Below are 116,386 nucleotides of genomic sequence, written 5' to 3' on the forward strand. Positions count from 1 at the left end.
TTGCCGTGGAGAGCTGAGAGTCCGTAGATGACAGGAGCCATGCGCATTTATTGTGGAGTGAGCCGGAGATCCGCATTTATTGTGGAGTAAGCTGGAGATCCGCATTTATTGTGGAGTAAGCCGGAGAGTTACAGCGACCATGCGCAATAAATGCCAGAGGGGCGTCAGGGTATGGTCCTCGGCCAGACCTCAGAGGCGCACGGCCGTAGTAGGTGGCTGACAAGAGTAGACCTCGAACATCGGGGTTTTTCTTAGGTCGGAGGTCTCGAGGTCGGTCGTCTTGAGGTCGGGCGTTCCGAAGTCGGACGCCGACTTCGGCCGTCCGGGGTCGGAAGTTGTACGGCTTCTTAGGGGCATTTATGTCATTTGGGAAAAAATCTTATTCCCCCCAACACTACCCCCCGACTTCCGAGTTCGAGCGACTTGTGGGCTCGGACGTGGGAAGTAAAGTCTGTCACTAAGGTTGGGGGGCGAGTCTCGTCCGCCCCCTTGCGCTTCTCGGAGCTTTCATGGTGAAACCTGCGCCCTTTGGCGTCTCGAGGCTGCTTTATTTAGTGAGCTTATGATGAAGCTCGTATCATTACGCTTCTTGAAGCGGAGGTGGCGTCTCTTGAATCGCCAGGATCGCTTTACGGCGGATTAATGATGGGGGTCCTCGAGCTCGTCGAGGCGGTGCCTCGATCCCGTAATCGAGGCTTCTCGCTCACTAATGAGTGTGCCGTTACGGGGTTTAAAACGGACACGCGGCGTGACCCAAGGTCGGACGCTTCCGATTTCGTGTTACTGGATCATAATTCCGGAGAGGTGGAGGCCACATCGAGGCTCCACGTGTCCCAGATCTTATTAAATGAGGGGAGCGGGGCAGCGTCCGCTCGTTCCTCAAGACGATTTGATTTTGCGGACCCATGATGAGGCCCCGAGATCCGATGGGACAACGCTTCGATTTCGTACCCGATTTATTAATCCGGAGTGAATACGGTGCCTCGGCTTCCGAGGTCGACACGTGGCGCAACCCGATCGGGGGATGGGAACCGACCCCATCGATCTGGGCCGTCAGGGGGGTCTATATAAACCCCTCGAGGTTGCCCTAAAGGTCTTGTTTGGCTGCTTCTTATTTTCGTTGCCTTTCTCCCTTGCTTCCTTTCTCAACCGAACCTTGCCGTCGGTGCCCGGAGCGATTTCCGGCGATGTCCAGTAGGTTCCTACCCCGTGATTGCTAGAGTTCCTCTCTTCTTCTCCTCCCCAGTTTCCATTCGCTGTTTTTAACTTTTATTTCGTTCTTCTGTGGGAATGGGTTTGGGTCCTGAGGAAGTGGGATCGAGCCTGTCGGGGGAGGAGTTGGAGCTGATCCGCTCCCGGTTCTTCTTCCAGCCCGGGTTTCGTCTTGAAACTGCGGGGCCGGAGGACAGGGTGACGCGGCCGCCCCCAGGTCGGATCGCGGTCTACCGTGAGACACTTTGGGCTGGCCTGCGTTTTCCCGCCCACGAGTTCGTGAGCCAGCTGCTGGCCGAGTACCAGCTTGTCCCGGCGCAGTTCGCTCCGAACTCGTGGAGGACCATAATCGGGTTCTTGTCCCTGTGCCTCGGGCACGGGATCTCGATCTCGGTAGGCCTCTTCCGCCGGTGTTTTCTGTTAAAGAAGAACCCGGCGGACGCAGGGTGGCTATACTTCGCCTTTCGGGGCGGTATGTCACTCTTCCAGGGTGCCCCTTCCTCGATTCATGAGTGGAAGGGGAAGTTTTTCTTCCTGGCGTCCGAGGCGCCTTGGGGGTTCGACTCGAGGTGGGGGGACCCTCGGTTGAAGACCCTCAATAAGCTCTCCGAGCCCTCGAGGAGGGAGCTGAGGACCCTGGACTCCGTGCGAGCCCTCGGGAGGGGCAACGACCTGACCGAGCTCCTGCGGGAGGACGCCCTGGCGAGCGTAGGTCTGAGCTCGGCGCGCCCCGAGGGTAAGGGTGGTTACATTATTTTATTTTTTCTTCGTTCTTTGCTTTTACTGTCACTGGTCTGACACTTAACGAAATTTTGATTTCAGATATTCTCCGCCTGCCGACCAGCAACACATCACTTTTTTCTCGCCTGAGAAGGCGAGAAGCCGAGGCCGGGGGAGCCGCGCCCCAGCCTCGGAAGAGGGCGAGGACGGACGGCGCCTCTACGTCGGCCGGGAGGAGTGGCCCCGAGGCGGGGGCCTCTGCAGCCGAGCCGAGGCGGGCGCAGGTCGCCAGCGACGCGGGCCCATCGGCCCTTCCTTGCCCTGCCCCCCTTGCCCAGCGGGGGGAGTCGTCCATGGCCCGGCCGCAGCAGCCAGAACCCAGGCTTGCCCGAGGCCCCGAAGCGAGCGGCTCCGGGACCTCGGGCTCGATCGTGCCGAGCTCTTCCCGGGCTTTCCGAGAAGAGTCAGTCGAGCCGGACTCCTCTATTCCCGAGGAGAGTTCGGCTTTTCGTAATGCCGAGGTCGCACGCTCCGTGTTGCGGCGTGCGATGCTCCCAGCGGACCGGGCCGAGTTCCAGAACATTCCGCTGGAGGAGGTCGTCAACGGCACCTACTGCAACACTGCCCGAGTAAGTTTCTTTCCTTGATTGCCTTGAGTCATTGGCGAGTTCATATGCTTTTCAACTCACGATATCTTCGTTCCTTTCTTTTCAGCATGTCCACGAGCTCGACGCCTTGGTGTTTATCGCCCAAGGCTGTCAAGAGGAGGCCTGGCGGCTCGGCCAACAGTTGGAGCCGGCCAAGAAGAAAGTCGCCGAGCTGGAGGCGGCATTGGCCGATGCCGAGGTTCGGAGGACGGCCACCGAGGCCGAGCGCCTTGCTATGGCGGGGGCGCTTGAGGAGGAGAGGGCGGCTCACGCCCTGACCAGGTCGGCCATGCGTGGTACGGAGGCGCGCTTGGGGGAGGTCCAGGCCGAGGTCGCGGCCCTCAAGTATGAGGACGGGGTCTCCCGCCTCCGGATCGAGCAACTTGAGGCCCGGGAGAGGAGGTTACTCGACCGAGCCGAACATGCTGTGGAACTCTTCAAAGAGTCGCAAGAGTTCCGCGACATGTTGGAGGAGGAGACGGTGAACGGTTTCCTCCGGGGCTTCGAGAACTTCCGGCTGCAGATGCGTCGGTACTGCCCTCAGTACGACCTTTCGACGGTCCGTCCGAGGGAGGACCTGGGCTGGGGGTCCGACGTGGAAGCCCTTCCTGCCATCCTGACATCCGAGGCGGGAATATATGAACAAGACCCCGCCGAGCCTTCGACGGGGGTGGCCGAGGCGGACGGTGTCATGGAGGCGGCTCCGGCGGCCGAGGTGGACGCCGTCCTGGGGGCGGTGCCCGAAGCTCCTGCCCCCGACCCCGAGCCTGTTCCGGATGAAGATCATGAGGTCATCAATGTGCCGGACGACCCCCCGGATGTTGCTCCCGCCGCTTAGGACTTAGCGTATTTTTCTTTTCTTTTTCGTTGTATCCGGGGTCGGCCCTTGAGTGGCCGACTTTCAATTTTGTAATTGGCCTTCCGGCCCTTTGTTAATGAAAAAATATTTTTGTCATTCCGTGTTCATCTTTCCCTCTGTTGTTGTGAATGAGGCTAGAGCCTTAGCTAACTGCCTCGAAGACCTCTAACTTTGTATTTTAATTTCCGGGCTGCTTAACGAAGTTGCCCTCTTTTTTCGGGCTATGTCTTAGCCTTCTCGGGTTCCAGTCATTCCGACCAAAAGGAGCTCCGAGTCTTAGGTTTTTTAGAAAATTTCTCTAAGTCCTATAGCTCGGATCTGAGTGTCGTGAAAGTCATCGCGTTTAGCCTTCAGGAAAATCTCAAGGGCTCGAGGTCGGGCCTTGGCCCTTTAAGTAAGACCGGACTAGGTCTGTGCGTGCTGCTATTCGGGGAGTTTAGCCGGATTTCCGAACTCAACTCCGAACCCCTTGTAGGGAGCGCGGGCTAATAAACAAGTTATTGCCGAAGGTTTTCGTAGTTATCGTTCTCGGATTCTGCCGAGATTTCGGTGAGCAAGGCCAGGATTTCCAGAGATTGCCTCGGTACCCGTGTTTGGCTGGTACACTCGTGGCCGGGACCACTTTCTCAGCCGGACGTCGGAGTTTACGTAGAAGAGCCGAGTTGGGCCCTAATTTATGAAGCCTTTGTACAAATTGCGGAGACTTGACGAACGGAGCATACATAGCGTAGTTAGGGGGTCGGTCTTAAGCCGACCTATTGGAGAAGCCCGGCTTTGGGGCGTGATAAGACTCCAACGTTGAGATTCCGCTCAGCAGTATGTAGATAAAATTTGACAAGGAGGGCGTCTAGTTAGACGTACCTCTTGCATTCTCGGAGTTATGCTTCGCATGGTGGAGTAGGTTGCCTCCTTTCCTCGTCGACCTCCGGAGTCATTTTGACTTAAAGGGGGGCTCGAGTTTCTCACGGACCCAACAGCGCCCACCGAGGTTGAGAGGATTTGGCGAGGCTTTATTGAATTGTAGCTCTCTGCGAGGTCGAGGGAGTTTCAAACCCCATGGTAGGACCTCGGGCGCCTCAACCTTGGTCGAGGGATCTTGCGTCAGGTCGGCGAGTCCGTGGACGCTTTGCTGACCTGTGGTGCCTCCCGAGGTCGAGGGAGTTTGGGACTCTACGGTCGACCCTCGGGGCATCCCGACCTTAGTCGAGGGATCGTTCGTCAGGTCGGCGGGTCTGGGCACGCTCTACCGACCTGCGACGCTTCCCGAGGTCGAGGGAGTCTGGTTCTCTACGGTCGACCCTCGGGGCATCCCGACCTTAGTCGAGGGATCGCTCGCTTCGGGGATCGGGGATCGTCGACCGCTCCCGGGGGTCCACTTTGTGGCGCCTCGGTGGAGCCACCCTTTCCACCCCTCACGGCGCCTTCCCGAGGTCGAGGGAGTCTGGTTCTCTACGGTCGACCCTCGGGGCATCCCGACCTTAGTCGAGGTAGGAGAACGAGCCGAGCTCGTCTGGTCAGAGAGGACCGTGCTCATAGGTGGAAGTTGATGGAGAACGAGCCGAGCTCGTCTGGTCAGAGAGGACCGTGCTCATAGGTGGAAGTTGATGGAGAACGAGCCGAGCTCGTCTGGTCAGAGAGGACCATACTCATATCTTGACGTCTCGAACATCCCTATAGCCGGGGCATCCCGACGTCTCGGGGCATCCCGACGAACCGGGGCATCCTGACCTTAGTCGAGGGAATTTTGCGCCAAGTCGATGTTTCGTCGTCCTGCGATTCTTCCCGAGGTCGAGGGAGTTTGGGACTCTACGGTCGAGCCTCGAGGCATCCCGATTTTGGTCAGAGAATCTGAGGATCACAGACGACCCAATATTAGAAGAGAATTACAGCCATCAAGATAAGAGAATTGTTTGCGAAAAGGAAGCTGAGTCCATTGTCCTGATTGTCTTGAACCCCTAGGGGTTTTACTGGTAGTACATTCGTAGATTCTCGGAGTTCCAGCTTCGCGGGATCAGGGTCCCCTCTAGGGACTTTAATTTATACGCCCCTGGTCGTTGTACCCGGGCGATCTGATACGGCCCTTCCCAATTTGGGGCGAGCTTTCCTTGCTCAGTCGGTTGAGAAGCCTCGGCTCTCCTGAGGACGAGGTCCCCCACTTTGAAGAGCTTGGGCTTGACTCTAGAGTTGTAGTATTGGGCCGTTCGCTGTTGGTATCTCGCCATGCGGACCCGGGCAACCTCTCTTGTCTCTTCGACGAGGTCCAAGTTACTCCTGAGCTGGGAAGAATTGGTGTCGGGGTCGTAATGCTCCACCCTTGGAGAAGGCAGGCCGATCTCCAACGGGATGACGGCCTCAGTGCCGTATGCTAGGTTGAAGGGGGTCTCTCCCGTGGGCAGTCGGAACGTGGTCCGGTACGCCCAAAGGACATTGTACAAGTCCTCGACCCACTGTCCTTTGGACCGATCAAGCCTAGCCTTGAGCCCCTGCAAAATAGTGCGGTTAGTTACCTCAGTTTCCCCGTTTGTCTGGGGGTGAGCGACTGAGGTGAAACGGTGATCAATGCCGAGCTCAGAGCAAAATTCTCTGAAATGAACATTGTCAAATTGTCGACCATTGTCAGATATAAGGATACGGGGTAGTCCGAATCTGCAGATTATGGACTTCCACACGAAGTCTCGCATCTTTTACTCGGTGATCCGGGCGACGGGTTCGGCCTCGACCCATTTGGTGAAGTAGTCGATGGAGACGACCAGAAACTTTCTCTGTCCGGTGGCCAGGGGAAAGGGCCCCAGGATGTCGATCCCCCATTGGGCAAACGGCCAGGGGGCGATGATGGAGGTCAGCAGAGCTGAAGGTCGGCGATGGACATTGGCGTTTCGTTGGCACCGATCGCACTTCCGGACGAAATCCGTTGCATCCTTCTGGAGTGTGGGCCAATAATATCCTTGTCGCAGGACCTTATGGGCTAATGCCCGACCCCCCAGGTGATTTTCGCAGATCCCTTCATGGACCTCTCGGAGGGCATAGTCCGCCTCGGAGGGGCGGAGGCATCTGAGAAGGGGAGAAGTAAATGATCGCCGGTAGAGTCTATTCTCGTATAAGACATACCGGGGGGCCTGGCGTTTGATTCGGCGAGCTTCCGTCTCGTCGTGAGGTAGGGTTCGGTCCTGAAGGTAGCAGACGAGCCCATCGATCCAGCTTGGCTCGGAGTCGATGCACATGGTGGGCTCGGGTTCCTCCGTGCTGGGGATCCGAAGATACTCGAGCGCTGTTCCCTTGGGAAGCTCGCTCATGCGGGAGGTTGCCAATTTGGATAGCTGGTCTGCCCTGAGGTTTTCCGCTCTGGGGATGTATTGAATATTGAAAGAATTCAGGGCAGATATGAGTTCCCGCACCTTTTGGAGATACTTTTGCATGGATGGCTCTTTAGCTCCAAAATCTCCTTGGACCTGGTTCACCACCAGCTGGGAGTCACTGAAGGCCGTCAGGTCTTCCACTCTTAGTTCTTTCGCCAGCTTGAGCCCGGCGATGAGAGCCTCATATTCGGCCTCATTGTTCGAGGCCGGGAATTCGAGGCGCAAAGCTTGCTCGGCCACCACTCCGTCTGGACTGGTGAGGATAAGTCCGGCCCCGCTACCCCCCGAGGTCGAAGACCCGTCCGAGTGCAGGACCCATGGCTGCCTCGGGGCCTCCTCTACGGATTCGGGTGGCCTCTCGGGGTTGTTCGGAAGGGTGCACTCCACGATGAAGTCGGCGAGTATCTGAGCTTTGATAGCCGGCCTGGGCCGATATTCGAGGTCGAATTCTCCGAGCTCGACCGCCCATTTGGCGATCCTCCCCGCACGATCCGACCTCTGCAGTATTTGCTTCATAGGCTGGTCGGTCAATATGGCTATCGTGTGGGCTTGGAAGTAAGGCCTGAGTCTCCGAGCCGAGATGATGAGAGCGAAGATGGTCTTCTCAAGTTTAGAATATCGGGTCTCAGCATCCCTGAGAACCCGACTGGTGTAATAGACCGACTTTTGGAGCTTGTCCTCTTCCCGGACGAGGACTGAGCTTATTGCAGCTGGGGAGACGGCCAGATATAAGTAAAGGACCTCGCTTTTCTGGGGCTTGGTGAGCAGCGGGGGAGAGGCCAGAAGGCTCCGAAGCTCTTCAAAGGCCTGCTGGCATTCTTCTGTCCACCGGAAGTCTTTCGGCCGCTTAAGGCTCTTGAAGAAGGGGAGGCATCGCTCGGCTGACCGAGAGACGAACCTTCCCAGGGCGGCAACCCGCCCCGCGAGTCGTTGCACCTCCTTAACTGTCTTTGGAGGCGACATCTTGTGCAGTGCCCGGATTTTCTCCGGGTTGGCTTCAATTCCGCGCTGGGTCACTATGAAGCCCAGGAACTTGCCCGAGGTGACCCCGAACGCGCACTTCGCCGGATTGAGTTTCATTTGGTATCTTCTGAGCTTGGCGAATGTCTCGTTGAGGTCGGCTATGTGGTGCTCCGCCGCTCGGCTCTTTACCAGCATGTCGTCCACATAGACTTCCATGTTCCGGCCGATCTGGTCTTTGAAAATTTGGCTGACCAGTCTCTGATAGGTGGCCCCAGCATTTTTCAGGCCAAAGGGCATCACCTTGTAGCAGTAGGTGCCCTTGTCGGTGATGAAGGCCGTCTTCTCCTCGTCTTCTGGCGCCATTCGGATTTGATTGTACCCTGAAAAGGCGTCCATAAAAGTTAGCAGCTGGTGTCCTGAAGTGGAGTCGACGAGCTGGTCGATGCTCGGGAGGGGGAAGCTGTCTTTCGGGCAGGCCTTGTTCAGGTCGGTATAGTCCACGCACATACGCCACTTCCCGTTGGCCTTCTTTACGAGGACTACGTTGGCGAGCCAGTCCGGGTAGGAGACCTCCCGGATGAAGCCGGCCCCGAGGAGTTTGTCCACCTCCTCAGCCGCAGCTCGTTGTCGTTCCGGGGCGGAGCCTCTTTTCTTCTGCTTTACAGGCCTGCTGGTCGGTCTCACCTGGAGTCGGTGGACCATGACCTCAGGGTCAATTCCTGGCACGTCCGCGGGCGACCAGGCGAAGACGTCAGCGTTGTCCCGCAGGAAGCTGACGAGGCAATCCCTCTCGCGGGCGCCGAGGCCGGAGCCGACCTGCACAGTTAGCTCGGGAAAATTTTCTTGTAGTGGGATTTGAATAAGGAGCTCACCGGGCTCTACTTGCTTCTTCCACAGGGTGTCCCTCGCATCGAGAGTTTCTATGGGCAGCGAAGGGCCCATCGGGTGGTCCGGCGCCTCGGCTGGTTGCTTTACTGTGTGGGCTGCCATGTAGCATTGCTTGGCGACCAGCTGGTCTCCGCGGACCTCGCCTACTCCTTGGTCGGTGGGGAACCGCATGAGCAAATGGCGAGTTGAAACCACGGCTCGAAGGGCATTTAGCCCTGGGCGCCCAAGGATGGCGTTGTAGACCGAGGGCAGACGGACCACCAGGAGGTCCATCCTCACAGTGCTCTCCCGGGGGGCGAGGCCGACTGTGACAAGGAAGCTAGCCTCACCTTCAGCCGGGACTGCATCTCCGGTAAACCCAACCAACGGGGCATTGACTCTCCGGAGATGCCCTTCTGTCAATCCCATTTTTTGGTAGGCATGATAATACAAAATGTTGGCTGAGCTTCCATTGTCAACTAGGACACGCTTTACATCAAACCTATTTACAATCATAGAGATGACCACAGCGTCATCATGAGGGGTTTCGACCCCTTCTAAGTCCTCGTCCGAGAACGAGATGACTTCATCAGTACGTGGGCGCTTCGGGGGTGCTCCCTGGGCGGCCGTTCCTGCCGAGGCCCGCCCGATCATATTGATGGTGCCGGCGATGGGCCTGTTGTCGCCCGGATTTTCGGTTGGTGCGACATTCTCCGCCGGCCTCCTTTCCTCAGGTCGGTTCCTCACGAACCGGTTGAGTACTCCCCGTCGGATGAGCGCTTCTATCTCATCCCGGAGTTGGTAGCAGTCCTCCGTGTCGTGCCCACGATCTCGGTGGAAGCGGCAATACTTCCTGGGATTCCGGGGGAGTCCCGTGTCTCGCATAGGAGGCGGGGGTCGGAAGAAGTCCCGACCCTCGATTTCCATCAGGATTTCGGCCCGGGGAGCGTTGACGGGTGTGTAGTTCTCGTACTTTTCCGGGTACGTCCGAGGCCGTGGTGGGGACCTCGGCTGAGGGGGGGTCCTTTGCTGAGATCGCCTCTGCTGTCGGGGCGGACTTCTCAGTTTGGGGAGGTTCTTCTTTCGGCGGGGGGATCGGCTCCTTTGTCGGCCGCGCTCCTCGCGGCGTTTCTTCTGCTTCTTCGAGGCGGGCTCAATTGCCCCCCGCCTGGATGCAACTGCCTCCTCGGCCTTGGCATACTTCCGGGCTCGGGCCAACATTTCAGTGAAGTCGGCCGGGAAGCTCTTCTCGATGGAGAAGAGGAATCGGTAGGAGCGAACCCCAGTCTTCAGAGCCGACATAGCTATCGACTGGTCTAGCTCGCGAACCTCCCATGTGGCGGCGGTGAAGCGGTCCAGGTACTCCTTGAGGGACTCCCCCTCTTTCTGTTTGATGTCGAGAAGGGAGTCCGACGTCCGTTGCTGGCGCCGGCTGGCAGCGAAGTTGGTGGCGAACTGCCTGCCGAGCTGCTCAAAAGAGGACACCGTATTCGGCTTCAGCCCAGAAAACCAAAGCCGAGCGATCCCTCGGAGGGTCGCTGGAAAGGCCTTGCAGAGTATGGCCTCCGAGGACCCTTGCAGGGCCATGAGGGCCCGATAGCTCTCTAGATGGTCGAGAGGGTCAGTCGTCCCGTTGTAGGGTTCCACTTGAGGCATTTTGAACCTCGCGGGAACCGGCTCATCCTCGATCTGGCGGGAGAAGGGGGACTTAGTAGTGAACTCAAAGTCTCCCTCTTGTCTTGCCTTCTTGCTGTGGAGCGCCGCAATCTGGCGCTCCAGATGCTCAACTTTCCGGTCGAGCTCCCCCACTCGTGGAATTGTCGCCGTGGTTTGCGCCGGCTCACGGTGGTCTGGGGCTGACTCCGCCTCAGAAAGCTGGGGCCTCCGGTCGAAGCCTTTTCCCGGTGACTCCCTCCGGGGGGAAGCTCGTTCTTCGTTGTTGGCTCTGGAGGAGCCATGCAAGTTTTGGCTTGGGAAAACCGGGCCGTTGGGGAGACACTCCGGCGGGGCCTGAGCCCGTGGGGGGAGCGTAGGTAAGGCTTCCTCGCGCCGCAGACTCTGAACGGCGGCGGCCAGGGCCTGGACTTGCTGTACCAAGGCGTCAAACTGTTCCGGCTGGACCTGAGGAACCGGGTCCGCCGGAGTTGGAGAATTCTGGACAGAGTGTCCAGGACTTTGCGGGGGACGCCGGAAGGCGTTAGAGGCTCCCTTACTTCTCAACTTCATGACTGCTACTCGGTCCCTTCCTCTAGCGCCAACTGTTGCTGGAAATTGGACCCGGGGGCAATCTTCGGTCGAGGAGAGGGAGCGGCGAGTTCTCACGGCGGGGCGGCGGTCCGTCGGCGGGCGGCGTCCTCCGTCTGGGGCGGTCGGAGAGAAGGGACGGCTGGTTCATGCGGCGAGGCGACGATCCGTCAGCTGGCGGCGTCCTCCGTCTGGGTGCCTGCACACGAGCCGGTGGCCGGGTTTTTCGGCGCCGGCCCTCCGACACTCAAGTCAGGGAGGGGGCAAATAGTGTAGAAAGGAGATAAACAGTGTCAGTAGAGTGCATCAATCTTCCAACCCCCTCCTGAGAGGCCAAGGCTCCCTTTTATAGGCGGAGGTCGGTTTACCTGCGATGTAACAAGGCGAAGCCGTAGTACGGCTCGGCATGTCGTTCGGGTCGGCGCACGGTCAGGCGGATCATTGCACTGATGTCGGCGGTGAGGGCGTCGTACAGCCCGAATTAGCACGCTATCAGGCGAATTATTGCATTGGTGTCGGAGGTATGGCCGAGATCGGAGACTTATCATAGTTGACTAGACTCTGCTGGGCTGATTTGCCGTGGAGAGCTGAGAGTCCGTAGATGATAGGAGCCATGCGCATTTATTGTGGAGTGAGCCGGAGATCCGCATTTATTGTGGAGTAAGCCGGAGATCCGCATTTATTGTGGAGTAAGCCGGAGAGTTACAGCGACCATGCGCAATAAATGCCAGAGGGGCGTCAGGGTATGGTCCTCGGCCAGACCTCAGAGGCGCACGGCCGTAGTAGGTGGCTGACAAGAGTAGACCTCGAACATCGGGATTTTTCTTAGGTCGGAGGTCTCGAGGTCGGTCGTCTTGAGGTCGGGCGTTCCGAAGTCGGACGCCGACTTCGGCCGTCCGGGGTCGGAAATTGTACGGCTTCTTAGGGGCATTTATGTCATTTGGGAAAAAATCTTATTCCCCCCAACAGGCACCCTGCCGTTAAATGAAGTCGGAGCCGTGCCGTTAATGATGACAGCAGAATGAGATAAGATGGTTCGAATCAAAAGGAAGATATCGATCTTTTTAATGATCAGGAGGAACCCTGGTTTTTAGTGGCTCCAAATCCGATGCAGCGATCACTATACACGGATCCAATCCATCCAAGCGGTTCATGGGAATGATTCAGAAATTGGAACGACAAATAGATAAAACCGCACTCCAGCGTATGCAGGGCCCCAGAGTGACTGGATCCGGATCCCACGTGTCTTGCCGCCCTGGAGGGCATCGGTTTAGACGCATAGCATGATCCATCGTATCCTAACTGACCGTCCGGAGTCAAGTGGACACGACAGATGACGCCGATGATGATGTGTTGGACAACGTGAATGCATGGTATGGATGATCATGACGATGGGCTCTGGCGATCGGATCATTGAGATCCCAAAGTTGGGCACCACGCTCGCGGCCGGAATTTTTTCTAAAATTTTTGGTAGCGTATTATACTCCGTTTACCAGGGCTTCCCGTACCTTCTCTCCTCTCTCCTGCTTTTGCAGCTTTTGCTAAAAAGTAACGCTACTGAGACGCGGTCCCCGGCTGGCTGGCGGGCGGCGGCAACCGCATGTACGGTTATCGGCGTGTCAAGTTCCCGTTGGATTTGCCGATATTCATATACCCAAATCAAAAAAATTATTGTTTAGATTCAAAGTTAAATCAGAACCTAATGAAATTTTTATGTCCATATTGTAAAAAGGTTCGGATAGCGTGGACCGGCTTTGAGGTTTGGACCCAGAATATTACTTTGTTAATCATAAAATAAAAACAAAGTACCGTTATAAAATAGATGTCACCCACTTCTAATATTCCTATCATTATTTGGGTACTGTATTTACTTTTTTTTTAAGACTTCTATATTACTTATCTAGAGAAAAATTAAATATGCTCTACCTAACTTTTCTTTGACTTATGCTAGCATTATCCACTTGTGGAACGTTTTTAAATATCATATAGGGTTTTCCGATCTGATTATAAAATGTGAAGCAATATATATATATATATATAGATAAATAGAATGATGATAGAAGGAAAATAAACATTACAACCTATTTTTATTACGAGAAAACGTGCAATGCCAATAAACCTATGATAGAGTATTTATATAATGACCATGGAATCCCATATTAGTTATAGAACTAATTCCTGTAATTATGAAACCCATATCAAAAGATGCGGGATGCAAAAATATATCGATAGAAAAATGTTTTGCCTTAAAAGGTAGTGCCTGCACCTAAGAAGGTGCGGAGAAAGCAAAAGTAAAAAATATCGGCTATATAAAAATCAAAACTAAAAAAAGGGTCATACATTTTACTATTACTTTTATTTCCTACATATTCACATAGTTAGAATATATGAAGAATAAAAAAAATATAATAATCAACTTTAATATAAAGATTAAATCATAAAAAATATATTGTAAAAAGATTATAGGTGACATAGATAGGATCATAGGACTTTAGTAGAACAAGATGGTTGCATTGTTACTGCTCTCCACTTGATTATTTTCTTTTACGATTAAAATGAAAAAATAATAGATGCACAAATGTGAATACATGCATATATTGGTATATTTATATGTACGAGTATTATTGTCACCAAATTCTGAACCGAGTTTCTCTGAGGTCGGTGAGAACCAAAGAGAAGCGAGGTCGGGTGAGACCAAAATAAGAAAAAGTTGATTGCTGCCGAGGCTAATTTGCAAGAAGTCCACTTGCGGAAATATTTCCGACGAGGACCCTCCGATGTTTAATTTAAAATAGAAGGGCAAGAGTGTGGAAGGAAGAAAATCTATAGATTGGAATCTCCAAATGAACTTATCTTAGGTTCTCCGGGCTACTCCTTTATATTGGGTAGAATACAGATCTGTTATCTGAGTGGGTGCAGCATGCCTTATCTGTATGGTAACGGTCACCTGCATGTTAACCACATGGTAACCGTTTCGCTTGAGCGCACACGACAGTAATCACGCCGATCATGTATTAATTGCGGTGTCACCAAAACTGCTGGTCTTTATTAGCATGAGCAGGGTGGCACTTCGATTTTCACAGAAATTGTTTATCTTGATAAGAACCGAGGTCAAGATGTCGATTATTGCCCCATCAAGTATGTATTGTTAGGGGTAAAATGGATCACTCAAAGCACATGGTCAAATCGCCGGCACTTGATGACGAACGTGACGACAGCAAGCATATTCTCAGCAGTCCCGACCTCAGAGTGCTCGACCTCAAAGCGCCCGATTTCAGAGCGCTCGGTCTTGGCATCGATGACCACAGAGCTCACGACTTCGATCTCGGCATGATTTTGGCAGCCATAGTCTCGGCAGAGTTAAGCATGATCGACCTCGAGGCCAAGAAAGATCCAATCAAAGGAAGAAGGAGACCTCCCCACTACACCGAAAATCAAGTTCCCCACTACTCTGAGTTTTTTTTTTTTGTTTTTTTTGGCGCTATACTTCGAGTCTAATTTACAAATCCAAACTTTTTCCGGTAATTCATCAAATTTACTCTCTGCCCCGTGAAGTCCAATCATCTTTTCGCCGCGATTTCCGCTTCAATCGAGCCGTTAATACTTCAAACAGTACAAGAACGGGCGGCGCTGCTTGGCCGGCTTAGGAAGGAAACCACCACCCCTATCCCATCCTGTCCCATTCGTTACCTTACCTACTGAAGTCCTCGGGGACGATAAGGGGCGTTAAAAAAATATTAGAACGGAATGGATGGTTACAGGTGATGTCTGATGACAACACGAACGGAGGAGGTTGTTGGCATGGACTGTGGACGGATTGTTTGGAATGAAACTGCTATCCTCGTCATACGAGAGCTGGGATGGAGGATCACATGATCCACCGACACGTGTATATTGGAGAGCCAACCACCATCCGTCCTCTAATCTCTCGGCACGTTGTTTTGGCTTTGGACCGGTCGCTGTGGGCTGTGGGCTGTGGGGATTGGGTGGCGGGTGCCGTCTCGTTCCGGAAAGCGCAGCAGCCTCACGTCATCTCACCCGAGGATCTAATGTGGGTTTAATACGCTGGGCGGCGGAGGGAGGAGGACTCCAGCTCTCTGCCCGCTGGCATTTGGAGGCTTCTGCTTTAGTTTTCCGCTGACCGCCGTTGCCTCGTCCCAAAGGGTAGCCCGAACTTCGGGAACTTTGGGAACTTCTATTAGAGCTTAAGGACTGCAAATTGGTAGCTAGAATGTCTTGGAATGGAACCAGAGTTGGGATCAAACAATTGAACACAATCCCTGGACCTTTTATAGAGCTTCGAATTTTTCCAATTTTCACCGATAGGACTTGACGGCCAAGGTCCATGGGATCCTTACGATCATTTCTATAAAAAGAACAGAAATAAAAATAGCTATTACAACTTTTGAGGGAAGACGGCATGTTTGTCTCGCTTGCATCACCAAAGATCGGATGGTCTTGCAGTTGCACTGCAAGGTATATCTCTCCAATGATTGTTTTTTGAAAAAGATATGCAAATCTTTTTTAATATAGATATCTTATAATTTGTATAAATCTATAAGAAGAATTGCTATTGGTATTTTTATTTTTATTTTATCCAGAAAATTAGCAAAAAAAATAGATGGTGGTAGAGATGGTAGCAAAAATTTGTAATATGCAACTTGAATAAAACAAAATCCTCGTTGGACCTGAAAATTAACTTTTGAGGTTTTTCTTGGCACAAAGTAAATGTATGTGCAGCACCAAATTATTATTGTAATATCTTTTTTTAATGCTAGCTATTATTGCAGCGATACCCCGTTATAGTGCTATAACTTATCTAAGATTCTGAAAAATGTTGAATATTGTGTTGCCTTGCTAACGTTGGTAACATTTAAGCAATGATACATGATAGTCAATATATGTAGAATAACAATCTGTTAGTTTTCTATAAACATATATATATTTTTTTGACAACCAAAATGCATACGATTCAAGTGATACTACAGGATAGTCAAAATGCGAGAAAGAACAATCTTTTAGTTTTGTATAAATATATACATATTTGATTGACAGTCAAAATGCATTTTATAAAGAAATAGAAAGGAGGCTGAAAGTTAATGATTAGCATTTTAAATAGAGATGGCCTCCAATGAATAAAAATAAAGAGAGGTAAAATGAGTCATGCAACGTTTTATTCACGCTATTCTTAGTGGCAAACAACGACCTCGTGGTCCTGCATTTCTTATATTACATCATTATTACATTCATAATGGACCACCAATTGGCTGACGTTTTCATTGCCCTGCTGCAAGTCAATCTTTCATTGTATGAACACATGTTTTTTTTTTCCTGATTCGTACCATTCTGTTGTCACGATTTGCACCATTCTCTTTCATCGAGAATATGAGCTGCTCAGCACTAAATGGAACCCTTTGTATTTGGACTCTCTTGTGGGAATGGGCAACCCCCATCTGACGAAAGTTATTATGCGAATCATTTTATTTAATCATCTTATCTTTTTTTGTAATATATAATTTATCAAAGATAGAACCTACATGCAAGCCTCAAGCGTTACGACGGCTAGGCGTGTTCACAGCATTGATTGGTTGTTATGTTAGCTGAGCTCATTAGCTTCAGAATTCACTAATTTAGCTATAATTCTGCAACGAGAAATAATTAGCAGTAATTTATTCAAGAATTAGAAGAATCTTGGATCGTCGATGAATTGATTAGCCGATTAAACTGCGACACAAGTATCTCAGGAATTGATGGCGAGCTGTGGCTTAATTGGTGCATGAGAAACCAAAGCTCCTGAATTTTGAAACGGACGCCTGGGATTTGATGATAGTCAGGGGAGCGTTGGAGCCGGGAACCTTCTAGAGGGAATGATCCAACCGTCCGATTTTCTCAGTCGGGAGATGACGTGGCCGGTACCTTTCATGGGGACGCGGTGTGCCAGCGGGCCTCGGCGCCGACGGTTCAGCCGTGTGGGCCGTGACGCGTGGGCCCACTCACATGCGGGATCGCTCCCTTCTCCCAATTTCTCATCCCGAGGGCCCACGCCAACTTATACCTTCTCCCCTAATTTATTTAAAAAACAAACAAGAGCAGAACCCCTCAACGTGGCCATCACCATCCATGCCAAATGGCCAGTCCCATCCGGCCATCTATCGGAATTAATCCGAAGGACAAGGTGACATAATACGAGGACAATTTAGTTATCCATATATTTTTTTTAATTTCTTTTAAGCCGCAGATGAAAGACGACTGCAACCCTGTTTCCGCGGTCCGGGCCTGCGCCTTTGAAATATTTAAGCAGTTAGTTCCACGTTGGGGGACCATCGCGATTAAATTAAATTAAAAACACCGCCGGCGAAGACGTAAAATTCGGGTAGCCGTTTCGGTAGCGTAGTTTTGGGGTTCGTTCATGCCCGGTTATCTTACCGCCAATGTATTGTTCAGTCCCGTGAATAATAAATTTCAATCTCCTCCGAAGATTAAAAAAAAAATAAAAAAAAAATTCTTCCTTCGTTATTCCAATCTTCCCCTTGCCGAGTTTGAACGCACATAAAGTTCAAAACGGGATCATGAAGCCTCTCCATTTGAGCTCACCGCTCGCTTTTATCTTCATACCTCTAATTTTTAAATAAGATAAGCAGCATTCCTCCCCACTTTCCATGGTCGCATATCAGTTCAAACAAATCATGGTGCGCGGAATATCACCGCGAGCGAGCGCATCGCAAAATTTTTATTTTTAAAATTTAAAAAAAGACAAAAGGAAGTAATAATAAATTCAAAATATCTGTATTTATGAACCATGAGAAGCAGAGGCCAGGAATAGTCAGTCGCGTAGAGATTAGAGGACTGAGCGTGGCCGTTCGAAGCATCTCTACGCTTCCTTAGAAAACGCTCTCATCGTGGGTGGGTTTTGAGCTGGGGTTTAGCTGTCTCTCCTTAGACTCTCTAGTGTTTATGTTTATCCCTCCTCCCTCTCCCCTCAAAAAACCCGTAGAAGCGAGGAAAAAAAAAAAAAAAACATAGCAGCCCACCACTGTACTCATCGTCCCTTCTTTCCTTCCCCCATTCTTTGAAACTGCAGCACTTAGGAAGAAGAGGATGAGATGAAGAAAAGCGGTAGATCACAACGTCTCCATCACCTGGTCTTATTTCTCCTCTGTTTCGCTGGCTCGGCGTTTGGGTTCTCGAGCCATGGGCTGACGGACGCGGAGGCCGGATTCATCCGGCAGCGGCAGCTCCTCTACTACCGGGACGAGTTCGGGGACCGGGGGGAGTACGTGACCGTGGACCCGTCGCTCAACTTCCCCAACTCCCATCTCCGGGACGCCTACATTGCCCTCCAGGCCTGGAAGCTGGCCATCATCTCCGACCCCCTCAACCTCACCGCCAACTGGGTCGGATCAAACGTCTGCAACTACACCGGCGTCTACTGCGCACCGCTCCCCTCCGACCCCCACCTCACCGTCGTCGCCGGCATCGACCTCAACCACGGCGACATCGCCGGCTACCTCCCCGAGGAGCTCGGCCTCCTAACTGATCTCGCCCTCTTCCACATCAACTCCAACCGCTTCTGCGGCACGGTCCCCCACAAGTTCGAATGCCTGCACCTCCTCTTCGAGCTCGATCTCAGCAACAACCGCTTCGCCGGCAAGTTCCCGGACGTCGTCCTCGGCCTACCTTCTCTCAAGTTCCTCGATCTTCGGTTCAACGAGTTCGAGGGGGGCGTCCCCAAGGCCCTCTTCGACAAGGATCTCGACGCCATCTTCATCAACCACAACCGCTTCGCCTTTGACATCCCCGACAACTTCGGCAACTCCCCCGTCTCCGTCATCGTCCTCGCCAACAACCGCTTCCGGGGATGCGTCCCGGCCAGCCTCGGCAAAATGTCCAGGACCCTCAACGAGATCATCCTTCTCAACAACGGCCTCCGGTCTTGCCTCCCACCCGAGATCGGCCTCCTCAAGGACCTCACCGTCTTCGATGTCAGCTTCAACCAGCTCGTCGGGCCTCTGCCGGACTCCATCGGATGGATGCTCAGCCTCGAGCAGCTGGATGTCGCACACAACCTCCTCTCCGGCCAGATCCCGACCTCTATCTGCACCCTGCCCCGCCTTCAGAACTTCACCTTCTCTTATAACTTCTTCACAGGAGAGCCGCCGGTGTGCCTGAAGGTGCCGTCGTTCGACGACCGGAGGAACTGCCTGCCCGGCCGGCCGGCGCAGAGATCCGCGGCGCAATGCAAGTCCTTCTTGTCCCATCCCGTGGACTGCAACTCCTTCCGGTGCGCGCCGTTCGTGCCGGCGAGCCCTCCCCCGCCGCCTCCTTCGCCGCCTCCACCTCCAGTTTACTCCCCACCACCACCATCGCCGCCGCCGCCGTCCCCATCTCCTCCACCGCCTTCTCCGCCACCACCGTCTCCGTCCCCGCCGCCTCCTTCCCCACCTCCACCATCTCCGTCTCCGCCACCACCCTCTCCACCTCCTCCATCCCCATGCCCGCCGCCTCCTCCACCACCGCCTTCGCCACCTCCGCCCGTCTACTGCGTTCGGTCTCCGCCACCTCCGCCGCCCAACTCGCCGCCGCCTCCCAGCCCGCATTATTCTCCACCGCCTCCTTACCCGTCTCCACCACCACGTCAAGCTTCGCCGCCTCCGCCACCTCATTCCCCGCCACCACCTGTTTATTATTACCCATCACCGCCACCACCGCGAATGTTCTCGCCACCTCCACCACCTAATTCACCTCCCCCTCCACCACCATGTATTGAGCCACCGCCGCCACCATCACCACCTCCATGCATAGAACCGCCGCCGCCACCTTCTCCACCACCGCCAACACCGGTATACTATGCTTCTCCACCACCGCCACCGTCACCGTCTCCACCACCACCACCTGTCCACTATGAGCCTCCACCATCTCCTTCACCTCCACCACCTTCGCCACCTTACCATTATACATCACCACCACCGCCCCCACCTATGCCTTCGTCTCCACCACCCTCAAAACCATGTGAAACTCCACCACCACCACCTTCCCCTCCACCCCCTAAACCCTGTGAGACTCCACCATCACCACCACCATCTTCGCCAGCACCCACCCCTCTATACGAAGGCCCATTGCCACCTGTTGTTGGAATCTCATATGCATCACCTCCTCCTCCTCCGTTCTATTGATTCTTTTGAGAATTGTTCTCCCCACCCTCCTCCCACCCTCCATTGTTAAAGAAGAAAGAATGTATTTTGGATTCTCGTCATGCTTGTTGTCCATTGAATCTCCTATGTTTTTGTTCCTCTCGCTACCTCTGTTGTTGACTACCCTCTGATGGAGGGGGGAAAACACTCGACACAAACCATTCATCATGGTGATGAAGAAGAGATCGAGAACACATGGAGAAGGGAGAGGCAGGGGATTGGGGGGAAATCTCTCCATATTAATTATATCTGCATTGTGAATAAATGGCTGAGAGAGAGTACATCAGAGAGCAAATGCTGGGAAAATCAATGTATAGAGACCATGAGTTTCAAGAACAAGTGGATTAAATTGTGGTATTATCCCCCTCCTACTATACTTTGCTCTTTTCCTTCATTTATATATGGTGATCATTACTTATGAATTCTTCAAGCTCTGTCTTGGCTATCATCCAATCTCGTCTTTAATCTTTTCCTCTTACTCTGCTTTTCTTTGCCCTATACTTCTGTAGACAGCCGTTTTCTTCTTGCATAATGAGATAAATTGTTTGCTGTTCACTCTCAATATTTGTACCATCCTGCCGTTCCTTGCCATTGCATGGCCGGCCTTAGTTATTGTTTTTCTGTGTTATTTAGGACTTGGAATGGGTTTCTATCTGTTTGCTACTTTATTTTTTACGTATTGTTGAGTCGTACCAGATTACTAGTAGTTTAGATCTCTAACCATAACAAGCGGCATGATTTCATGATTTCTGAAACTTTTAAGCTAATCATGCTTTCAATGAAGGAAGAAGGCTCCTTCCAGGCAATTTTCCCGGCCAAGAGTCAATGACTGACTGATTCAAGTTGAAGCCGTTTTAACCTGCCGCCACATCGAGTGGAATAGCCGGAAAGCAGGCGGAGATTACTCGTTTCTAAAACAAATTGGAATAAAAAAAGTCAGTGAGTTCACTTTTTATTAGGTCTAGTTTACCTTCCCAGATTCTAGTAAGAAGTCCACCACCCCCGCTTTTATGCGGTAATCCCCGGCAAAGCCTCTGATTGTATAAGAGGTCCATGTGGGGGGTTTCGACGTTGGGATTCATCCATTCGTTGGATCGCGATCTCTTGGTGATATTGATTGAATGCTCGTTGACCGGTCTTCCCTCTTTTCTCTATTAGCTATCGAGATTAGCTGTTTGTTATGTCGGATCGCGCTTCCGTTCGCTTCTTATCTTCAAATCTTTCTCCATCGTTACTTGGAGTTAACCACCGTTCTAGCTATTTGCGCCAAGGGCATGGTTTGCTGTTCCCATATTCTTGTGGGTCCCTTGACTTTGGACGGGCCTCTTCGTTTCTCTTCGCAGGTAACCGAGCACAAGCGACAAGCGTCTCCTTCTTTGTGCCAATTTATTATCAGAATATTATTAAAAAATGATGGGTTGAAGAAAAGCCAAGGAAACATTGGTGAATTGATGTTTCTGATAGGAATCACGGGAAAAAGCTAAAAGCTACGGTCGCTTTTTTTTGTTGGGTTACACTCACGGGTATTTGGAGGCCAGCTAATTAAAGGGTCACCATGTTCTGGGTGGTTGAGGAGCAAGAACTCATCAATTGAATATCCTTAAATGTGCAATTAAATTGGGTTCTTTCATTCCCACGTTCAAAGCGGTTGACATGGGATCTTAGCTTTGGACGTGACTTGACAAATTCGTTGGCAATTTGGAAGCGGCGAGTGCCAAACGGTGATGAGGCTCGTTGGTTATGATGCTCTTTGGAGAGCTGCAGCTTCATGGAAAGAGAATTTTTATATGGCTGGTCGCAAGAAATAAATTGCATACAAGAAAAGTATTATCAAAAAAAGTGGAATGGAAGCTCAGGATGCTTTTCTTTAGTAATCAAGTGGAGATTGTTAACTATTTGCTTCTCCATTGCCCATTTATCAAGCAGATATGGAGGAAAATTAAGAAAAAAAAAATCAAATTCAGAGGGTTTTCTCCTTTTGTGAAAAAAAATATTTTGGACTAGTTGGAGGAGAAAAAGACTTGGTAAATCTTTGAAACGATAAGCTACTCCGTGCAATGTGGTGGACTTTGTGGAAGGGAAGGAACAATAGAAATTTCTTGCAAAAGTCGTAGTTATTGCTGTTTTGCGTATTTTCAAAGATCTGGACTTGTTTGGGTAATTCTAAATGCATATCTTCCTCGGTGAGGTAAAGTGGCCGCACGAGAAGCTAATTTCTAATAAAATATTTTGTCAACTTATCCCCCTCTCCTTTTCTTTCATTTCAATCCAGCTGCTTGAGAAGGAGGATTTGGATGATGGGGATTTATATCCATAAGGGCGGTGGCGCCCCATGTCATGGTGATGGCGAAGGATCACGAGGTCATGGACAATACTGTTTTCAGAGTAACTGGTGAGGATGGTGAACGCAGCCTTACATCGGTCCCTGGTGAAGAGGAGACGGAGGAGGTTACTGATGATGCCGGAGGCACGGCGGCTAGTCTTGCAGCCGAAGGGATAATGATGCAGCTGGCTATGCTTATGCAAGAGCAATGTAAGCAGCCGATGTACCACAAAAAAAAGGTAGGATCATAAATAGGAGAAGAAGAGGAAAAAGAAAGGAGTTAATAACGGTTGGGGATGCATGCTTTAAAATTTATGCAGATGGATGGAAGGAAGAGGTTGAAGTGCTTTAAAATATGTGCAGGATACGATCCAATGGTTGACAATGTAAAAAAAGATCGGTCATTCCTTTGTGGGAAAGATACAATCTGAGGAGCCTACCTGTGGAGATAATATAATTAAGGAAACCATGAAGAAAGATTAATGGAGCTTATTCAATTATGGCTCGATATGTTCTGGTTTGCTTCCTCCTTTTTGGAGGACATCCCTCAAGAGTTCTCTCCTCGCTTGAATTTCTTTTTTTAAAATTTTAAGCCATCTTAGATCTCGTATTAGAGCTGCAATTTATATTTGAGAATTTAGCTCTAAATAGAATTGAGTAAGAAGAAGATGAGAAAGAAAGGGGAAGAGCTAAAGCTAAGGGATCCAAAGCTAAAATTAAGAGAATGGAAGAATGAAGTTGAGAGAGCTTGAAAAAAAGTTCTGATTCTCTCCCACCGATGGTGGAGTTTGAACTTTTTTTAATTGGAGAAAAGTGAAGCTCATGCCAAGTAGTATTCTAAGATTGCCTTAAGAAGAGAGCTACGACTTAATGCTTGGTTCAAAGAAATGGGATGTTCTTTCCTAAATGATGGCTAGGAGTGTACTCTTTTAACTCCAGGAATGAAAGTTGGTTAGAACTCAAAAATATCAAAAATATTTATTTTTTTACTATTTTTAAAAATAAAGTTAAGATCCGGGCGAATAATTAACCCCTATGTTTTATAAGAGGAGTTAGTGCAATGCATCAAAAGACATCAGATCATAGCCGAACACCCCACATACCCCATTCCTCATAGGGGATGAAATTAATTGGCATTATATATTTTTTGATAAATCTAAACTTGAAAAAGGTAGTGATCCTGTTGATTAAGAGTTTGGTGGAAAAGCAATGGATTAAACTTAGATTTACCTTTTTCCAGTGATAATTTAGGTTTGCCTTCACTGGCTATACAGACAGGTGTTCATCTAGTTATTAGTTGCTATCTCCAGATTTGGCAGAACTAATTAAGCTTTGTCATAAGATTCTCAAGTCCAGTAGTATACCTATGTGATTAAAAGTTATTAGGGGCACATTTAAACTAACCCCCCTCCAAAAACCAGGAAAAGAATAAGCTCTTCCATATTTAAATATAAATCCCTTTTCTGTAGTTGCACTTAATCCCTGAAATCTTGTAACTTATTTCTTTTTAATCCCTGAGGTTAATAAGAGTTAAACAAAATATTCCTTATTGATCTCTCTAACATTGTTAGTTTACTATATTGTGAACAATTTTATCCTTGGGTTTGCTCTCTCTCTCTCTCCTCAATGCCTAAACTAAACCCAACCTGAGTTTCCCAATTCTCATCCTCTCGTTTAGCAATAAAAAAAAGAAAAGGAAGAGAGAGAGAGAGAGAGAGAGAGAGAGAGAGAGAGAGAGAGAGAGAGAGAGAGAGAGAGAGAGAGCACTACAACAGGTAGCTTAACTGTTTGGGCTAACTTTATATGAAGTCTAGGTTTGCTAACACAAAATAATGACATATGTGATTATTTATGCCATATTACAAGAATGAATTCTAACACATTGGTCCGGTATGGAGTTTTAAGATTGGTTTGCTAATTTGGTTGTGTAGATCATCATCACATGTATTAGTACCATTGAAGCTTATCCCAGTTTTGAAATTTTTTTTTAGAAAATTGATGTTAAATTAGCCATCAATATAAAACATAAGTAAAATTATAAAACAGATTCAAATGAATACTTATGAATATTGGATGTCAGTTTGAAAAATACCGGAGATGGCCTTGAGTATAAATACTTGGCCATTTGAGATTTATGAAACCAAATCTGGGATAGGACTAAGACTATACGAATGATTTATGCAAGCTCAACTTCATTCTGTTATGTATCGAAGATCACTCATCTAGCTGGATGTGCAAGACTCAATCCTTCAATTTTTGCTGCATGTTTTCTTAACAAAATTCTATTTAAATTGGTAATAAAAATAGTAGCCAGATGCCACTAATATATAATTTTAAGTGGCCATGAATATGGTTCAATTACAGCAATTGAGGTTGATCACTGAATTTCAAACACACAACATATTCTTTAGTTAGGCGATGTTGCAGATGAAATGTTACTTCTTGTAAATTGCCTGTATCATTTTGAGGAAAACAATCTAAACCTCTTTGTTCTTGTGGGCTGTTGCATTTAGAGCATGTTAAGAAACAACAAGGTTAATTTTAGCCTCCTTGGTGATCATATACACCTCCCAATCAAAGATTGTAGATTTTGAGTCTTAAATGGTGCCCACCTAGTCTTTAGACTTGAATAATGATGATGATAATGAGGAGAAGGTGCGGTTTAAGTCCAGTATTTGCTTAGTTGTCCGACAAAACTTCTAGTTTACATGTATGAAAATTATAGTCTTGTCAGAAAACATTAAATATGATAATGATAGTGGTGGTGGTGGAGAAAAAAAAAGAAGCTACGAATCTCTTCTCAAAATGCATCAATATGCTCCGAAAAGAATCATTTTAACATTTCTACTTACGTATCCTCGACCATGATTAGAACCCGAATATAATAATTTGATTAAATGTTGAATATAATCATGTCCACTTTAGCGTGGATATGAAATCATTAAACCAATTCATCCTTCGTGGATCCATATCTCAAGGTTTCGTCTAGAAAGCAATCGAAGCTGCTTGACCGTTGGCAACCATTTTATATGCTCGAAACCTGCATGAGACTTAACAAGGAGACTATAACTTACACGAATTTTTGGCAGTTGCCACCCAGCATTGTCTTTTTCCACTTTTCCCCCCGTCAAGATGCCATTATTTTACGTCTACCAAAAATATACCAGCTTTTATACACCCGGTCTTCCGTGTCCATAAAAACAATAAGAAATCAAAATTCTAACAATAAAAAACAAGGATCACATGGCACGGTTTATGCTAGCTAAAAATACACGCACACACAATATATCTAAATTTATATCTATATCTATATCTATATCTATATATACATATAGATTTTTTTTTTCTTGACATGGTATGTTCTGCTAAGGCTAAGGCTGATTAAAGAATAAGCATTCAGTTTTGGGTAAGGCTGAAGTCCATCAATGATTTCAACAAACAATAATTAAGAGTGTCATCTGAGTTCATGGATGCATTAGGAAGATATCGTTTTCCTAGTTGTGCTGATTAAAGATATACAACTGCCATCGACCTATGGCTTTCAAATAAAAGAAAGAAAAAAAAAAATCCCTTTCATATGTGGCCATTTCAATCTCCAGATGGCAGCAGGGAAGCATGGAGGAGCCATCTGGGCCTAGGCCTATACAGATTTCAGAACAGATCCCCAATGGAAAACAAAAAGCTGATCCAAGCCCCATAAAATTTGGATCCGGCCGCCTATGCCTCGCCCTTTTTTTGATGGACGATCCGAGACATCTGATCTCATCGGAGGCCAATATCTACTGTCCCTGTTTGAAGCGGCAGTAACACTTAACGGCCGAGATAAGCTACGGGTGGATTAGGGGACTAGGGCTAGATGAAGATTATTAGGTTCCCGTTCCCCCATTTCTTTGATCTTTTTGATATATTGGGGCTCTAAACTGGGGGAATATAGATATCAGAAAAATCCAGAACATCAATCCCCGTCGCTTCGACTCGAGATTTTTTCTCATTTTTTCGCCATCGCTCTCTCTCTCTTAGCTATCAAGGGAAGACGGAAGACAAACCCTAACCCAAAGTGTCGGTTCCGTCTATAGATTTGAGGTAAATCTTTACCTCCCCGTTGCATCCCATCCTTAATTTCTGTATCGGTGAAGTTTGGATTGTTTTTTTCTTCTTTCTTATTTGGATTTGTGCCTGTAATTTCTTTTCGTAATCAAATGGCTGTCAAAGTGTCTTCAATCCATAGCAAATCGATATAGATTTTCGCCCTTTTGGATGATCTTTAAAAACCTGTATCTGATTTGTTGAGAATGAGCTCAAGAATGGGATGAAACCCCAAGTACTGGAAACCCCAAATGTTCGCATAACTTTCTTTGTTCCAGATATAGCTATGTCTGTGTACTATTAGAGTAATATATGCTAGGATTTTAGCTTGCAGTGCAGGAAACGACTCATCGGGGTGAATCCCTCTCTTGATTGATGGGTCAGGCGGTCAAGAATCGAAATACTTTTCCTAGTTTTATTTGCTAAAGTTTTTTCTTTTTTATTGATCATTTTTTAGAAATTTTTCGTTCTTCCTTAGATGGCTTTTATTTTATGTGTTAGATATGATGAGGAAAGATTCTGGTCTGGGCATTTCTGGATCTAAATTATCTGTTCTTCATCTATGAATGCTCTAAGTTTCAATGGACATAATGAGTTAAGGTTTTGCAAATTTTGGGTAACTTCCACTGTGTTGAGTGATGTTCTTTAGATTTGTTCCCCTTGATCCTGAATTCTTCTTTGGATTTGGTTTTTTGAGTCCTTGTAGCAGTGCCATCCAAATACTATTTTGTTCAACATGGCATTTGAAGATGTCAACCTAATACCTTGCTTCTCAAAAACTGTATTTAAACATGAGTCAATAAGTAAATCTCAATTAGCATATGCATCTGGTCACTTATCCATGTAGAACTCTTTGTTTGGTTTTTTCCTTCTTCTCCCTTTCTTTCCCACGTGTTTTTGCTTTTTTTTTTTTGTGTGTGTGTGTGTGTTTGTGTTTGAATTGTAAAGTAATATGTACTGCTTATGTGTTTTGATCTGTTGTATGCATATATTTATTTGGGTTTCCATTGGGAAACTAGTTTTAGGCTGTTTAATACAGAGACATCATGTGGTCCTACATCATAACAAAAACTTTTGCATTGCAAGTCACTGGGTTTCTGAAATTTAAATACTATGTAGAGCTTCGTTTAACAAGTCACGGTGGGGTTATAGCTTGCATTTGTATGCCATCAGGGTTGAAAGATACATTATAATTTTAATTTCATGCAACTGACCTTTTCTTTTCCCTAAATGCATCATCTGCCCTCCTGAAAAAATGGGCTTCCTCATTGTTGTACCATAATTATACTCTGGCAAGCAGCTGTTCCTACAATGTTGGATAGAGTACTACCTCCCTCCCTCTCCCTCTCTAATAATATTCTTTCTAGCATCTAACAAACTGTGCTTGTATCATGATCAAATATATATATATCACTTGTCATCAAGAGATAATAAGTGGAAATTCCTGTGATAAACATAGATTTAGTAAAAACTTTGATGTTCAGGAAATACTAATGTCTCCTTTATTAGTTTGTGAAATCTCAACATGGATTTTTATATTGCCATACTCATGCTTGTTGCGTGCTTTTCTTTCCTAGATGTTTTAAATTTGGGGTTTCTGCAAGTTTGGGCGATTTACATTTGTGCAATTACTTGGTTTTTGGCTTACTAGTAGTTCAGTAGTCCTCCTTTGGTGATTTTCAATAACGGAACATCCATACTTACGATTTTTTTCCCAAGCTATCAAATCTTTACAAAGCAGAAGGCAAATAGGTTATCCATTGCACATTAGCTATAGTTCTGTCGATCCGGATAGTAATTTTACTCATGAAAATTTATCATGATCCAAAAATAGACCATGTAGCAATCCAGGCTGTATGAGATCCTTCCTTCGCACATCCTGATTGGCTGCAAAGGATGAAAGTCCGAGGTTATAGGTTCTAATAAATTCCGTTTTGGATTAATTGTCATCTTACCTTAATATTCCTGCTTGTTATATGAACATGCAGGTTAGAATGGCTAAATTACACCTTATGTTTATTCTTCACAAGTATCATTACTAACATATGAGCAGGGAGTTATCTTTTGTACTGTCTGTTAGGCTGTGAGTCTGCAGTTGGTGAGGGATATTTAGTATTTGTATGGGTGGTGGGGCTCTGACTCGATGAAGCTGTATTGAAAGTAGTCACTATTGCTGCATGACCTGCCAGTTCTAGTGCTTATATTGGCTGGTGAAGGCCAACACTCCTTCCTGCAGACCTATATCTGAGGTGAAGAAAATATTTCAGACCAGTAGCTGTGGCAGCATCTGTCTTGTCCGTAAGAAGCAGCTTAATCAAGGAAACTCACTTTAGTGTCAATTATTTTTGCTCTTTTGGAGTGTTCTGTTGAGATATACTGATTTCCAATCAGAGTCATTTCGATCTCCTTAAATTTATTGCAGTGAAAAATGAAATTTATATCTTGCAATCTCTTTAGGGTTACAGTTCCAAGAATGAGTTAAGACTGGTGGTCTATCTGGTTTGCTACTACCTGTAAGAATCATGTGGATTTATCAGGCAAAGGTCTTCCTTCTTCCCGTCAATCATTTATTGTTGTTGTAGTTGATTTCTTTTGTTGTTAATTTTACACCACTTAAGATTAGATGCATCTGTTTTCATTATGTCTCCTCTGTCTAGAGAAAGTGGTTCTTGTTGTATTAAGATGACGCTTTGTTATACTTGGGTGTCTATTGCATTGACTAAATTTCTTTCTAGTTTCATTCCATCTTGTTGCTTTATTGGAAGAGCTTATGATTTCTCCAGTCTTTGTTAGTGCTTCTTTATGTAAATTGTCTTACTAATGATGATTCCTTCTGTTTCTCACATTTACTTGAAAACCAGTTTCCTTCTCTGCCAAAACTTAAAGAGTCCAGTTTATATTACCATTCATCAACATGAAAGAATGCTGCACATATATTAATGAAACTGCTACCAGTACTTTGTGCTTTGTAGAAACCTACATGTAGCTGCATAGTTCTTTAAATATTTTTGGTGTATCAATTCATTTTGAGGCATCAATATTTGCATTTTCTTTTCCTCCTTGTGTCTGTTGCTATATGCCCTTTGAGAGGGAAAGAAGAAAACCTGTCTAGCTTAGTTTTATTTTTAATTGGTTCGGTTCGTATTCTCATTTTGCAGTTATATCACAAAAGGTGATTTATGTTGGTCCACATATTGCAGGAGTTATCTTCTACTATCCCTACCTTAATCTTTCATATTTCTTTTGATAAGACATTGTCAATATCGTGTTCATCTAAATGGGGGATGCAGAAAGTGCCCTTCCTTCATCCAAGAAGAGAGTTGCTGGTAGACAACTCTCTAAGGATAATCCTGATCCAGATGATGATGCTCCTGAGCCAGAGATGGGCACTTTCGAAAGAGCCAGTGATGAAGTGATGGCAACCAGGAGAATTGTCAAGGTTCGGCGCCAGCAACCTGCAACATCTACTGGTTCCAATCCTTTTGCTGGTGTTCGCTTGGTTCCTCCAACCGATTCCAGTGCAAAAATAACTAGCCCTGCTGACCAGCCTCAAACTGGTGCTGATACAACAGCCTCAGAAGAACAAAACAGTAATAATGAAAAGATTGGAAAATCTGGTGAAGAAGATAAGAAAATTGAAAGAAGAGCTGTAGTGAATGAAACAGAGGGGACGGGAGAGAATAACAGGAAGTCAGCAGAAGACATTGCTGATATGTCAGCAGCCAAGAGTGATGAAGAGGTCAAAAGTGATACAAAAGAAGAGGTAAGTCAACCAGTGGAAATGGGTAAGGAAGTGAAAAATGGAGGAAAAGAAGCTGAGAAAGAAGCTCAAGCAGCAGCAGTTGAGGAAGAAGGGAAAGAAACTGAGAAAAAGGCCGGTGGTGATGCTGAAAAGGCAGTTGGAGAAGAAATTGAGAAAGAAAAGCAGGAAAATGAACAGAAAGTTACCACTATGCCAGCTGGATCTTTTAGTTCGTTTCAACAGTTGTCTAGTAGCCAAAATGCATTTACGGGGCTTGCAGGAACTGGCTTTTCGAGCTCTTCATTTTCCTTTGGTTCAATTGCCAAAGAAGGATCTACATTTGGTGCTAATTCTGGATCTCTTTTTGGGCTTACCAACAACGGGGGTTCTTCTTCATCATTGCTTGGTACTGCACTGGATGCTTCTAAAAGTGACAAATTTTCCATGCAGGAGGTGCCCATCGAGACAGGTGAAGAGAATGAGAAGGCAGTGTTCATTGCTGATGCTATATTGTACGAGTATTTGGATGGAGGGTGGAAGGAAAGGGGAAAGGGAGAGCTTAAAGTGAATGTCTCTTTATCTGATGCTGAAAAGGCAAGGGTTATTATGAGGTCTAGGGGTAACTACAGGCTGATCTTGAATGCAAGCCTTTACCCAGACATGTCGCTCACTAGTATGGATAAAAGAGGCCTAACTTTTGCTTGTGCGAATAGTGCTGGCGAAGGAAAGAATGCTCTCACCACATTTGCTCTGAAATTCAAGGACAGCAGTATGGTGGAAGAGTTCCGAGGGGTGGTCACAGCACACAAAGGAAAGAAGGACCCTGTTCTGAAGACACCTGAGAATTCCCCCAAGGCATCTGATGATTGAAATGGTAGATGGCAGTGCGAAAATGTTAATTTCCTGGAAAGAATCACCTGGGTTCAGTGTTGCTGGAACGATTTCTCAAATTTTGGTTGTGGTCTCGGTAAGATGTCTCATTATATGGTTGAGCTTTAAGCAGTAGGGCCAAAACTTATCTAGTTAAACGCCAGTCTTTGACAGACTGATTCAACTTTTTATGTAATTTCTAGAAGAGGACCTCAAAGTTATGGTTCCTATTGCAGTGTTGTTGCATCTCAATTTTTTGTCTTGCCATGGCTCATAATGTTTACTATTTTAAATTTCAAATGGGACCAAAAGTAACACCAGATATAGTTCTTCTGATGAACTGCATCTATTCGGAAAATTAGGAACTGATTTGCATGATTTTCTTTACCCTTGAGCATGCGTGGTTTGATAAGCCTTGGAATTAGTCTATGATAACTGCGATGATAAACTCAGGAGGATAAGTGGTTCGTGTTTTATGCTTTTAAAAGGATCATGTCTCAGACAGAAGGAAGCATTACATTTTTCCTGCCTGTGCTGAGGACGCAATACTGTATGTTGCTGTATTTGTTGGTATTATGACAAATTAATATTTATAAGGTATTTAATACCATACTTAACCAAATATTATGGAATGACGGGTCCAATCTGGTTTTAAGTGCTGTCAAGTGAATTTGGTTTGAAAAGGGTTGTTTAAATAATTTCCTTTTACTTGAATGCATTTCAATATTGGGTTGCCCTTCAGTTCGGCTCTTTAGCGACCAAGCTTTACCCAAGATCTGAATACGGTTCCTGAAATTAAACCTTGGCAACTTCCCTCTTCATACAGGCTCTTTTGAGGTTATGGAAAATTTTCAAAGGCTTCTTTTTTCTTGGTTGCTAAACCTTAAATTGTCATGATTGGTGGAGGCCTCTTTAACTGAGAACTTGCTCTCTAGGTTTTAATTTAGGTCCTCTTTCATGGTCATCTTGGCTGGAAATCAACCCCAATACTATAGTTGGTATTAGGGCGACTCCAGCCATAGTCTCCTGCTCAATCTGGTGCACTGGTGACCTGAATGGCCAGTGCCTATTTTAATGAGAAAGTTGTAGGTGATGAATTTAGTAAATATCGTATGTATCACTATCTTTTGTCAGAGAGAGACGTTGAATGGGCACTTGATACAATATGCTGTTTGATCAATATTTTGAGCATAACCCCCACACCCTCCCCCCTTTTATGCGTTTCTAGTTATATAAATGGTCATGTGCCTTGTATCTTATGTATTAACAACCAATTAATGATTATAAATACTTTTTTGAATTTGACCATGGTGAATATAATCTTGTTATTTTTTTTGATCACCAGTGCTCGAGTCCGAGAAAGGACGGATGCTTTTACTTGCTTCATGTCATATTTCTCTTTTCCTAAGATTCAGAAGGATGAAATGTTTAACCACTGGATATGTCCCACGACAGGATTTAGTAAATGAAGAAGTCAAAGTACTAGTTATGTCATGCTTTGTAGTTTATATTATATATATATATATATATATATATATATATATATATATATATATATATATATATATATATATATATATTCTATCTGTGATTGTGATCCATAATATCTTCCGCGGCATCCAAATTTTAGTAGGTTGATGCTTTTATCCGATGTGCGACTGTTTATTCTAACTATGGTTAAATCATCATCATAGCTAGAGTTCAATTCATAGGCATGGTGACTGCAATTCCGTTGGCAACCTAATTAGTGGATGAAACGGGGGAAAACCTAAAAAGGGGGCTTTTATATCTGAAGTTTTGGGTGCTGAAGCACCATGAGTATCACAATTTTTTCGGTCAAGATGCATATTATGGTTCTCTGGGTGCATGGTGTGCCTTGTTGGTTTCGTGAATAGTGTGATGTTGACATGTGATCGGATTATGACATGGCTCGATGAGTCCATAGAGGATTAAGCTCACGGATTACTTGCATTGGTTTTTTTGTCTGATTGAGCTGAGCATAGCAAAGGTCGGTTTTCATCTTTTTATGTGACATGGTATTCTTGGCATAGCTTGGTAACTCCTGCTCCATGTAAAAATCGCGTCCGTTGAGGTTGGTTTTGCATGGCTTTTTATCTTCATTTTTTCTGGAATCAGCTCTATTTCAAATAAAGATCGATGCAGTTAATATTTAGCAGCAAGCAGTGGTCCATCATAGTAGGGACTGCCATTTCAGGAAACATCTTGATCTAAATATTAATATTTTTGTGTGAAATTCAAAGACGATTTAACATTACTATCTATGATAAAATCGTTCATATACCTCGTCGAACATTGATATAATGGTTCTTGTCTCATAGGAGCCCCCACCCTCTGGCCATCTGAAGGTAAATTTCGATGAAAGTATGTCTGGTGGCGTGGACGATGCAGGTGTAGAATTTATGATCAGGAGTTATAATTCAAGGCTGATTGCGGTGGGTGGAGCATGGGAAGGCATTACCTATGTGAGACAGATGTTAAGGACAGAGCGCATTCTACTTGAAGGAGACTCAGCCATAGTGATCAATTGGATTCGTCTCGAGAAGCCGAGGAGGGAGACAATCCTCTGTTGCGCGATATCTAGGAGACGGTGGGCGACTTCAGAGCCTTTCAGACAGTACATGTATACTGTGAAGTGAACAGGACTGCGAATTGGGCGCCTCATTTGCTGTGCAACATTCCGACGAGTTTCTCTGGATACACCAAAGGGTTCTTCTTCATTGCTTTATCATTTTTTGTTTCTGTATTATGTTAGCTATACTCCAGCTAGAGTAGTGTAAGCAGTGATTGTAACCAAAAAAAAAAAAAAAAAAGGTACAACCAATGTTTACAGCGCCAACAAGTTCAGTTCTATAATGTGGGACTTCACAAATATACTTGGTGTGTGACAAAAAATTTTGGCGGTCCGTAATATCTTTTGTAGGTGGCATCTTTTCTTTTTTAGTACACTTTGATTGAATGCTTAATGTCCTATCACACGCAAAGCTTTGGTCTTGTGCGCTGCCATTTTGTTGATTCCATCACTTTAGATGCTTTTTACTCTGTATCCATTGTCACCAATCCTTCTTCGCTTCCAAATCTGTGGAATCTTTATAAATCTTTCAGTGTCAGGACCTAATTAGCCCAACCCAACCCGGCCCCATCGATTTGGGTCTGGTTCTGAGCCGGCGCTCCCTTCAAGCGAAGTTTCACTCGGTTCACCCGATCCCCAGCAGGGCCAGGACAAGGCCCAGAGATGTTATTGGCCGACCTACTACTGTCTCAAGTCGGCCTCATGCATCGTGGGTGCTTGGCGCACAAAAGGCGCCACGTCACGTTGTCGCCGCATCCGGTATCCTCCTTTCTTTGGCTTGACGAAGGTTGTTTGGAACTGGTCGCAGTGCACGTAAGAGGTTACGGATTTTCCTTTCTCCTTTTAGCTGTGGCTTGCAAGTAACGAGGGATGAAGGAGGTGCCTTCGCTTCATAGTTGTTGCCCGAACTCTCTCGTACTACTAAGGATATGATCCATGGATCAGACGGTCATGATGGCGTCAAAAGATAGGGCAATATATTGATTTTTTGCTTCATGGCTTTACATGGGGGTGTGCGTCTTTTGCGCGTCACAGCGGCCAGATTCCTGGAACTGCGGGGTCCATGAGATGGACGTTCTCTGATTGGGGCGATCCCGCCTCCTTGGTGTATGAGATACGCCGTGGAGTGGCCTCCGCGGTCCTATAAATAGAGGCCGCCCCGCAAGTAACTCGAGGGGGGCAAAGGGAGCCAGTCTTCTTTTTAACTTCACGATAGGTTCCCACCGGCAACAGAAAGGCATGCGGCGGGAAAAAGAAGGAAACCCCCACCACCACCACCACCACCACCATCTCCTCCTCTTCTGAAAAGTGAAGCCATCGCTCGCCTCTTCTCTCTCCTTCTCTTTCTTTATCCCTCAGGTCTAAGAAGACGAAGTGCCGGTGGGGAACGGAGCGGAGCTTCTTGAAGAAGAGTCGCCGAGGCGGACGAATCGGGAACCATCAGAGGTAAGTTCTTGTTCTCAGATCTCGCATTTTTCTCAACATTCGTGTCGAAATCAGGATCAGTTCTCTTCCGGTGCGCATTCAGTTCTTTCTCATTTCAGAGATCAAGAATCTGTTTTCTTGTTTCTTTTTTTTTTTCCTTGCAACCTACCGATCTTCCTCCGAGATTCTTTCTTGCTGTTGAGGGACCAATTGATCCAGGCTTAAATTAAATTCAGGGTTCTTTCTTGTTTCGTTAGACCCCCTTTTACTTTTTCTTGCTTCCATAGGAAATCTTGTTTTTTTTCGATTTATAGCGGATCTTGATCTTAACGTGAACTTCAGGAAGCCATTATATTGTTATGGTTCGAAGAATGCGGAAAGCTTTTTTCGTTATTTTCTTGCCTTCTTTTTTTTTCTTTTTTTTTGGTGAAAATTTTCTTGCCTTCATGTGAAGTCTTACCATGCCCCCTAATCGACTAGAAAATTAAATTAAATTAAATTAAATTAAACCACCGATCCTGGCCAAAGAAACCGAACAAAATAGTTTGATCTATTAAATTAGTAAAAAAATGGCCAAGGGAAAGTGAGAGTCTTTTTCTCTTTCTACATAAGTATATTTCAGTCTCTCGTTCACTCTTTTATATTTTTATCCACAAGATAAAGAAAAAGCTCTCTCTCGCGGCTGTTTAATTCTTTTTAGGTTAATCATGAAAGGTTATGCCGTCAGGTTCTTTCTTTCTTTATCCATTTATATTTTTCTTTATTTTTAAAGTTCGATATGGTGTTGCGTATGGTCGTTTCTTTTTAATAGCAATAACAATCAATGGATCAAAACAGAAGGTACGCTAAAGAATTTAAATCCGTTGGACTAATGCGGAATGAACGGATGGATTTCGTTCGAACATACACGGGCAACAAGTGGTCCTACTACTGATTGGGTGACTGTCGTTGTCCAGTTCGGATGGTCCTCCACGAATGGTCCACTTGAACAAGTTGCCAAGTTTGTTCGGTGGGCCTCAGGGACTAGTTTAACCAGATTCGTGTGAAAAAAATGATTGATCTGCTTTCCCAACGTCAACAGATCTCAAAGCATTTCGAATTTTCTTTCACTGCACAGATTTTGAAGGAGCCATTGTGCAATCCAACAGTTCAGATGGCGAAAGAAGGTAAAGAAGATACAACCCGAACCCGTTTAACTAATGTGTATATATCTTGCCTACGGGAAAAAACAGGGAAAACGAAGCTACAGGGAAAACCCGTTTAGGCCGAGCTGGTTGCCGTCTGATGAAGACCAAGACCAAGAATCAGAGAGCAATAGGGCTCCGATACGTTCATTGCAGGGAACTTCTACACATACTACATAAAAATAAATTTAAGAAATCCTGCAGGGAATTTACAAAGCACTCGACCACTCTGCAAAAATTTAATACACGGTAGGTGGTAGCATCATAGGATTGATCAAAATCTTGATACTTGGTGCGCCTTGTCCTTTTTTGTAGATGATTACATGTGGGCTGTAAGATGTGTCTCAGCAATTTGATTTTGTTAGGACTTAAAATTGGTTTAATAGAGCAAGTATTACATGTATAGGAATTCTCCCTAGAAGTTCTTATAGTGAATGCCCAAATGTTGTTATGAAATACTTTGGTATTTATAGAGGCTTAGGAACCACGTAAAGGGGCAATTTTTGTTTTCTAATAGTAGAAGATAGCCTGGGACAGAAATTTATGATAACCGGCTTAATTCATATTATATTGTTGTAATCATTCCGGGAACGTTATAACAAGTAGTTTCTGAGGATGCAACGTGCTGGGAACCGATCTGCTCCTCCCCTCTCTCCCAGTCTCCACAGACTTGAAATAAGATAGAGCTTTCTCTGCAGAGAAGACTGTCTCAAGAGATGTGGCTGGATTCTGAGTTAACTAGCGTGACGTACGAACCACCTCCCTTCCTCTCTTCCATGCAACGCCTTAACCAATCCCATCCTTCTTCGCGTCTCTTTCCCCTCCCCCGCTTCTTATATATTAAGCGCTGCGTTGCGTAGGCTAGTTGCGTCGCACGTCCGAGGATACGTAAATGTCATGACGAACGAGGCAATGGAGGACCCCGGCGTCAGCAGCAGGGAGAGGTACGCTCGATTCATGGAGAACTCATGTTGCACCCACTTCTGCATCGGGCCCAACCCCTTCATGGCCCGGTTCGTGTACGCCCTCCTCTTCCTCCTTGCCAGCCTCCTGGCCTGGGCCATCCGAGACTACGGCCGCTCTGCCATCTCCGAGTTCCAGCGTACGCACCTCTCCTCGATCCGCCTCTTTTTCTCCATTGCATGGCGCATGGAGATTTTTCAGACACTTTTCTTGGATTTTAATCTATGCAGGATTAAATGGCTGCCACGGTGCTCGTTACTGCTTGGGAGCAGAAGGTGTGCTCCGCATTAGCTTTGGTTGCTCCGTATCCTTCGTAAAATTACTAAATGTTGCTTAGGACTGTGGAATATAATGGCTATAAGCTAAAAATTCAAAATTCGATGCCCCAACATGGTCATTTTCCCTCTTACACAAGAACTGAGCTGGAGTTCCATTAAAAATGAAATAGTAATGTATAATTTGGAACCCTGGTGAGGGTTCTCGTAGACCAGATCTCTCTTTGTGCCATTGCAGGGATTCTTCCATTTTTGTCCTACCTCTGATGCTGAAATCTGTCGAACATGTCTATGGACATGCCTAAACCCCATGGATGATTCTTAACTTTGGAAAGTCATTCTTCTTTGTCATGTTTCTCTCGACGGCTGGCACGAAGAAGTTGGACGATCCTCGGAATTCATGGCACTCTGAGTGGTGGCCTGCCAAGATCATCATGTGGATGGGTTTCATAGCAGTGCCATTCTTCATACCTTCTGCATTTATCCAGCTCTACGGTTGGTTTCAGTTGTGTGTTTTGATTATTTACAATTAATATTTTTGATTCCTTTACTTGCTTTTGCTGATTCTGAATACTTGTTGATTTTTCAGGGAAGATTGCACACTTTGGTGCCGGGTAACAAGGCCTACTTTCATTCTGATATTCTTCTTTCTTTATGTTATAGGACTAATGAGCTATCCAATTGTAGTTTACAAAATCCTATGGAGAATATTATACTTCAATGATTTCTTTTCAGGGCATTTCTTCTGATTCAACTTGTCAGTGTTATCAGTTTCATTACGTGGTTGAATGACTGTTGCCGGTCTGAGAAAAGATGGTACATCTACTCGCACACCAACTATGCTTTGTACTTCTAATAGGCTGGAGATTTTCTGTCCTGCCGTAAACTTACTTCTACACACGGAGAAATTAAATAAGTATTTTTTGATTCTACATCCAAAAAGTATTTTGTAATTCTAGTTTAAACCAATAATCCATAAACATTAAAACATGCAATTTGGACTATACTCAAATTTAATTGACCTCTAGTGGGAAGCTCCATCATTTTATTTTTTTAACATTGTTTTAGAAGCATGTTTGAATGGAATTGTGTTATGTATTATGTGGCATACCATGAGAAAGTTTTTTATTGACGACTCTTGAAGGAAAAGAGAAAAGCTGATGAACAAATTGAAGGTCCTTCAGGATGTAAAGATGATAGACTTTGTAAAGCCCTCATATGGGGGGAAAATTCTTATACTAGAATAGCATAATTTGTGGCAAGTCCATTTGAATATAATGCAAATGGGATCATCATCTATATGAAGTTTAACACAAAATATGGGAATATTACATATGAAGCAGGATTCTGTTCTTTGGACGGAAGACTTGTATCAGTAGTCATTGCTGAGTAGGATGTACTTCTTGGAAGTAGTGCTAGGAGTGGTATTCTTCTGTTAATTGATTTACCCAGGAGACAAGTGGCTCAGAGCATGAATGATGCCTGGAAAAGCATCATTTAGTAATGTGGTAAACTCAAGATGTAGAATTACAACTTCATATTATCAATCATGATTATAGAGAGTATGTTAATGCAATTTCACATAAGAATCTAACCATATCTTATCAGTTTATCTGAATTGTGGAATCAAATCTTTATCATGCATATGGACTGGATGGTTGTCAATCAGAATTTAGGTCAATAAAACACCAATATAGTTACCATGAGGTATATGTTATTGCTGTACATATGTATACATGTGCATATATGTACATGCATACGTGCATGCATACATACACCCACATAGGTGTTTGTGTGTTTTTGGACAGCGTATATAACCAAGAATGATGTTTACTGGGCAGCGCAAAACTGATCAACCACAAATGTTTCATATAGATTTTGAGATTGCTAGCATTACGAATGTTCTTATTGAATTTGCAGGTGAATAGGTTAATAATCTTAATCGCCAAAAATTGATGATAATAATTTCATTTTCAGAGAGTCTGTAGGCATTATATTTGTTTTGCATCTCATGCATGAGTCAGGTGCAGATTGATCGAGGTGCATTTTTGTTACCTTTCATATAGTAGCTCTACATCTTCTGTTTTAAATCTGACTATGAAGATACATGACCTGCAGCCCCATTCAAGTACCGATACTCTCCATTGCTGCATATGTTGCTTCCATTTTGGGAATTGTCTTGATGTATGTGTGGTATGCATCAAAGCCAACTTGTAGTCTTAACATCCTCTTTATCACTTTGACCCTCGTGCTACTACAACTCATGACCTTTGTCTCACTGCACCCGAAGGTAAATCGACGTTCATTTCACCGAATGCAAAGTAGTTCATCTATACTGGCTCTTTCGTCCCTTCTTAGAGCTAAGTATGTCGTTTTTGATATAGGTGAAAGGAGGATTCCTGTCACCTGGGCTGATGGGAATGTATATTGTGTTTCTTTGCTGGAGCGCAATCAGGAGGTAAATTTTATGAGCAATTTGGTTTCACAGCTTTTCCCTTAAGATTGTTTTGCAGCTACTAGAAAACTAAGTTGTGCTACATTTTCCATTCATAGCTTCACTGAGTAGATTCTGTTACAATCATGATCTTTCCGTTCACAATGACAGTGAGCCACAGACCGAAGTTTGCAACCAAAAAGCACAAGCTGCAACAAGTGCAGACTGGCTCACAATCACGGTAATTTTTCAAAACATTTCATTTCATGCTAATTAGCATAGAGGACTGACAAACTGCATATTTAGATATTTCAAAATTTTTAGATGCTCTTAAATATATGAAATACTGCAGATTCCAGTGCTGGCAGGGGTGATTACTATGTTATTAAGCGATCGAAACATTAAAACAACCTTTTCTGTGACTCTTGTCTTAAAAAAAATAGTTTAGCACCAAAATCTGACATTCTAGGATTGTAAGAGGAAAAACCAAGGTTGAGAATGTCCAAAATAATTATCATGCTAATAGATCCTAGAATATTTCCAGATATACAATCTAAGTAATTTTTTTCAGAATCTGCTGCTTCCATTTTTGAGAAATAGAATATTTTGCTTCTTGCTAAATGTTTGAGCAATTCCAGAATTATAACTTACTCTTGGATATGTAATATATCACGGATATTCATGATGCAATGAATTACCTCTTTTTCCCCTAACTCCATATTAAAAGTATCAGGTTGCCACTAAGTTTGATATTCCAGGTATCTCCAGAGAAACTGTGGTGTCATGTGGTAGGTTCAAGGGAGCAATATGGGTTAAGAACACTAGTAGAACCCTTAACTAAGTTTCTTGGTGTTACTACAACTCCAGACTTCTGCGTGATCTGTCAGTGCCATTTGGTAGTTTTATGAGCAATTGAACCTCTAGGCAGAGGTTGGTTCTTCTGATTACAGATCAGTTTCCAGACATTAGCATCCACGTCTTTTGCATTATGGAAAATCTCAATGTTTGATTGGGCATTCTGAAAAGGAGAAAATTTATAATTATATTAATGACTGAAAAGTGAGTAAGAAACTAAAAGTAATCAAAACATGACAATGGATATGAGAGATTTTAAAAAAAATTATAACAATTCATAATATGTTCATGAAAAACATCATTTATTTGTATAACTTTTCATAAATTCATAAAAGCATTATTTTCTTTCCTTCATCAAGTCAGTATTATTCAGGAAAAAATGATGAACATTTTGAGAATAATTGAACATTTGTTCAATAAGTTGAAGAATTTTGTTAGTGCAATATCATTATTACTGTGGTCTCCTATTCTTAACTGAGTTTATAATAAATTGACGTGATTGTCATCTATTATGAATACATTGCTTATGGATGCAAGCATCTGGATAGTCTGATCTGAGCTTGATTTATGGACAGAGCTTTGTTATTGCTGTATTTGTCGTAGTCATGGCAACATTTTCAACAGGAATAGATTCCAAATGCTTTCAGGTGCACTTCACTAACATTGCCCTTGCTTTTTCATTGGCTGGCTATTTGTTCAAGTCACTATATGTGTTTCTAAATGACTGTTCACTATTACTCAATGCAGTTCAAGAGGACTCGAGCAGAATCAGAAGATGATGTTCCATATGGGTATGGATTTTTCCATTTTGTTTTTGCTATGGGGGGGATGTACTTTGCAATGCTATTCATCGGCTGGAATGCACATAAAACCATGCAGAAGTAAGTTTTCATATCACTACACTAGATCTCTAAGCATTCATTCTAGATACTGATGAATATTCTACGTACAGGGTATTGATAAATGTCCATCCATGTTTTTATGCTGCTATAAATATTCATTATCCTAATTCATTGATTATGAATCATTGTTTATAATCTTGGTATGATCATTGTTATCTCCATCACTTAGCTTCATCTATAACATCTTCAATGTATGACTAATGTATGTGGAAGAGTCCACTTATCTATCCATTTCATGTTCTTCCTAAAAAGTTGCTTGGCAAAGCTTAATGGCAACAATCTTGCTGCCAAATCACAAGTTCTGATGCCTCACAAGATTCTGAATGGAACTGTAATCATAATTGAAAGACTCATGCCTGTTATTTAGGATTGTGTATCTGACATTATTTTCCATGTGTTCCTATGGAAGGATCATGTTTTCCATTGCCTGCTTAAAATCTTTCTCATGTCATTTTTCTCTGGATATCCTCCACATTCGGTCACTCACAAACTCAATCCCATGTTCTAACCAGATCTGCCTCTAACCTTAACTCTCATACGTATAATACATTGTGATGGTACACGTTACTAACTGAAGTTTTACTGATTTCACCCTTTAACTTTTGAAGAATGTACAATATTTCTGTCTTTGTCCCATCAGTTCTGTTAATTCCCACAAATGATACTTCAAGCGAGCAAAATGTCATGTTGGTTGTCACATCTTGACTGGAAATTTCGGTTTTGTAGAAATGGAAAATGGAAAAAGAACCTGGAAATCTAAGGAATAAATGAATGCAAGATGACCGTAATCATGTATATATTATTTTTGAATGAGCATTTTTCGCATTTATAAAAAGATACACAAGGAAGCAAAAAGTCAAGGAGATAGCAAGTTAAAAAATGATATATGTTCATATTTCGATGCATTTTTATCCAACTTAACTATATATATAGCATCTTTTCTCTTTTTAATTTACAGATGGACAATAGATGTTGGATGGGCCAGTACTTGGGTCAGACTTGTGAATGAGTGGCTAGCAACACTTATTTATGGTAAGTACTAAATCATTATATACATTAAAGAATTCTCTCTCCACTGGAAACTATAGGTTTGGTTGCTGATCTCTCTTATTTGCTGCTTATCATCCATGCCGCTATCTGTTAAGTTATATAGGTAATCTGATAATCCCGTAAATTATCATGCTAAGGTTCTGTTTATGGTGTGTTTTCTTGCACCAAAATCTGTGGAAAAAAGAAAAATAAAAATAAGATTTTATTTCATGGAAAAGGAAATGTTTACCAAAAAACTATTTACAAGTTTTCTAACTTTATTAATTTTCTAATAAAACAAACAAATAGAAAATTTGATATTCCAAGAAATATAAGTTTTTCAAGCAACTTTCCTTGCAAACAAATATATCCTTAGTTGCTAAGTTAAAAAGGGAAAATAGAACAGTTTTCACTGTCCAGGATTTGCAACTATATTTTAAGAAAATAAGTAGGAAATACAGCGCCAGCATTTTCTTCACAATTCCTAAATATTTTCTCTTTATTTGGGTAGAATTTTGTGAGAAAAATATAAAAAAAAAGGGTTTCTGGATGGATCAACACGTCCTCATGGCTTGCTGGCCTGCCTCAGGGTAAAATGGGCCGAAGCTACTAGTGTCACCGTGCAAGGGTTAACGGTATTATGGTCCCATTAAACAACCGTAGCTGTTTCTTACCTCAACATATTTCCGGCTGTTGGTTCTTCAAAAAAGAGCAATTAACATCCAAGCATATTTCAGACATTTTTTTTTGGTTCCATTGTAGTTTGTATAGCGGAGATTCAATTTCCAATCTGTTAAAAAGCTTACAGCAAAGTCCAATCTCAAAAATTAACTGGGTATGAGATCGGATTTCTCATTTGCTTTCAAATTCTGCCCTAAGCAATATCTCGTCTCTTACTTTTAGGAGAACATAAATGGATGCCGTCTTTTTATTTATTTTTGCGGTGTTTTATGTGTGTGTTGGTACCTTAGAAGCGGTCATCTAGACAACTTTTGAGCTAGTGACATTATGAGGTAGGAGTGTTTGAACAGCAGACTCAGGGCAGTGCCCTGCTTCGGTAATTGGTTTGATTTTCGGTACACCATTGTCCTTGTATTGGCTGATGAACATATAAATATCTCCCATCTGAGAAGCATAACGGCACTGCCTGGTACATGGCAGCCCCATATCTAATGTAACCTATTTTAACGGTGTTTGCAGTTTGGAGGCAGTTTAGAAGAGCACAAGGCGAGTAGAATCCACATGATTATGAGGAAAAGGTTCTTGATTCCTGGATTTCTATGTCTCCATTCATGTCGTGTACAGCAAAATACCAATTCATCATGCAGCATTCCATAATCCCACAGTTCAATTCTCGCTGAAGATACAGATCAGTTGAAGAATCTCAATGGCAATTTCAAAGTATATTTGCCACCCTAGGATTTCTATAGAAGAGCATCCTAATCAAGCAAAAGCTCGTGCTGTAAAATTTTCCTCGTTTCTTTACCAATATTTGATGGATCCTGTTGGATTACATAATAGAAGATCAAGATTCTTTAGAAAGCAAGTAAAAAAATTCAGTACGTCACCAAGTAATTGGCACACCCTGGATCATGAGTCCTAAGTCAAATACAAAATATGAAATGCTCATTAAGCAACATGACATGCAGCATCGGGTGACCAAGAAATGTCTGTGTCCCAGTAAATATACGCCTTTAGCAAAATTAGTTTTAGGATTAAAAGATAGCAAAATATTTGAAGTGTGAATAACAAAGAGAACAATGTTATATGTGACATTACTAATAACAACTCTTTATCAAACAATGAATGCTCACAATCAAGAGCAACCAGAATCTGGCTGAAAGCCTAAACAATATTTTATCATTTACATTTGATATGCAGATAACTCCATATATATTCAAAGCTATTTGATACAAATATAACAAACAAATATTCAAAGATGATATGCTATTGGCGCGGACTCCACTCTACCAGCATAATATATTTATCATACATACATATACATATACACATATGTATATATATATGTATATATATATATATATATATGTATATATATATATATATATATATATATATATATATATATATATATATATATATATATATATTCAATGCTCCCTTTCCTGCAATCAGAAAATATTTGCCTTTTTCTTCCTTACATGCTAGTTCTACTTGAAAACTGAAACTTCCTGTCCTACCACACTGGCCGCATACTCGAAATCATCCTACTAGGGCTGACAGTTCTTCAATACTTAGCCAGAGGATTCGGTGAAACTTCTGTAGGCCATGAATGGTTATATTTTTGCTAGCATAAATAGCAATCAGTAGTTTCACTTCTCATGTCTATCTGAAATGATTTCCTCCAGCAGGAGCAAAAGAATTTGAATGATGAGCCATGGTCTGTACTGCCAAAAGCAGCAACCTCACTGCCAAGACTTACAATTCCTTGATGTCTGCATTGGTATGCAAAAGGTTCATATAGCTTGGGAAAAAAGTTTTTTTTTTTTTTTTTTTCATGAGAAAGGTTGTCTAGGTTACAACCCAAGCAATATTGTACACAAACACCTTCACAAGTCCATGATAATACAGATTAAAGGGCATAATGCAGTTAAGGTGGCAAGTCCCAAACCTGATCTTTTAGTTCACCATGATGCTTTCAGTTTCAGGATAAGATATTTTATTTAGAATACTAGAAGGTCCTATGAAAGAAAGTTAGGAACCAAGATGTCAAATAATTTGTATTTGACTAGGTAAGGCAGCCACTCTATTAATTATGATCAAGAAAGCTTTGAAGCAATACAAAAAACACAATGCAGTTGAGGTGGCTAGTTCGAAATTTGATATTTTATTTCACTATGCTCCATTTCCACTTTTAGGATCTAATATTCTATTTAGATGGTTTTATGAAACAAGGTTGGTAACCGAGGTTTCAAATTGTTAGTATTCAAACTAGGTAAAGAAATTATACTATCAATTGTGACCAGGAAAGCTTGGAAGTGATACAAATATCACCATCAAACCAAAGTGCAACGAATGTGATATAATCAATTTCCATGTGCAGCAAGCAGATCAGCTTGTTGAAATATATAATAATATGATTTAGTAGGTGGTGTTGTGGGAATAAAGAGTCTCGAACTTAATCCCACATCGGCTAGGTAGCGGAAAGGTCTGTGCCTTAAATGGAGGGAGACACTCTTTCCCTTGCGAGGCGCCTTTTGTGGGGCAAAACCGTCTCGGGGCGGAAGAGACTATGAAACCCCTCCCTAGAGCGGATAATACCTCGCGAGGGACGCAGCCGTTCTTCTGCCTACATCCGATTGGGACTGAGATCTGAGGTCGGGGGATACCCTCGACCTCATCAATGGTGCTTTCGTTGAGAGCCCTTGACCCCGACACAGACCTTTCCGCTAGGGAGGCTGTGTTGTGGGAATAAAGGGTCTCGAACTTAGTCCCACATCGGCTAAGTAGCGAAAAGGTCTATGCCTTAATGGAGGGGGAAACTCTTTCCCTTGCGAGGCGCCTTTTGTGGGGCAAAACCGTCTCGGAGCGGAAGAGACTATGAAACCCTCCCCAGAGCGGACAATATCTCGCGAGGAACGCAGCTGTTCTTCTGCCTACATCCGGTTGGGACTGAGATCTGAGGTCGGGGGATACCCTCGACCTCATCAGGTGGATGATCTGAATTTTGCAGATTATGGATCTGGACATGATAAAACACTTATTCGCTTCAATTTTAATGGATGGATGATCTATAAATTTTTATAATATTTTGCATGTCTTGTAATTAGCTCGAATGATTATTGAAGAGCAAAGAAATAACAGATAATTATCAAAAGTCTTACACCATCGAAACCATATCGTTAGGTACATGTTGAGATGTGATGCTTGGAAACAGTTGCATCATCTATGGACCTGATTTTTGTTCCTGGCATTAGCAACATTTAGAAAGAGAGGCTATTCTAAGATATCTAGAGTGGCAAATTTAAAGGATATGGTACAACTTTACTTGGAGATGCGGATGATAGTTAGGATGGTTGCTGTGATGGTATCTGTCGCGGGGAAGGAGTTACAAAGCTGCAACTGCATAGTAGGTTTCGTAGAGCAATGTTTTGTACTGACCCTTGATAAGATGCCATAGATGGGAACTACATCACAAAAAAAAAGAGAGTTAAATCACATAGATATTTGACAATAACTGGATATGAATTTCTTCAGCCATCATATAGCACCAATAAAACCAAGTGTCATGCATTCAAAAGGAGGTTAAGTGCCTGTGTTTCTTAAGTCTTGACAAAATTGAGACTAGGCATGCTCCATTAAGACTGGACTTGCTGCCTGTCGCGAATCATCACCACATACAGCTAAAAATTAGTTGTTTTCAGTGGCATTATAGACTGTAGGTATTCCAAATTGATAAAAATAAAACAAAGGGCTATCGGTGTTTCAACTGAAAGATATAACAGAATACCATCAAGACATCATTGATGAGTCGTTAAATACTTGCTGAATCCAAGAAAGCCAACGATGCTTACTGGATTAAACAGAACCATGGGAGGATCAAATCGTTCACTGACAGTTCTTTCTTCAGGTCAATTAATAATTGTTGTAAAAAAATCCTTAAATTTTCTGAGCTAGATGTACAGCAGAACAAAAAACAGAACTAGACCCATGACTTTCTCCTCTGTTAAGTGCCTGCATTTCTTGACCACAATGGGATTTTGCTTCTGATGCGAATCACCCATGGAGTTAATATTGAGTTGTTTTCAATGGCATTGCAGGTATTCCAGATTGATCAGAATAAATTTGTAATGAACAGAGGGCCATTGGTTTTCCAATTGAAAGAAATAGATAGCAAAATGACATTGAGACACTGCAAGGGAATAGTTCAATACTTCCTGGAATCAAGAGAAGTAATGATGCTTACTGGATTAAACAGGGAAGATCAAACCGTTCACTTGACCACTTTTATATTCAGGTCAACAACAACAGATGTTTACAGCAATCCGTGAATTTCCCAAGCTAGTAGTATAACAGACAAACAGAATATTTGGGGTTGAAAGCCAGCAAACAGAACAGTTACAGTGCAATGCTCGGAGAATCTGTGAATAATAGAACAATAATTTGCAAGTTACAGTTTCTAATAAGCAATAATGCTTATTAGAATAATTTTGCAATAATGCTTAGTTTTTTTTAACATCTATGCTAGACCATGCCGCATTAAACCCATTCAGAATAAGATTGTAAAACATTAAAATGAAAATCTAAAACATTTACCACTATGACAAGTCACCATAGTTCCGAATGAATTAAAATTCAATCAAGACTTACGAGTAATTCTAAAAACGGACCAGAAGGGTTGGTGCTTCATCAGGTTATACAAGTTAACGCCCCTGCCAGAGCATGTGATTATGCACTGCTAAACTGCTGATTTTCGGCATTCTTTTAAACGCGGTCTACAGATGCTGGAAAAAGCGAATCAGTTGAAAATGTGATTTGTGAAATCTCGACTTATACTACCACAACATTTATAAAAAAATATAAAATTATAAGGAAATCATATCAAATCAGAATTTTTTTTATGATTTTCTCATTTCCTCTCATGCGCTATCCCCTCTTCTCAATTATAAACAAACTCCGTGGACAGAAATTTCCAGGTACAATTAAATGCGACTAAAATTGCTATATATGCATTAATTGCTGGTCTAGTAAGGGACTCTAGGTTTTCTTGCTTCTAGAATAGTTGTTTGTGCATAATTTTAGATACTCATTGTAATCACAGAAACTTCTCAGATTAATTTATTGCCGAGAATTTTCCAATTACTTAATGCTGCCCTGTTACCTCTTCCATTCCAGTATCATTCAAATGGGTTGGTGCAATTCACATGGGTTTTCCAATTAGATGTGCCATGCCAATGCCATGGTGGCTGAGGAACTGTTAGATAAACGAGCGGCACGTAGTAGCATCGTTTTCCCATGCTAATGATTAATAAAACAATGTAGAAATGCTAGTGAGCTTTGGGTTAGGGTTTCACTCTCCACACCCCACCCTAAATCTGTCAATCAACAGAACATCATGTGACTTTTCTTCTTCTTTTTTTTTGGGGTACAAAGAACATCATGTGATTTACATAACATGAAAGAAGTGAGAAATCTCCGACTATATACGTGAGCATTCTTTCTATCCGAACAATTCAGCCAATCACGGATTCACGTATTCATATCTCTGATTATCAAAACCTTTTTTCCCTATAATCTCGGATTTGTTCGCATCACAAGATTACGTTTCTGTTCTTCTTTTCAAGATGAGGCTTCAAAATGAAGAATATTACGTAGAACATTTATCCACGAAAGAAAAGAAGAAATACCAGACTATTGCAATTAATGCATCTCCGGTTCGCATGAAGCATCAGCAGCCCTCGGATTATCATTTCGTTCTTCTCATCCTCTTTCATCCGGCTGGCCATTTTCTCCTCAGATTTGCCCCTCTCTCCCTCTAGTTTTCCTAATCACCGTCGATATCCGGGTCTAAAATAAGGAAAAGAAACGCGAAAAATAAGCTTAAACTCAGTAATGCCATTCAGATCACCAAAGAAACCGCAAATAAAATGGATATCATCAATTCAACACAACAAGAACATCTGCATTCCAGGAGCAATTCAAGAATTCAAGAATGGATCGCCAAGATCCACGGCATATAGTCATCGAAGAAAACCTAGACGACATACGAGCGAAGAAAGGGAAAGATCATACCTCGTTCGATCTCCAACGAAGGATTCAGAGAGGGGGAGCTAGGAAATGCAAATGCGGCGATGGCAGAAGAAAGAGAGAACGAAAAGCTGCATCGATTTGCTAAGAGATCCCTGGGTTTTCTTTTCTCTCCGCAGGGTTCGGAGACAAGGAATATTTGTACAGCAAAAACTCTGGCTCTTTTTCTGCTCTTCCTCGAATAGGTTGAGAGAAGGCGGTGGGAGGGAAAAGCCTTTCGCTCTCGTCCTCCGCGGTGATTTACAGCAAGTTTTTTTATAAACATAGCCGGTTTTGACGGTGGAAGACGGGCTGTTGCCGGACCAAGGATGGTACGGCCCAACTTCTGGAAGTCATTTAACAAATTAACATTATTACCAAAATGCCCCGGCAAATGAACGGCATGATGTACGGATCAGATGGTCAGCAATGAAAGCCTCTGCTTGCAATAATACACGACGCAGAACTTGACGGTGGTACTTACTAGCAAACGGTACTTTCACAAAACCGATACGTTTCGTGGCACGTGTCGTCGGATGGGGTTCTGTATATGGCGTACGGGATCAGATGGTCAGCAATCAAAGCCTCCGCTTACAACGATACACGATACAGAACTTGACGGTGGTGCTCACCAGCAAACGGTACTTTCACTAAACCGATACGTTTCGTGCCACGTGTCGTCTGATGGGGTAATGTAGATGGCGTACGGACGGTGCGTTCTCTGTGATTTTGCGTCAAGGTGGCTACAGTCCTTCCGACGGAGGGAGGGGAAACCTTGTTGTCGCCAGGATTCCTCTGAGATTCTAGATTCCCGTTGCGGGTTAAGAGCGTGAGAGCCGCTGCGATGGAATCTGGATGCAGGTCCCGTTTTGGCGGCCTAGGTTGGTCGTAAACGTAATATAGAAATTAGACACTGTTTGCTTGTCTGGTTTTTTTTTTTTTTTTCCTACTATTCCATAAGACTCATACTAAATGAGTACAGACATAATTAAAAAAATAGTACACCTCAAAAAGCACTAGGCATTCTTGTCTCACTCATCCATAGATATCCTCCTAAATAATTGACAATAAAAGACGTCATCCAATTAGCAACATCATTACTTCTATAAAAAAAATGTGCCTCATCTGTATGGTCAACCCAGCACAAATCATGATCCGCATATCTTACAATAATGGATGGTGATCATTAATCTCTTCTAAAGTTTGCAGTATTTATCCAACAAATGCCGCAGAGACGTCCTCTAAAAGGACAGTATTTACATGCCATCTGTTTCATTAACAATTTTTTTTTTTTTCCTTTCCTTCTTTTCGCAGGGGCGGCCGGGTGGGTTCGCATTTATTAAATCCAGTGTTGGAAGAGCATGCTGACATTTATAAGTACGTTGTCTTTGACGACAGAAAAATATTATATATCGTCATGTGCTTTCGGACGGAAGATGAGCATACTTTGGATTAGAAGACTCCAAAATGGATATAAATCCGCCGTACGGGCAGAGAATCACTTCCTATTTTCAATCAAGATGAAGTATTCCATCATGTAACCAGCATAGCTTAAGAATCTTCCATTGTGAACCAATGGATAAGGAGAAACTATAAAACAAAGGTTGATTTATTATAAAAGTTAAAATTTAGAAGTGGTAGCTAAGTAACCAAAAAATATTAGTCTAATGTATATGGATGAATCCAACCAGGGGGAAGCCGTCCTCGTCAATCTAGCTGTTTATTTTTGCGTGGGGTAAACATGAGTTGTGCCATGGTATCTTAGAAAAATCTCTCAAGAATGTTACTCGTTATCATGCACCATTCACATAGATTTGTTATCTGGCACGTTTCATGATATGAATGCAAAGGGAACAACATGAGTATAACACGCCATCATAGCGATCTAAGTTATACTTTTGAGTTACTGAAATATTTCTGTAAACAAATTGGTTTTATTGTTCTCACTAGCTAGACATAAAAATTAAAACCATAGGAAGGCAATGATTTGCTCAAAATGCTTCAAAGGCTATAGTTGAGGTATGTGTAATGGAATTCAGCTAGGTAGGAAGAATATTGATTCGAAGTGATTTCAAATTCATTACCAATAAAAAGAAAGAGCCTTCTTATAATACGTTTAAGGTATTATGAAAAATTAAAGTTAAAGCTTTTTGGACGTTGTTCTTTTTCTTAGTTATGCAACATATCTTTTCTTTTTTTTGATTAAAAAATATATTTTATACTACTGGAAACATTGCTTGAATCTGGGTCTATGGTACCGACCTCAAAAATTTAATCAATTATACTACTCGTTAGAGTTTAATTAACACACATATGGAATATAAAAGCCTTGAGACCAGCTTCATGCCTCTCGCCTCAAGACTTCACCTTTTATTCTGAAATTTATTCTAGAGGCTTCTTGATAGCAACCTTTGTGAAGCCGCGAATTTGGGATTTGTTTAATTTTTTTAATGCAACTATGTTTGTGTTTTTTTTTCACTCAATGGTTTCTAAGCGCGACGCTAACTGAATATATTGTTTTTTGTTTCAAATTGGGCCACTGCGCTACCAACAATTCAGAAAATAAGTCCTCCGAAACGAGGCCTCCTCGATTATCTTAGAGGGTGACTCTGCCACCGTCGTTAGTTGGATCCAAAGGAACCCGAATGGAGGAGGGGTACACTTCTTATTTCAAGATATTTGGGACATGGTGCGTAATACAGTAGCCTTTCAGATTAAACATATATACCAAGAGGCCAACGGGGCAGTGGATTGGATGGCAGTGTATGTGGCGAGCCACTTGAAGACACCTTATGAGCAGAAGAAGAGAAATTGCCTGGGGCACTGTGTGACTTATTGTTTGTTGATTTTACTGGGTGTATTTGTTCTCGTAGTATATGAAATATCCGTTTTTAGCAACAAAAAAAAAATCGAGGCCTCCTCTCAATTCCCAAAACACTCTTCTTATTTTTTAAAAAAAGAAAAAATATTGTCTTAGCCTAGTCCGACCTTAAAAAAATCGAATAGGGTGAGGCTTCGTCCAAATACCTTCGGGCCTGGTCCGAGTTTGGTTGACTCGAGGGCTACTGCATTGACATCCTATTGTGTGTTCGCCACCTTCTTCTACCACCAATTTCGTACTGATACTTGGTACATGTGGTGTGCCGGTATTTAGTATGCCAAATTTTTTTTATATTATACTATATCGATATTATATTAGTATGATACTGGTATAAGTTTGAGTACGATTCCAAGCCTTTCGAACCACTCAATAACACACTGCCAGCGACCGCCCGGAGAAACTCCTCCACCCCTGCTGCCATTCCCAATACCGTGCGTTGCTGAACTCCTCTTCTCCACCACAGCGCTCCCTGCTTCTCTTGCGTTCGAGCTTGCGAAAGAAGTTAATGGTAGGCGTACGCGAATCCGATTTTATTTGTATGCGATTCACCCGCGATAGCGTTCGCAGGGGTGCCCATCATTACGTAATTGAACGCCGAAACTAGTGCGTTCATACCAGCTCGCTAGCCAGACCGGCTCAAAGTCAGCCCCACAGGTGCCACGTCGAGAGAACCAATAAGGACCCAAGTTCCACCAGTTTGCCAATCAGTTTTTGCCACGTATGAAATTGACGTTTCTCCAACTTCCCGTCCACCGCGTAAATGTACCCTCCGCCACCGCCCTTGCCCTTCCTCGAGTGCTCCTCTCGCACAATCCCGCACTGCTCCCTTTCTCCCCTGCCCCATCCTCAGATATCGCTCCGCGGAGAAATCCCGCGGCCAGATCCCGGGAAAATGGAAGCCTACGGCGGCGGCGGCGTTGGGCGCGTCTTGCTGCTGGCCTTCTGCATCGCTGGCATCTGGTCCGCTTACATAACCCAAGGCGTCCTCCAGGAAACCGTGTATGTTTTCCTTCGGATTTCCGAGTCTTTTTTTTTTTTTGCTTAATTTTCTTCCGACTTCTTCTTGAATTTCAAAACATACAAACACACACACACACACACAAGGAGCTTGGAATTGAGAGTCCAGGTAGGGTTTCTAATGGGATGTAGTCCTTGCGATCAGATCCACCAAGCGATTCGGACCGGATGGGAAGCGGTTCGAGCACCTGTCCTTCCTAAATCTCGCCCAAAATGTTGTTTGTTTGATCTGGTCATTCATAAGTAAGCGATTTGAAAGCTGAATGATTATATAGATTGGCGATGTGTTGAAGGATTTATTCGTTGGTACTGTTCTGTTCTTGTCCAATGGATCAGTGATAAAGCTATGGTCGAGAAGCTCGGCAGGGGGCGCTCCATGGTGGAGCTATTGGAGTGCGAGCATCACCAACACCATTGGTCCTGCGATGGGGATTGAAGCATTAAAATACATTAGCTATCCGGCCCAGGTATCTTTAGATTTTTTTTCCCTGCCTCCTTGATTTCAAATTTCAGTATTATCTTTTAAACTGCGACGATGCCAGCATGCTTGCAACTTTTGAATGGGGTTTTGGTTTGTAGGTGTAATACCGAGAAACTGACAATTAACAAATTGATTGATTCGTAGCTTCCCAAGTTGGTCATATTCTGCATGATACTGTTTAACACTCCAGGTTTAGATTAAAGGAAAAAAAATCATATGCTTTCATTTCCATACTAAGTCTCAGCCATAGTTGGTGAGCTGAATTGCAATCAATGGTTGTTATTTAGATATTTGCACATGGATCCTGGAACTGTTTTCAGCTACCATAAGTGGTCGCAGAAGTTAATGACATACAATGCTTTCTGTTTATTACTTATCATAGCTCTGTTTTCAAAGACCGATCCTTACATCTCCTGGTTGGACCATGCAATGGTGTTTGTCTTTGGCATAATGTATAATTCCTTATTTTGGCAATCAGCAATTCCTGTGTCTTTTCGATCTACTTTGCGTAGCATCACAACCTTTTTATTTATCACATTTTGGGAGCTCATAGAGCTAATGTGATAGCCAAGCATTTGGCTATCCTACACTTCTTTGACTAAGCAACAATGCATGTTCTGGTTTCTTTGCATGTGTTGCAGCAGTTTGTTGTGATGGTTAAGCAATTGTTTTGGGGATATCTACTACATATCAAAATGTTGCTATTCTTTTTCTTCAGTGAGAGAGCTGCAATTTTGCCATGTTATCTTCTTATTTGGCATGTTTATTTGGTATCTTATACTCATATTTTTTGATGGCTTTGCCACCAGTAAGCTTGAGAAGCATAATCCTATAATTGAATACTTTCTTCTGTAAGGGCGTACAATGTTAGCATGGGACGAATGAGCAGAAAAAAAGGCAGTTAGATTTTCATTTTTAGGAACATGCAGCATATAGCCATGAGTTTGTTTGTCGCAATTTGTTGGGAATAGCATATATGACTGATTTTATTACATAATTTGACTATGCAAACAAACCACTTTGTTGGGAAATTTGCATGTGAATTTTGCTGGCTAATACCTATGAGCAAAATGAAAATGAAGGTGGTCCTAATGTTGTTTACTTCATGTGTAAACAGGTTCTTGCAAAATCCTCAAAGATGATTCCTGGTGAGTTAACTCTCCTATTTTTCCCTGACTATGTGCAATCATGCATCTACACAGTTAGGAAAAGAATCATGCTTGTACCAGGTGTAACATTTTGAATTTGACTCGCAGTTCTCCAATACTTGTATATGCTAAGGGATAATCCTACATAATATGCATGGTTACACTAAATATTGTCCAATGATAAATAAACCAGGAAATGATGATATTTACAGGGAAATGTGACTAAATTGTTAGTCATTGAATTACATGAAAATGCGATCTGCATAATGAGTAGGGATTGCTGTCCAAACTTTGCATGCAGGGGCACACCTAATAGCTCAATCAAGACATTTTCCAACTCCAATCTACAGCGTCATATAAACATGCCATTTAACCTATATAGAAGTTTTAATTTCACATGTTGATTTGATAGAATTTTAGATGCAAGGCTTTTTAAGGAAAAAAGTAAGGCAGTAGCAAAGATGGATGGTTCACTATGTCATACTAGTGTTTTCCCTTTGATTCAATTTCTTAGATGGCATATTTAATTGAAAAATAGAAGAGGTGAATTGATTGCTTCTGTACAAGGTATGGGAAGATTTTGCTTTATCCGGAAACCTCTTTTGGGAGATATTGCTTTGATTGAGTACATCATGCATGTAACTAATTATAATTTCACAAGAACAGCCACACACACACACACAACTATATACATTTTCTAAAGTATTTAAGGTGTGAAATTGGGGGTAACCTCTTCCTCTCATCCTAGATCTTTAAAAAAAGCAAGACAGTTCTCTCCCCTCCCCCGTTACACACACAAACACACCCACTCATTTATATTTCAGCTAGTTTGTTATGCGAGGATATCATGATTAAAGGTGAAATCAATCTACAAATTCAACCAAAATCACCTAATGTAAAGATGTGAAGTAATGTTGGCGATTGCCTTGTTTAGTCAAGTACATATTATAGGTTTCATTTATCTATTGTGTACAAGTAGGTCATTAACTTGTCAGTGTCACTGTCTGATGTACATTATAATTCTTGATATAAAGAGATGTGTGAAGGCGATTTTGAGCTGACAACCCTATAATAGACTTAGATCATTTTAGTGGCTAACTCCCTATTTATTGTTCAACAATCATATATAATCATTTTATAACTTCATTGTCCCTGTTCTTCACCCTTATATCCATTGTCTTTATTAACCCTCCATCAAACCACCAAAAAGTTAGTGAAGGCCTTTTTTATTATTTCTTTGTCCCCCTCTGACCCTCTTTCTCCCTCTTTCTTTGCATGCACCCACAGACACTAGACCTAATTTATGAGTTTTACAAAACTTTATAAGCCTAACTTTTCAATCTTTCATATCAAATACATAATGATAGTACAAATCAACACCTAGGAAGTTGATGCCCAGCCAGCCAGCTTATGGTGAAAATCACCTGCTGATCGTTAAAAGCGTACTTCCTAATACTAGGAAATGAATGTTTGGCTGGCTATAAAATTGGTAAAGAATTCTTAATTAAAATTATTTCATCCCTAACCACAGATGAAGAACAGCTAACCATCAGGTGTTTGTGAAGGAATTCGACCCCATGACCCATTTGGCAGCAAACATGATAATGGTAAAAGAGTAATGTCGGAAGCATTCTGCAATTTGCTTGGATATTTATGAAGAACAAGATAATTTAGGTGAATTACAATATTGAGGTTCAACCTACTCTTTGGCCTATCCTTCATAACCTCAGTCGCCTTTGAACAACCCCTAAACAGAGCCTCTCTCTCTCTCTCACACACACACACACAAATCTAAGTGAATTTTGGTGTCTAATTAATATCTTGCATCTAAATCTTCTTTAGAATATCTGCTTTTGGTACTTTATTGTCTTGTTAGTAATTTTGTCAATAATTTCTACTCATTATTGCAAATAGCTTCCTTAGTTGCTGTTTGCTCTTGCTTTCTTTTATCCCCTACTCTCCGAAGGACTTGGATAACTCAAGAATACATGACTTCTATCTTTTTAGAAGAAATAGCCAAATGTATTAGGAAATCATTGAGTCGGTGAAAGACCCAAGTCTAATGGAGTTGCTCCAAGCAAAATAAATCCTAGTAGATCTAACTGCTTTAGCAGTCGACTCACCTGCTATGTTAGATTTTCTATGCATATGAGCGAGTGTTTGTTCAATGACCTCCCTTTATCTTATAAATAGTATTAAATGATGGCCCTAACAGGGTCATCGAGGCAACTAAGTATATGCACATGAGGTGAGACAGCTACTCAGAAATTTGGAGTTCTTCCTGGCATGATTAGTATAGCAATAGCTTACTGGTGCAGTAGGCTGTGCTCTAGTCTTACTAATTTGCTTCTTATCAAGCTTAATGATATGATTACATCTGTACCACTTAGAAAAGGGGGATCGATCCCATTGGTCTGGACTTGCACCCGTCCAATTATCCAGAAGCTTCCAGTTCATTTGTTCTACATCAGGAATCTGCTTGTTTTTGTTTTAAATAGATTCTTCCATATACCCCACAAATTCCTTAATGCCTTTTCTTTTGGTTCAGCTGTGCAAAAGACATGTTAAACTATCAGTTCTAGATTCTGTTTTTACCACCAAAAGTCGCCATAATACACTGGAATTCTGACTACTTGAGAAGCTTAATATACTTCTGGAAAGCTCATTTTTTTTCCTCAAATTTTAATAAGCAAAATTTTTTCCAATTTCTTAATCCTTTCATTTAAACACAGTTTGGTTTAGTTTAGCATAATACTGGATTCAGTAGCAAACTTCAACAATCTGATCCATGTTCCACCATCAACCACCAAGCTGCTTGTTATATTTGAAGTACGTGATGAGCAGGTTGGAATAACTTTAGTTCTGATCTGATGGTAGAGATAACATCATTTAGAGGAAGATATTATCTACTCTAGAATTAGATCTTTAAAAAAAATAATGATTGAATAAGAAAAAAGAAATTATTGATCAACAAGAAAAGGTCTAAAATAACTAAGATTACTGAAGGCCTTTAGTGGGAAAAATTGTCTTTCTGTTGTCCCATGCAATACAGGAACTGGCTGTAGATCCATTTTCTGTTTGTGATTTTTGTATTTGAGTTTTCAAGCAGTGCGGACTGACTGGTGACCAATCAAGCAGATACATTGACAAGAGCCTTTGATCATGTTATTCAAAACACCTTCCATTCTAGGAGTCAAAGCATATAATGGACTAAATGTTTTAGAGTAGTTAAATTGAATTTACGAACGTTTGTTGCTGTTGCTGGTTGTTCATCTATTTAGAGTTGTATGGATATCTGAATGGTTAAATTCACTGAATTAAGCAGCACACTAGAATGATGATTATCCTGGCTAACCAAATACATTCTTGGCCTACAGTCATGGTGATGGGTGCTCTTGTTTATGGTATCAAATACACAATTCCAGAGTACATATGCACCTTCCTTGTTGCTGGAGGGGTATCAGCATTTGCACTTTCAAAGGTAGAAGTTACCCTCTTTATACTACGAAGAAAATATAAACAGAACGCCTATATTGCAATGCCATCACACAGATATATCTACATCATGCCTTTGTCTTTTACCAATTTCCACGTGGAATGGAATGTCATGCTTAATCTTTCGGCTTATGGACCTCAAAATTTGGTTTATAGAATTTGATGCACTAATGCAAGCATGTCTCTGGCCAATGCATTACTGTGATCCATTGCAGACCAGCTCAAAGACTATAAACAAGCTTGCTCATCCAAACGCTCCTCTTGGTTATGGGCTCTGCTTTTTAAACTTAGCATTTGATGGCTTCACAAATGCTACCCAGGATTCTATAACTGCGAGGTAATTCCAGTTCTTCAGAACCCAAATCTGACACCCCCCTCCCTTTCTTAAAATCATCCTCCCATGTAGCATAATTTACACAGACTAGCATGGGAAACCACACTATGAACAAATTCAGATCCTTAAGATCTCCTACTTTCTGACAGGTACCCGAAGACCACTGCCTGGGATATAATGCTGGGAATGAATTTATGGGGCACCGTCTATAATGTTGTGTATATGTTTGGCTGCCCACATGCAATTGGTTTTAAGGCCGTGCAGTTTTGCAGAGAACACCCAGAGGCAGCATGGGACATCCTCATCTACTGCCTCTGTGGGGCTGTTGGGCAGAATTTCATTTTCCTGACCATAAGCTGCTTCGGCTCACTTGTCAACACAACCATCACGACCACCCGCAAGTTTGTGAGCATTGTGGTGTCCTCCTTGCTAAGTGGCAATCCCTTGTCCTTGAAGCAATGGGGAAGTGTCTTGATGGTCTTCTCAGGGCTCTCCTTTCAAATCTTTCTCAAATGGAGGAAGCTACAGAGGATACAAAAGAAGAAAAAAAGTGCATGAGATAGTCTCGTCCTTGGCTTCTGATATAGCCCTTCCCCCCCGTTTATTGCGGGTTAAGCCTAAAATGGCTTTGCTGGCTCCTCGATTTTAGTTAGATTTACGTTGATAAGTAATTTAATTGTTACATGTTACAGTTGTATTTTTACTATTAATTCAATTACAAGTGAATTCTTTATGATCTCCTATGGAGGCCCAATACACGCCAATCCTTAACCAATGCGTGTTTTGCTTCTTGTCAATCATCTTTCATTTTGGGTCTCAAGTTTCATCTCGTTCCCACAAATGGAGCTGTTTTCTTAATTGTCGGGTCTTTATTGTACCAATATATCAGTTTTGACATCTGTATGGATGTGGCCATCAACTGTATTATTTAACTGAAAAGGCATTTGTATTTTTTGTGGTTGAAACAATCCTTCTGTATTTCGATACATGTTTTTTTATCTACGTTCTGAAATGTTTGCAGAAACATATGGCCCAAACAATCCAATCAACTTGTATGCCTACATATGATAAATCACTGCAATCAGATGATGTCTGGACTAACCCCATGAGTTGACAAACGTCTCATGGTTGGCAAGAAAGTCCTAGTATAATTTTTGGACTAATTTCTTAATAGAAAACCATCAGAACATGATCTCTTAAACTCTTTTTCTTTATCGACCGGTGGGCTTCGGTCCACGAACACACTTCCGCAACGCAAAGAGCAAGCAAACTGTGGGTGAAAAATTGCGTAAAAGGATGACAAGGTAAATTATAATTATCAACTAAATGAAATTTCATTTACATAGAAAAAGGATCCTCTATAATTCTTTAAAAATAATATCTAACCTTCTCTCTGAAAAAACAAGAATGTCTAATCAAATATCTCTCTGGTAGTTTCTTTCTTTTGGAATTCACATATTATCTATTCAAAGCAGGGAATCGAATATAACAAAGGACACTTCCCATCCTAACCCTGTTTCCTGAGATGATGCATGCAGCTCATATCATTATAGCTCTTATTGGTGCTCTCTCTATGCTCCTCATCCGTAGAAACTGGTAGCTGGGTTTTTGGTAGCTGCTGCTCATAATCCTTGCCACATTGTGTTGAGAGACTGGTGGGAACCTGAAACACTTCCCGTAGAGATACCTTTGTCAACGACAACGATTCCTACATTCGGTGGAGCATCAGCGTCTCGATCTCCTTGCTTGCTGCTTCTCTCACCTTTTCATCTCATTAAGGACACCATAACAATTCAAACAAATACCAGGCTTGCATCTCCATGTCAGTAAAAAGCTGGTTCTCCCATCTTCGTTTGTAGTGGTAGCTGTGGATTCTTTGTCAGCGGGTTGTCAGCACGCATCGATTTAGAGGATGACATTGGTGCTGTTTCTAGCAATAATGTTGCATGGTAGGGCCTTCCCATGGACCTTGTTCTAATGATAATGCACGACTAGGTTATCGTTGGATGGATAAATTAATGAAGCCGATGAAGTATTGTATTTAAAAAGCAAGTTCCAACAAGTATTCTCAAAATAATAATAATAATAATAAACAAGTGCCAACAAGAAACTCAGATAACTCTAGACAGTTGTTATGAGATTATGACAACAAATTCAGTAGATGCATTACCAACATTAGTTGGCAGCTCATCCATCATAACATTATAAAACCTCTCAATAATAAACAACAACTTCATGTCATCATAAGGTCTGAAGCGATAATGTCAATACGAGGTCCGAAGTGACAATGTCAACAACCTTCTTTCCAAAAATGTTCGCTTCGTCCAATACAGTGACAATTAACACAAGCTCAAGCATATCCGAATTCCCATACTATGATGTCCCTTGTTTTGGCCTGTAATATACCCATTGAGCCAAGCTACCCTGCATAGGTGCTAACCATATCACAATTGGCAGTATCTAAGGTCTCAACATAAGTGCTAGCCAAGATCACAATCCACAATATCTGAAGTCCCATAAAAGTTGTAGAACAAGCCAGCTTCCAATCTTCCCTCAATATCAATAATGCACTGCTTGCTAGCTCCAAGACGAGTTCCTCTCACTTTGCATGAATCCTCGCGTCCAGGAACGAGTGTCCCTCATGAGCCTCACGCTCCGAGACATTTTTGCGTTCGGCATTTCATCGGACATCTGGCGGTCAACGACAACTGCACTGGCTCCAGCTGATGCAGAGACCAGGCAGTTGTTATTTTTGGGTTCGGCATTTCATCAGACATCTGGCGATCGACGACTACTGCACTGGCTCCAGCTAACGCAGAGAGAAGGCAGTTGTTCGAATGCCGGAGAGGACGGAAGACAGGGGCTGGCCGGAGGTAAGAGCCGTTGAACGGAGGAGCAGAGCTTCTCTCTCCGTCCCTATCTCTCTTTCTTCGTCCAACTCGGGGAAAAAGATGGACAAACGCGAACCATAAGGGGGTTTACCCTCCGAACTATGGGGAGGACGGAGGAGAGCTCAGGGAAGGGGCTGGACGGACGTGCGGGCCGGTAGAGGGAGAGGAGCGTAGCTTCTCTCTCCCTCCCCTCGCTCTTCCTCTCGAGGCCAAGATGGACGGACGCGTAAGTGGTTTTACAATACGGTGAAGGAAGGCCTCGAGTCCGAACCATCGGAACTTCTCCCGTCTCCGCGTCGTTATCGAGCAGGTTCTGATCTAAAAGACCACTTCGCAACAGTCCAGCGCGCGAAAGATACAACACGATCCCAAGCGTCATTGCAAGCGTCACTGTTTATCTACTCGTAAGTGGTACAAAGGCCTCTAAGAGTTGGGGTGCGGTTGCGATGCGAAGACCACGCACTCACGCACCCGTCTCCGTCCGGAGAAGCTGGTCCCCAAGGTAACTCTTTCCCGTCACCGCAAACGTCACCCTTCCCTTGCCCCTCGCTCTATTAAAGTCACTGCCCTCCGGCCGGGTCTCGCCACATCCACAATCCTCTCGATCCTTTCTGTCTTGACTAGAAATTATTAATTAATTGTTCCAAAGCTTTGATCCCTCGCGAACTAGTAGGAATGGAGCAACGCCAACAGCATTTCCTTGTAGTGACCTACCCAGCCCAAGGCCATATCAACCCGTCTCTCCACCTGGCCAAGCGCCTCGCCCAAACCACCGGCCGTCGCGTCACCTTCTCCACCGCCATCTCCGCTCACCGCCGCATGTTTCCGTCCTTGGCCAAACCCGACGAGGAAGTGGAAGATGGCCTCCTCTCCTACGTCCCCTTCTCCGACGGCTACGACACTGGGTTCAAAGCCGACACCGACGGCAACCTCGATGACTTCATGTCCCAATTCAAACTTGTCGGGACCAGAACTCTTTCTGGCATTGTCCACGACCTCCCTGCACGAGACCGCCCCGTATCTTGCATAATCTACAGCATCTTAATGTCATGGGCCGCCGATGTGGCACGTGATCATGGTATCCCCTCTGTCCTCTACTGGATTCAGCCAGCCACTGTCTTCACCACGTACTACCACTACTTCCATGGCTATGAGGAGCTGATAACCTCCCACGGTCACGACCCACTGTTTACGGTTGACCTACCAGGGCTGCCACCGCTCCAAAATCGTGACCTCCCGTCCTTCTTAACCGTCACCAGTTCCGACGACCCCTACCGTCCTATCTTCGTCGGGGTAAGAGAGACATTTGATACACTGGACCGGGAGGAGAAGACCTCAAAGCCAAGAGTTTTCTTGAACACCTTCAACAAACTGGAGGCTGATGCGATCAAGGCCATCGGCAACTTGGACCTCATCCCGATAGGGCCTCTGCTGCCGTCCCTTTCTTCAGATGGCCAGAATTCAAAAGACACCGTCTCCGGTGGCGATCTTTTCGAAGCCGATGAGAAGGGATACATGGAGTGGCTGGACTCGAAGCCGGAGAAATCGGTGGTGTACGTAGCATTTGGGAGCATGTCGGTGATAAAGAAGCGGCAATTGGAAGAAATCTTGTGGGGATTAAAGGAAAGCGGGAGGCCTTATCTTTGGGTGGTGCGGAAGGACAACAGAGGGGAAGGCGTCGAGCTGGAGGATGGAGAGAATGGGATGGTGGTGGAATGGTGCTCCCAGGTCAAAGTGCTCTCCCACCCATCGGTCGGGTGCTTCGTGACACACTGCGGGTGGAACTCCACATTGGAGAGCTTGATATGCGGGGTTCCAACGATTGGGGTGCCGCAATGGACAGACCAAGGGACGAACGCAAGACTGATAGAGGTGTGGGGGACTGGGGTGAGAAGTGAGGTTGACAGATCACAAGGACTGTTAGAGGGGAGCGAGTTGAAGAGGTGTTTGGAGGTGGTGATGGGGGAGGGAGAGAGAGGGGTGGAAATTAGGAGGAAGGCAACGATGTGGAGGGACAAAGCGCGGGAGGCCATACGTGAAGGTGGGTCGTCCGATAGGAATCTGAAGACTTTCGTGGAGGAGTTCGCGAACAAGTACTGAAAATGTCAGTCTTGTCCGAATTATTTTGTCGGGCAGCAAGTTAGATTCTATTCTTATTATTATTATTGTAGTCCACGGGATTGAGTCGCGTCCGAATTATTGTTGTTGTCGTTGTAGTTCTTTTTTATATGTAGTCCATCGGATTGAGTCTCGGTAGAAAAATATTAAGAGTCAAACTATGATAATAAAATAATTGGACTGTTAACTTCTTTTTAAGAAGCAAACTTGAATTGCTTATTCCAATTTATCACACGTGTCAAAATTAATTATTTCGTTGTTTACTTAATGTAGCTGTTGGTATCTTTTCACCCAAAGTTGCATTTGAATCCTACTACTCAATTTAACTTGAATTGTGGCTATTTCTATATTTAAATATTCATTAAGCAATAGCAGGCGTCACCGAGTCAGCACATGGCATGAACTATTCAATCAGTATATGGTAGGACCATTTGCTTCCTCTACCCCTCCATTCAATTGATCGCCACGCGAATAATCTATGATCAAAATGGAACCTCTAGTATAGATTGAAGAGGATCTGAACTCTCTTGCCATAGTAATTGATATCTTAGATCATCTGTGTCCTATAAACAGAATACAGTTAATTACTATGTCCCGTATTTTCAATCGCTCGGATTATGAGGCAAATGTGTTCTATAACAGCTTCTTTTGTCGTGTCATCCATTTTTGATTAATTTGATTTTCAAGTTTTATATCAATTACCTTCCGGCTTTAGACTAACATAGATCATGACCTAGTCTAAGACTAACAAAATTCCACGCGTAAGCCCATGGAGGCTATTCCACAGATATGTTAGTGGATGTTATCTCATGCGTAAACTCATAGAAGCTATCCCACGTGTAAGCCCATGAAGGCTATCTCATGTGCATTATGTATAAACTCGTAAAAGCTATCCCATGCGTAAGCCCATGGACATTATCCTACGTGTAAGCCCATAGATGCTATCCTACGCATAAGCTCGTAGAGGTTATCCCATGATTAGGTTAGTCCAAACTATATCTTATCCGTCTGAATTATATGTTACTCTTGTCAAATCAGTTTTCACTTACATAGTGCATCTTTTTTAAATTCAAGGTATCTTGTTCACATAATTATGTTTTCAATATCTAATACATATAATAACTATCCAAATATATTTATACTAGAACTTATATACAATATACCATTACATGCCAAACTAAATTTATCGATGTAAATATCACGATACAAATCCAGTGGTACAAACCAATAGATATATATACATTTGGTGACCAAGTACAGAAATTCTTACCTCTATCACAATTTGACTAAATACAACAATCACTGAGCCACTTCACGATCTACGATCTAGGGTGTAAAGTATCCTGTTCATGACCTTCTTGTGCAGATTACTCTCTCTACAGAATCAAACTCAATTATAAAAAAAAATAGACTAGTAACCTAGACCGCCTACCAGCATCAGCTAGTGGTCCATCACTTGGTCCCCTGAGTCCCTACTACCACTGACACTACAAAAGAAGGAATAACTCCCGACGGTTTTTTTTGCCTCTACCGACGCTTATAAGCGTCGGCGAATTCCTAGCCCACGCTACACAAAGCGTGGGTCAGACGTCGGGCAGGTGGGCGTGGGTCGGGTTTAACCCGACGCGTTAAAAAAGCGTCGTCGGTCTTTGCCGACGCTTTTAAGCGTCGTTCCTTTTATAAGACGCCGACGCTTATAAGCGTCGGTGATAACGGTTGGTTAGGCCGACGCTTAGAAGCGTCGTTAAAGGCGTGCCAGTTTACGTTCCGGTTGTGCGTGGGTCGGGTTTAACCGGTCTATGCCGACGCTTTTAAGCGTCGTTCGTTTTCTAAGACGCCGACGCTTATAAGCGTCGTTAAAGGCGTGCCAATAGTTTACGTTCCGGATGCTTTTCCCGACGCTTATAAGCGTCGGCATTAAATTTTTTTTTTAAAAAAATTTATGAAAGTAATTTTTAAGTACTCTGTGTACATTAAATTCTAACAAAACAATAGAAACAAATACACTGAATCACATATATAACAAAATACGAGTCACAAACAAGAACTTTGATTACATTCATATTATCATATTTGATTACATTGTACTTCAAAAACATTCTAAAAACATACAAGTCAAATTCCTACGTACACAATCTACAATATATGTATCAAGGGTCGGCATCATCATCTCTACAATATTGTCATTAAGCTTGGGGCGAGCCCAGTCAACCAAGCTCTGCTCCTTGCTCGGGCGAGTCTTGTCCACAGACCAGAGTCTTCTTAAGCTCTGCTCTGCTCCGCTCCTTGCTCGGGCGAGTATTGTCATTAAACATTCTAAAAGATATTGAAAGAATTCTTGCGACTGCAACAACAAAAATTACCATTTATTGGGTTAGATTATATAATAATAGAAAGTGTGTGCTGCAAAACTACAATGAGCCTTGAGGAAGTAGGGTTCTAAGAGTCATAAAACATTAAGTAATCTCCACGAACGTAACATTCACAAATTCACATGCTAACCTGTCAGCTATAGTAAAACAATTATAAGATTATCGGGTTATCGATTTCTATTGCATTAATACAGGCAGCTTAATACAATAAAAATATAAAAATCCTGTGAATGCGAGATTCCAAAGGCTTTGGTCTGTACCAAATGGAACAGATAAAATAAAGAATGTCCATAATGTTGGTAACAAAGCAGAACATGAAATAAAAAGATATTAGGGGATCATGTACCTTCAAGGAACCAACAGTAGCATTTTGAGGAATCTCAACAAAAAGTTCTGGCACCTTGAAGGACTTGATGCTAAGTTTCACTGAAAGAAAAGGACAGTACACCTCAGAACCTTGTCATATCAGGGTCAAAACAAAATGAACCAAGTCAAAGATTTAACAGGCATCATTATTTCAGGTTGCTTATTATATACCTTGGTAATCTCCTGATTCACATGATGATTTTTGACCTGTTGCTGAGGATAATGCACCATTCGCTGCAAAAGCTATGTTATTATTTCAAAATTCAAAGTACTACCAAAAAGGTCGGAAGGTAGGTAGCACGTGTAAGTAGCTTAAACGATACCAACCTCCATGTAAAGTTACTGGTGAATCACTTGCTTCTACTTTGATGCCACCCTTTCCAGGTGAATTTGTATGGCCTGGAGAATAAAAACGTTAACAGACATCAAGAACTGTGTATGGTAAAATGTTGAAGAAAACAATATTAAACCAATGTAATTGGATGCATTCAATGCATTAATACATTTTACTATGCACAGGACTTCGAAAATTATAGAAGTGCTCGGTCATGGCCAAGGAAAACCAACTCTAGTTTCAACTGTTATGCAACATGTTATATGGGAACATAGGGTGAGGTTCAATCTAAATATGCATCAAGAAACAATATGATCAATAAATTGAAAATGGTATCAAGTGATCCGTACGTACAAAGTCGTCCATAAATGCCAATCTGTAGTGATCCTGGGACAAGCTGGCAATCACAAAGCATAAGCCCTGCCTCCATGCCTGTTCCATTCAGAAAAAAGATTGATACAATCAGAAAATATAGAATATCTTGTCCACAGACCGGCGTCCTGTTAAGAGCTCAAGAAGGACAACCCCGAAGCTGTAGACATCACTCCTAGCTGTCAAGTGACCTGCTCATAGAATAAAATATGATTCAAAATGAACTCACAGCAATTAATTAGAAAAGCAAATGAATGGATGTTGCATTCCATTCTAACAATGAAGGAAAGCGGAAGAAGGCACATAGGTTTTGATAGATTCTACTTATCATGTTGCTCAAAAAAGATCTCATGATGATCATACAAGATTAATCAAAGGAATCTCCAAAATTTTAAGAACATACAAGTCAAATTCCTACGTACACAATCTACAATATGTATCAAGGGTCGGCATCATCATCTCTACGAGTAGATGAAGTATCATCAACCTACAAAAAAAAAATATTTTAGAAACTAAAAATACGAAAGTCATCACGCTCATACAAGAATACATTATAATTACATAAAATATTCAAATAGATTTAGTTATGTACCGGAGGAGCAAATCTCTGCAAAAAGGATGAAATATGGTCAAGCTGATCTTGCAAAGATTGTATCTTCAACTCTTGGCTCTGCTTCAACTCCTCCATATCGGTCCTATGACTCTGACTCATCTCCTCTATCCTTGTCTCATATGACTGCTTTATCTGTGCCATCTCTGCCTTCAGACTACAAACCTCTGCAGTGCTACTACCTTGTCTAGCATCTTGGGTATATCGGCTCACTGCAGACAACTGAGTGGGGGTAACTCCAACACCATAACCCCTCACTCGACCATAACGTTCTGGGCCCATTAATTCGGTATAGACTTGAGCCTCGACGCGACTGGCCGCATCGGATGATGATGACTCCCCGACACGCTCTGAAATAAGAGTTGTAGCTCTTTCCTATATATCTCTCAAAAAAAAATGTCACATTAATATTTAAAAAAAATTAAATTTTTTTAAAAAAATATTCTGAACAAAGCAAAAATGAATACATACAACTATATCTCTCGACTCGTCCCGGACAAAGCTGCCATCTCGGTGAGTGTGGGTCATCTTATAAAACTCTACCTCACCAGGCTCCCTTCCATGCTCTACTATCTACACATACGGAAAGTATATTGGCAAACTATATATTATGATACGTGCTATATATTAGTAAAATTTCAAATAGTTTCAAAAGAACTTACGAATTCATTTCTACGTCTCGCATAACTCTTCGAGCCTGAAGTATGAGGAACTGCTTGAGATGCTCATGCAGCTCTGCCAATATTAGAATATGTCTGCCAAAATAAAAGCACACAGTATAATATGATTCAATGTATATATTTGCAATCTATATTAATAATAAAGATAATATAAAATATTGAAACAATATACGTGACCTGTTCTTTTTCAGAAAATCAGTAGTGAACAAGCTCCCTCCACTGCTGAGGGTATACATCAGGAGGAGTCACACGAGCAACCTCGTCCTCTGTCATACCCTCGTGCTTGAAGTCCGTCTTCAATTTTGCTTTATATTCTTTCCATTTGCGATTGAGGGACTTTAGCACCCAATCATGGCTCTCTGGAGGGAGTACAAACTTACCCTACAACAAGATTCAGAATGTTATAATAATATTAAACATCTAAAATAAAATTATGATACTAAGCAAATTAATATACAGGAGGTGTCGAATTAAAAAGAATAAATTCAATTCATTACCTGTATAAGTCTAAGAAGCTCAACCTTATACGAAGGAAGCATGTCATTCCACTTCGTATAGTTGAGTGGACACAGCTGACCCTTGCGTGCAACCGATCCTAAAAAGCTTGATAGTAGACTTCCAGCTCTATTGATAGGCTGCCCCAATTCGTTGCATCGGATGATGATCTTCTCACCCGGAGGAAGCTTCCACACATCCTTTGCTTGAGTGGGTCCCCGTCTCGTCCTCACCGTCCCTTGTCCATCTATTAAAATTAAATAAAATATGTCTTAAAAAGTTGAAGACAAATATGAACATAAAATATGAACTTTAAATCGAATTATCCTGGATCCGGAGCTCATCCTCCGGGCAATCAGCAGGAGGCTCGCGCTGAGATCCTGACTCGTGCTGCTGATGCTCACATGGCTGCTGGGACTGTAGGGACTGATCAGAAGTAGATCCCATCTGAGAATGCTGGAACTCCACATCTCTAAATCGTCTCCCTCGGGGCATATTATTACCTGGTATCTGTATTAAATATCTGTATTCAGAAATGACACCACAGTTGGAGAGCATACAGAAATGATATCTGTATTCAAGATGAAGGATATATGTAAATGCAAGTGGGCAGCACATACTATGCTACATGGCCCGTTGGCCTCCCATCTGTCACTTACGGTCATCTTTTAAACTAGCAAAGACAACAAAGGTAGCAACACACCAAATATAAATACAGACCAACCCCTTATATTAATTCTCCTTGTCTCGTATTGCTGGAAAGAGAGATTGGCACAAAGAGAGATTGGCACAATTCATCTTTGGATTTTTCTTTTATCTCGTATTTAGGCAGACAAGATTAGGGTTTTATTTTCCATATTGAGATGATCCTAGGTTTTAGCATTGCTTTGGCTAATTGTTTCTAATTACTAATTCAAAAAGGAGGATCCATTTGATATATTGACATTCCATTTTTAATAAATAAATAACATATATCTTTAAAAAAGGAAAACTCCCAGCTTAACAAATCCAATCTCCAATTATCAAGACCATTAAAAGAATATAGATGGTTTGAATACAACCACTAATGCAGGTAGCGACCTGAACCTCAACAACTAATAAGATATTTTTGACGCCACAAAATTATGTAACACAGCCTCTCACATGCCTCTCTGTTGTCCTCAGTATACCTGATAGAACAATCATATCATATACACTCTATACCGGTAGAATCCCCAGTCTGAAACAAAGACAACTAAAAAGCTTAAATCAAAATTCTCTGACAGATCTGCTGATGAAGGGAAATTCCTCCAAAGAAATAAAGCTTGTAAACTTCTAAAGGGGAAAACAACAGAAAGAGGAAAAAACAACAGGCACTCTTAGGCATGACAACCTCAACCGGAGAAGCTGTCACATCCATCAATAAGAATGCTAATAGCACTACCATAGACAACAGATGATTCCTCACCTTGAATCTGTCATCTCCGGTTCACCTGACATGGGAGAAGCAAAAATTGTAGGAACCTAGAACAAGCCCTAACAATCAGACCTCAGGAAGACCGTGGCACTGTAGGTCCTCAAGAACAGAGCCAACCAATACATGGAACTCTGCAACCTACATCAGTTCTACCCCAGCTGAGGAAACGGTAAACAACAAGAATACCAAGACAAATCCAATCTGCACTACAGCAACAATCATCACTGAGTAGTAGTGCTGCCCAGCTTCTCTTTCTCAATCTCTACTCTTCTCTGATCAGCATGTTGAGCTATGCCACTGGCAAGTGCTTGATAGTGGAAGTCCAAGGTCTGCATTAGGCTCTGGAACCATCTATATTCATTAACAATTTGATAAATTGTTAATGAGAAAGTAGATCAAATTCATGCATTGCTTTCCAGTGCTATGCGATTCTACAGATTGTATAAAACTCCATTATGCCCCATCTATTGCTAATAATTAAGAAGTCAATAAATGCTTTTCACTACTATTTTTAATAAATAAATAGTACTCTTTATTATTGGTGACATAGTTGAAAATAACTTCCTAATTTTTTTGGATCTCTCTATGAAAATAAAATAAAGAGAATATATTTCCTATTCCTTAGTTATCCTAACTTATTTGCAAGGACTCTTCAATCAAATTAGCAATTTTAAAGATCTTAACAAATTGACTCTGCTTTTAGGGTTTTAAAAATCATGTATCAGTGACTAGTATTCTTTTTCTTAAGTGAGTATTAGGATACAGAGTGTATAACATGTGGTTTTAATTAAAAAGTGAAAGATAATATTGGATGGAATTCAGAGGGTATTTTTACTTGTACAATTAGAAGGGATGGAATTCAGCCTCTTACAATCTCAGATACAATTATTTATTTTAGAAATTACGTAAATGGCAGATGCCTAACTCTAGTTATAAAACTTAAAAAGAATGCAGAAATATATATATATTTTTTTTCCTGACGGCTTACAGGTCTTTCATTGGTACAACCAATAAAATTAAAAAAAAAATTGATGGAGAGGAAAAAGAACAATCTCATAAATCTTCCAGATTTATTTTAAATATTTAATTAATCTTCCAGATTAATTAAATATTTTTATCTTCCAGATGCAGTTTTCAAGCAGTTACTCAATGCGGTGGGGGATCATTTTCCATTGTATTCAATTTCTAGGTTATTTTGATACCCATATATGTGTATTTCTGCTCATTTTGATACCCACTATTTCCAAAATTTCAGAAACTAAATATTACCTTAAACCTTTAAGATTTAGCCCTCTAACGTCAAAAATCTAACGTAAAGAAAATTAAAGATTAGGTCTCACCTTGATGATGGCTTCAACAACTTAGCTTTTTCCCCGTCACCTTCTTCTCCAAAGCACCCACCAGCGATGACGAGGCGGCAACTGACGAGGCTCCGTTGAGAGGAGGAGAAGAGGGAGACAGCGGAAGGAGGAGGCGGAAAATGAGAAAATAGAGAAAAAGAGGGGATGGGAGGCGCCGGTGTTGGGTGGTCGGAGAGAGGAGAGGCGGTGGAATGAAGGCCGCGCGAGGGGGGAAAGAGCGCGAGGGACGGAGGGAGAGAGAAAGGCGGTGGCCGTCGGACGTCGCTCGGCGCCGGAGAGGAGAGGAGGGAGGAGGAGAGGAGCTAGGGCTTGATTCGATCGGGATGTAAAATGAGGAGGAAGGGGCCGGCCGCTTGGTTTTGTTGTTAATTTGGCTTTTGACGACGCTTATTAGCGTCGTTTTATCTTGGGACTATGACGACGCTAATAAGCGTCGGCTATTACAACGACGCTTTTGTGCGTCGTCTTTTCTTGAGAATTACCGACGCTTAACTAAAGCGTCGGCATATTTTGGCGGGGAACCCTTTTTTCCCGACGCTTCTCCCTAGCGTCGGGAAAAAAGCGTCGGGAAAGGCCAATTTTTTTGTAGTGTGAACAAGGTCAACTAGAGAGAAAAAATGAGGAAAATGAAAGAAAGAGAAAATAGAGAGAGAAATGAAGATAGGAGAGAGAAAAGAGACAAGAGGAAAGAAGAGAGAGAAACTCCTCTCTCTTCTCTTTTTCATGAATGGGGAAGTTCATCTTCCCCTTCTTTCCCCATTCCTCCCCACCCCTGCAAAAAAAAGGTTGGCAGCCATGGTGGCCCAGACACCCACCTGACGACGGCCACAACCCTAGCCAAATCTAGCGGTTGGTGGCGGCAAAATAGTGGAAGAAGAAGATGGAAACAGGGCACCCATATTTTGGATGATTTTTCGGCAATTTTCATGGCTAGAAGAAAGAAGAAGATAAGGGGTTCTATCTCAATTCGGCGACACTTACTCTCAAAAATCAGAGGAGAAAACCCGAAGAAGAGCTTGGGATCAGCGGCAAAATCTCGGTTATTCATTAATGGAACTCAAAGGAGGGGGGGAGTGGTCTTAAATAGGCGAAGACCTTATCCGGCTTGTGTTTGGATCCCCGTATAATTTCCAATTTTCGGTGTGATCGAGGAGGAAGAAGACGCTCGGCCAGAGCCTTCCTCCCTTCCTCCCTCACATGCAGTGCACATGAGTCTTGGGCCTGGCCTCTTCGGGCCAACCCTCTAGCCCAAAGCTATGGGCTATTACAGAGTATATCGCTAGGACCAAGTGGCATCCGTAACAAAAACCCCTTCTACTTCTTACTGCACGTGAGTCTTGGGCCTGGCCTCTTCGGGCCAGCCCACTAGCCCAAAGCTATGGGCTATTATAGGGCATATTACTAGGTCCCCATTTGGAAAAGCTTTTGGAGGGCTAAAAAGTACTTTTTGGCCTTCCAAAAGTACTTTTGGATGAAAAAGGATGTTTGGCAAAAACTTCGGAAAGCTATTTTAGCTTTTTCAGAAAGCTAAAAATAGCTTTTTGGGAAAAGCTCCATTTTGGAGCTTTCCGAAAAAGTTGTTTTGAGCTTCGTCGGAAAGCTATTTTTTGACCAAAAAATGTATAATAAAATATAACAATTACATATTTTATCTCTTTATAAACCTAAAAATATGCTGAAGCCCTAACAAAGAACTCTAGCCATGAATCAGACTTTTTTCGGTGTAAGAAAAGATATTCTTGTTTCCCATTATTATATTATAATATAAATATAATATTATATTACATTATATCATAATATATTAATATGTTATGTTAAATAATTTAATATTATGTTATATTATGAAAAATTGATGTACGCTAATAATTATAATATTTTGTACCTTTATTATTGTATTATATAATAAATATAATATTATATTACATTATATCATAATACATTGATATGTTATGTTAAATAATTTAATATTATATTAAATTATTATAATATAGTATACAATATTATATTACTACATTATAATAATATTATATTACAATACAATAATATTATACTATATCATATATTTATGTATTATTATATGTTATATTTTATTATGCTCTGTTGTATAATACTATGCAATGTTCTTTATGGTAATTTTGTCATACAAAAGTACTTTCTCAATTTGTTTATCAAACACATGTTAAAGTGCCACAACACTTTAAAAATGTAGTTACCAAATAGCAAACAGCTTTTTATAAAACACTGGTGAGTAGAGGTGTAGGTGGAGAAGGTGACGAGCGTAAGTGGTAAGGGCTATAAGCATAGTGAGGTGGAGGGCAGAGTTGATATGACCGTGAAGAAGTGCTACTACAGACACCTCATTTCAAGATGCCTATCTCTCTCTCCCCCAAAATAACTCACACCTCCTTGTACTGGAAGTGAGAGATTTCCCTCAGATTTATTGAGATGAAAAAAAAAAAGTACGACTCTACATTTACTCTTGTAATATATCGGATGGTATACATCAACTACATGTTTCTATTTCCAAGTTTTCTCGAGGTCGACTTCGATAAATGTGTTTTAAATGGTGGTAGGAGGGGAGCAATGGATTTTATGATTAAAGGCTCGGATCTAGAGTGAGGCAACGGGTGCCCAATTTTCAATATTTTTGTTTCTGAAGTAAAATTGAGGGCAGCTTGAGCTGATTTGTATCATGCTCGATATGTATTGTTGGCCAAAGTAATTCTATTCGAAGATGACTCGGCTATTGTGATCGGCTAGATGCAGAGGTGCACTGGTGACATGGATATGGGTGGGCGCCATCTCCTGCTCTGGAACATCGGGGGCATGGTCATGAGCATATTTAATAGGAGAATAATGTAGTTGCGAATTGAGTGACTTTTTTCTCGCTAGTTATTTCGGAGGTGTTCTCTGGACTAACAAGAAGGAGTGCTTTTTTTAATATATTCAGGCTAGGCTTTGATTCTTCCATTGTAGAGAAAAAAAAAAAAGACAAAAATCCCAGCACGGCACGCACTCACACACCCTCGTCGATCCGGAAAGGCTGGTCGTTAACGTAACTCTTTCCCGTCACCACAGACGTCACCCTTCTCTTGCCCCTCGCTCTATTAAAGCCCAGGCCCTCCGGCCGGGTCTGACCGCATCCACAATCCTTTCGATCCATTTTCTCTTGAGTAGGAATCAACCCTTCCGAAGCTTTCATCCTTCGCGAATTAGTAAAAATGGAGCAATGCCAACAGCATTTCCTTGTAGCGACCTACCCGGCCCAAGGCCATATCAACCCGTCTCTCCACCTGGCCAAGCGCCTCCCCCAAACCACCGGCGGTCGCGTCACCTTCTCCACCTCCATCTCCGCTCACCGCCGCATGTTTCCGTCGTTGGCCAAACCCGACGAGGAAGTAGAAGATGGCCTCCTCTCCTACATCCCCTTCTCCGACGGCTACGACACTGGCTTCGAAGCCGACACCGACGGCGACCTGGATGACTTCATGACCCAATTCAAACTTGTCGGGACCAGAACTCTTTCTGGCATTGTCCACGACCTCGCTGCACGTGACCGCCCCGTATCTTGCATAATCTACAGCGTCTGGCTGTCATGGGCCGCCGATGTGGCACGTGACCATGGTATCCCCTCTGCCCTCTACTGGATTATGCCAGCGACTATCTTCACCACCTGCTACCACTACTTCCATGGCTATGAGGAGCTGATAACCTCCCACGTTCACGACCCATTGTTCACGTTTGACCTACCCGGGCTGCCACCGCTCCAAAATCGTGACCTCCCGTCCTTCTTAACCATCACCAGTTCCGACGATCCCTATCGTCCTATCCTCGTCGGGGTAAGAGAGACATTTGATACATTGGACCGGGAGGAGAAGAGCTCAAAGCCAAGAGTTTTATTGAACACCTTCGACGCACTAGAGGCTGATGCGATCAAGGCCGTCGGCAACATGGACCTCATCACGATAGGGCCAATGCTGCCGTCCCTTTCCTCAGATGGCCAGGATTCAAAAGACACCGCCTCCGGCGGCGATCTTTTTGAAGCCGATGAGAAGGGATACATGGAGTGGCTGGAGTCGAAGCCGGAGAAATCGGTGGTGTACGTGTCATTTGGGAGCATGTCGGTGATAAAGAAGCGGCAATTGGAGGAAATCTTGTGGGGATTAAAGGAGAGCGGGAGGCCTTATCTTTGGGTGGTGCGGAAGGACAACAGAGGGGAAGGCGTGGAGCTGGAGGATGGAGAGAATGGGATGGTGGTGGAGTGGTGCTCCCAGGTCAAAGTGCTGTCCCACCCGTCGGTGGGGTGCTTCGTGACCCACTGCGGGTGGAACTCCACATTGGAGAGCTTGATATGCGGTGTTCCAACGATTGGGGTGCCGCAACGGGCAGACCAAGGGACGAACGCAAGACTGATGGAGGCGTGGGGGACTGGGGTGAGAAGTGAGGTTAACAGATCACAAGGACTGTTGGAGGGGAGCGAGTTGAAGAGGTGTTTGGAGGTGGTGATGGGGGAGGGAGAGAGCGGGGTGGAAATTAGGAGGAAGGCAGCGATGTGGAGGGACAAAGCGCGGGAGGCCGTTCGTGAAGGTGGGCCCTCGGATAGGAATCTGAAGACTCTCGTGGAGCAGTTTAAGAACAAGTGCTGAAAATCCGAGTCTTGTCCGAATTATTTTGTCGGGCTGCAAATTAGATTCTTCTCTTATTATTATTATTATTATTATTATTATTATTATTATTATTATTATGCAGTCCACGGGATTGAGTCGTGTCCGAATTATTGTTGTTGTCGTCGTGGTTCTTTTGATATGATGGTCCATGGGATTGGGTCTCCGTACCAAAATATTAAGATCAGTCAAACTATGATAATAAAATAATTAGATTGTCAACATTTTTTTTAAGAAGCAAACTTAAAGTGTTCATTCCAATTTATCACACGTGTCAAAATTATTTTGTTGTTTGCTTAATGTAGCTGTTGGTATCTTTTCGCCCAAGGCTGCATCTTGTGCTATTTATGAATCTCCAAACTATTGTATGCCGTGCCCAGTATGGAAACCATCCTTTTTGTTGCGCAGAAGATGCAAGCTGCGCTCATCCCTTGTAGCATCCTTGCTGGATCGTAGAAAGTGTATCAATCTTGCAATTATTAAGGATGCTTATTGCATTTGAATGTTCTACTCGATTTAAATTGAACTGCATGTGGCTATTGCATTTGAATGTACTGCTCAATAAAAATTGAATTTTGGCCGTTTTTCTTTTTGAATATTAAACTGCACCACACGAAGTGTATCTACCCTCTAATTCTTAAGAACACTTATTGCATTTGAATCCTACCACTCGATTTAACTTGAATTGTGGCTATTTCTATATTTAAATATTCATTAAGCAATAGCAGGCATCACCCAGTCAGCACATGGCATGAACTATTGAATCAGTATATGGTGGGACCATTTGCTTCCTCTGCTGCTTCATTCAATTTATCAGATCAAAATGGAACCTCTAGTATAGATTGAAGATGATCTGAACTCTCTTGCCATAGTAATTGATATCCTAGATCATCTGAGTCCTATAAACAGAATATAGTTAATTAGTATATATGTCCCGTATTTTCAATCTCCCAGATTATAAGGCAAATGTGTTCAATAACCGCTTCTTTTGTCATATCATCTATTTCTCATTAACTTGATTTCCAAGTTTCAAATCAATTATCTTTCGGTGTTGGACTAACCAAGATCATGATGTAGTCTAAGACTAATAAAATTCCATGCGTAAACCCGTGAAGGCCATCCCACGCATAAGCTCGTGAAGGCTATTACATGCGTAAGCTCATAGAGGCTATTCCACGCGTAAGCCCATGGAGGCTATCCCATATGCATAAGCTCGTGGAAGTTATCCCATACATAAGCCCATGAATGTTATCTCACGCGCAAGCCCATGGACGCTATCCCACGCATAAGCTCGTGAAGGTTATCCCATTACGAGGTTAGTCCAAATTATATTTTATTTGTCTGATTTATTTGTTACTCTTATCAAATCAATTTTCACTTACACGGTACATTTATCTCAAATTCAAAATATCTTGGTCCAATAATTCTATTTTCAATATTTAATACATATAATAACCATACAAATATATTTTTACTGGAAATTATATAAAACATACCATCACATGCCAAACCAAATTTATCGATGTATATATCATGATGCAAATCCAGTGGTACAAACCAATAAACAGATATATATTTGGCGATAAAGTACAAAAATTCTTACCTCTATCTCAATCTCACTAAATACAACAATTACTGATCCACTTCACGATCTACGAGCTGGGATGCAAAGTATCTAGTTCAAAACCTTCTTGTGTAGAGTGCTCTCCCTCTATAGGTATAAACTTAATTATCAAAAAAAATAATCAAACAGCAGACTAGTAATCTAGACCGCCTACCGGTGTCAACCAGTGGTCTATCACTCGGTCTCCCGAGTCCCTACTACCAGTAACCCAGATCAACAAGAGAGAGAAGACACCAAGAAAGAGAAAAAGAAGAAGAAGAAAGAGAAAGAAAACTAGAGAGAGAAATAGAGATAGGAGAGAGAAAGAGAGAAAAGAAAGAAGAGGGAAGAAGAGAAGGAAATCCCTCTCTCTTCTCTCTTCATGAATGGGAAAGTTCATCTTCTCCTTCTTCCCCCTTCCTCCCTACCCGTGCAGGAAAAAGGGTGGCAGCCACGGTGGCCTAGACACCCACCCGATGGCAGCCATAGGCGGCCACAACTCTGGTTAAATCTAGCGACCGATGGCAGCATAATCGTGGAAGAAGAAGACGGAAACAAGGCACCCCTATTTTGGATGATTTTCTGGCGATTCTCCAGCTCAAATCATGGTAAAACATGGCTAGAAGACTAAAAGAAGAAGGGAAGGGGTCCTATCTCAATCGGCGACACTTACCGGCAGAAATCAGAGAAGAAAATTCGAAGAAGAGCTTGGATTAGCGACGAAATCTCGGTTATTCGTCGATGAAACTCAAAGGAGGAGAGGGGTGGTCTTAAATAGACGAAGACCTTATCCGGCTGATGTTTGGATCCCCGTGAAACCTCCGATTTTCGGCGCGATCGGGAAGGAAGAGGACTCTCGATCGGAGTCTTGCTCCCCCCTCCCACACGTGCAGCGCACGTGAGTCTTGGGCCTGGCCTCTTTGGGCCGGCCCACTGGCCTAAAGCTATGGGCTATTACAGGGCATATCACTACGATTAAGTGGCATCCATAACAAGGCCATCTTCTGCTTCTTGCTGCACGTGAGTCTTGGGCCTGGCCTCTTCGGGTTGGCCCACTAGCCCAAAGTTATGGGCTATTACAGAGCATATCACTAGGACAAAGTGGCATCCATAACTAGGCCATCTTCTACTTCTTGGATGGGTTTGGATGAGGACAGAAACAAACATTGGCAAGTAGAGATGTAGGTGGAGAAGGTGACGAGCGTGAGCGGTAAAGGTTAGAGCTTGGCGAGGTGGAGGGCAAGGCCGGCTCGAGCCTTAGGCGGCTGATGCGGTCGCCTAAGGCCCTCGGCCCAAAGAAGGCCCCGCTCTGCCACCGTTGGATAGCATTTTTATTTTTTTTTGCTTAACACTACACATCTTTCTCATCCGAAAGCTAGCAGGACAATGACTACGTGTGTCCCCGACGATAGATAAGCTACAGGTAGCTATAGGTGATTGAGGTGAGGTAACAGGGTTACAGGCGGGCAATGATTATGACAATTGATAAACAACAGCCATTTCTTCTCCCCTTTTCTTCCTCCTCTATTGGTGCTATTTTTTTGTTGTTGTTGAACATTAATTCTCGGCTTCTTTAGTTCTCTTCTTCCCCCAGACTCCAGTACTTCTTCGATCTTCAGTTCTTCAGAGGCTCGGCCCTTCCCTTTTTGGATCGACGGTCGACGTCTTAAGGCTTCATAATCTCAAGACGCAAATCTTTAGTTCTAGGGCCGCCCCACTCAACTCTATCGCAATTGTAGACGAGAAGAGAGCCAGTACACAATATTGTATTGACGTTAATGCGAACGCACGTCACTCGGGGAAGTATGTCACTTCATACATCATCGAAGATTTATTAACGTGAAAACCTTCCCTACCATGCCTAAAAATTTGCGGCAGGTGAACTGTAAAAATACGGGCTTGGACGAGCATCGAATGCTTACACGATCAAACTGCTCGAGGTGGCGTCTTCCAATCACTATAGTTTTTTTATATTGTTTTGATTGTCTTCGTCTCAGAATTAAGTTATTCTATGGGAGACGAGGTGGCATTTTCCCATTTTCCCTAGTGGGAGAAAAATTTCAGAGAGAGGAAAAAAAATTTTATTAAAAAATTGTAAGTTGAGAACCAAATCGGCTCCCTCTCGCACACTGAAGCCACACACACACCCTATTTCATGACGCTTATCTCTCTTTCTCCCCAAAAAGAACTCACACCTCCTCGTACAGGAAATGCAAGATTTTCCTCAGATTTATTGAGATGAAAAAAAAGATTACGACTCTACCTAGGCTTTTGTAGTGCGTGAGACGGTGTACGTCACTTGAAAGTTCCATCACCAATTTTTTTGAAGTCAATTTTGATGAATGTGTTTTGGATGGTGGTAAAAGGGGAGCAGCAAATTTTGTAATCTGATGCCCGGATCTAGAGTAGTGGCAGCGGGTGCCCAATCTTCGATAGTTCTAAAGTAGAACTGAAGATAGTTCGAGCTAGTCTGTATCATGCTCGACATATACTACTGGCTAAAGCAATTCTGCTCGAAAATGATTCGGCTACTGGGATCGGCTGCATTCAAGAATGTACTGGTGATATAGGTATGGGTGGCCGTCGTCTCAAGCTCCGAGACATCTAGGGCATACCTAGCATATTTATAGAGAAGCTAATGAAGTTGTGGATTGAATTGCTTCTTTTTTAGATAACCATTTTGGAAGAATTATGGGGGGTAATTAGCAGGAGCGTATTAGGATTGTAAGTCATCTATAGCAAGGAAAAAAAAAACAAAAAAAATGAAAACTCAAGCAGGACACGCACTCACAGGCCCTTGGCCGTCCGGAAAAGCTGGTCGTTAACGTTAACTCTTTCGCGTCACCACAGACGTCAGCCATCTCTTGCCCCTCGCTCAATAAAAGCCAAGGCCCTCCCTTCGGGTCTCACCGAATCCACAATACTTTCGATCCATTTTGTCTAGACTAGGAATCAATCCTTCCAAAGCTTTCATCCTTCGCGAATTAGTAAGAATGGAGCAAAGCCAACAGCATTTCCTTGTAGTGACCTACCCGGCCCAAGGCCATATCAACCCGTCTCTCCACCTGGCCAAGCGCCTCGCCCAAACCACCGGCCGTCGCGTCACCTTCTCCACCGCCATCTCCGCTCACCGCCGCATGTTTCCGTCGTTGGCCAAACCCGACGAGGAAGTAGAAGATGGCCTCCTCTCCTACATCCCCTTCTCCGACGGCTACGACACTGGCTTCAAACTCGACAACGAGAGCGACCTCGATGACTTCATGTCCCAATTCAAACTTGTCGGGGCCAGAACTCTTTCTGGCATTGTCCACGACCTCGCTGCACGTGACCGCCCCGTATCTTGCATAATCTACACCGTCATGCTGTCATGGGCCGCCGATGTGGCACGTGATCATGGTATCCCCTCTGTCCTCTACTGGATTCTGCCAGCCACTATCTTCACCACCTGCTACCACTACTTCCATGGCTATGAGGAGCTGATAACCTCCCACGTTCACGACCCATTGTTCACGTTTGACCTACCCGGGCTGCCACCGCTCCAAAATCGTGACCTCCCGTCCTTCTTAACCATCACCAGTTCCGACGATCCCTATCGTCCTATCCTCGTCGGGGTAAGAGAGACATTTGATACATTGGACCGGGAGGAGAAGAGCTCAAAGCCAAGAGTTTTATTGAACACCTTCGACGCACTAGAGGCTGATGCGATCAAGAACGTCGGCAACATGGACCTCATCACGATAGGGCCAATGCTGCCGTCCCTTTCTTCAGATGGCCAGCATTCAAAAGACGCCGCCTCCGGCGGCGATCTCTTTGAAGCCGATGAGAAGGGATACATGGAGTGGCTGGACTCGAAGCCGGAGAAATCGGTGGTGTACGTATCATTTGGGAGCATGTCGGTGATAAAGAAGCGGCAATTGGAGGAAATCTTGTGGGGATTAAAGGAGAGCGGGAGGCCTTATCTTTGGGTGGTGCGGAAGGACAACAGAGGGGAAGGCGTGGAGCTGGAGGATGGAGAGAATGGGATGGTGGTGGAGTGGTGCTCCCAGGTCAAAGTGCTGTCCCACCCGTCGGTGGGGTGCTTCGTGACCCACTGCGGGTGGAACTCCACATTGGAGAGCTTGATATGCGGGGTTCCAACGATTGGCGTGCCGCAATGGGCAGACCAAGGGACGAACGCAAGACTGATGGAGGCGTGGGGGACTGGGGTGAGAAGTGAGGTTACCAGATCACAAGGACTGTTGGAGGAGAGCGAGTTGAAGAGGTGTTTGGAGGTGGTGATGGGGGAGGGGGAGAGAGGGGTGCAAATTCGGAGGAAGGCCGCGATGTGGAGGGACAAAGCGCGGGAGGCCGTACGTGAAGGTGGGTCCTCCGATAGGAATCTGAAGACATTCATGGTGGAGTTCGCGAACAACTACTGAATTATTATTATTATTATTATTATTATTATTATTATTATTATTGTCGTCCACTGGGTTGAGTCTCCATACAATAAGAGTCAAATTACGACCACAAAATAAGTAGACTATCAACCTCTTTTTAAGAAGTAAAGTTGAAGTGTTTAATCCAATTTATAACACGTGTCAAAAATTATTTTGTTTTTTACTTAATGTAATTGTTGGTATCCTTTCACACAAGTTGTATCTTATGCGACTTATGAATATCCAAATTTATTGTAACCCGTGTCCAGCATGCGGACACCATCCTTTTATTTGTGCAGAAGATGTAAACTGCACTCATCTTGTGCAGCAAGATTATTGCACAACGGAAAGTCATGTATCTATCTTGTAAATTGAATTGTGGCTATTGTATTTGAATGTACGACTCATTTTAAATTGAATTACGGCTATTTTTGTCTTTGAATATTAAACTACACCCATATTGTGTAGCATCATTGCTTGATCACAAGAAGTATATTTTAATCTATCTCTTCCGTCTTCTCGTGTATCAGATCCACCATCGTCTCCGCCATTTCTCTCTGCAGCTTCCAATTTCTTCTTTTACTCCATCCAAAAGTCAAAACCAGAAGTATATTACATTATATAAACTTTCCAAGATCATAAATAAAATCGACCGGATTATTGCAGTAAATCAAACGATGTGTACCATTGTGTAACAGAGGTAATAGCCCACACAAAAAGCTAATCAGGTGGCGTAATCTTGGTATAGTATTTTCAGTGATCTCAGAATCAGATCTACACCACACAATACAGTTATAAGATACCATGACAATGTCATGGGACTCAACATCTTCTTTCGTACGTGGTTGTCGGTTATCAGCTGCCCTTCATGATCTTGTCAATGGACCCAACAAGTTTCGGTGTGTATAAATGATATTTTCGTTTGTTTCTCCTCCCACTTACGATTCCTCTCCTTCATCCACCAACACGGATCTCCCTCATGTTTGTTTTCTCTTTTGTTTTATATTTATGCGAGTCTCGTACTGTCGTACATACTAAAAAATATACTTCATATGTTTTTTAGACCAATTAGATTCTGGGCATATCACCGTGACAATGCGGCATCCGTAACAGGGTCTTTTTCCACTTCTTTGGTTGGCTTTGCCTGAGGACGGGAACATGGGGCGGTGAGTAGAGACGTAGGTGGAGATGGTGACGAGCATGAGCAGTAAGGGATATAAGCTTGGCGAGGTGGAGCGAAGGGTTGATATGACCGCAAACAAGTGCTGGTACGCTTTTAGTGGCTTTGAAATGGGTTGCGGTAGAGCTTTACATCTGCTGTGGAGCGCTTTGCATGATATTTTTTATCTAGAAGTTTCCAACTTCAAGTTTCCTCGGGATCAACTTCGATAGATGCTTCTTATAGAGCGGCAGGAGAGGAGGTGCGTGCTTCATTGTAAGGAACCCGAATTCTAGGATAATCGCTGCCGGGGGCTGCCACTTGTTTGACACCTCGGTGCCAGTAGCGGAACTGAGAGCGGCTGGGTATGTACTAAGTTATATTCGGCGTGCTTTGCTGGAGAGAGACGTTCTTTTAGAGGATGACTCTACAACGGTCATTGGGTGGATCCTACAGGCCTCAGATGGGGTTGGTGATTACCACTTGCTGTTGAGAGATATCTGGGCCATAGTTTGTAATGAGATGATGATTTAGGCGAGGCATGTGTTCAAAAAGACCAATGGGGCTGCAGATTGGATGACTTTCTTTATGACTAACCACTCAAGGGATCATTTATGAGTGGGCACGGCGGGGCTGTCTAGTGCTCTCCGTGATGTATTACTTTTTGATTTTCTAGCAAAAAAAAAAAGGTTGCCGGCTCGATGTTGACGGGCTCAAGCAATGTGGTGTCGCTTTTGTACAAGAAAAAGGAACAACTATATGGAAGACTCGGTTTGGTTTGCGTGAAAAAATTCTTCTTATTAAAATATTTTTTTAAAAAAATATTGTATGAAAAAATAATTTTTATATATTTAATTGATAGTGACAAGTAGCATATTAAATAATAACCCATATTTTATTGAGTATCTATTTTTAAAAAAATTATATAAAATATTTGTCATATTCTTAATAAAAATATTTTATTTTATTTTATCTAAAAAAATAAATAAATTTTTTAAAAAAATTATTTCAATTCAGCCGATGGGAATTGAGTATATAAATTTTCTTTCTCACGAATTTTCATGTAAGAATTATTTTTCTATTTTTTAAAACAATAATTGTTTTTTTTATGTTTTTGTTGACCGTGTTTTTGTCTCTCCACTTCCCGCGAACCAAACGTGTTCAAAATTGTATTGACGAAGCTCCGAACGTCACTTCGGGGAGTAGGTCACTTGATACATCATCAAACATTATTGATGTCGAAAACCTTCTCTACCAGGCGTAAGAATTTGCAGCCGGTGAACCGTCAAAACACGGGCTTGGACGAGCATCGAATGCTTTCATGATCAAACTGCTCGAAGTGGCGCTTTCCCATCACTATAGTTTTTTTATATTGTTTTGACCGTCTTCATCTCAGAAGGTATTTTATAGGACATGCGGTGGCGCTTTTCCATTTTGCCTAGTAGGAGAAAAATTTCAGAGAGAACAGAGTTTTTTATTGGAAAATTGTAAGTTGGGAACCAAACTCGCCTCTTTATTGGAAAATTGTAGGTTGAGAACCACGCACGGCTGTCCCATACAAAGAACACACACTCCTCTTATCCATAGTTTGGCTAATGTCTTCAGAGAAGACCAAGTTTAAATTGTGTTGTGTTTGTCATGTTATTTTTCAAGACATACTTCCCATAGTTGGTTTGCACACTTCGCATGCTGGCTTTACTCGTTTATTAATGGCTCCAGTGCATATTTTCCAGGTGTAAAACATGCGAAGTGGTACCAAGAATGAAACCGAGCAAGAACATGAAATATGCTTGGAGTTTCATAGCATTAGATATCTGGTGCTTTATACGCATATAACTAGATGATGCTCAATTCATAGATTGGGCAATATTCAACGATTCAAACTCATTCTACAAAATGTAGGCCTCCTATCCAGTCATTTAAAAAAAAAAAAAAAACTTTATAGCTAGAAAACTTCAAGCTTTATTGGTCGATGCTGATTATAAATATTTCTACATTTTAGCCATTAAATATAATGCATGACTTACTGCCAATATGCTTAAGTACCATTCCTTGGCACTTACCAAAAGGTATTATTTAATTATCTTGATCTTATATAAGTATTTAAGATTTAAAAATTATTTGAATTTTTTGATCTTGTATATCTTACTATACACTTGATACTGGACCAAACACACAACCACACAGCTCCTCTTATGCTTCTCTCTTCTAAATTCCGATATTTCCATCAAATTAAGAATCCATATGGGCTTAAATCCAATCATAAATATTATAATTGCTATGCAGTCAACACTGAAACTGCGGGATCCGTTTTCCATATGATTTGTAACGATTCAAAATCTCCTATAAACTAGACTTTCTTCCTCAAAAAGGTGGGCCGAGCCTGTCTCTCCCTCGTAAAAGAGTATGCAAACACAAATGATGCAAATAAAATTAAGATTGGTGGTTTTGGAAAGTTGTTGCCTAACCAATACACCAAGATAACCAACTTGATAAGAAAAATCATGATTTATCTAAGAACTTGGACAGATTGGCAAAGGCATCATTTGACAAAGCTTTTGGAGCTTTCAGGCCCTCCAAAAATTCTTTTAGATAATATAATGATATTGGTTAAAAAAATTAGAAAATTATTTTAGTTTTACCAGAAAGTTGAATAGGTCTACTTGGAAAAAGCTATATTTTGGAGCTTCTCCCCAAAAGTGTTTTCTGACTAATATCGAAAAGTTGTTTCGGTTTTAATAAAAAAATTTCTGATAATCAAAATGCCCATCAACAAATCTCATGATTACATCTTATATCATATCATATCATATCATATCATAATATATTATTGTACTATAAATATCATAATATAATATGATATTAAATTAATAATATATTATATTATTACATTATAATAGTATAATATATTATATTAATATAGTAATTCATAATTATAATATAATATATTCTTATATGACGCAGAAGAGCATCGGCTATATCAAACTCGAGGTTGCTGTAGGAGGCATGCGTAGAACTCATCGATTTGAGGTCGTGGACTTCAGGCCATCGTACCATATGTGACTGGGAAGGCCTTGGATCCACACGAACAAAGTCGTGCCGTCTTCCTACCACCAGTGTAACAAATATTCGCCGAGAGAAGGGGTCCAGCACAAGATCATCGCCTGAAGAAATCCGTTTTTGGAGGATGACATTTCATTTAGCAGAAGCGGAGTCTTTTTTGCCAAAGAAAAGTGCTGATAAAGGAAAAGAGATTAGTGAGTATGGTCCATAGTATCTCCCTCGCCGTCTGCTCACGCTGCCATCCCAATGAAGTCCGGCACCGTAGTTCGATCTGGTGGAGTTACCTTGATCCCGTTACAAATCATAATTTATATTATTATTATTATAGTAACAATAATTTTATTATGATAATAAAAGATCACCATGGTGGAAGGCATATTTTGAACGTCTAATTGATAGAGTGGCCAACCGCTGCAATTTTTAATAAATGATGCCATTCCCGACTCGCGAAGTGAAGCTCAATCTCTATTCATTAGTTCAGCGCTAAGATGTAGAACTGGATCGTATATGGGTCAAGAGATCTTCAATCTGGAATTTTCTTTTTTATATTGCAATCCTTCTTAGTGAGAAATTACTCTAAAGACTATGTAGGGGACTTTCACTTCCTCCGGAATGTTTGTCATGGAGGCCAGTGTTGCCAATGCATCTGCGAACTTCTTCTTTTTTTTTCTCTGGGTAGTGGAGTGAAACTTATTTTCTTGAATTGGTGAGTGGGGAAGGGAAGGTTTCCCCTCCCCCGAACCCCCACCCCTTCCTTAGGCTATGGAACGTTACCCGGGGGGGGGAATAGGAGGTTCTTTAACTAGACGAAAGGCCGGGGGGTATAAATATACAATTAATAATATAATAGATAATATATTACATTATATTATATTCTACTATACAATATATTATAATGATATTATATCATTATTAAATATTATTGTATAATATTTAAGAACAATATAATATTATTATACTACAATATAATATAATCTATTATTAGATTAGATTCTAATCTATTATATTATATTATATTGCTATATTATATTACAATATTATTATATTATATAATGTTATAATAATATTATTATTATATTATATCGTAGTAATATTGTACTATTAATAATACATTACTATATCATATTATGTTATATTATTATGCTATAGTATTCAATATTATCTTATACTATATTATACAAAATAATAATATTTTAATATATGATATTATATAATATTATATTGTATTATAATTTTCTATGCAATATTATGCAATATTTTTTATTATTATCTTATCGAATCAAAAGCACTTTTTTATTTTGGTTATCAAATATATGATATTTTAAAAATATAATTATCAAACGAAAGTAGCTTTCAATAAAAGTTCTATTTTTTAAAAAAATTATTTCTAAAAACTCTAAAGGCCAATTCTAAACAGACCGAAGACTGATTGACAAACAAAAGCCCTGCAATGGAGAGCCCCCTTAGTATATACACTACACTGTGCAACCAATGGTTGCAATTGTAGTGAACCGGTCGATATTTTGCTGCACCCACATTCGTTGTGTATGAGTCGCCATTAAAATAATCCAGAGGGGTTGTAAAGCGTCCAGCAGAAGCTGCTATCCTCGCTACGCGTACATGAGCACTTGCAGGCATCCCCAACATCATCGTTTTGGCAGAACAAATTACTTACGAAAGGATAAGCCGAACAGCGACCAGCGCGCCACACCGAAGCTAGCCAACGGCATAGACCCCATCCAGCCGATCACTGCAATCCAGACTGGGTACCCATCATATACCATGACATGCAGAACTACCGAATCCCTCCGCAAATATCAGATAAATCAGCAATGGTGGATAAAGCAGCACTGAAAAGAGAAAATCGCAAACAACGCAAACTCGCGGTCACCGGAACCCCCTCAAGCAATAAAGGCAGCTGATACCATCAATGGGAGAAAAGTAGAAAATGAATGCAAGTGAACAGATGTACAAATTTTACAGTAACCGTCCGCAGTAAAATAGTAATCGTCCATAAGATTCAGATAAACAGATTACTGCAAACATTGTCACAGGCATAGACTGGCAAAGCTACTAGACTTTTCAAAGTGAACCTGAAAGATCTCCCAATGTCTTTCTATAAGACAGCCTGATGTTTATTTTGGAATTTAACAAACGAACAAGAGATATGGAACTCATCATCCGAAAGATGCTTTACCGCACTGGCTGTTGATTGTAGTGGTTCTTCTCTTTCTTCTTTGCAGCAGCAAGCTTAGCACTCCTGGCAGCAGCCTCAATTGCAGCAGCTTTTGCAGCAGCATCCATCTCTTTGCCCGATTTCTTCTTCTTCAATGAAGCCACCTTCTTTATCCGCTCCTTCACATCAATAGCAGAAGTAACATCTTCTTCAGGTTCATCAGCAGCTTCATCCAGGCTTTTATTAGTGTCCAAGCCATTAGGTTGCTCCTGTGGCTCTTTAGCTTCCTTCGGGGATTTGTCTTTCTTTGCCTTTTTCTTCTTTGAACTTTTGCTCTCTGAAGGAGCAGGTGCATTCTCCCTTTTTTCGCCATCCACATTTTGCTCCTCTTGTTTCTTGCCTGCTGTGAAATGGACAAATCAAAATGCTAAATTTTAAGACTGCTAACTGCTCTACATCATATAACAGAGTAAGAGGGCAATACCAGAGTCATTCGGCATCATATATCAGATAAGGAATAATGACAAGATCATATCTGATAACACATGCTAAAGAATGTGATGATGTGATAAATCAGTGCGGTCAACATACGAGAATATTAAAAGATTATGCAAAAGATGCACCGATACTTCTGTGCATGCATGACATTTCTAAGAATCTGAATGTAATTATGTCAAATATAACATTGTTACCATTTATTTCATCTTGCCCAACATTGTTGTCTCCGCTAGAAATACCCAGCTCAGCCAAAACAGACTCCAGTTCCTCCATTTCCTTTTTCTTCAGCTCTTTCTTTGACAGTTGCCTTTCTGTCTCTCTACTTGCAACAGCAGCAAGGGGAGGTTTCTTCATGACCAGTTCAGGGACAGCAGGAACCTCAGCTTCATGTTCAGGTTCTTCCTCAGCATCATCATCAACCTCATCGAGACCATCATCTTCACTGTCAGTTTCCTGAAGCATGTAGGAACCATGTAAGAATGCTGCAATAGTTCGAATAGCATAAACAAAGCATCTATGATTATGATTATTAAGAACAGAATTGGTAATTCTTATAAAATACTTTCAATCAAGATTTCCCTGTCTCGGTATCGAATCCTATTAGAGTGTCAGTACGCAGTATGATACGAGATGGCAAGGCATACCGAATGTCGGTACAGTATGAGACTGCACTCCCGGTTCAACACCGGTACACTATGCCGGTACAGCAAAGCTTACTTTCAATAACAATCGACAATCTGGAGAAACAGTAACTTCAAACTTCTCATTCAACTCAACATTTCTGAATTCTGAAAACTGAATAAAGCTTAAACCTTTATGGAATTCCATAAACATATCCATGCATGTACTTATTTCAATTCTACTAATTTTTACATCTTTATTTTCTATAAATTCCTTAAGAGATCTAACTTAAAACTCCACCTAGTCTTGTTGACCAACAATAGATAATCTAATGATAATATACACCAAAAAGTCCACTCAGATTCCAGCAAATGATAAATAGGTAAAAAGGGTGTAAAAGCAATTCCTTGAAAAGGCCATTTAAAATAGGTCATGGCATATTCTTTCCAGTATTACATTCTTTAATCAGCCCCCATATGCATGAAATCAACATTGAATCAAATGCATTTCATTTCTCATTTATCATCACTCAACAGAAGCACCATACATACTTGGTCAAGATTTTTCACAAACAGTTAAAAGCATCCAGAAACCTTCGTTTAACATTTTACATCAATTATTTGGGTAAAATAACAAAAATCAAATAATGGCTTGACAAATTACTGACATAATTACTGACAGATCTCTCCTTGACTCTATTTATTTCATTGGTAGATATCTTAATTTCCCCCTCAGTCTATCCCTTGTCTCAGAAATATTCTACCAACCTCAATAAGTCACCTTACATTTATCTAATGTAATCTAAATTCCTGCTCATCAAGCTCATCCTAGCTAAAAGTCTGAATAAATCTTTTTTGCAGATATTGTATTGCAAATATCATCATACGCTCCATATATCTAGTTCATCCACTATCTTCATAGCCTCTCCATTCTGATTTTGTATGATACACCAAAAAGTTCTTAGATTTACTTTCCTTGAAAGAAAAACCTTTTTCTTACCCACTGAATGTTTCCAGCCTCAAGATACCATCATGAAACTTTTATCACAGTTACTGAATGCACCTTTTTCCTTCATCACACCAAGCACCTCTGAAGGTACATCAAGAGACGGCAAAGTTCTTTTATTTACACCACCATAGGCTTGGATGTCATTTGACTTTCTCATTACTTGTTCAGCTCTTACAATGAAACCTGTACTCTATATCTGGTGGCTAAACTTACTTGAATGATATCTCGAAACGAGGTTTAATTTTAAGATGTCTGGACATTTCACAAAATAAGCAAACAAATCATCACATTGACACATTATAGTTTTAACATCTTCATGAATAACTAAAGACTACATAATTCAATGTGAGAAAATCTAATCTAAGAATTTTATAAAAAAATGCAGTTGAAACAATCTGTGGTTTAAAAATTAGTAACATAATGTTCCTTCACAATTGGGCAGATAACATATGAATGTTTTCATGAATAAATTTTAATTTCCTACCTTCCTACAAATATTAATGATGCTGCACATTGTACAACCACATGATACATGCCAGATATGCTGTATTAATTCCTCAGTATGATTTGATTGCTTCTATATGGTCTGTCATCATAGATTGTAGCATAAACTTGATTGACAATTCAATGCCTTGAGAACAAATTGGCTGGGATTACAATTGGCTTACCTTTACTTCAACTCAATTCATACATCAACATCAGCATGAAGCCACAATTTCAATAAATATGAAAGTAACTAAAGGTATAGCTCATTTTCTCTCAAGTACAATGACCATTTTTCCCTTCCATTTTACTCGATTGTGACACAACAATCAACATGTGTAGTAAATAATTTAGAATTTAAGTATAAATCACAAACAAAAAACATTATTACGATATCTAATATACAGAAACACCAACTCAAAATGATGCCAGATCAGATTGGTCTGAAAAAAAAAAGAGTCTCGTCCAATTTACCCAATATATCAGACCATCCAGAATATTATCTGAATGTGATTTGAATGTTCTTAGATTTGAATCCAACAGCTTAATCACACTTTTAATGAACCTTTCCTTTTTTGGGTAACACAGGGTTTTGAAAGAGCCGAGCCATATAAGGTAGAACGATTTATTACACACGTAAATACATCCTTGACATAAAAAACTGCAGATTCTTAAAGGGGTACGATGGGTTATTTGTTTATCAAGAAAAGTGAAGAAAAAGGTTCATGTGAGAACATTAAATAATAAAAATTAAGGCCGTGCCTTAGAATATTCCCTTGCTCGCCAAATTTCTGGTATTCAAGAACCCTTACAAGGTTTTGAATATCCTTGTCCTCCACCTGCCCCCTTCTTTCCTATTTGATTACCTCCCTTTCACCACTCCTACAAGATTTAACCAACACATATTTTCACATTTAACTTCCAATGCCCCACCCACCATCGCCGATCTCCTGTGTCACCATCACATTGCAACTTGCATTCTTCATTGTAGTCAACAGCATTCTCCGTCACCACCTCAAAGCAAGCTAACTACAAAGGAAAATAAATCTTCTTTGGTTAGGCCAAACATTGTGAACCAACTGATTGTCCAAAATTTCAGCTCCGCATCCCCCCCCCCCCAACAAAAAAGAAGTTGAGGATTCCAAATGATCACCATCACCAAAAAAATATTCTTGAGCCAAGCTCATCCAAGTAAATATAACTGTTGATACCAAACATCATTAACCAACCATGTTATCCAACTATTTGTTTATTTAATAATAGGTTCTTTTCCAAAATAAAATTTTCCTTCCCTTCTAACAGAACCTTTATCTTGATTACCCATTGCTCACATTATCAGCCATAATTCACATTCAACCAAACCCTAAGGGCCATGTTGTTTCTCAAATAATTTTAGTAAGGATTCTTGAATAACTTAATGTCAAAAAGGGCTTATTCCTCACTAACCAAGTAAAAGTATTCAACCCCTTCTCCCAAATAGATTTAACCCAACTGTACCTGAGCAAGTACGAAAAGGTAAATAGTTTTTTCTGACATCCCAAAAGTACCCCTCACATTTGGAGGCCCTCTTCAAGAGGCCAAAATGTTGTCTGTTGTCTGAACAAACCTAGATTTTATTCAGGTTTATTCACATTTATTCATGAACTAAATAGGGCCTAAACATTAAGTTCTGTATCTGTGACTCAATTCCAACTTTATCAAGGACTTTGAAAGATTTTACAAGGAAATGAGACAGTAATAAGAAATTTGAGTAACCTCATGTGTACAAGTTGCAAAAGGAAGCGAAATAAATGATCCTCATACATGCGACCTTTCTACCAACATGGAACATGCTTCCGTATGCAACCATGCGTAAAACATTACATAATTAAATTTGAAGAGCTGCAACAAAACTTAATAAAGGATGCTCCTGTCATGCATCAAATTAAACATATCTTAGTGCTTTAGTGGTCAAAAAATTCATAAAGAAACATAAGTTTACCAGCTAACAACCATAACCCAAACTACGTAGGCTTCCACATATCTAATGCTCTATAAAAATGGGGAAAAGCAATAAAAATAATGAAGAGTAACATTAAGCTTGTGAGAGCATCTATCATCGGAGATCAACCAGTAAAATACATTTGAGCCAATATTGACAAAATTAAGCCATTTTAGATCATTTGTTAGACACTGCATTGAACAAATAAGCGCAGAGTTGTATGCTAAATGTAATGTCCGAGCCCAATACAGATCGGGCCCAATACTGTAGGGCCCAGTTTGAGGGTATTGGGCCAGGGTGAAGGGTTAGCAGGCCCAGAAAGAATAGGAATGCCATCTTCCCCGATGGCTGAAAAGACAGGACCACCAGATGGCTTAAGAAGAGACCCCCACAAGCATGCACAACCAGAGCCCGCCACCTCCTCCTCCTCCTCGGCAGCTGAACCCTGAGCTGGCCTGAAGGGAGGGGCAGGTGGTGGCTCCCGAAGCCCTGAGCAAGGAGAGGATGCCACCTCTCCTTGGGGTCAAATCACAAGCTTAGTTTTTATAGACCTAAGCCCTGCTAACCCTAATCTTGGATATACCCTCCTAAGCCTCTAACCCTCTGATATTCTGAACCAGAGAGCTAGATCCTGGAGCTGGAGGTGGAAGGTGCCCCGCAGCCCAAGGGAGGAAGGAGGGAACTTGCCGAGAAAGTGTCACTGCCCGACTCCACTCAGCCAAGTCAAGGTAAGCACACTGCCAGTAGACTAAAGCGAGAGAAGAGGGGAGGAACCCCCTCGGTGGGGGTGTTCTCCTCTCTGTTCCATTCATGGAACAGAGGGGAGCACACCGGCACAAGGAGGAAGATCGGGCAAGAAGAAGAAAACAACAAAACCCTAGGCCGGACCCACGGGCCGCGGGCTGGACCCACGGGCCGCGGGCCGGACCAAGGAAACCCAAGCCCAGGCCCGGCTGCCACCCGGGCCGAGCCCAACCGGACTCGGCCTACGGGGTGACAGTCCCCGGCCGCTGCCGCCCTAGGGCAGAGGGGCAGCCAGGGGGGGCCGCCGGTTCTGGCCATGCCGGCGACCAATGCGGCCCCCAAGGCCGCCAGCCTCCGCCCCCGCCTCTCCGCCGGCGAGAGGTGGTGGCGAGACCCCCACAAGAAAAAAAGGAAAAAGGGGGAAGAGGGAAACAGAAGAAGAAGAAAGACAAAAAAAAAAAAAATTAAAATACTTACCTCGGGCCACGGCCTTACCTAGCCGTGGTCGGAGCCGGTGAAGACCCCCGGAGGAGGTCCGGCCCCGACCTCGCCTCCCGGCCCTCCCCCTCTTCTCCGGCATCACTTCGGAGAAGGGAAGAAGGGGTCGGCCTCCCGCCGTCGTTGCCCGAGGGAGGAGAACCCTTTCGGCCGATGGATCGGGGGGCGCAGCATCTCCCCGGTCAACTGCGAAGGAGGGAAGGCGGCCGAGAAGGGGCTTCGGCCGGAACAGGAGGGGACCGGAGGCGGAGGAGGCCGGGAAGGGCCTCGGCGGAAAGCGGGGGAGACGAAGAGACCGGAGGAAGGCCGAAGAAGGGAGAGGGGCGCGCGAAAGAGGCGGAAGCCTCTGGAACCCCCTGGAAAAGGCCCTTAACGGGTCTGCCTAGCGGGTCGGATCCGAGTCCGGATCCGACACCCGTTAGGCCTAAATCCTTTAATTCGATTTGGGTAAGTCCGATGAGGGATTGATTCCAGCCCAATCGAGTTAAACGGGTCAATTAAGCCTAATTGGTGTTGAGTCTGAACCCAATCAAGCCTGATTGAACCCGAATTAAGTAGATTGGGCTAAATCCAAACCCAATAGGAACTGAACCGGGCCCAATTGAATGAAATGGGTTAAATTAAACCCAATTGAGCTGGGCCTGAACCCCCATTTATGCAATAGTAATCCCAGCAGGCCCAATTAATTGTAAATCAGGCCCAGTCCAAGCTAATTAAATTGGCAGAGGGCCTAATTGGCTGAAAGAGGCTGGACTTAGTTTTAAATCAGGCCCAACCCTGTCATTAAAAAGCCCAATTAACCATATGGACCCAAGTGGCTTTAAATGAACACCAAAGGCTTCAAATTGGCTAAATTAAAATGGGCTAAGACCCTTGGTTGGGACCCAAGCAAGTCCATGATAAGATGAACCAAATTCTATAATAAATAGAGAATAATATGATTCCTATAATGTGGTTTTTAGGAATCAACGATTTGCCACCAAGACTTTGGATAACGAATTTGCTGTAAGTAATCTGTCTTAATCCTATCGTAGATCTTGTATTACGTTTTATAAGATGAACCAGTGTTTTTTTATATACAATTTGAATTGTATGCATGATTAGTGAAGAATGTAAGTAACCTGTCCTAATCCTGTTATGGATCATGTTATGTTATTAATGTTTCCTAAGCATTTATTTTAAGTGTATATGTTTCTTGCATGATATGTTACAATGCATAAGTAACTTGCATGATTCCAGAAGCTATGGCTATGTATGCGACATGATGATACTGATATTTTAATCATGCATGTAAGTTTGTAAAGTCTTAGCTAGCCAAGAGGCACTGTAATGGCTCAAAGATGCTACTGATCGAATGCAACTGAGCTGGCCTTGCTAGTGGCCGAGAATAACTTCGCTGGCCTTGCTAGTGGCCGAGAATGACTAGCTGGCCCCGCCAGTGGCCGAATGGACTTCGCAGTAGCATCCGAGAGAATGGACCACGGCATGCCGGGGGCACGGTTTCATATGCATATATTATGGAAATTTCAAAGATGCTACTGATCGAATGCAACTGAGCTGGCCTTGCTAGTGGCCGAGAATAACTTCGCTGGCCTTGCTAGTGGCCGAGAATGACTAGCTGGCCCCGCCAGTGGCCGAATGGACTTCGCAGTAGCATCCGAGAGAATGGACCACGGCATGCCGGGGGCACGGTTTCATATGCATACTTTATGAAAATTTTTGTGATTTGCACTATTGCTTTGTTTAAATCACATACTTATTGTGCCATGATGATTATTAGATGAATATGCATGTCAGCTTCTCAAACCCTGATTTATATGTTTAGTCTACTGGTTGATCCGGTAGGATTATGCAGGATTACTTACTGAGCCGTGTAGCTCACATCTGTTTATGCTTCGTTTTCTTTCAGATCCTCATCAGTGATCGCCATCAGATATGTTTTTATTTTGTTACAGAGCTTCGTATTTTTGGAGAAGCTTATATACTTTTGTACATTTGAATAGCATAGAAGTTCTGTATTTTTTGTTTAAAACCTGAAGGTTGTACTGCAAACTTTTAATATATATATATATATAAGTTTGAATCCTTTTGGCTACCTGTTACCCCTGTATAAGGCTGCGTGCTACTGTGGGCGATAGTCGGCAATAGCACGGCCGTGTCACGGATCCGGATCCGGGGCGTGACACTAAATATAAAGACTAGAATGAAAAAATCAAAAATAGACAATCATCACAAAAATTATCAAACATCTCTTACAGGAGAATGTTCGTTCAAGTATAAAATTGTTCGGCAAATATGTAATATTATCTTCACATAAACATTGTTCAAGATATAGAAACACAGATGAATTCCTGAAAACTACAGATTCAGACCTTCAAATTTCATTGCACAAGAATCGGAACTTCCCATTTACACATCTGCAAATAAACAATAGACTACTTCTCATTGAGCTATTGATCTTTTAAATCATAGCCCTCGTCATAGCCACTAGTTACCTCTAAGAAACCATGAGGAAAAGTTGCAAAATAACGATTTAGTAGCAAATACAGAAACATTTTGTTATCGGTGCAATAAATGAGAGGTCAAAACCTTTAAAGCTAGAAAAGATAAGTAGATAAATGGATCACAAGTGTACGTGTGTAAATGTCATTAATTTGTAGTACATTTGGAAAAGAAAGTTGGAGTTATTCGGTCAGTCAAATTTGCCCTAGGTAGAAATTAGTAAGTTCACATGGAAAATATAATAAATATAGAAAAATGCTAGAGATCGCTTGCCATATCACTGCCAAATTCAGCTATCCAATATGGCAGTCAGCAATAGGCTGAGCGGTACGCAGTGTGTATCACACCAATCCTCGACTGCCATGCTGGGCTAGCGAACTGAGCGGTGAATACATGGATGACTGGTAGCAGTACTCATAAATGTAACGGTTGTTTGGGAAACAAAGATTTGCAAGCTGACATGGTCTCGATCCAACAAAGGTTCAATTTTCTCTCTCCCCCCTGTGATGCTAACCCACATAATGCCAAAAATACCTATTGCATGTTCATCGCAAGTCACACCACAAGATTCGAACAACCCTGTGCACCGAATCTAGGATTCTCTTTCCCACCCTTGATGCTGGACAGGACTGTCTTTCTCTCCCCAATCAAGGATAGGATTTCCTCTCTTTAAGTTGTTGGCGCGTGTCAAACAGCCATACCTCCATGGACCGATCTCATAAGGGATAAGAAGAAAGGGAAAGAAGCGGACACTTTGTCCCCATCTTATCATGATCAAGCAAGTATTGTTAGGGAAGATGTAGATTTTGGACATGTACCCAATAGAAATCACTCTTCCCAATTGAATTTATTTACTAATAATACCATGTTATATTGATTAGAAATATTTCAGCAAGGAATAGATTTAAAAAATATTGCTTTTATATCATATACCTGAAGACATATAGTCTTCAGGTTGATTTTTTTAGTCCCTTTTATTCCATCCATGCTTTTATTTTACTTCTTTTTATACTGAACATGCACATCATGTGCCTATGTGTCATGTCACCGGCCTCTTATCAACATTTAATACTGTCAAAAAATTAATATCATTATAAGTTGAAAAAATGATCATTTCAAATATTGTTTCTGTTCATGCACGGTACGTCTCAAGCAAGTTCATCAGCAGGTTTTTCCACACGTACATCTTCCTAGAGAAAGAGGACCATCTGTAAACTTTTAGAAATCCAAAATGCTCGTTGTTGACTCCTAATGTCCATGGTACTCAAAAACAATATTATCAAGCCAAAAAATTTGGTTTTGGGGGGGGGGGGGTGCGGGGCGAGAGAGAGTTCCAGGGCATTATGCAACAACATCAAAATATTTGATCAATAGCTAATATCGACCGCTAACAGGAAAAGGATCACATCATTTTCATTGAGACAGATGCACAGTATGAACATAAAGCAAGAAAAAAGAGATATCACTTCCACCAAATCAAAGAACATATAATAGAAACAAGGAACAAGTTAACATAGTAATCGGAACAGGGAACAAAGCAAAGGACTTTGAAGCAGGAAGCATTTCACCTCGCAAAATAATAGTTCGTCTAAAAATGTTAAAAAAGTGCGCGACAGAAGATATATTTTAATATTTAACATGGAAGAGATCACAAAATTACTGTTACCACAATTCATCATTCAAAGAAAGAGGATTATATTTGTTAAAAAAAGTGTAGATGCATCACAATCAAATCATATACGAATAATAAAAACATTTCAACCGGAGGAAACCAATGAAGACAAAAAAACAGAATGGCCATCTCGATAAAACTCAAATCCAATTCATGAATAGCGGTTTTCAATTAATCATATCAAGAAAAATAAGTGATCAAAAAAGGTTTTGCCCAAGAGAATCAAAGAAAGAGTACTCACTGCCTCAACTATGGCCGAACTTTCCTTGTTTTGCTGCGTCTCGGAGGATCCCCAAACAGACTGGGGCGGGGCTGTGGTGGCATAGTAGTCGTCATCGTCATCCACATCAGCCCAAGACTTGCCGGTCAGCGGAGCCGGCGCCCAAAATACCTGCTGCTCCGGCTCTTTAGCCTGGTTCTTGGACGACCCCTTGCTCTTGTCCTTGTCCGACTTCTTCTTCTTTTTGAGGGTCTCGAGCGCAGCGAAAACGTTGTTGCTGCCAATCTTCAAGGGCCCATCGTCCCTCCTGCTTCCCCCTCCAGCCATTTCTACAACGACTCCAGGTGAGCCACAGCTAATAGATCCAGGCTAGGGTTTCAAACCAAGAACCTCCCTCGATCTGTGAAAAGACCGAAGCTTTCGCAGATTAGGCTCTCGGAATCGAAACCAAAATTTATTCCTATCAAAAGTATCGGTGAATCAAGATCAACGCACGAATGGTCGGACACGCTTCGATTCTCTGCACCTTACAAACTTCGGAAGAGGGTGAAATCACTTCAAAACGAAAATCTCAACGGGAATACAAGAGCAAAACTGCGGGTCTCGGAAAGATTTTGAGCAAATGGATTAGAGTTCGAAGAAAATAACAAGAGGAGAAAGCTAAGAAATCGATCGCAGAAGGCCGCCGATGACAGGGAGGAAACGATCAGCGGGAGGATATGAGATTAAGGGGAGGATACGAGATTAGGGTTTCTGAACCGAGGAGGCCAGCCCTACGAGATCGATTTAGGGTTTCGGGAGATAAGGGTGTCCTCGGAAGAGGCAAGAGAGACACACGAAGGGGAGGCCGGAGGCCGTGAAAGCGAGAGGAAAGATGAGAGAGATTAGGGTACTAGATAACGTCGCTGATGGCCACGTCTGCGACGGTTTCATTTTTTTATATATTAACGACAAGAGGTACTTCTCCGCGGACTGGGTTGAATCTTTTGCGAGAAAAAAGGATTCAGCTTCCTTCGCGCGAATCCACCGTTGGATCGCGCAACAGTCGCGTTCAGAGCTGTGCAGACGGATGAACGAGGAATTCGGAATGCTTTGATAGCTGTGCAAAGAGATATCCAATGGTTGACGTCGCCAAAGAAGGTCAATCGTTCTTGCGCGCGAAAGAAACAACCCGAACCGCCCTGCCCCTTTTTCTCTCTCTTTCTTGCCGCGGGAAGCTTCTTAACTTGTCCACGCGGTTGGAGGACGAGTAACCTGCTCCACCTGGTTCGAGCGGCAGGGAACAGAAAGCTTACCCATTCCGTCTTCTTCATACGACAACGGGATACCTTATCGTCGAGTGTAGTCCCGGATGAGGGAAGATCAAAGCCGTCTGATCTGCATCAGACGATCTTGCCGGGTTGTAGTTTCTGGTAAAATAGTCCCGCGGACCACGGAGTTGGGATGACAGGTTGGTGGCGGTATCGTTGCCATCCTTTTCTTTATCGGGGCCAGGGGAAAATTGGAGATGGTTTAAAAGAGGCGGGTGGCGCAGTTCTTCTGATACCATTTTTTTGCATCCGTGGGTTGGCCGTGTAACACGGCAAGTCTTTACTCGTTTACAAGGGTTTTGTTCATGTTATTGTCCAGTACTTTTGGTATCGATCTTTTAAAACTAAGTCTCTGATCGAATCTACTGTTTATATAAGATTAGTTTAGGTTAGACAAGAGCAAGAAATTACCTGGAATTGCATCTACTTTTAGCATTATATTCTTATTAATAGTAAGTTGTGTGAACATAGTTTCATAGGCCGCTTTCGTACAGATCATCTTCTTATTGAGGATGACTCACACGGTGATCGAGGATCTGGGATTGAGAAGGCATTGTAGAGAGACAGCCGTTGCTTTACGATATTTGCAAACTTTTGGAGCAGTGTGGATCCTATATGATCACGCATGTCTATAGAAGATAAATGGCGCGGCTTTTGCTGCCCATTACTCTAGAGATTTTGTATGGAAAAACCAAGGAGCTAATATTTTCTGATTTTCTTAGTCGCATTCATATCCGTTGCGTGTGAGTCGCCATTGTTCACACACACACACACAAAGCCGCCGCTTATTTTTGCTGTACAACTTTTTCGTTTTAGTCTTTTGAAAATGATGGGGCCTCTCCAATCTTCTCTAATGCCATGCCGAATTAAGCATATATCACAACCATAATAGGCCCACTAATGATAGCATCATATAATCTTATACTTTCCATGCAAGGAATAGCTTCCATTACATTACCACATACCTCTCTGCAGCTTATGCCACATTCTAGTCGAAAGGAAAGAATCTATTTTGTCAAAGATGAGTTTATATAGAAATTCATGGAGAGGAAAAAATGCAATAGAAAGCTTTTTTTTTTTTGGTGAGAAAACAATTGTTCCATTCGATGACTGATGAATGTATCTTCATTTGCTAGGATCGCTCGTGCTCCTAGCTTGTTCTTAATCAACCTCCAATCAAATTCGGTCTCTTTCCTTGGATTTTGCCAACCATTGATTTAATGAGTTTTAAAAGTTTCATTAATTTCATCTATTGCCAAACAATTATAGCATTACACTAACACATAATGGATATTGTTGTGGTTCAAATTCGGCCCGAGGGTGACCACACCGGAGGAGTCGGAGGAGCTACCGGTCGGGATGGAGTGGGGACGCTGCTTCCTGCACGCCAGCGGACCTGCATAAAGTCTCACCGGTGGAATTCCAGTGAGAGCCTGCTTCCTGCGCACTGGCGGACCTACACAAAGTCTCATCGGTGGGATTCCGATGAGAGCCCTCCGATGATTAAGTTAGAATGGATTTTAGGTGGTCCAGCCAAAAGTCCTTAAACATTACCTAATGAGGCTATTTATAGTCCTCGCGGAGGTAACCAAGTGGCGGAGATATGGCTCGTCCTCATTATGGGAGGAAATAGCGAAGGCCAGGTGGCGTGTAGCCATAGCTTACTTGAGACACAAGTTTCGAGCTGTTCTTGTGCATGATATGGTGGTGCGGGCGTTAACAGGATATGGCCCTTGGCAGCAAGATATGGCTCCTGATCGTCATATTATAGAGTGGCCAGCAAGCAAAGCATGGCACAGTGAGGCTGTAATGTATGCAGTACGGTCACGTATGCGGACGTAAGGGCGCGCATAGGCGCGTACGTGTATGCAGCCGTAGACGAGATCGGACTTGCTTGGAGGCCGCAGCCTTTACTTGGTAAAGTCAACTTGATGGGTACTGAGGTAGGGCCGACTTGAAGGCCGCGACATACGTTCGGTAAGGTCGGCCCGGCCTCCTCAGTTCTTAGTTGACTCTGTAGGACTCAGATTGGGGCATCGTTACCTGCGTCAACTAGTATGTTTAGCGAGGTCGGCTCAGCGGACTCTGAGGTCGGCCTAGCCTCCTTGACTTTGAAGCCAGCTCGGTAGGACGCCCCAAGCCCGGCTCGAGGGGCGTCATTGTCGATACCTGCTGTCGATGGAGCCTTTTCGACTCTTGATCGATCCTACAGGGCGCTCCGAGCCCGGCTCGAGGGGCGTCATTGTAGATACCTGCAGTCGACGGAGCCTCTTCGTCTCTTAGTCAATCCTGCGGGGTCATGACAACGGAGAGATTTAGTCGAGGTCGGCTCAGCCTTTAATAAGGTTCGAGATCGGACTGGTGCTGAATGGGATCGAGATTTAACCTGCTCGATGCTGAGATTTATTTGGCTGAAATTGGATGGTCGTAGGACGATCCATTTTGCTTTCCATCCATCGGATATGGCAAAGCAAAACTTGTTCAAACCATCAAACGCTAAATCTATTGGACCATGAAACTGAATGCGTACTATCTGCCAACTTTCCGACAACTTCCACCAGGTCATCAATATTATTAAGTAAGAGAAAACTTGGAGTCAACTTTATCTTCTCTTTCCCTTTTTTTTTCCCTCCAACTTCACACATCTAACAACACTCTCCCCCATGCACACGTATACGGACTAGCTCGCAAACAAGCACACGGCAACAAACCACATGGCTGCACTGTCCTACCCAGCTTCATTACTGACATTACTCGTACCTCGCTTGGTTACTAATATTAGCATCGACAGGCCATATACAAAAATACTATAAATATCTCCAAAAATAAAAATAGTTTAAATAATATTTATTTAAATTTATTTTTTATCTAAATTTATTTAAATATTAATTAAAATTTAAACATCCGATTAATATCCGTATTCATATTCATATCCATTATAAAAAAAAAAAAAGATGAATATGGATAGATAACTATCCAATTTGTATCCAAATATCTAATTTTACTTATAATTCTATTTAAATTTACATAATACTCATAAATTTTTTAAAAAAATAAATGATCATATTAATATATTATTAACTTAATTTATCATCCACTCAGTGCCGGCTCGAGCCTTAGGCGACTGAGGCGGTCGCCTAAGGCCCCCGGCCCAGAGAAGGCCCCCACCGGAAGATGCTGCAGCTATGCAAATACTCATTCCTTCCATTCTCGTCTTCCCCCCCTTCGTCTTCCACTCTTATCTTTCATCCCTTCTCTTTTTTGGTTTTGGTCTTGGTTTTCCTTCCCTCACATTACTCCTGATCCAGCTGGGCCATCGGGAAGAAAGATAGGGGGATCGGAGATGGACTTCTTGGAGGGTGGAGATTCTTTTAATTTTCTCCTCTCGGTTTCTTCTCCCCTCTTGGGTGGTAGAGAGAGAAAAGGAGCTAGAGGGAGTTGAATGGTTGCTGTGCTGTGATGTTGCAGTTGCTGCTTGGGTACTCACTTGAAGGGGAGACGGTGGGATGGGACTTTTATTTATTGGATGGAGTGAATTTCCCATAATGCCCCTACTTGCTCTTATAGAGAGGTGCAATTTTTTTATTACCTTGACAATGAAGTGGCATGAGATAACCATTTACTATTCGGCTTTTGCTTGACATGGTAAACACCATTGTCAAGCATTACCTTAGTTAATTAATCAGTTTCATGGCCCTTCTTTTCGAGCAATTACTTTTATTTACTTTCATTTAAAAATTATATTAAATTAAAAAAAAATTTTACTTATTTTTATTAAATTTATATATCTTTATTAAAATAGTATATTTGATAACTATCTATTTCTATATCATTTTTTTAAATATTTTATATTTATTAAAAAAAATTATTATTAAAAAAAAAGGCCTCATTCATTGAATTTGCCTTAGGCCCCCAAATGTATTGGGCCGCCCCTGCATCCACTTAGTGGTATTTTTAATTCTATAATCATAAAATTTAATTATCTATTTTGTATTCATTTTTTATATTCATACTTTTATACCTAATTTATATTCATATTTATTTAAAATTGATATAAACCTAAACAAACCTAAACATCTCAGATCTCTCCTATTAGAGATATCCAATTGCATGGTGCCGGCAGGCCAACAAAACTATTATGCACGAACCTGCATGCCTAGAGTCGAGCAGAGCAACCACAACCAGGTTGGATTACCAAAATTGCATCTACGTTTTCATCTAAAGTTGCAGCTAAACTGGTCATCCTCACTTGCTATCCTCATCCAAACTGTCATTTCAAGTGCATGCCATCTCCATTTCGAAATCAATCTACCTGAGATTATTGGTATCTAATGCTATTGAGGTACTCGGGTCCTGGAACAAAATTTACCTCGCTGGGAGAAAAAGAACAAGCTTATTTTAACGTGCCACGGAAGCTGCCTCTTTTAAGACAATAGAAACTTTTCTTTGTTGCTCGGAGTGGAAAATCTGATTGAGATTTGGGACCAACTACCTTAGCAAGAATGTAATTCCCATTCAACTTTCACTTGCACGGCAAAGCCAGCATGGTTCAAAATCAACTCGGATAAAGAATGATACAGAATATTCATGTGATGCAAAGGCAGATTATTAAGAATAATAAATTTCAGGCTTTCTTATTGAAAAACATAAATAGCCGCCAAGCACACAAGAAAGATTGCATTGTGACCATGCAAGTATACAAACTGTTGCTGGAAATTGGACCGGGGGATGACCACTTGGCTGAGAAGGAGGAGCTCCGGTGCGAGAATGGCGGATGGCGGTACGTCGGCGGGCTGTGTCCTTCGTGATCCTACAAAAAAGTCGATGGTCGGAGTTTCCGGCGCCGGCCCTTCGATGCTTAAGTCAGGGGGGTTTAATTTTGGAGAAGAAGATGAATTGTATGTAGAAGTCCGAAGCCTCCTCCTGAGAGGAAGAAGTTCCCCTTTTTATAGGAGGAGTGGCAGGGTTACCTGTGATGTAACTGGACGAATTAATGGGTTACCGTCACGATTGGACGTGAGCGTGTGAAGTAATGAGTTGCCGTGGATGGCCCGTTCCCATCATGGGAGGAGATGGCGCGCAGCCAGAGCTTGTTTGTGGCGCGCAGTGCAGTCCATTCTTAAGAATGGTGAGGCGTTGACAGTCATAGCAGGGTATAATCCCTGGTTGATATGTCGTGGCGTGGCCGGCAAGTAAAGCATGGTGCGGTGAGGCTACTGCAGAGCATGACCGCAGCACGTGGACGACGAGGTCGGCCTTTTGAGGTCAGCTCGACCTTCTGTGCTTGGCAGCCTTGTGAGCTCGACTCAGACTGCATGAGCTCGGCCTGCATAAGCTCGGCCTGCACGAGCTTGGCTCGGATTGCATGAGCTTGGCCTTCTGAGCTCGGCTCGGACTGCATGAGCTCAGGCATGCTGTCGGATTTGGATGCTTTAATTGTATTTATGGAATGATCCATTTTTCCTCCAATACAAATCTTTCAGGATGATCATGCACATATATCACAAACTAAGCAGAGACAAACATGGTCATCCCGTATAAGGGCTGGTTCTCATGATGCAATGCTCTGGAGACAAGAACCGATGCATTTTCTGCTCAGACAGCAGGGGCTTGCATCAAGTGCCTCTCATCAGGAGAAACAGGACAAGCTCAAACAAAGCCATGGTAAATATTGCAAAGCTGCTGATCACTCAGCGGAAAAGGTGCGACAATAAATTGTGAGCAGAAAAAGTATTCTATGCATAGCCGATCCTTGGACAAAAAGACGGCACTGTTAATGTTTTGTTAAGAATTATGCAACAAAAAATAGGAAAATCATAAGGAAAACCATCAGCACAAAGAATATCTTGATCATCAGCCACCTATTGGATGATACGCTGTTAAGGTACTTCAGCAGTGCCCCTTGCGCTCCCTCTACATTAGCCAAAGTGTCATCCATGTTCTCGTCAATCCTGTCACCATTTTGACATCAGTTACGTGTGTCACACTGGATACTTACAATCATAGCTAGCAGTGCATTTAGGTCAGCTTTACGTATCCTATCAAATCACTAGCTATCCTTAAAAAGGACATGCCTCGACCAAAACAACCAGTCCATTGGTGTCAGCTCTATGTATCCTAAGCCAACATTGTTTATCACACACACACAAAAAAAAAGAGAGAGGGTGGGGTGGGCGGATGACACCTGTTGTCAGACTGAATTTTATTAGATTATATTCCAGCCATTTTCACTAAACTCTGTCTTTGTTTTCCAAATTTGTTAACTCCCTACCTCTTCCATGCTGAGACCCTCAAATGTACAAAAAAACTGGAACAACTAACAAAGAAGCGAAGCAATCCAATGGACTAACCTGCAAAGAAAATCCAATGAACAAGAACTAATGGTAGTATATGTGGAGAGAAAATGTACATAGCCTAGCATTTGTTTAATCCCAGGCAAACACTGCAGCTCTGCCTACAGTTTATAGCACAAAGCAGTCTAAAGGGCACAGAAAATTTCAATCTTCCTATATTCAATCATGAATCCCTAAAAATGTAGACTTAAGTATTTGAAAGTTAGAATACACCTATATAAAACATGACCTAACATCTCAGAATTATAGGTTTTAAATGCAAGGGCAAGATGATCCAGACTGAATCACGTTAAGGTCTCGAAGGATAATTAAAAAAATAGGTAGCTCAAAATGAAAAATAAAAAGAATCAAACCTGATGGCAAGCTCTCCCTGCTGTGACACCATTGTAGCTAGTTGTGTAAATATGTTGCTCAGCTCATGAATTGTTGATTCAACATTATGAAGAGCCTCTGCTCTGCTCTGCATGTAATTATCCTGTACTGGAACCATTTGCTGCTGCTGCACCAATGGCTGAGTTGATGAGGATGGGTCCCCATTCATCTTCTTTCTAGCAATCCAGGAAAACAAAAATAGCATGTCTATTAGTAGCAGATATCACAGACGAAATGTTTTGTAGAATGAAATCAGGAATTGTTAAAATACTGAAAACACCTACAAAAATAAAAATGCCCTGACACAGCTAGATCTATATTTTTTTATTACAAGGATTAAATTTTTATCCCATCTATAAGATGACAGCTTTCTGGATCGAAATATGATCCATGAAAGTTTGAGACAGCTATACAAAAGAAAGAAAGATAGAAGAAAGAAAGAAATCCTATTTTGGGGAAAACAACACTTACAAACAGCATTTCACAAGACTTCTCAGTAAGTTTATAGATGTCTAGAAATGACATATTATGACTCTAGCCTTGTAATATACATGCATGGAGAGAAATTTAACTTCTAATTTTATATAAAAAAATAATAAAAATTTCCAACCTCTTAAATGATTTAACAAATTATAACTCGAGTAACAGTTGCCACCATTATGACCCTTATTTATTACATTACCTGGGAAACAGCTGAGGAGAAGATGATGAGCTATCTGCCCATGGTGCTGGTGGTGCAGATGAATCGGAGGCTGCCTTGGAAACTAGTGGGCGTTGTCGGATGAACGGATTGGTTGAATCCTTTGAAGCTGATGAAGAAAACAACTGCCTTCTATTCTCATGGACCTTCAAGTTCTATATATACAATAAATGCAAGAGTCATTTCATGCTCCTAGTGGAAGATACATATATGGACAGAGACAAACCAAAAGCAATTAAGAAGGTTAAGCCAAACATGAAGGAGGTAGAATTTTAACTTGCCTCTGTTCGCATGGTCAGCACTTCTTTGAACTCCTTTGTTGTACTCATCAAGCGGTTCTTCAAATTATCAACCACTGTGGTTGAATGATTGGTAGTGTCACTGGAAATATTCCCACTTTCATTCTGTGAATTGCAGATGAGTTGCAGGTCTATGACCGCAGAATTTAAAGCATTGATATCCTGCTTGATAAGTGCTGTCAGTTCATGTATCTCCACAGTGGGGTCGTCAAAAACTGATGTTCTCTTTGCCACTGCAAAAACAAGAAGACTATAGTGGCAGTTGACCATCTCTGATCGAAAAAACAAATGGCTGCACAACAAATATCTGAAAGACTTAGTTCAAGAACATATTTCCAAACAGACAAAGTTTTTGTAGAAGGGTGGTTAATTATAATGATATACATAACGTTGTTGGACTTTGATGTTGTGCATTGACTAATGAAATTAAACAGTTGTGAAGGAAAAAGCTTCCCTATCCTTGAAACCCCTATAAATCACAAAGAAATATATACATGCTCACCAGCAGGAAAATATAGTGACCATCATACAATTCCTAATCCGATAAATCCTCTCATGTAAGATTTCACTTTTCCACTACCCAAGGAAACTCAACCACAAATGTCGTAGCCAATTATAATTTCATCTCACACATGATTCCAAGTTTATGACTTTTATGTTCAGCATCAACACAACTAGAGGTCATCAAGACATTGCTAATGATAAAGTAAACTGACTGGAGAGATAATAGCTCTGATTTGAAGTTATACATATCAATTAAATCTTCTACAATAATCTTATCATTTAAATCTGAAGGTTGATTAAATGTAAAAGTTTCTCTAAAACGATCTCCCGGAGATCTTGGCGTGAAAATTTCTATAATTTAATTTCAAATAATTGAGGTTTTAGTGAATATGACAAACATGTGGTAAGAAAGAGTCAGGAGCTGATCAGGCTTAGGCATGACCTTCTCCTCTTTGAACTCTCACTTCCCTAGTCCTTGCTCACCATCCTTGTCCCAGGACCACCAATTACCAGAAAAGTGAAATCATGAAAGGTATATACTAAATATAAAGTATCTGCAAATTTTTCTTGGTGTTTAGATATAACTATTTATTGGTCATATAAAGATTATAAAGGTGAGCTACAGCAAGATTAATGCCCACTTAAGAACATGGGTAAAATATTATTTTTCTATGTAATATACAAGAAGGTTGATTCTGCAATTTTGATATGCTTTAAACAATACATCAAAATTAAGAAAAATCTTGATTTTGGAAGCATTAAAACAAATCTCAGATTTAAAAACCAATTTTTTTCACCATTTTACAGATGGGCACTCGGAATAACGTGGAATAAAAATCAAAGATAAGAGCACTAAGCCATGAGAAGTGGGACCAGAGTATGATATTAAGGCTAATACATTCTCCAACTCCAAATAGCTTCTCGTGGCTTTCCCTTTCTATCAGTCTCAATATACTGGATTTGCATTTCATGTGATGCATAAAAAAAAAAGACTAGAAGTAGCCCTACGACAGTACTAAAATTCTTTCTTGTAGAGAACATCTCTCTTTGACAGTCTAAAATTCTTTCTCGTAGAGAACCATTTTGTCAGGGACCTTACGAAATACTTATGCACAGACTATCAACTATGTCAGCTTAGCCTAGTTTTTAATGCTCGAATATTCAAAGATTTTGGAAAAGAACTAAACAAATCGAGATGGTGCAAATCTCTAGTAATTATAGTCCTATCCTTATCTATGACGCAAAAACGATGCAATAAAACAAGAAGCGAGACTCTCGGTGAATTCTTTACTTACGCTTTGCGAGTTTCGCAAGCTTTTGTGATGCCTGATGGATCCCAAGCCCAATTTTTGAAGCCCTCCTGTTGAATTCCGACTGAATCGAGGCCGCCGTTTTCTGCCCCTCCGATCTCGATCCAGCGCTACTACTTGGCCCATTGGGCGCGGACGAGAAAGACTTCTTTAATCTTTCAACGACGGTAAGAAACTCCTGCGTCCGATCCCGATAAGACGACTGTCCTGATCTTGAATGCATCCCCACAAGGTCTCCAAAATCCAACAACAACGATAGCAGATTCGGTCAAGAAACACCGCAGATCACTTGAACTAGGGTTCCAGCGTCAATCTTTTCCGCATAATTTCTTCCAAATCGTTATCATCGCCCCCCAAATCGACAGATCTGATGCCAATCACGCCTCGAAACGATGCTAATCGCGATTTCAAGAAACGAGAAACCCTAGATCTGGCTCGGCGTCTCGGAGTGAAAAGGAACTAGGAATTTTTGTTTCGACTGCAGCGGTTTCGAGATCCAGAGGGGAAGGAGAAGAGATCGACCGAGAGGAAACCTGCCGCAAGAAATGAGAGATCGATGAAGATTATCGGAAAAGGGAACGAACTTCGAAGAACTTTGCGATTAAAGAGAAGGGATCCGAAGAAGACGAGATTTTGGCGTACCTCAGAGGCGAAGAAGAAAAATACCTCGACATGGAGAATCGAAGACAGACTGGTGAGAGGGGAGGAGGGAGCTGGGCCTCGGGCAGGCAAAGCCGTGGAATAATAAATTTAACCGACACGCGGCTGCACCCGGCTACGAGATTTTGGCACGTCCCAGAGACGCGTACTGTATCGCAGACGATCGTGATTTTCCTGATTCGAGCATTTCCTTTTCCTTGCCTTGTGTACAAATATTTTTTATTAATTCAATCTAGATTTTATTAATTTATTTTTAATTTTTTTTTAACAACGGCTGCTACCATTTGACGGATATGAATGCCACCAATAAGATCAAAAAACAAAAGACTACAAAAAATCTCCGATGCAGACTTATGATCCATTCAGATGAAGCCTTCCGAGTGATGAGCAGCAAAGGAAGCAACCCAGTTAGCAGCAATGTTTGCCTCCGATAAACATGCGGGTTGCATCCTCCTCGAGAGGGACTCGACCACGATGATCGAGTGGATCCAGGGAGGGGGTGCTCAGTTGAGGACCGACCGCTGCTTCACGATATTCGCAGAACATTGGGAGAGACTGACTTCTACCAGACCACACACGTATATCGGGGGGCGAACGGTGCTGCAGATTGGGTTGCTTCCCTTGCGGCTCATTACTCGGAAGGCTTTTTCTGGATAGACTACAGAGCTGTGCCTATGCCTTTGCGCAGCATTTTATTTTCTAATTTTGTTAGCCGTCTTCACACTCGTCATGTGTGAGCCGCCGATGTATCAAAAAAAAGAATGTATGGCCAAGTAGGAGCCGCACTCTTCTAGTAGTCGGCAGATGTTGTGAAGCAACGGCTGCCCCTCAGTCATGCATCCTCGGCCCCAAACTCACTTGATGACTATAGTCGAGTCCCCCTTCAGGAGAATGCAATCCGCGCCTAGCATCCATCGTGCATAGGTGATACCTTCCCAAGCTGCGCGAAGCTCGGCGTACACCACGGACATGTTGAAGACCCGTCGCCCCCTGTTGTCACCAGTCTAGCACCGTGGTCTCTAATGACAAATCCCACATCTCAGCAATTCCCTCTCTCGCCCACACTGTCGTCGAAGTTCACCTCAAGAAAGTCGAAGGGTGGGGGCATCCAGGAAACAAGAACTGACCCGGACGTTGTAGTAGTAGAATGAGTGTTCTAAATTTTCCTAGCTAACCCAAGAGGCAAAACCTCCGTGATGCCGAGAAACTCTGTCGCATGTAGTAGAACTCTATCCACCACTGCTCTCAGGTGAAAACTACCATCCTCAAAGGCAACCCGTGTACCTCTCTCCTCACGCCCAGGACCCCCCACAGAGTTCTCCAAGAAATCCACAAGTCCTCGATGAATGACCACACATGTCGATGGTTGGGGTGGGCCGAGGCACACTCCCAAATCTAACTGGCACGCGGATACTTGATAAGGGCGTGGTAGATAGACTCCTCCATCTTCGAGCAGACCACACTAGCTAAAAGGATATGCACTTTCCGCCCGACTACCATACCACTTGTGGGCAAGCACCCCTACGCCACTTTTTAAAGGAACAAAACGATGCCGGGGTTGAATGCTACTAAGTGGACCTCGCTAAAACCTACCTATGAACCATGTAGAAATGTTAAGAGAAGCGTCTCTCTCTTGTTCCTCGCTGTTCTTGTCAAAAGAATTAGGACCTTATCCCTGCTCGATGTCCTCGTTTTTCTTATGATTTTGCGTGGCCTTTGTCGAAAGGATCACTTTTTCTTATCTGGGGGAATGTCGCAGACACCGTGTACAGGAGAATTTAACTTATGTTCTAGAGGGCAATGGTGGAAGCGTAAGCATAATAACCTTCTAACTTACGAGAATTTCATGAGTTTTTATATGTTTTGGGCTTTCTTATCGCATCAACATGGTCCGAGATAAAGGGTATAGCCTCTTGGCCAAGTCGTGAGAGTCCACATAAATGCTTTCGTGGCGAAATAATGTGCTCAACAAATGAGTTGGAGTTTGTTCTCAAAATATTAACGAATTGGAGTTGCAAGTCTTGCCTGGAATCGTACGTTATACGATTTTCTTGGAATCGTATGTTATATTGTTATACGATAGTTGCGTTAGTGACATAGCCCAAAGGGCCAGCGATGACGAGCCCAGGCCTGGTGAGTTTGTCCGTCGGTCGGCGTCGCTTCCTTCGACTGGGCTGGAACTGGAGGCCCATCGAGAAAAGCCGAAATGGGCGACCGCAGTGACGAGGCCGAGCACATTGATCCGAAGAACGTTGTATGGACTTCAGAGAAGCACGATCCACGTGTTTCATGGAACGTCTTCTACATTTGTAAGGGCTCCAGGTGTTGGATTAAAGGGTCTGAGATGAAGTGGATCGGTGGAAGCTCCAGGCAAGACATACGTAAGCAAGGTGGAAACCGGGGCTTCGATGTTTTTGTCCATAATCTTTAACACCAAAATTTTGTATGTGAACAAAGATAATGATTAGAAGAGTCATGTGAAGACATCACAAGCCTCGGACGCTCCCCGTGAAGGACATCAATTGGCCACATCTAAGAATGGGGCCGGCTGAACTCGTAAACGATTGAGACGGTCACCTAAGGCTCCGGCCTAAAAACTCTTAGCTATAAATATATCGAGGTATCTAAAAAATTCTTAACTATAAATATATTAAAGCCTCTAAATATATTTTATTATTATTATTATTAGTGAGTTTGCTTTAAGCCTCTAAATTCATTGAGCCGCTCCTGATCTGGGGTGAGCAGCACATATACTTTGAATAGGTCCAACCTAATGGCTTTTTCTTTCTTTTGTTCACTTCTTTTCTACCAAGGCTGTGGAATTAGCGAGTACAGCCCAACACTCGCACGTGAGACGAAGATGGGCGCTCCCATGCCGGCCCTTTCTCGAGTTTACTTTTGAATTGCGTCCAATACTTCCAGAAACAATGCGAGGCAGGTGATCATCATCTGAAACTTCAGAGGAACTCCTATGTGACAGGCTATGTTCAACTATTTTGCACCTTGGCAGCTGCCTGTGAAGGTGTAAAGAGGGATCTCCAAGTATTCAATCATATCCTACTCAAGCAAAAAGTAATTATCACCATAAAGAGTTCAAAGGTTTTGCAGGCCTGTTTGGATAATTAAGCTAAAAATTCTATGAGATTTGTGAGTTGAATCAATAGAACCAGCAAAATTATAGGGTTACAGATTGAACGAGCTATATTCATAAAAACCTAAGAATAGCTTTGAAGTGGGCTGGCCTGAATTTCATAGAAAGAAAAGATGACCTCCTGAGAATTTTGCTGGCTATATGGGCTCAATTCACCAATCCTATAGAATTTTCAACACAACCATCCAAACATGCTTTACATTTATTGCTAATACTCTAATTCTTTATTACCGTTTCATGTTGAGAAATTCTGTTGTACTTGAAATTTTTCATCTAGAGAAGCTAATCAGACTGTTGATTGGCCATCAAAATTAGCTCTTACTTCTGATTCACATCTTTGGGACATTGATTTCCCATAGCCTCTCTGCTAGACCGATTGATGGAAGCTTTCTCTATTAATGATGCTACCATACCTTTATCAGGAAAAGAAATAAAAAGCGAGGCAAACTTGTGTCGGTCTCTTGAATCTTTGAAATACAAAATATAAAGCAAGAATTTCTAAAAGACCCCTTAACTTTGATCTCGTTGTACTTAAACCCTCCTCTTGTTGAAAAACTGCTTCTCTTCCTCCTCATGAGCGGCTCGATGGAAAGGAAGCATGATAAGAGATGACAGCAAAAATCTTTTCTCGAAAGTGGGCATCAACAACGTTGTAGAGAATATGAATAGAAAAATCACCTTGCAGTGAAATATAATATCAAAAATTTAATTAAGCACGTATAATATCAAGTGTAATATAAAAATTTCAAGTATTAAGCAAGACTGGATTTAAGTGCAACGAGGACAAAGTTGAGGGCTTTTTTGGTATTTTCTTAAATATAAAAGATAAATAGAGGATCATGATTGGTCGAACAAAGAGAATAGCGACATTGCTGTTTGTCTGACGGAGTGTTAGGAGTATTTGAAGAGTCAGGTGTACCCATTGCATAGTCCATGTTATTAAAAGGAGATAAGGAAAAGAAGATTTGTAAGAATATGCTTCCAAATCATGTTAAGTATATAATTCTGTCATTCATCCTCTTTAAAAAGATATTGACACTGCTTTAGCAATAAAAATAACTCGTGCAAAACAAACGGTGACAAAAATTATAACGAGAGTCACCAAATGAGAAAATTTTTCTGCATGTTATTCATGTGACATCAACAACTATATATATATATATATATATATATATAAATTCATATAATATCGATCAAGAATGAAAAATATATATTATACGAAATCAAATCAAACCCCATACAACATTCGTAAGAAATAACTTGGTAGGCTTAAACTACATCTTAAAGCACGAAGGCCAATTGTTAGCTCGATGAATGGAATTTAGATGCTGTGTCCAGTTTAGTCACCCACCACGTGTGCATCAATTAATGATCGGTGATCGAACTGGGTGGGTCCATTGTCCATGAGTACAAGCCGTTGACGACGGGTGACTGAACTGAGTCGGAGATGATTCAAAATCTGGTAAATCCCAAATTGGTCCAATCCGGCACATATATGGATTGATGGTAGATGTCTTACAAACTGGATCTTTGTCGACGACGAGAACTTGGCCTGCATTCTCTCCTTTGCTTCTCAGATCATGTCGATATCTCGCTACCCACTAATTTTCGAAGGAAAGATACAGTTCTCGTCCTGAACTTAATCAGCGTTCAGTAGATGGCGAACACTTGCAAGGAAACAAAGACGAACGTGCACTTCGTGCGCCGAATCAAGAGCTTCGGTTCGACTTTGCCACGTCTGCGCAATTATGACATCAAAGGCTGAGCATCATCGGCCGGTTGATCCATGAACTAATTCTTTAATTGGTTGAATGGTTGATGCAGCGTAGAGGAAAATCCATTATAGAGTATTCTAGGTTCAATTTGGGCAGAGAGGTCGCCGTTTTAGCTTTGGGTTGGGGAAAGTTTCTCTGGCCCAGACTGACTGGTTTTGGTTATGTGCCGCGGCACAACTCTGGCAATCTTTGCAACCAAGTTTTTTTGTTTTTTTTTTTTTTATTTAAACCAGGTGGGATCATACTAGTCTGAATACCTCCAATAAAATTATAAAATAAAACATCGCTAAAACAAACAAAAATACTTGACCGAGATGGTCATAAGATTTTACCAGTCCAGCAACAAATGAAGCCACTCAATCTACTGCGCTATTTGTCTTTTTATAGACATGAGTTGCAATACTCGTTGATGACTTTAATAATTGCTTTCCAACCATTCCGTGGTATCACGCAGTTGGACACCTCCGTCTAATCCGAGAGATCAGATTGGCAAATATTTTCCACATTATTGATCCAAATAAGGGACATCTTTAAAAAAGCTAGCACATAATTAATGGCTAGGCACGAACCTTTCTTTAACCTACACAGCGAGAGATTGGAGGCCCGGAATATATATAGAGGTAAGCCTGCATCATCATGATTGTATCCGCCGGCTGTGCCTCCTCCAATTTAGACTTTAGAGTTTGGGAAGGGTACTCCTCGCTTTCTGAGAATTCAGTGTACTAATTACGTAATCTCCTGCTCTCC

General features: G+C 42.4%; 10 protein-coding genes and 1 long non-coding RNA gene across 20 annotated transcripts; 7 read left to right on the forward strand and 4 right to left on the reverse strand.

Moving 5' to 3' along the window:
- Positions 1-17,691: 17,691 nt before the first annotated feature.
- LOC103704595 (leucine-rich repeat extensin-like protein 4) lies at positions 17,692-20,621 on the forward strand. The gene has a single exon (XM_039130464.1). It carries the CDS (start codon positions 17,972-17,974, stop codon positions 20,039-20,041), a length of 2,070 nt encoding a protein of 689 aa, XP_038986392.1. The 5' UTR covers positions 17,692-17,971; the 3' UTR covers positions 20,042-20,621.
- A 5,444-nt stretch (positions 20,622-26,065) lies between these two features.
- Positions 26,066-31,416, forward strand: LOC103704584 (nuclear pore complex protein NUP50A-like). 2 transcript variants are annotated; one of them, XM_008787940.4, is made up of 2 exons: positions 26,066-26,465; positions 29,669-31,416. In XM_008787940.4, the coding sequence occupies exon 2, from the start codon at positions 29,746-29,748 to the stop codon at positions 31,078-31,080; it is 1,335 nt and encodes a 444-aa protein (XP_008786162.2). In that variant the 5' UTR covers positions 26,066-26,465; positions 29,669-29,745; the 3' UTR covers positions 31,081-31,416. The 2 variants fall into 2 exon arrangements, with proteins under 2 accessions (XP_008786162.2, XP_038986393.1); XM_039130465.1 differs by having other exon boundaries at positions 26,090-26,465; positions 29,627-31,416.
- Positions 31,417-34,853: 3,437 nt separating this feature from the next.
- Positions 34,854-44,371, forward strand: LOC103704572 (probable serine incorporator). Of its 4 annotated transcripts, none has more exons than XM_039130466.1 (14): positions 34,854-35,116; positions 36,213-37,027; positions 37,140-37,381; positions 37,473-37,546; positions 37,853-38,012; positions 38,107-38,131; positions 38,253-38,333; positions 39,636-39,807; positions 39,902-39,975; positions 40,123-40,192; positions 41,382-41,453; positions 41,554-41,687; positions 42,667-42,740; positions 43,938-44,371. In XM_039130466.1, exons 2-14 carry the CDS (start codon positions 36,996-36,998, stop codon positions 43,970-43,972), a joined length of 1,245 nt encoding a protein of 414 aa, XP_038986394.1. In that variant the 5' UTR covers positions 34,854-35,116; positions 36,213-36,995; the 3' UTR covers positions 43,973-44,371. The 4 variants fall into 4 exon arrangements, with proteins under 4 accessions (XP_038986394.1, XP_038986397.1, XP_038986395.1 ...); XM_039130469.1 differs by having other exon boundaries at positions 36,213-36,261; XM_039130467.1 differs by having other exon boundaries at positions 42,642-42,740; positions 43,938-44,279.
- Positions 44,372-46,516: 2,145 nt separating this feature from the next.
- LOC103704556 lies at positions 46,517-49,777 on the reverse strand. 3 transcript variants are annotated; one of them, XR_005513501.1, is made up of 4 exons: positions 49,491-49,777; positions 49,106-49,265; positions 48,069-48,193; positions 46,517-46,885 (listed from the first exon to the last, which is right to left on the reverse strand). It is a non-coding gene; the product is annotated as an uncharacterized LOC103704556 (long non-coding RNA). The 3 variants fall into 3 exon arrangements; XR_005513500.1 differs by having other exon boundaries at positions 48,069-48,202; XR_603637.4 differs by lacking the exon at positions 48,069-48,193.
- A 3,376-nt stretch (positions 49,778-53,153) lies between these two features.
- On the forward strand, positions 53,154-59,698 carry LOC103704563 (UDP-galactose/UDP-glucose transporter 3). Its single transcript, XM_008787918.4, has 7 exons — positions 53,154-53,364; positions 53,528-53,625; positions 53,719-53,849; positions 54,981-55,011; positions 58,389-58,492; positions 58,722-58,843; positions 58,990-59,698. Exons 1-7 carry the CDS (start codon positions 53,258-53,260, stop codon positions 59,396-59,398), a joined length of 1,002 nt encoding a protein of 333 aa, XP_008786140.1. The 5' UTR covers positions 53,154-53,257; the 3' UTR covers positions 59,399-59,698.
- Positions 59,699-61,817: 2,119 nt separating this feature from the next.
- Positions 61,818-64,078, forward strand: LOC103700672 (crocetin glucosyltransferase, chloroplastic-like). The gene has a single exon (XM_008782567.2). The coding sequence runs from the start codon at positions 62,407-62,409 to the stop codon at positions 63,829-63,831; it is 1,425 nt and encodes a 474-aa protein (XP_008780789.2). The 5' UTR covers positions 61,818-62,406; the 3' UTR covers positions 63,832-64,078.
- A 2,489-nt stretch (positions 64,079-66,567) lies between these two features.
- Positions 66,568-68,422, reverse strand: LOC120111955. Its single transcript, XM_039130470.1, has 4 exons — positions 68,375-68,422; positions 67,886-68,278; positions 67,276-67,353; positions 66,568-66,647 (listed from the first exon to the last, which is right to left on the reverse strand). The coding sequence occupies exons 2-4, from the start codon at positions 68,183-68,185 to the stop codon at positions 66,645-66,647; spliced, it is 381 nt and encodes a 126-aa protein (XP_038986398.1). The 5' UTR covers positions 68,186-68,278; positions 68,375-68,422; the 3' UTR covers positions 66,568-66,644.
- Positions 68,423-75,033: 6,611 nt separating this feature from the next.
- On the forward strand, positions 75,034-76,541 carry LOC103705498 (UDP-glycosyltransferase 75C1-like). Its single transcript, XM_039130647.1, has one exon. It carries the CDS (start codon positions 75,117-75,119, stop codon positions 76,539-76,541), a length of 1,425 nt encoding a protein of 474 aa, XP_038986575.1. The 5' UTR covers positions 75,034-75,116.
- A 4,551-nt stretch (positions 76,542-81,092) lies between these two features.
- Positions 81,093-82,961, forward strand: LOC120112059 (UDP-glycosyltransferase 75C1-like). The gene has a single exon (XM_039130648.1). It carries the CDS (start codon positions 81,156-81,158, stop codon positions 82,578-82,580), a length of 1,425 nt encoding a protein of 474 aa, XP_038986576.1. The 5' UTR covers positions 81,093-81,155; the 3' UTR covers positions 82,581-82,961.
- A 5,785-nt stretch (positions 82,962-88,746) lies between these two features.
- LOC103704541 (nuclear ubiquitous casein and cyclin-dependent kinase substrate 1-like) lies at positions 88,747-100,105 on the reverse strand. Of its 2 annotated transcripts, XM_039130471.1 has the most exons (4): positions 99,701-100,103; positions 99,227-99,605; positions 89,671-89,929; positions 88,747-89,381 (listed from the first exon to the last, which is right to left on the reverse strand). In XM_039130471.1, the coding sequence occupies exons 2-4, from the start codon at positions 99,530-99,532 to the stop codon at positions 88,996-88,998; spliced, it is 951 nt and encodes a 316-aa protein (XP_038986399.1). In that variant the 5' UTR covers positions 99,533-99,605; positions 99,701-100,103; the 3' UTR covers positions 88,747-88,995. The 2 variants fall into 2 exon arrangements, with proteins under 2 accessions (XP_038986399.1, XP_008786122.1); XM_008787900.4 differs by having other exon boundaries at positions 88,747-89,378; positions 99,227-100,105.
- A 6,059-nt stretch (positions 100,106-106,164) lies between these two features.
- LOC103704528 (syntaxin-32-like) lies at positions 106,165-110,837 on the reverse strand. 3 transcript variants are annotated; one of them, XM_008787864.4, is made up of 6 exons: positions 110,696-110,837; positions 110,039-110,586; positions 108,222-108,472; positions 107,923-108,095; positions 107,222-107,416; positions 106,165-106,466 (listed from the first exon to the last, which is right to left on the reverse strand). In XM_008787864.4, the coding sequence occupies exons 2-6, from the start codon at positions 110,274-110,276 to the stop codon at positions 106,307-106,309; spliced, it is 1,017 nt and encodes a 338-aa protein (XP_008786086.1). In that variant the 5' UTR covers positions 110,277-110,586; positions 110,696-110,837; the 3' UTR covers positions 106,165-106,306. The 3 variants fall into 3 exon arrangements, with proteins under 3 accessions (XP_008786086.1, XP_008786094.1, XP_017697839.1); XM_008787872.4 differs by having other exon boundaries at positions 110,720-110,814; XM_017842350.2 differs by lacking the exon at positions 110,696-110,837 and having other exon boundaries at positions 108,222-108,531; positions 110,039-110,394.
- Positions 110,838-116,386: the final 5,549 nt, after the last annotated feature.

The sequence above is a fragment of the Phoenix dactylifera genome, chromosome 9 (assembly GCF_009389715.1).
Source record: "Phoenix dactylifera cultivar Barhee BC4 chromosome 9, palm_55x_up_171113_PBpolish2nd_filt_p, whole genome shotgun sequence".
Lineage (NCBI taxonomy): Eukaryota > Viridiplantae > Streptophyta > Magnoliopsida > Arecales > Arecaceae > Phoenix > Phoenix dactylifera.

Bases quoted from the DNA above. Each gene is read 5' to 3' on its own strand.
- LOC103704595 (XM_039130464.1), top strand. From the start codon at position 17,972: ATGAAGAAAAGCGGTAGATCACAACGTCTCCATCACCTGGTCTTATTT.
- LOC103704584 (XM_008787940.4), top strand. From the start codon at position 29,746: ATGGGGGATGCAGAAAGTGCCCTTCCTTCATCCAAGAAGAGAGTTGCT.
- LOC103704572 (XM_039130466.1), top strand. From the start codon at position 36,996: ATGTGGCTGGATTCTGAGTTAACTAGCGTGAC. The intron at 37,382-37,472 runs GTACGCACCTCT...TAATCTATGCAG, and splicing joins TGCCATCTCCGAGTTCCAGC to GATTAAATGGCTGCCACGGT. The intron at 42,741-43,937 runs GTAAGTACTAAA...CGGTGTTTGCAG, and splicing joins GCTAGCAACACTTATTTATG to TTTGGAGGCAGTTTAGAAGA.
- LOC103704563 (XM_008787918.4), top strand. From the start codon at position 53,258: ATGGAAGCCTACGGCGGCGGCGGCGTTGGGCGCGTCTTGCTGCTGGCC. The intron at 53,365-53,527 runs GTATGTTTTCCT...CCTTGCGATCAG, and splicing joins GGCGTCCTCCAGGAAACCGT to ATCCACCAAGCGATTCGGAC. The intron at 58,493-58,721 runs GTAGAAGTTACC...GATCCATTGCAG, and splicing joins CAGCATTTGCACTTTCAAAG to ACCAGCTCAAAGACTATAAA.
- LOC103700672 (XM_008782567.2), top strand. From the start codon at position 62,407: ATGGAGCAACGCCAACAGCATTTCCTTGTAGTGACCTACCCAGCCCAA.
- LOC120111955 (XM_039130470.1), bottom strand. From the start codon at position 68,185: ATGGGCCCAGAACGTTATGGTCGAGTGAGGGGTTATGGTGTTGGAGTT. The intron at 67,354-67,885 runs GTACATAACTAA...TGAATGGAACAG, and splicing joins TGCAGAGATTTGCTCCTCCG to GCATGGAGGCAGGGCTTATG.
- LOC103705498 (XM_039130647.1), top strand. From the start codon at position 75,117: ATGGAGCAATGCCAACAGCATTTCCTTGTAGCGACCTACCCGGCCCAA.
- LOC120112059 (XM_039130648.1), top strand. From the start codon at position 81,156: ATGGAGCAAAGCCAACAGCATTTCCTTGTAGTGACCTACCCGGCCCAA.
- LOC103704541 (XM_039130471.1), bottom strand. From the start codon at position 99,532: ATGGCTGGAGGGGGAAGCAGGAGGGACGATGGGCCCTTGAAGATTGGC. The intron at 89,930-99,226 runs GTGAGTACTCTT...TACATGCTTCAG, and splicing joins GTTCGGCCATAGTTGAGGCA to GAAACTGACAGTGAAGATGA. The intron at 89,382-89,670 runs GTAACAATGTTA...TCCATTTCACAG, and splicing joins TGGGCAAGATGAAATAAATG to CAGGCAAGAAACAAGAGGAG.
- LOC103704528 (XM_008787864.4), bottom strand. From the start codon at position 110,276: ATGCATTCAAGATCAGGACAGTCGTCTTATCGGGATCGGACGCAGGAG. The intron at 108,473-110,038 runs GTAAGTAAAGAA...TTGTTTTTGCAG, and splicing joins GCTTGCGAAACTCGCAAAGC to TGGCAAAGAGAACATCAGTT. The intron at 107,417-107,922 runs GTAATGTAATAA...CTGGATTGCTAG, and splicing joins TCTCCTCAGCTGTTTCCCAG to AAAGAAGATGAATGGGGACC.